Source organism: Nesoenas mayeri (assembly GCF_963082525.1).
Source record: "Nesoenas mayeri genome assembly, chromosome: 3".
Lineage (NCBI taxonomy): Eukaryota > Metazoa > Chordata > Aves > Columbiformes > Columbidae > Nesoenas > Nesoenas mayeri.
Genome location: NC_137544.1, coordinates 33,361,159 through 33,505,337, shown reverse-complemented (window position 1 = coordinate 33,505,337; position 144,179 = coordinate 33,361,159). Strand labels below are relative to the sequence as shown.

At 38.0% G+C, this 144,179-nt stretch overlaps 2 protein-coding genes across 12 annotated transcripts in view; both read right to left on the bottom strand.

Annotated features, from left to right (window-relative positions):
* The window catches only part of MYO6 (myosin VI), a gene marked incomplete at both ends in the record, with an annotated part of 81,165 nt that extends 61,945 nt beyond the window's left edge, over positions 1 to 19,220 (bottom strand). For 10 of the 11 annotated variants that reach the window (XM_080342006.1, XM_080342005.1, XM_080342008.1 and 7 more), the window contains 7 exons: positions 1 to 98; positions 2,353 to 2,408; positions 4,319 to 4,424; positions 5,407 to 5,536; positions 7,593 to 7,666; positions 12,237 to 12,306; positions 19,104 to 19,220. In XM_080342006.1, coding sequence (XP_080198132.1) covers positions 1 to 98; positions 2,353 to 2,408; positions 4,319 to 4,424; positions 5,407 to 5,536; positions 7,593 to 7,666; positions 12,237 to 12,306; positions 19,104 to 19,220 — 651 coding nt within the window. The remainder of the gene's footprint in view (positions 99 to 2,352; positions 2,409 to 4,318; positions 4,425 to 5,406; positions 5,537 to 7,592; positions 7,667 to 12,236; positions 12,307 to 19,103) is intronic. The other variant, XM_080342014.1, reaches the window with a different exon arrangement.
* Positions 19,221 to 65,892: 46,672 nt separating this feature from the next.
* SENP6 (SUMO specific peptidase 6) lies at positions 65,893 to 140,654 on the bottom strand. Its single transcript, XM_080341241.1, has 24 exons — positions 140,526 to 140,654; positions 121,359 to 121,452; positions 115,399 to 115,462; positions 114,806 to 114,948; positions 108,492 to 108,593; positions 103,750 to 103,770; positions 96,837 to 96,907; positions 95,148 to 95,290; positions 93,522 to 93,927; positions 92,404 to 92,636; positions 89,754 to 89,924; positions 88,819 to 88,861; positions 87,358 to 87,537; positions 84,318 to 84,544; positions 83,648 to 83,754; positions 83,443 to 83,559; positions 82,882 to 83,004; positions 82,536 to 82,628; positions 76,876 to 77,309; positions 73,873 to 73,976; positions 71,650 to 71,738; positions 69,269 to 69,337; positions 69,028 to 69,178; positions 65,893 to 66,115 (listed from the first exon to the last, which is right to left on the bottom strand). The coding sequence occupies exons 1-24, from the start codon at positions 140,575 to 140,577 to the stop codon at positions 65,906 to 65,908; spliced, it is 3,447 nt and encodes a 1,148-aa protein (XP_080197367.1). The 5' UTR covers positions 140,578 to 140,654; the 3' UTR covers positions 65,893 to 65,905.
* Between the last annotated feature and the right edge of the window lie 3,525 nt (positions 140,655 to 144,179).

Sequence of the window (144,179 nt, the reverse complement as noted above, 5' to 3'; positions counted from 1 at the left end):
CTTTTCATTGAAGTGAATTTCTACAAATTTCCCAAAACGACTACTGTTGTTGTTGCGAACAGTCTTTGCATTTCCAAAGGCTTCTAATAGGGGATTTGCTGTTTAAAAATTTAAAGTGTTAACATGGTCAATAAACTACAAAATAGAAAGAGAGAACAAATGCATACTAATTATTCAGTGAACTTCTTAGGAATAAGGTTTGAAAATTAAAGGAAAAATATTACCTATTAGTAGTAATCAAATTTATAAATTGTACTGGATATACTGTAGTGGAACTTACAATTAAGTAGTTAAATATCACATAACACTGCAAAGTATTTGAATTGACACTGTAAGAAATTCAGAGACAAACACTGCAAAATTTTCAGTGATGTTGTTCTGCAGCAAGTAGGTAAATAACTGATACATAAACTATACGATACAACACAACACACAATTTGACATTTCCCAATGAGCTGTTATTTATAAAACCTAAACTACCCACTTATCCCACAGACAAAAATGCCATTTAAAGGTCATGCATGCAACATGTTAGATGGATGGGGAAATAAAAAATGGATTAGAAGAGCATGTTGATCTCAAAAACAACTTTAAAATGCCCTTTTCAAATTAGCTCAATTAAGTGACTGAATGATTTTATTTTTTTACAGGCTGTAGTTGTCAACATCTTTAAAGCACATACAGAAAGCATGGCAACAATCTAATGCATATATACATACATATATATGTATATATATATATTTAAATATCATGCACAGTTTGAGCAGTTTGAAAATGCTTAGTAGTTATGAAACACACAGCCTCTGAAAGACTGCATTTTGCTAGCTCTGACGATCAAAAAAGACCAATTTCCTAAACTGCGTTAACAGTAAATCATGGAAAATATCTGCAGGATTTTTTTTTAAGGCTTTCAGGTAAAAAATACGCATTGGAAACTACGTAAGCTGAAACTCAGATTTAAACCTCCCACTGACAACCACCTACGAATTCGCTCCTACAAAAATTAATGAATGAAGGAATAAGTACAATGGTTGGATAAATTCGGGATGATAATTCATCATTTAATATGGCAACATCAGCATTAACTTTTTTGTTTTGGCTAGATTTTCATTTTTTAATACTTAAAGCTTAAGAAAATGCAAACCTGACTTTCAAAACTGTATTTTTAAGACATCTTTGATAATTATTCAGGTATGCAAATATTTTACATAATATTAACAGCTTTGAAGAATATATTATGAATAAAAACAAACTGCCAGAGGTCTTTCAGATAGGTTAAAAGTTCCTCTGGTAATACATATGCTGCAAGAATGCCCATTAACATCGTGCCTAAAAAACTTCAAAATTCATGCATCAAATGCTGGTTTAGATTTAAAAGCCCAAACTCTTCTAAGAATACCTGCAAGAACCAATTAATTTTATGGCATACTGTGTCAGGCATTATCCAGGTCTTGGCCACTTTCTGAGTTCCTTTAGCACACAGTGGATTTCACTAAGGAATTCGTTTAAGCAAACCTACAGCAGCAACAAGACATTAAAGCCTGCAGTCCTTCTCTTGAATAATTCAGTGTCTCAAATTTGAAAACAGAAAAATTTAAAGCAATTTTTTTTTTTAAGAATAAGACAATGAGAGTGAGAAAATTCTTAATTAAATCTACTATATAGTATAGAAAAATAAACTGACTGATGAGGCATTTTTAGATTGGCTGACGGTTGTTTGTTTTTGAGATATTCATGTTTTCTCAAAAAGTTATTTTCTGTTCAACTAAGAAGTGCATCCAACATTAAAAAGGCTCAACTGGATGATCAACACAGTCTCTTCTGACCTTGTTTGGGAGTCTTATAAAGACAGGCAAAATGAAAGTGTCCATCCAAATTATGTGCTTTCTGACCAAAATTAAAAATAAACAAACAAAAGATCTAACAGAAAAATGACCCGGAACCATAATTTAGAAGAAGAACTCTGTTTTATCTGACTTTGAGAACTTTATGGTTAGGAGTAGGAATTACTCTTTCTTGATATTAACAGACAGTAATGAGAACATAATCTTGTCTTTGCAGACTTCATACAGCATAAAATCAATCTTGGGTTACATGTACATGTGAAGTTAAACTCAAAAACACATAAAAATTTCCTAAAGCAAGGACTGTATGACAATATACTAAATAAAGTGAATAACAAATAAATGGTTTCAGAATTTAGGATCAAGGTAAACTAATGGTAAATTGTCCTAGGAAGTCTGATAGTATTCCCATCCCAGATTTTATTTTATTGCTGTTGATCAACATTTCAAATTTGAAAAAAAAATTAAAACACTGGAGCCTTTAATGCAATGAAAAAAAATTCAATACCTTCTACAATTCTATCATCAATATCTTGGCCACTACCATAGGATTCTGTCAAATACCTGTAAAGGAAGATAAAAACATCAGTACCTATCATGTGTTAGGTTACCTCAATTCATGCACACAGTTGTGTACCATACTTACTAACCATTCACTAAAGGGAAAGCATATTGATCGTAAGATCTAAATACCTGTATATTTTAAAATAAATGCAGTTTTGAGTTTTCTTTTTTGTTAAAACAAAAATATTATTGCAGACTTCAGATTTTTTTTGATACTTCAAGACAAATTAGAAATTTATTTTAGATGTTCGTATGCAAATTACACTTTTATACAAATATAATAAAACTATTACTGTGCTATCTGTATTTACTAATCTTAGTAAATCTGTATTGATATTAATTTTAGTAAAAGTGTAAGGTTTTATATGCATTTCCTAAACCAAAGGCTGTTTCCATGCATACAGTTTCTGAGCTCATAACTATTAGGGTTAATAAAAATCTCACATGGAGATGGTGAGATAGGAAATTGCAGGTGTATAATTAAGGTAAGACACAATTTAGCAATTGAAGAAAGAATTTGAAAATAAATCCACAGTGTACTTGCTCCAAAGTTTCAGCTTTATTTTTTTTTTTCCCATGCACAGCGTATGCTTCCTGGAAATTCACAAGTAAATCTGGGACAAGTTAAAAACAGTTCTCGAAAATGGGGCCTTCCAAAAAAAATTTCGGAGTAGTAACAGAGCTGTATTAGTACCTTTTGCTTTCCGATCACACAAGGGAAAAACCTTCCTGCTTTTAAAACTCAATGATGTTTTGTACACGGACTCCCTGCGGGCAGGTGGCGGGGAGAAGCACCAGCAGTGATATTTGCCTGCTATGTAATCAGAACTTCCTTTGCCGAGAAGCAGAAGAATGGTGTCCTTTGAGAATAATGTCCTTCGCGACGTTCTCCCAGTGCCTGCCAGCTTTTTTTACTCTTAGCAGGATCAAAGTTAGGATATCCCCTGTAAAAATCATTGCCAGCACCTTGCAATAATTCTTACAGCTGCCTGTTAAAACCTTAAAACCATAGGGGCAGAGAAGAGCAACATGAAGGACAGATAGACAGCCGTGACAATTCTTAGTGGGATGTGGAAGATAATACTGCTACTGTACCTACATAATAGAGGATACATGATGTCAGGGAAAAGGAATTAAAGATTTATACTGGGAAACAAGGAGGGCATGGGGAAGGGAGTGTATCCACACTGCTTGTGCCTCCCTGGATAATCAGGTCACCTACGATACCGATGAATTTAATGGAACAGTGCTTTGCAGTTACAGTGTTCCAGAGTGGCATAAAGCAGTAAAGTATAAAGCAAAGATAGTCAAAAACATTAAAATCATATAAATCAGTCTTGCTTCTTCTTCTATCAGCAATATGGCCTCCACATAGTCTACTATGCTTGATTTAGTATCGGTCATCAAGAACATCAATAAATAAATAAATAGATCCCATTATTCAATCTTATTCCGTAAATTAGGGTAAAAATATATGACAAATCTGCAGTGATCTCAAACTTAAGATTTTGCTTCAGCAAACTAAAGAAAAAAAGATGGAGAAAACAGAAATGCACATTTACGGCAAAAGCAACAGTCTTGCAAGATACAGTTATAATGCCTAGTTATGTTTTTATCTACCACAATACCAGATGTGCAATACCAAAATGACTGTATCATAAACCAAAACTACCACATGACGTCACTACAACCAAATTAAGGTTTCTGTGAATATGAAGCCAGTTACGTATGTTATCATATCAGTATTTAAGTTTAACCCTATGAATTTCTTGTATTAATATGTATGTAGAAGCATCTTACTGAATTATGCCTTAAATTTCCTGATTATTTACAATTTGCTCTCTCTGTTTGTCAACCAAAGGCATCAACACAAGCGATTCACTGAATAACTTTGGTCCAAAAGCACAAACCTCAAAACAAATTTAGTGTTTTCTGTCTTGCCAGCTCCTGATTCTCCAGACACTATGATGGACTGACTCATCTTGAGCACTTTCATGTCTCGGAATGCTTTATCAGCTTAAAGAGAAGAATATGTCAAACAAGACAAAAATGAATATTCAGGAGAGATGCAAACACAAAGTTAAGCTAAATGCAACATTTTCAGGAATAAAAAAAGGAAATATTTACAGTTATGTGTGTTACATTAAGTCTGTTTCCATTTAAATCACATTATAGTTGTATACCCTCAAACACTGAAATATAAGAGCTTAAAGTCTGTGAAAACGATGACCTACTCAGCCATACCCAGGACAAAATAAAACAAAAACTACCAATAAGAACTAGATCTCTTGAATTAAATATATGTACAAAATTGTAACCAATCTTAGTTTAATGTATATTTTAAAGAAAACTTTCAATTGCACTTTGTAACAACTAACAGCTGAGACAAGGAAACTTGGAAAAACATCAGTAGTTTTCTTGTTGTGCAACAGGTACTAAAAACCCAGCTACTTATGCTTTTGATTACAAAACAAAATGCAACATGGAAAGAAAGCTTTAAACAAGTCAAATATTGATTTGTATTTTCCTTTTTTTTTTTTTCTTAAACAAAGTGACTGAAATCAGGTTTATCCTGTTAATAACATTTAGATGCACTTCCTGCCTTTAACACAAGCATATAAAAAGAAACACTGCACGTGCTCTGGCAACATAAGAAAAGGCAAAGGAAATCGCAACACTGAAAGACAGTGCCAATCATAATTAGGTTATTCTTCTAAAATCTGAATTTCTTTTTTGTTTTAGTATGGTTGCAAATTATATTTAAACCACTTAAGACATAAATCACTGGAGGTATAGAATAATCATAAGAGGGTTGCAAGGGTTGCTAATTTCCAAGTTTTCCAAACTGCATATCAAGGATGAGATTTGCAATTTTAGCAATGTTTTCATTTTGTAACAGTTGAAAATAAACAAATAACTGTTACAGATGGCAATGTATAGATAACTGCAAAGTATTTATGTTTGGTTTGTAAAAGACAAATATAGGCTCAATACATACCAATAGCAAAAACATGTGGTGGCAACGTTCCAAGCGATCTACCCTGGTACTTTTTAATAGTATCTGAAGAATATAACTTAGGTATATCAAAATATGGATTCACTGCAATAAGAATATTGGCTACATAGGTCTGTGAAGAAAACAATTAACAGCAAACTGTTAGTTAGTATCCAACCATGTGGTTAACGGCAATTTTCTATTCCTATTGAAGACTCTAGCCTAACAATTACATTTACAATTCTCTCCAGCTAATGCAGATACAAAAATGGATATACTTTCAGAGTTCCTCTAATTATCTTCAAAGGACTTCTGTGAAAAAGCACTTCTCAGGAGAATTTCCTAACCACTGAGCTGTGAGAGCATGTCCTGAATTTGACCTTTCTCCCAATCTCCTTTTAAATTATTTCCTATTGTCCAAGTTACTGGATCAAGGATAGGACGCCACAACCTCCTCCTAAAAACTGCATAAACTAAGCGCTTGGCTCACATAACACACTCTCCTCCAGTAAGGAGCATAATTTTTCAATATCTAATGGAAGCAACTCAGCAGGAAGGACTGACAGGATCCTGCCTGGGAACACGCTCAAGTCAGGCAATAAAAGCATTCAGCCGAGAGAAATTAGCTATGGCTGCTTCCACAGTGAGAAATACAGAATGCAAATGTTCTCTAATAGAGAAAGAATTTGAGAAGAATCTCAAATCAAGATTGCTTTTTACCTTTACAAAATATTCAAAAAAAAGACTGAAGATAACTGCTTTAAGGTTTTGGAAAAAAAAAAACTTTTATAGCTTGGTTATAACGGTCAGATTACATACAAGGAAGAACAGATGTCTGAATCACAGAAAAAAGCAGATTTGCAGCAAAAGGTCTGAAGAAAAAAATCAGATAAACCTTTAGCTTGAATAACTTCTTTGGTTTGCTGTTACTGAGCATCTCCTCAGACAACTGAAATTTGGATTCTATTGTGATACATTGATAGAAGGCTGGATCACATACAATGTATGGATTTTCTTAGATATTTCTATTTTCAGCACTTATTTCACTGAAGGAAAAAACTTCTTCAAGAGCTGCAACTACTACTATTAGTTTTCCTTTTAGTAACAAGGCAAATTACGTTAACCAGCATTAAACAAAAAGCAAAAAAGTCTGTTGATTCAAACTGTATCTTAAATTTACAAGGGAAACGTAGTTAAAATATAAATTGAAACCCTTATTTTTCTCCAGAAAATACACCTGCTTAGGACAACATATTAGTATTTGTTTAAAATTACAAAAGGCTTTATGAACCTAAATACTATCCTACTTCACAACCTGTTCAGTTTTAGAATTTTGCTTCATTGAGATTTTTAGTTTGATTTTTAATTACTATTTTTCCAGGACAGCATTCAAATGGCCATTTTTATTTATTTATTTTAAGCTGGTGCCTGATCTTGAGTCATAAAGAATTTATAGCTATGTAAAGTTAACTGCAACAAACAAAAACAACTATAGCTTCTTCTTATATTTATATAAAAGGGTTTAACTCCAATTAATTTTAGGACAGCACATCAACATATAAATTGATAATTTTCACAAAGACACTTAGAAAATACGTAAAACTGTTTTGTATTATCACTAGCCAGGAAAAAAAAAAAAAAAAGAAGAAAGCAAGCTCTTTCTACTATTTCACAGCTGTCACTGTCCGGGCAGATGGCAAGGACAAAATGTAATTTAGTCAGAATTCATTAAGTACAATTAGGCAATTTGATAGCAATATAAAAGATTAAGATGGACATCTGAGCTAGGAGGTGTCAAAGACAGCACCTGTTCGCTTCGTTCAAAAATAATGAAGAAAGAAAACCATCTTTGCTAAGAGCTACTCTAGTGGCAAAGTAAGTTACCAGTAGGAACAGACCTCTGGGATATAGCATTGTGCTATTGTTGCACATTAACAGTCACACAGAGAAAAATCTACTGCTCTACCTGGTAAAAACTTGCTAACATTAATATGACTAATGTGATTCGGATCTCAAACAAGGCATAATGTTAAAAAAAAAAAAAAAAAGGCCCAAAACCTCCTAATATTCCAATGTTACCATTTCTGTCTATTTTCTGTTATAGGAAAAAACAGAATTGTAAGCAATTGTTTTGTTGATTTTTTGAGAGGACATGAATTAGACTGGTTGTCATGACATGCAATACTTACGTAAATTCTGTCCTTACTGTACCGAACTTTGATATTGTGAAGGAGAGTGGCTTCATTTAAATACATAAGGGAACCTGCAAGTAAAAGACAATCATTTACCATTAAGAGTTCACAACTAGCTTCATATACAGCCAAACAACTAAATTTTAGGATTACAGAAAATTTTACCTCCCCTTTCTTTGGTTATATTTTAATCCCATCTCCAGGGAAATACTATTTAATGGACCTTTAGAATATCTACTGTCTCCTGGTGATTTTTAGATTTTTATATTCACTGATTCACTTGGCAAATACTGTCCTAGAGGCAGCAGCAAGCATCACAGCAACAACAGGCACCAACAGAACCTTCTGTCCTTCAATTCTGAATTTTGTTGCCATCAGACCTCCTCAAAGAAACTGTTGGGGGCAAGAGGAAAATGTTAACAGAACAAAACCTAGGTTTTGTTTTGGTTTGGATTTTTTCTCTTTAGCTCATTAATAAAAAAATAACCAAATGAACTCTGCTGAAATGTTGCAAGGTGGTGGCTCAAGGCAGTGAGTAGGCACCCACAGAAAGCTTCAGACTGCACAGGTTCACATTCTGGCAAAGCTGGTCCTTGTTTTCAGTTCTAAAGCACTGGAAACTGTTAACAGCCTTAATTACAGAGGCCACCAGTTCCCCTCGTAACAACATTAAAAACATTACTCCTAAACCAACTGAGGGGACTACTCATTACACAAACCCCATTTTCAAATATGTTCAGCCCTCTTCTTCTCACCACTTAAAATTCAAGGGCACAACACTACTTTGCCTCGTTATAACTGACCGATTACCATACTGGTTATCCTTACAGTAGTAGCACCACTTTAAAAGGTGTATACATCTGACTGCTGCTGATGGAGTGAGCACTGTGCCTGCACTAGTATCTGCAACCCTGCACCTCACACAAGGGCCACATACACACCTCCCATCTGTAATGACCAAAGTTGTTTCTCAAGTCGGACCAAGTTGAACCGATGCCCCTTCTTGAGGGCTTCAGCAAAGAAAAATTCATTCCAACTTATTTACACAAATGTGGAAGAAAGGCTGGAAGTTCTTATGGCCTGAAGTCAACTTGTCCAGCCACCTTCCCCTGCAAGGACACCTGTAGCTCAGTGAGCAGCTCTTAACATCTCCTTCAATGCTGCTCCTGCTGAACCAAGAGATACTGGCAAAGGATGATGAGAGCTTCACAAGAGTATTTGTGTTTTCATTTTTCATCTCATACCATTCCTTCTGCAGTGGAGCGAGGAGTGGCTCTGCCTCCTACTGCCTACCCCAGACTGGCCTGAAGCAAAGGCAGTTTCAGCAGCCACTTGCAGCCCCCCTCTGGCTTGCATAGCTCCACTGAATAACAGCCCTTCCTTCCCTTAAATGACTAAATAGAGCTTTGCTTCATGCAGCTGGAATCATCCACAATTCTCACAGGACCTCGCAGCTTCTGGGTTGTTTAGAAGAAACCACCTTCCTCTGCAAAATCCCTTGCAGGTACACGGCTGCGCTGGCGCAGGCACGCAAGGCACGCTTTAGCCCTTTGGATCAAAACATCCTTGAAAGCAGGCTTGTGCAGGATATCTGCACAAAGCAGGAGGCCTGGCCTGATCACCACGGCCACCTCAGCAGACCTACATCACTGACTAACCATGTGGTCACCAGACACTGGCACTGTGGGACTTTTCCTCCTACCCTCCCTGGCTGTGCTCAGTCCACCGGGCTGAGAAAATGGTGCCAGGACCACAAACTGCAGTTCTGCCTCCACAGACCTTTTTCAAGCAAGTCATCCCAAGAGAGAGACATTAAAAGCAAATGGGCCAGAAACAGAAACTCATTCTTGCTCCAGTGAAAGTTAAAGCCTCCTTCTCCCCTTGCGTATGCCTTGGGGGAGGGCAGGGTGTTAACTTCTGAAGGTTGTTAATTTTTTGTCGTTTTGATTCTCAGTACTGAGAATCTGCTACATAGTATTTGTCTACATACACTTAAATGATCCTCTCCCTTGACTGTATCTTCATAAGAACCTCTCGGGTTCTGTAGTATGTTTTAAAACAGCCATCAGTTAAGCATCCTAATAAAAACTTGATAATTACCTAAACAACAAAGGAAGGCAGGTTTCAGTGCACCCCTAGTACTCTTTGCAAAAGGATTCCACCCTTGTTCGTGCAGTTATACCTGCAGACTTGGTGCATAATGGGAGCTTGCTCCCTGAGGGAATGTCACCACCTTCACTCAAGACGTGCAAACTAAGGCTTGTGTCAGAAGCTTCAAAATGCACCTTCTTTAGAATAAATCCTTTTAAAAAGTCATCCATATCCAGAGGCAACAGAAGTCACCAGAGAGAGAATTCTGAATATTCATATGTCTCATGCCTTAATATAGCCAGTGTATGTATGTGCATTTAATAGTCCATGTATGTACTTACACACACAAAGTTCACATAAGTGAAGTCAGGAACTAAAAGTTAGGAAATATCAATGTCAAATTTACTCACACTGGCTCTACCGTGCACACAATGAAGCAGGGCTTGTATGGAAAATAATTTTATCATGTAATTGCAATGCTGTGCACCTGCGGAACTATTTTTTTAAGATTAAATTTTTTTTTTCAGATCTGATACCCTGCCCCCTTCATTTTTTAAAACTTTTTTCACTGCAGAAATAAAAACAAAATCTTTTTCTTGGCCATAAAAAATAAAATTCCACATATGGTGGAACCCCCCAAAACTGAGTGGCATTGGAGAGAAGCAGGAGTGTGAATCATAATAAAAATTTAAAAAAAAATAAATGAAAGAAAGAAAAAGAGTAAATGCTTTGTCACTGTATTGTTTGCCATATTTATTAAAAATTCACATTTGAGGAAGGGCTGGATTCTCAAAAAGATGTCTCTTGCAGCCAGTGCATTTGGGATATGGAAGACTAAGGGTGAAAAAAAGCTGTACTTCAGCAAATTACTCCCTAGAAGGCAGTTAATCACTAAGCTTAGGTTGGAAGGGTAAGTGTATTATTAACTAGTTTTTCAGGATTTTTCAGAGCAGTATTATAAAGAGAGACTGAAAGCACTCAATATTTCATAAAGTTCCTTCTTAAACATCAATGTTGTTCAGCACAACTGCTCTCTGACAGAGAAGAAAAAATTAACTTGGCTTTCACACATCCTGGAGATAAACCTCAACTAGAGAATAAAAAGTGAGAATATGTTATAAGTCTCAAAATAATGTTTGACAAGATTACTGGAGAATGCATTTTTCAGTTTTATATTTCACTCACTAAGACAACGATGACATTTTCTCTGATTGGAAGACTGTTTTAACTTGATTGAATAGTACTTTGCTGGAATCTCAAATTACTTCCATAATCTCATTCAAAATTTCAATTCCTTGACTAGAGCACTGAGATATGAGGACATCTCAATAAAATCTCTGTGACAAATGCACAGATTAAAATAAATCATTATGTGCAGAGAATACAGGTACCAGCTTTGAAAAGTTTGAACTCATGTAATGTTTGCAAAAATATAAACAACTGGAAACAAAGTTACACTGCAGCATCTAAGTCAGATCATAATCCTCAGGTCTCATCTTCTTGTTCTTTATGGAGCAGCTGTACCAGCTGTATTTCCTGTCACGGGATATAAATACTAACCCTTATTCCAAAACAGGAATTCCAGTTAAATCACCTAAACAACTTTCAAAGTCCTAGCCTCTATTTTAAACGAAGAACAATAGAAGATACTTTTGCCTACTATTTACAAAGTTCTCAGCATTCACCAAACAGTGAACACCATAGGAAACGTTTAAAAGAATTGCCTTCGTCAGGTTTTCAGGACACGGAGTCTCTGTGATTTTCTCGCACAGGGCAACAGCAGCAAAATCAATATTTGTCTAACAGTCCCCTGAAAGCTGAGGCTTGGGCTTACTCACCTTTCTTGGTACTCTTCCCTCTCTCCCCAGATTTGCATACTGTATTTGTTTCCACAGATCTAACTATAAAATGTTTAACAAAATAAAAGCCCTGCAGATCAATGCTGAAGTTCATTACACAAGTTCACCTCAAATCTCCTCCAGCAGCACTCCTGTATCTGACTCACTATAACCTATTTCCTTTTCCAGTGGCCCCAATGGGTCCAGATTCCTGACTCCAGTTTTGAGAAGGTTGTCTTAAGATTTATTTTCAATTACCTGTACCTCCACAGGAATGCTGTCTGAGAAATGGGTTACATGCAGGAAAATGCAGTCAAATACTGCTGATAAAGCAACTAATTATTTTGCTGCACTATAAAAGATATAGGTAATCGCCATAATGCTGAGTGCAGTTGAACCTGATGCAGTTAGGTGACATCTGAGATATATATATATATATATATATGAACTCAAGTAACAGTTGTATGTGAGAATAATGTAACTAAGACTTCCTCTAAAGCATTCAACTGAAAAGTAAAAAACACAACAAATGATGTTTAAAGTGGCCTACTTTAAGAAGTTTAAAGGACTAGTAGAAGTCATACATAAATTCAAGCAAAAAAGCCAAACAAAGACTACACAGAAGAAAGAGGAAGCTTGTAAGGAAACAATATTCTCTTCTATACAGATATGTTTTTCAAGAGTATAATTTAGTTTTAAATTCATAACTTACAATTATCTTCTACATCCTTCTTGCTGTCCTCTTCTGCAGGAAACACTTGATTGATAGCAGCCTGGAAAGTCTGTTAGATTAAAAATATTAACATTGTCAGAATTCCATAAAAATAGAAATATAGTTCAAAGATGTCTGATGCAATGATACAAGTGAGTGCACTGCAATGGTGCATTGTTTAAAATGAAGTTGCCAGCTTTATACTTCAGCATTGGAAATTTTACTGAGTCACGAGATGCAGCTAGGAGCTGCTGCATTTACATTACTACACTACAATATAAAAATACACAGTAATATATATTTTTATTGTAATAATATTGATGCTCATTCCCAAAATTGCATGTAATATTTTAATGTTGCATAATTTAAGAAATAAGGATAATAAAGTACTGCAAAGAGAACAGTATTGTAAAGGACACACAGCTTCCACAGTTTTGCAAAGAAGCACAAAGAATAAAAATCAAATATTAGTTCAGTTGAAGGACTGTGCTATCATTATCATCCGCTGTTTTAAAACATTCCTACTTAAAACATAAATGTTCAATACATAATGTCCTCTGTATCCCCAAATACTGTAGCTCTGGTTGTTGCTTGTTGGGTTTTTTTCTTCAATAAATCAATACTGAAGTAAAACAAGACCTTCCTTCAACCCCTGTATTGCAGTTATACAAAACATCCATTTATCAAGTGTTCATGTCCAACTGGAAAAATTCATAACAAAAGCAACTTTGTTTCTTCTTTATTCTCCAGAAATCATAATTTATATTGTTGTAAAAAGGAAGGAAAAACATCCTAGCATACACGCATTACAGCTTCTGCACAAAAATACCTATTGTAAGAGGTAGTGTTTTAATTATACTTTTTTGTTTATCGTAGTTATAGCTTGCTTGAGCTACCTATGAATGAACAAAAATTCTGTTGTACCAATTAAAAACGGTAGCTGCCACACTGCTGCAAGCACCGTCTTGTTTTTCCCCATGGAAAAGGAGACAAGAAGTCTAGTCTAATATTTGAAAAGGCAACCAACTGGATCTAAAAGAACGAGCTTAATAAACAAACATGTTTGCTCATTTAACATTGTATTCAGCAAGACAGTCCCAGGAGAAAAACCTCACAAGAAGTTTAGGAGAAATACAGCAACTTGCTCCATCTTTGCTTCAGTACAACAGACACAATATGTGAGCTCTTATAGCTTGCACCATCCAGAACAGCCACAAATTCCAACTCCCTTTAAAGTGGGAAGGGTTAAAAATGTCTCAGAGCAGAACTAATTACTGCTGGTCATAAAACGTAAGTCTATGGTATCTCTTCCCTACAAAGTTCACATAAAGTATGCAACTTGTAGTCATAAGAAATTATATTTTGTCATCCCTTTGTCTAATAAAGAAAAATATGCACAAGAAGCTTTCCTGAGGGAAACAGAGCTGCTTGATTATGTTGGAACATCTGAATGTCCACCAGACCAACTTCCTCCAAAATATCCTTTATTAGAGCTTAGTGGAGCCGCGGAGGACCTGGATGTCTTTAGCTACCTCAAAAAGTTACCAGCTGCTATTTAGAGTTTTAGCGGGCCAGAGATTCCCCTCCCTTTCCTCTCACTCACAATATTGACGTCAGAACATACTATCATAATAATTTTCTCTGCAAGTTTCTCAATGATAAAGGTGTACCTTGTTGGGTAAAGGTGTATTTGAACACAACAGTTTCCCACATAATAAGTGTCCTGTACCTGAAACAGTGGAAAAGTTTAAAAAGAGTATGACTGGCTTCACAAAAATCTAATTTCACTTCTTGTTCTTGTCTGCTGATGTGTAACTCAAGTTTAACCACTAACAAAGCCAGAATTTTTTTTCACAAAAGAGAATCAACACAATATGCAGCTATTCCGTAAGACTCTTCACAAATCTATGATACTTGAACATTTCATGGATCTAAAGCCAACCATACCAGATCTATCCCAGAAGAGGAGAAAAACCAATGAGAATTCACGCTTTATTATGTGCTCCTTTTTTACACTCAATGTCAACTGCAAATTAATTTATAGAATATTTCAGAAGCAATAAAAAATAAGCAATAGGAAGAAGACTCATCTGAAAGCTGATATTTTTCTGTTTCAATCTGTCAACAAAGAATTTCACTCCTGTTTGTCACAGCTGGACTACTGCTTTATGTAAGGTGATTACTTGTTATGTAGGTAAGTACACTAGCTAGATGTGCAGAGCTCTAAGTATCACTAGTTACTACTAAAATCTAACATATTAAATAGGAAAATGAGCAAGGTATGCCAGGTTCTATTAATAAAAAATTATCCAAATATATTCTTTACCATGTTGTCTTTTTTTTTTTTTTTTTTTTTTTTTTTTAACATTTATGGTAAGGAGAAAACACTTCAGGCATTTCGTGGAAGACTTTTGCATTAAGGCATAGCTTAGAATAAACTTATTCTAAGAAAATGGAGAGGGTATTAATCTTATTAGACGCTAAATTGAGCTCAGGAGGCAAAACCAAGGGTGTAGGAGGATTTTTTAAGTTTTTTTTCCCTCGTTGTAATGAAGCAGCCCTTGAAATCCAATGGCAATCTTAACTATTCTCCCAGAAACCAGATGAGTGAAAAAAGATATCTTTCCATTCAAGCAAGATCTTCTTTCTACCATGTAATCCAATACACGTAACCATGCCTCCCTTTATCTGTTCCAGATACAGACAGACATCCTTATTCTCAGCTGCATTTCACAAACCAACCTAAAGCAGCACAAATTGTGCGTAAGGCAGACAAGAACATGTCTCATTCGAACAAGCAAGCTGCGCTCACTGCTAAAAAAAAAAAAAGAAACCCTTAGTTTGAAACACTGAACTTTGGACATTCTGATCCTTACTTTCAAAGTACATTTATTCATTTATACTCAGCCTGGAAAAATACCTTTCTGGTTATTCACAGCATACCAGAGCAGGTGCCCCGCAAAGCCCTCCATGACCCTTCAGAACTGGCGCAGAACCACGAGGAGCCTCTCAGTTGACCTCAGGAGGGGTGTCAGCAGGTGCCTGCAGTACCCCTACCCTCCCAAAAACTGACAGCAAACCACCACTGCCTGATGCTCAAGGAGACACCAGCTTCCACTCCTCAGTGCCACAAATATCTCAGGGTGGCATCTCATGGTGCAAGTCCCTGTGATGCATCGCTCCCTAATCGCTTTACTTGGATTTTCTGTCTCCAAGAAAAGAGTAAATTCCCGGTTTGGCAATTTTCCTGTCATCTGCCTTCTCCCTGTCACATCACCCAGCAACACAACAAAGAAAGATATAATGCAGCAGGGCCTGAGGTTAGGATTCCCAATACATGCAAAGAAGTAGATGAAATGTAAAAGAAGTAGAAGAAATGTAAAAGCAATGCTAGTTGAGTTCAACAACCGTCTGCCTTTCTACCTGCCTCCTTCCTTGTACACCAGCGTGTGACTAGTGGTGGGACACAGGCCAGGGCTCCTGGCCCCATCCCCTGCTCCGGTTTGGAGTCCACCCTCAGGGCAGTGCTCCAGCCCTTGGTGGGACCATGCTCATTAGCAAACCACTCTCCAGTTTCTCTGCTTTCTTTCCAGTCATGGCACTTATCAGCCTTGCAAGCCCACAATCTAGTTTGTGGGGAGCAGCTCCCATCATGTCACACACGCATCCTCTGTTCTGATAACATGCTCCTGCAGCTTGGATTACTCTTCTTTGTAGGGTGCAGGTTGGGTGACTCAGATCCCCACCTCCTCTTAGACATTCAGCCTCAGCACCGAAATGTAAATGCTCTTGTTAACTATACATGGGCTGCAGCACCCAAACCTGCTGTTGCTGGGTTCTAAGTTAATCAGTGTGCTGCCCAACTACCTTCACCCAGTCTGGACTGGGTGACTTGGTTTCATAAGGCAAAACGATTTACAGCCATGCTGGCCTTAGGGCCTCATCCTCCTGTCACCGCTTGCTGCCATCCTGAAAACTTTCCACTTCTTCATTTTTGAGGTAGTTCCATTCTCTGACCTCGTTTGCTGTGTCACGCACAGCTTGGCGGGCAGAGCTGAGCTGGTGCCAACACCAGGGCTGGCTATGGGTGAGAAAGGGAGGGCAGATATTAAGACATCATGAAACTGCTGCCTTGCAGCATTTATTGGAGTTATTATATATTTTAATTAACCATTAAGCGGTATAAGAGGCTGCAATCAAACATATGCATACACATTTCCTTTTCAGCCTGTGATCGCTGGTGAGCTACCAGTGCCTACAGAGAATACCTATGACACGTTAATGACCCAGATTAAAAAATAATAATAAGTTACACTGCCCAGATATGTTTACAAGATCAGGTAACTCCTCTCCTCCCTGTAATTATCATGGGTGACTCTGGAGCTGCTGGATCACTCCTTCTTATGGAGGAGCACTTCTGAAACATAATTTTAAGTAAACAAAGTTGATAATAATGGGTATTGACGCTGACTACTTCAAATTAATTGTCTAAGTGCACAAGAACAGTCACCTTAAAAAGACAAAAAGCAACAAGAAACATTTCACCATAAAGAGAAATCAATGACACCTTGAAAAGAGTCAGAAGGTAATCAAGAAAATGTTTTACTCCACCTCTATTTATATAAGTTTGATAATTAGAAATATAGGGCCATCATCTCTACAGTAAACTGTGAAGTGTTTGTTCCCTTAAATGAATGGACATTAGGCCCTTAATTGACCTTCTTAATTCTAGAAAACAGCCAACAGCAGAACAGTGAACTTTCTAGACAAAAGAGACTGTTTGTTATGAACCATGAAGCAAAATACTTGTATTTTAGGATTTTTTTTTTGTTTCACAAATATATGTATATGGTCCCTGAAAGGAGCATATGTTAGAAATAGTGACTCAGGAATCTCCTTATTGCTTGTTTCTGTTTCAGTGTACAGACTTGCTTGTTACCATATCAGAACCATTTGGGAATAAAAACTTAAACAGGTGTGGGGGTCAAAATCTTTTAAGTCAGTTAAAGACTACTTTGTCATAGTTTTGGAATATTTAATATTCTTGTCTGAACAATTTTTTCTTCCCCAAACTGAAGAACACATACTACTACTGCTAAACCTACAGACTTTCTCACACACAAAAATCAGATGTTAGAGTTGCTTTATCTTTCTAAAGAAACCAAAATCAACTTCCCCTCCAAGATGTAATAACCTGATGAAATTTAACAAGGGAAAGTGTAGAGTCCTGCATCTGGGCAGGAACAACCCCAGGTTCCAGTATAGGTTGGGAAATTACATATTAGAGAGCAGTGTAGGGGAAAGGGACCTGGGGGTCCTGGTGGACAACAGGATGACCATGAGCCAGCACTGTGCCCTTGTGGCCAGGAAGGCCAATGGCATCCCGGGGTGTATTAGAAGGGAGGTGGTTAGTAGATCAAGAGAGGTCCTCCTTCCCCTTTACTCCGCCCTGGTGAGACCACATCTGGAATATTGTGTCCAGTTCTGGGCCCCTCAGTTCAGGAAGGATGGGGAACTGCTGGAGAGGGTCCAGCGTAGGGCAACAAAGATGATTAAGGGAGTGGAGCATCTCCCTTATGAGGAAAGGCTGAGGGAGCTGGGGCTCTTTAGTTTGGAGAAGAGGAGACTGAGGGGTGACCTTATTAATGTTTATAAATATATAAAGGGTGAGTGCCATGAGGATGGAGCCAGGCTCTTCTCGGTGGCAAATAATGATAGGACAAGGGGTAATGGGATCAAGCTGGAACACAAGAGGTTCCACTTAAATTTGAGAAGAAACTTCTTCTCAGTGAGGGTGACAGAGCACTGGAACAGGCTGCCCAGGGAGGTTGTGGAGTCTCCTTCTCTGGAGACATTCAAGACCCACCTGGACATGTTCCTGTGCAACCTCACCTAGGCATTCCTGCTCCAGCAGGGGGACTGGACTAGATGATCTTTTGAGGTCCCTTCCAATCCCAAACATACTGTGATACTCCCCCAAAAGGAAGGACTGCTGCATAACCTTTTGACCCGTGACAAGGAATTCTCTATTATTGTTCATAATAGAGACACTACAAAAGAAAATTTGTCTTTTCCATACCTGAAGATATAGAAAGGACAAAATTGTTAGAAAGGACACATATCACATATTCACAAATACCAATTGGCAACTTTTAAAACAGTGTCTGCTTTTATTCCAGCTAGTAAAAAACAGGATGCTGATCATCTGAATTAGGATAATTGATAGGTACAAGGTACTTCATGTAAAAACTGACATTTAATTACAACATACTGAATCTGAAAGATGTCATGACAAATAAAGCACTTCAGACACACTAATTAGGATGAATTAGGACTTCATTTTGAAAGTTACATTAATTTTGTCTTTGATTTGATGTAAAAATTCCATAGGACCTTTATTTGACATCATGTCACTTCTCAAGGTACTTGAGGTGAGAGAATTAATCTCTAAATCTTCATGAGTCTAACAGTAAAGTGCCTAATGTAAGCCAGTCTAGGACATCCATGTAGGACACTCCCTCTATGCATTTAGGGGAAAATAGAGAAGCTAATCGCAACAGTAGACTCTTAACCAGCCTCTTATTTAGAAAAATATATGGTACTGAATCAAATGGCTGTGGAGATTCAATCCTGTCTTTCAGAAACAACTACACACATGGAGGTAACTGACAGAGAGCGACACTTCTTATCAGTGGGATATTTCACTTGCAATGCAAGCTAAAGTTAAAGAAAAATCCTTAGCCAGAGAAAACTGATTTCCCAGTCCTTCAGATTGTGTGCAATGGTAGATATTGGCAAAGATTTGGCCTACAGGTAAAACAGTTTTTGCAAGGTTCTTCTCCATTCCTTTGCTTCTGAGACACTTACCTTGCCCTTCTGATTCAAAGGTTCAATAGTTAAGTTGTCAGTTCCAATGTCCACAATCATCCCCATCTGAAACCCATCAGTTGGGTGTGGAGCCCAAACGGGCTTCCCGTCCTCCATTGTGGGATCTATTCACTATTTCCTGTAACAAAAATAAGATAAAAGTTAAACAAAAAAAACTCTGTATACAGTTTTAGTAAGCTATTAGGATTCACTATACAAACTTCAGTTTATGTTTATTCCTGTTATTCTGTGTGGAAGGAGCCAGCCTGACAGAACAAGGTTCTTCCAGCCTTTTTCCAGCCTGTGACACTTGGCTTACAGACGACCCCACAGACCTGGCTATGGAGAAGATTCGAGAACAGATCAGTTTTGGGGTGTGTCCACAGACTAATCTCTGCAGCTCCTTCCCCAGTTTCCCTAACTTGTGAATCAAAAAGGCGGTCTATCTCACAATCAAAAAAGAAGTACAAGACATTCAAAGCTAAGATTATACCAGGAGTGTGTATATACATACATATACGTGTATATACATGTAAACACATCTATATACATGCACACAGCAGGTCATATGACTAATATATACTTGTCTGTACCTGATTTGGTGTGTAAATACTTGAATTTCTGTAACAGGCACATGTCAAGGCATGTGAGCAGAAACACGGTCTCTTGTCATTTCAGACAAAGAATGTGCCCACTCTTTTCATGTGGCTGGGCATATGGCTCTTAAATAACCCACTAATATATTCAGTCACGATTGATTTATTGTATTACAAGGTTTTGAGGACTGACCTCTGATGCTGTGACATTACAACTCTGCCTCTTAAGGAACACCAACCTTACCTTCTATAAAAATATGATGTGAAAATCATTTTAGAGGAATCTACAGTCTACAAGTGAAATAGATGCAAAGGCCAAGACATTCAAACTTTATACTCCCCAAGTTATGCAGCTAAATAAGCCCCCAATTAAAAGAAGTATCTGATTGTGTGCAACGCTCATTGAACTAACCAGGAAAGTTGCCAGGATTGGCACACTCTGAATGGCTAACAGTGCCATTTGAAATATGCTGAATTAGTTCTCTTTTTTTTTTTAATACTTTATAGACCTTAACCTAATGAGAATAGGGACCCCATATGGTTTGAAAGCCTCACTTCTCCTGGCCATTTCTTACTCCCCTCCAAAACTCATCCACATACTAAACTGACATTTTAGTAATTCCAAAATCTGTAAAAAACATCTCATATCACCAAGATGTAACTTGCTTCTCTCAGTATGAATACAATGAGCTTGCCAAGCAGCAAAGAAAACACTGCCGGCAAACTCCAAGAGTCTGTAAGGTAGGAAACATCCCACATTTTTCTTTTCCCGCATCTGAAGGAAAAAGGAGCTCCAGAATTTCTCACACCCAGACCTGCTATAAGCAGCAGCAAGGAAAAAGAATCATGGGCCCACCAGAAAGCTGTACAGCCATGAGCCGAAATGGGGACTCTCGTCCCACAGAGGATCTGCCAGGACATGCTGCACATGACCTGCTTTTTACTGTCTCCAAGGGCTTTAGAAAGGTTTGAAGGGAAGGAAAAAGCTTGCTGTGACTGCTTTGAGAGTGCTGTTGGTCTTAACATCCTGCATGTGAAGGAATAAGACAATTTGCTGTTAACTTTAATGTGAAATCATAGAAGATAAAAAAGTAATTTAAAGCAAAGACTTAAAATGTAAAGTCAAATATTTTTTAAATGAAGTGATGTTCTGAAGAGATGAAAATAATAGATACAGAGTTCTTAATCTAGTGTTGATATCTGGTTTTGTTTTTAAATTTACTCAATCAGATTTTTTTCTCCCTGGATGCAGTTCAGGATGCAAGAAACTCACAAAGACTTTTAACAAATGTTTCTAGTGTATTCTACTCATGTAATTCATGTTATTTAAGATGTTATATTTAATACAGGAAAACATGCAATTTACTTTTCTCTCATGAATGAAGCATATTAACTTATTTTAACTACTCATAGAAAGTTTACATTCTGAAACCTCTAGTGTCACATTCACTCCTATTTCCTTCAAACCTTTTGCCACATCCCATGAACTCTACAGAACGCCTCCATCTCCACCATGTGTTGCCAGCATCGTACAATAAATCCTTTTAAAACAACATCTGTATTCACTCACAATTGTTTACTTTAGGATACTGTAAGTCAGATCTAGCATACATCAGTTTTACGGATTTTTTGTTGTTGTTGTTGTTGGTTTTTTTTAAGCTAGATCTGACTTCTGAGTACAAGTGCCGTTGTGGGCACAGTTGCTAAACAGCTGGGTTTATTTCTGGATATAACCAGGCCTTCATTTCTTCACAAGCCTATTATTTGCTTTTGAAATGCTAGTTCAAATTAGTACTTAAGTGATAAGTCACACAACCACTAAAACACAGCTCTCTTTTACATCCCAAGTAGCATGGCGAGGGCTCCAACTAACCATGTCATACAAGAAACAAACCCTGAAATTATTGCCAAAATTTCTGCCAAAAGATAGAATCTGACCAACCCAATTAGCGTCCAGAGGCTTCTGTTTTGCTTACTGACATGGGCTTTTGCATTCTTAGGTTTGCATTCTTAAGCCTACTTCATGATTTATTAATAAATTACGATAGGGGAGCATCATGAGCTACAAAAATGCTCTTGAAGGACAGAGCAGTGATTGAATTCAGCCACCACCAGGAAATGCATGTTTAAGAAAAACACCTGAGGCTTTGCAAGCATCTAAGAAGCCATTGGGTGAAAGCATCTAAATATAAGTGTAGTAGCTACTCAAGGGACAATTGCTTTTAATAAATACAGTCTTCTGAGAAGCAACACAAAACCAGTTGTAACATTTTGGTTTTGGCACCACTCCATCTGTCAGCTGGATCCTGACAAGCAGCACATTAAAACTGGCTACCGAAACCTACCAGGTCATACCTGCTCTATTATTTACCTCTTCAGCTGGAGTATACGCCATTGCCCTTGAGACAGATGCATGAATCTATTCCTGAACCAGCCCTTGAATAAGTGGTTTCCAGCCCAGCATTTTAAGGTAAAGTCAAAAAAGCTGAAAGTTCAGCTACCTAATATAAGTCCTTTAGAAAAAGAAAACTGTATTTTTTCAAAACATGAAACTATGTTTTACTGATGAAAACATGCATATCACAGAATACAAACTAAGAAACACATAGGTTTGGATGGAGAACCTACAGATCATATTTTCGCTATTAAAAAAACTGCCCTAGTCTGGTTATTCAGTAATATTATTCAGTAATAGCTATCAGTGGGAACAGGGTTTTTTTTTCCATGTGCATCCATCCAAATCAAATCTACATGCAGCCAACCTCGCTACACTGCTGAAAAAGCACACCATTTCTGAAAACTATGAAAGCAGAAAGACACATATCCAGGCTAAAAGCACTAAGGCAACAAATTTGAGAGCCACAGCACCAAACACAAGGAGTCACCTGAATGGTGCTTTCAAAGGTTGTATGTATGTCCTCAATATATATTAAAGTAGTTGATTGTAAATTGCTAGGTCATTTTGGTCTCCACAATTAAGATATCTTCTAACACAAAGGAGAGAACTCACCAAGGTTACACTTGTAACAGGAAAGCCAGACGCCTTTTTTCTACAGTCAATAGAAAAAGAGACCAGGAACCCCGTACTGGAGTTGGTCTCTCCTGTCAGTCAGGAGAGGGACAGGAACAAAACAAGCCTTCGTCTGAAGCTGGTAAACTTAATTGCTACTCCTTCAAATGTCAAATTTTATATTTTTATAATTGGCAAGCGGCAAAAGACCTTGCCTTTATTATCAGTAACAGTATTCAACACATCCAGCACTGGCTAAACACCAGTAGCCAGCAGTTTGAACAGCTTGCCAGACAAAACTATACTGCATTCCCCAGACTACAATAGCAAGAAAAACACCTGCTACCTCTTCTTTAATTTTTTCTGTACTATAATTCTCCCTTTTAGAGAATGTTTAATGATAATGTTTCTCAAAAAAAAAGAAAATTTAAGTAAAATATTGAGTATAGGAAACAACTAAGAATTCCTCAGTCGAAAGCTGGTACTTAACTATTACTGATTTTAAAATAACGTCATACAACTACATTTTGGGTTTGTAGAACATTCAATAGGAAATCAAACAGAACCATCAGGTGAAAGAATTCTAGGAAGGCAAAATATAGTAATGCAATGTTAAGCTTGTTACCAGTGTCCAGAGGCAGGTATTTCCATGACCTGACTCTATTTACTATCCTATGAACAGATGACTATACTAGGACACTGTACTAATTGCTGAATTAACTAATTAAAACAAATAAAAAAATTAAACGTCAATAAACAACTGACGGTATATCATTAGATTGGCTAAATCCAAGGAAAATAAACTAGTCGGAACAGATATAGTAGGTAATTATTGCAGGAGAATTATATAGATTATTTTACATTTAAAAAAAAATCTACCATTTGGTGTTTACGAGTTGCTCAAAATTCTGTAGGTTACACTAAGCACATAAGAATGCTTTGGGAAAGGTCCCGTGAGCATAGAGGACAGATCAGATAGAGGAAAACATCGATACATGGTGGTAGCTTACTGACAGTCAAGTTACTTTTTCAGCCTTAGTTCACTGTTTAACTGAAACTTTAACAAATCAAAGCTTAGGCAACATTCAGCACTCTACTGCAGGTGACAGAATTTTTCAAAGGAACTGAAATACAGGACAGAGATTATTTTATTTTTGAGCTAAATACAATACAGTCAAAACTGCACTATTTAGTGAATATCAAACCCATTCAATTTTTATTTCTTATTTACTTTTTCAATTAAATGTAAAACTTCTTTGCACTAAACCACTCCAGTTTTCTTCATTTTACTTGCCATAACATCAGTAAGGTAACAGTGTCAAGCTGAGACCTCTACCAATCCAGAAAAGAAGAAAACAGGCTAGAATACAGCATGGCACAAATGCATCTTCAAAAACAATTTGCCTTGAAAATGTTAATGCTGACATGTTAATTTCCAATATATTTTGTAGATGCATGCAAGTAAAACAAGAAGATAGAGTTCACAAATCTGAGAATTACTAGATAAAAACTTATTTTAAAGCTACATGCTCTGACTGCCAGAGACAATCTGAACACAACAGCTGATGGAATCATTCTCATGACATGTTCACTTTCCTGCATATTTGCAGGTATTTGCATGTTTTCGATACTGAGCAGCTAGAAACTGTTTACTGTAGTGCTTCTGTAAGCATCCCTCTTTTGTATTTGTATGCACTTCATATCCAACATTCACATACGAAATACCTAGTCTGCTGTGGTGTTTATTGCTGAAAAAGTTTTTGAAAAGACAAGCCAATCCCTCATGTTTAAATCAGAGGAGAAACGTCATTTTATTTTCTCCACATTAAATGTGGCAATTCCCAATTACAAAAAACTTCAGGACCTTAGTAACACAAGCCTGCAACACTCCATATCATTTCTCAAACGCCTTCACCTGGAACATCCACACTCCTGGAAGAACAAATTTTAAGAAGAAGTAGAGGTGGTGTGGTAGGGAGAGGATTAGCGAAAGACCTGTACGGTTTCCCCTAAACCATCTCACGTTCCTGTGTCTCCCCTGCTGCTGGAGGCATTTTGCCCCAGCCATGCTCCTGGTTTTGCTCCCTGCTCCTGCCTCTTCCCCTCCTGGACACCTTGAGAAATGCTGACGAGGGGCAGGAGATGGTCTGAGTGAAAGCAAGTACTTTGCAAAAATACACAACTACTTTGTCTGCAAATATTTAAAGGACTGTTGCATCCAAATAAGTTCCTAAAAAGAACAGATACGTTAACTCAGCTAATGGTAAGAAATTTCCTTCACAGGAACTGAATGTTTCATATTTATCACTATTCTGAAAATGAGGTGTTACATGCGTCACACTGTACACAAGAACTCTTCCAGTTTTGAAATACATTTGTTCTATGCTTTTTCAAATTCGTCATGTTTAACCAATTATCACTTTTGTATGCATACGTACCTTTCACATAACAAAAATTAAAAAAGGATGAGATCACAAAAAAGCACCTACCATAGGAAGCTTATCTAACATAATTCATACTTTAACTGAACATACTTCTAAAAGGTCAAGTGTTTTTCCAATGTTGTTTACTAAGTGCCAAGGGCCTTAGTACCACCTAAGAAACAAAAATAAATACTGTGTGGCCATGAAATCTGCCATGGGAGGTTACAGTGAAGCTCCAAGAAAGCCAAAGGAAGGACAGTTTGGGCAGTTGCAACAAACACACCAGCTCTGTGGGTTTGGTGGAAGAAACGAGTATGCAACAGGAGACAGAGACAAAAGGATGGTGCATTACATGCAAGCAAAGGAGAAGCAGCAAATGCTCTCACAAACTGTCCTGTGTGAGAAGACGAGGAGTGGAGAAGACAGAAGGTCAAAAGAGACTTAGCAAAGACAGCAACACATGTTTTAGATTGCCTTGCAGATTGGTAGTGCCTTGTATTAAATCCTGAGGTAATCCTGATCGTGTTTACACTTGGCCTGGGGTACTTCCAAGATGAGGCATCAAGGAATACATGAAAGGAAAAAAGGAAAAGTTAGTTTCTATAAAGCTAAAAGAATAAACTGAAGGGAACAAGCAGCTTTGATCTGTCACCAATGTCAATACATTTAGCTCTTAGCAAGCTGTAGTATGGAAAGATTTGCTTAGACCTTTAAAAGAAAAAGCCATTGTCGTATGTGAAATTTCGTTAGAGGACCCTACGCAAATGTAACAGTAGTTCTAGCTAGAAGAATTTCAAATTTACCATAAAGCAAAATCTCACTTTTCCTAAGCCCAATCAAAATCATGAGAGGCAAAAACCTTGGTTGAAAGTCTTCCCATCTGCCAACAACAGGCACTGCAGGAATGAGTCATTATAGAGAAGCTTTCTAGGGGGCATCTGTTTTTTTGGAAATGCACCCCCCACCAGACCCCGTGAGCACAAAAGATCCTTGTGGCACCTGATGTCACTGTGCCTGTGTGCACTCTGCCCACCTGCACTCCCCACAGCACGTACTGACTGGATCCATCAAGATGTGGCTTATGCAGTAGCATCCTACTGCAGTAACAACAAAAAAATCCTCAATACCGAGAAAGCCAGGCTGAAACAGCTCATGTTTGTAGCAACATAGTTCTAATTCATTTCTTAATAAATTCTAGCTAGTTTTAAAATTCCATTGAAATTTAGTACCTGTTTTCATTAGCCAGTATTTGCCCAGCTCCAACCACTGTTAGACAAGATTAAGATGAATTTTGTACAACTCCAAGCTTGTAAAACTCTGATCACAGAGGTTGTGGTCTTTGTGACACTGGGAAGTTAAACTTGATTCATATTGGGATCAACAACATCTGATGATTTCCTCTGTGATTCTTGGTCTTCTGACAGCTTTTTAAGCTACTGTTCTCTCAAGAACATTGTTTCTATTTTAGTTCCTACTAACAAAATACAGGGTTTTCTTTCTCAATTCTTTTTAATTACAATAACCTGAGTGGAGCTTCCTGATGGACCAAGGAAGTATGCACATGCATTTTTGACGAACAGCAATACCTAAGTCAGTAATAGCAAGAACCAGAAAGAGGAAAAGAAGCAAAACCCAAAACATGATGTCAAATTGCAGCAAGACAAAAAAAAAATCTGAAGTTAAAATTAAAGAAAGAACTCTTCAGTTGTGGTCTGGACACTACTGCAGAAGCTTTACTGAACAGAAGAGAGGACCAGAAAAAACAGATATGGCTAAAAGACAAAGTCTGACAGAAGTTGTTCCAACCAAGCAAACCTTCAGACTGTGCAAGTCAGCCCTAGTGAAACCAGAGGGCAGTGAGAAGGGAAGGGAGGAAGTATAAGGCAAACTCAGCAAACAGACAAAGGCACCAAAGCACAATCAGAGGCATCTTAAGCCATCTCATGAAGTATAAAGAACACCTAGAAGCAGACAGACATGCTCTCTTGTAGATCTAGCTGGAATAGTTCAAACTAACGAAGTGAACCCAAGGGTTAACTACCCCTACAGCTGAGTCAACTGTGTGACCGCTGCCAGCAGAGCTTCAGCATGCTGCCTTCAACCAGGCCCAACCAAGAGCCTCAGCAAGGGCAGGTAACTTCAAACCCCTTCAGCTAGTACTTCAAAGGAGCATTTGCTTACACTTTCCAAAGTATTAAGAACAAATACTTCTTGAAGGTTGAGGGTGACTCTCTCTAAGCTAACGAAGTTTAAATTCTCCTCCTGTTACGATATTTTCCAGCCTCTCCTTCCCATTCATCTTGTATATCTCATACTCTCCAAAACAGAGTGCCCTGTTTCCCCACCCATTGCACCCTGCTGCCAAGCTATTGCTCATCTTCAGGTGACCTAATACTAAGAACTGATGTGTTTATTCTCTTTTAAGACTATGCACCCCTTGGTTTCTCTTTGAGCTCTGTATGTAAGATAAAACAAAAGCTACTAATCGGCCTCAAGTCTGCCAAACGAGAGGGACCTCAACTCCAGTACAAAAAAGTAGAAAATCAGATTATGCAAATGAAAAAAAAAACAGTAGTGCAGGCATATATTGCATTTTACATCAGCTTTTGCCAAGCTGATGCAGAAAGGTAGAGGTAGACTGAATCCCAGTAAAGTATTCTAACTTCTATGAACATAGATAAACCCAACAAAGTTAATCCTCCCAAAAGAAAATCAGAGGCACATTCCTAACCACCAATTTAAGAAAAAAAAAAAACAAAACTCTTTTGAGTGTTTTTGAATTTTTGGTAATTCACCAGCAATTCAAGAACTCTCTACAACTTAACTAATTTTTCAGAAAAATACTTAAAGAAGAAAGCCCACACTGAATCGTGACAATAACATACATTTAGTCCTTTTAGGTGAATCATGCTTAGGCCCTGAAGTTCAGGCAACCCTGCAATTTCAACAGAGAAAGTCAAGAGCTGAATGGTAGGTAACCTTAAGCCTATAAGTAACATTGTTCTCCCTGGCTGCACTTGTGAATGCTTTAGAAATACTCTGGGGACACCCAAGGGGTGACCAGTTCACAACTTGGCCCCTTCCCTGAACTCATTTGTCTTGTTGAGTTTTGAACTTAAGCTATATAGGTTTCTTGCTGCAGTGTAATAAAGCAAAACTAAGAAGTAATACAGAGATAAGCGAGAAAGCAACCTGCACTGAGTTTTATCAGTTTTATAAATACATACATGTATGAATAGCAGAACAGGGAGACACATTTGCGTGATAATTTGATTTTAAAGTCCAGCAGTAAGAAAACATTGCCAGACACCACTTCCTGGTACATATCAGAGTGAAAATGGAACTGATATGTTTGAAATATCAAAAATATATACTCAGCCAGGATCCAAAGTCAAATCAAATAAACGAAGCACTGCAGATGGCAGCATCAAAGGCCGCTGGAGGGTCTGCAGGAAACCTCAGATGCTTGACCTCAGGCCACTGCAGAGAGGCTGGACTGGAAAAAAATATAATTGTACTTCTGTCTTACTACCAGAATAACAAATAGCAAGTAAATCAAAGGTTTCCACATAGTACTAACTTTGATTTGGCCACTTTATTAAAGAAGAAAATACTAGAAACAAATGACAATCAGAATCTGCAGATTAACAGATGAAATCCAGGAACTGTTTATTGCCAGCCAACTCTGTACAGACACCACAATTCTTTCAGAGACAGAATTAGTTCCTAAAAATGCTTACAGTACCAGTTTCAATTTCCTTTTCACCTCCCTGTATAAGCTTGTACTTCTTACAAAAAGTACAGGTGTCATTTATAGGCAATGGGCTGAAATACAGATAATCCTCTATAGACCACAGTGAACTCAGGAGAAACTCCCCTTTCAGAAACAGGTAACTCAATCTCACCTATGAAAAAAAGACAAAAATCTGTTGCCAAGTTCACAGATGTCATTGTTTAAGCAATTCTGAGAAACGAGACTGAAAGCTTTCTCTTAACATAAAAGAGCATAAGAGCTATTAAAGATAGTCTTAACAGCCAAGGACAAAAAAGCTACCCAAAGTGACACAGAAGACATTTTGTCAGCAAATTTGTTGGTTTTCTTGGGAAGATGAGTAGAATGTTACTATGATGCAAGAAAATAGTAATTACAATGAAAGACAGTAATTGCAAAGAGATCATATACACTATCTCAACCTCAAAAAGATCTGGAATATATGCTTTAAGAATAAAATCCACCTAAAACCTACAAAAGTGGCGAGAGGGAGGGAACACCTTTCCTATGAAGAAAGGCTGAGAGAGTTGGGGTTGTTATGCCTGAAGAAAAGAAGACTCCAGAAAGACATTATTGCAGCCTTTCCATATATAAAGGAGGCTTATAAGATGGAAAGATACTTTCTACCAAGGCCTATAGTAACAGGACAGGTTTAAACTGAAATAGGGTAGATTTTGATTTGACATAAGAAATTCTTTACGAAGAGGGTGGTGGGACACTGGAACAAGCTGCTCAGAGAAGTTGTGGATACCCCATCCCTGGAAACATTCAAAGTCAGGTTGGACGGAGCTTTGAGCAACCTGATCCAGTGACAGATGTCCCTGCCCACAGCAGAGGGGTTGGATTAGATGATCTTCAAAGGCCTCTTCCAAACCAAACCATTCTGTGATGTTAAAATAACCTTTAATTCTTGTACTATTCCAGATGAGATCGTATTTTCACAAAAGGCAAAGTGCTGTAAAGCCTAAGCATCTGAACAGCAGAAATCAGAAAATATCTGTTCTTAGCTTAGCAGGGAAAACTGCAGACCATAACTTCCACAATCACCACATCCTGACCACAGCTCAACTTTCTCAATTTTTGGCAAGACACTAGCTCTCTGCAAGGTTTAGAGAAAGTCTCGGGCTTCCCCCAACCTCGGTACAGTCACGCAGCTTATGGACTCTGGACCACAGCTAATCTTTGCTCAGATTTAGCCACAGCCTAAGACAAAGGTACTCCTGCCAGACAAGCTGCTTTGCTTATTGCTAACTCAGTGTCTCCGGGAGCCGCAAAAAGTGACTGACACAGCTCCCATAGCTCCACACTTTTACAGAACACAAGCGGTAGGAATCCAGCTCAAGAACAACACTCTCACTTCTTGTTCAGAAAATGGTTAGAAGATCTAAGGAAGAAGATTGAGATCAAAGTTCAATTGTCTTTTATAGACTCATTTAAAAGCCTCAGATACATCATCTGAACACTACTCCCTGTCACATATAAAATGTTATTTATTAATTTAACAGGAATGTTGCAAGAAAGCACATTCCTTGAGCAAGAAAGCTCAAGAGATTCTGCTAAAGTCAACAGTGACTAGAAATTAACAACCAGCATTACCACAAAAAGAAGTTATCAATTTTCTGTCCAACAGTTACAAGATCTATACAAGAGACCAGGCTTGGCCAAACCCATCTTTCAGAAGAAATCTGGGGTAGCTTTAGGGCTTTCAATAGCAAGTCCCGTGGTGCAGGCAATACAGTGAACGCACTGTCTCTTCACAGACAAGAGAACCATCCCTGAGGCTGGGAACCATACTCAAACACAGCAACCACAGTCGCACGTGGTCTCAATAAATCTGATATGAAATTAAACTGAAAATAACACATGCGGAACCACGGCTACCAGGACCAACCCTTAAGCATAATTACAAATTCTGTACAGAAACTCATGCAGAGGACAAACCACCACAGTCACATGCTAAGAACAAGCCTATTTATTTTGGCAAGAAGGCCTGAAGTGGAGTCAAGGAAAGCTTTTAGTCAGGTTGTAAATTCAGCCACAAAATATGGCTCAGGTGTTTTTAAATTCAAAACTTCCTGAGCAATTACAGCTGGAAAAAAAATCCTGGGAGAATGAGCATTTTCGTGCTACCACTGCCAGCTCCCAAATGGACTCGGCAGCTCAAAGATAAAAGAATCTATCCATGGCCCTTGAGCCTTCATTTCAGACTATGCAAAGTACTTTATACAAAGAGCACACCTCCAGAGGTTAAGAAACTTGTCTAAGGAACACCAGGTCACCACGGTCTGGCCCCACGCAGTCTTCATTTAGATCAACTGGAATAGTGTCAATCTAGATGTCCAAGACACATCCACCCAAAGATAATCTGATGGTTAGACACTTCTAAGGGGATGGCAGATCTAAGATCAGGTGACAGAGTGAAGCTGTCTCTCTGCTTCATAAAAAGATATGGGAATCATCATGACCACTTTTTCTCCTTCAATTACATGAATACTTGGTTTCCATTTCATTTTCCTTTCTTTAACACATATTCCAGAATGTAACATCACTGTGGGGCTAGGATCTTACTACATCAACTCTGAGTAACACATTTCTTACATTTTGTTGCTTTTTAACTCTTCCTGCAATATTCTGAATTAAACTGCACACATCGTAGAGTAAAACAAATTAAAGTATTATGTTTTCAAAACCAAAGATGTCTTATAGAAGTCCTGTATGGTCAGTTTTAGATATTTCTGGTTTGGATTTTTTTTTTTTTTTTTTACATTTTTCCACTAACTGTAAATATTTGAATAATCTCCTTTATCTCAGTGTTTCAGAAATGAAGGGTATATTATTCACAGGTTTTTTTCCAAGTCATTATTTGTCCTGACACAAATTTGAAACATAAATGTTAAACTCAATGGATACATCTATGTTAGCAAGTAACACAGTACAACAGGAGCAAATCTGTACAGCAAACCGGAAGCACTGAGGGGCTGGTGCCCATACTACACACATTTTGAGGGTTTTACTAATTCTACTCTGTACCAAGTATCTTTACTCTGGTCCCTCAGAATGAATATGAATTCAGAGCTGGAGAACATCAGGTGCTTTTCTGAGTAGCATCTTCCACTCTGGTTTCAACCAAATGGGATCCAGTTTGGTGTCTGGACCTACAGTGCAGTAAGTGCAGACAACCAGTGGGTTCACCACAAGAGCAAGCTCCTGAGATGAACTAAAACACTATTGGAGATCAACCTCTACTCATTCTTCACCCAGCTGCTGACGGTTCCTGGCACAGGAAAAGACAGAAATTGCAGACATTCGCTCTAATAGTCACAGGCCAGGTTAGGGCTTTTTTTCCCCTTTTTTACCTGCACCTTATCTTCAACTTTATCGCCATTTTAACCTAAGCTTTATTCTTTAATACTGAGCATTAGTGATCATATAACATATAGCTATCAACCATACAGCATTACTTAACCAGCAAAAAGGGCATTAAAACAATGCAAAGACAGTTTCTCATTACTTTTTTTAAAATAATTTAAGCTAAGTTATTTTTCCTTCTTCCCTCCCCAAGGACAAACTATTGCTACTACAATACAAAGATTTCACTTTAGATCTGCAAAGTTCAAGACTTCAGATGTTTGCTTCTTTTTAAAAAAGGAGCTCAAACACCAGCTAAACCAAGATTCCCCCTTCAGAGCTTATCTAATTGTAGTGATCTTGCTCCCTAGAAAAAAAGCATGACTAAAAGTATTTTAGTTCTCTCTAAATTGTCCCAAGACCTCTCCCCAGCCCCACCATGGGCACTCACAGGCAGATCTCGCCCCATCTGCAGGGGGGACACCCAAAAGTATCGGCATTTCATCAGATATCAGATCTGTCTCAAAGCAAAATGTTGCTTATAGTCTCAGCTGGTAACTTAGCACCAGCTCCCCGTCAGATGATGCTCCTGACTGGAAACCTGGAAGCAGCAGCTATAGGAATGTGAGTAATTCCTGTTCCTGCATGTTCCAACATATAACCATGCTCAGCTCTCCCGAACAAAGGCTTGCGCTTATTCAACCTGAAAACAATTTTAATCATCATGTTGTGTCTAAAACTGGGGTATGGATTCCTCTCTCTGGAGAAGATTAATCTTCCCAATGCTTGTCAGACAGGAGAGATTTGAAATAAGGCTTTAAGCCAAAAGCACAGCTAACATTTGCACTTGTGCAGATCTAATCATGTACCAAAATTTCTGCTCCTGTTCCAACATCACAGTATAAAAAGTAAACTTTTCTTTCATTTATGGGCAATACATAAAATGTAAATCCAAATTGTTTTAAAAACACACTGAAAGACATTATTAAAAATACCCTTGAGGAGAGCATACAAGGCTCCTACACTGGAGTTTAAAATTCCAATACACAAGATCAGTGAAATGTTACTCTTCCCCACAAACCACAGATCCCCCCAAAAAAACCACCAAAACCAGCCTCTTTCTCCTCTGTCAGGACAGCTCAGTCCCCTTACTCACTGTGTAAAGCTCCACTCACAATCAACTAGGAAACTATCAAGAAGTATCCAGAACATTCTGTGACTTAGAGAAGAGCTTACAAAAAAAACATCCCCAAAAGAGCAGGGGGGGTAATTAACAGCTTACTGCCCCAAGGACAAAAGTCGTGTTTCCTGTTTCTCCATCCCCTCCTCCCCTCTCAGGCAGTACCAGCCCCGGCGCCCGCAGAAAAATATCTCTGCCAAGTGCGTAGTTTAATCCACTTAAGTAATTCCTCCCAGTTCAAAAAGAGGATGGGCGAGGTCCACTGACAGCATAAGGTAGAAGTATAAGGTATTATCCGTAATATATCCATGAGAAGACAGAGGTGAGAGCAGAAACTCCTCCTTGAGGCAACAGCAAGTTGTTATGTTGGCTCTTCAGATCCCTGAAAATACGTGCATAGGTGTGAAGAATCCAGTCCAAAAGAAAGAATATAGACCAAATGTCCACCTTTTCTATGGCACAGAAATGAGTCCACTTGTAATTCACACTTCAAGCAGACTAACTTTATTCATTTTTACATACAATCCTATATTATACATAGAAGTTTCCTTTTACTAAAAGCAAAATATTAGATGCAAAAATAGAGAATACCTGAAACATTAACTAATGGTATTTTCTTAATGTATCAGGTTAAAAACTCAGACCTTCCTAAACCTAATGGTCTTCCCACAGCTTTGAAGATTTTCTTCAATATTTCTAAAAAGTCAGCAGGTTTTCTCATCTCCCCCGGCTGATGTTACCTGCACCATTTAGCAAAAAATCTCAAAATGCATACAAGTATGGCCTCAGCATGGCCTGAACTCAGCTCGAGTTCAGGTGAGCGGAGCTTCTGGAATTGATTACCAGCATTTCTTTGAGCTATTTGATGTCAAGGATGGTTGACATCACATTCCCAACTGTAAAAGTCAGCACTTCATGGGGATCACAGAGATTTCGTCAATATGACCTTGAGGATTTAAGTAACAGTCTTGTAGAACAGTTATTTTTAACTGCTGGTTTGGGAGTCCCCAAAAAGGGATTAAGAAAAAATAGTATTCCAAAGACCACACAGATGTCAAATTTCTGACAGAACCCAGACACCCCAAGGAAACTTCAGAGGTCCAGAAATCAAAATGACTAAATTATTTTTACAAAGTAATGAGCAAAACTGATGTCACAGCTGACATCACAGGTTCAAACTATGTATCAGCTACACATCTACACATACAAAGTGCAGTCGATGTGCTTGATATGGAGACCATCAAGAAAGGCAATCAAATGGAATTGCCCAAATGAGTGAGAAAGACCAGGTATAGGTGGAGCAGAAATGCACTGAACAGCCATTTGCACTTAGTATTTTATTAAATTGATATTCTTGAAGAAATTTCTAATTTTCCCAACACCATTGCCAAGAAACAGGTTCAACCAAATTTAATTTAATTCAACCCGCTATACATTATTAGGATGCACCCAGGTGAGACAAGAGGAAAAAACAAACTTAATTAGATCAATTTAGATCAGTTGCTATAAAATCCATGGGTTTTGTTATTTGGCACATTTAAACCTATTATCCAGTTAATCAATTAGAGAAGAGGATAATGTGAAATAATTCTTAAGCGTGCTTCAAAGATACTTAAATCTTCTTACACTTTTTTCTTTTAATTCAAACACCTGTGATCACGAGCAGCACCTTTAAAGCCTTCCTCCAATTCTAGCCCAATCTAACTGAATAGTTTCAAAATCCTTCACATTTAAAAATAGATTATTGCTAATTTCTAAGCTTGGAGACACATTCTCTTGTTCTTCCAATGCTAAGGCAAAACATTTTATTCTTGCACATCATTACAATCTTCCTTTATATACTGAATACCAGCCACACAGAAATTGCTTGAAGTCTTAAACAAACCCTTTTCCAAACAAAAAAGGATAAGGATTACATAATCACAAGATAAATATGTACAATATTTATATTGAAAACTGACTACGGAATTATTCAATCTAGCAGAAAAAGCTGTAATACACAAGCACTGGAAACAGAGGCTACACAGACTATAAACAGGCATTATTCTAAACACAAAGGCAATCATTTTGAAAATATTGTGTAGAATTACCTCTAACCAATAACACAGATTTTAAATTAGGGCTACTTATTTTTTCGTTCCCAGTTCAATATTTCTCAGCCTGATTTGCAAGATATCACACCCGGTCTGCAAAGCAGCTGTCTTATTTATTTTTCAGCACATATACAGACATAGCCAAGGTAAGTGCTTGTGCCTTTTGCCAGAAACACTTGAGAGTCAGTTCCTGGCTGGTTTCAGCATTTGCAGATATTGCAAGTACTCAGAAGCATCAGCAATGTTAATCAAAAGGCCTGGGAAACAGTTCAAAAAGTCCCAATGACAGAAACATTTAATTAATGCATTTGTGATCACAAGACCCTCACTGCTAATTGTCAAACAGTAAACCACAAGAGAGTCTGATTTTTTTGCAGGAAAACTAACATGCTGCTAGTTTCAAAGGACAAAAAACACAGTTCTAAACCAAACCGACTGATCAAAAATACAGAACAGGCTGTGCTGCTATTGAAAGAAAGACTGTGTGATCTTGTGGAACTCATTACTAATGGACTCACAGGAAAAGAACCTGATGATTCCCTTGTGTAGGGCTTTTCACAGTATCTTCCTCAGCTTTCTGGACTTCTGCTCTACAACGTTCCAGCTCTATTTCACTCAAGCACTCTGTGTGGGACTCCAGTCTGGAGGTCTTCAGCACTTCCTACATTGCAGCAAACATATTCTCTGTTGTACAAGCACATAGCCAATATATCTTCTTTGTATATTCATACAAAATCTGAGCTCCATAGGAGCTTAAATTATAGTGATCAGGAAATTCTACAGGAAAGTCAGATAGATCAATGCAAACTCCTCCTTGTGAACAGAAATATTTCAAATCTCTCATGATGGATATATCTTCACACTGTTGAAGGATCTGAGCATCCTCTTGGAGGCGTGGGGAGGCGTGTTAATACCAAACTCCTCATAGGTTTCCTATTTTTTCTCTTTGGAGTAAAAATCTTCCTCAGATATGAGGTTTTGGTTTGGAATTATTCACAGGAACTACAAAACTAAACGCTTGTGAGTATAGTTGTCTTACAATATCATATCATTAGAGATCTTCTAAGATTATCTTAGAAGAGATTCAAAACACAGGGTAAGAAAAAAATCATGTGTAGAATAGAGATAAATCTGACTAACTCAGAAGGTTAGTTCAAGTCAGGAACTTCCTCAGAAATACAGAAAAGCCCAATTCCTTTGTTTGGTGCCAAGACAGAGAACACAATAAATACAGGGGGTTCATTCACCTTCTACAGACCCACATGAAGTCTTGAGGAGAGAACTCAAGAATAATCAAGTTTAAAAATAGTAAGATGCTAGTACAAAGCAGTCCATTGACACAACTCATAACCCGTTGAACTGAAAAAAAAACAAAACAAACCCAACCCACAGACCCATTTTGCAAAATGCATCAACAGATGAATCAGTACCTTTGTCACACCATGTTACTGGAGACTCCACCTCTCTTGAGGAAGACTCATGTTCCACCCTCCACAATAGCATACAATTACAGGGACATACACATTTCCTTTTATTGACTGAAAGACACAAGGTCTGAAGAATTATCTTATTATTTATATTAAAATAATAGAGGATATTTAAAAGAAGCACTAGACTATTATTCAGAAGACTATATTTAAACCTGTAGTGCATTTTTGCCGCAGTATACCCTGAAAAAACAAAATCAGACAATATTTCTTTCTTGCTAAACAGAAAGAAAATAACTAATATTAAACATCAACCTGACATTGCATTTCGGTATCAATGCTCTATTAAAAGGAAATTCACATCATCCACAGTTTCTGCTTTATTTTGGTAACTAATAAAAAGAACTTGTTAGCTATAATGATTTATCCTGACAAACTTAAGGAAAATACGCATGCTTCTTGAATAACTCAAATAACTTGGGAATAAGAAATCACTCAAATGTCTTCTCAAATGCCTGCACAACCAGCAATAGGTGGTTCCTGCACTCCCCTCGCAGACAAGGGGGGACCATGCTGGTTAACCTCCCAGTGTTACGACCTGTGAAGGATACAAATCTAATTTTGCTAAAAGAAAAATACCACTGCATCTGCTCTATTAAGAGATAACAAATAGTTTTTTTTAGAAGTGACGAGTTAGCAAAACCTGCTGACGTCCAAGTTTAAGTGCAGAACAGAGAAGCACAAGCATATTTCAAAGTTTATTCAAAAAGCATTTGTTCTTTCAGCTTCTACTCTATAAAACTCATTCAAGTTTTACTGGATGCCGTAATTTAGCTAATTTCTTCATGTATTCAGCAGCTTGTGCTGTTTGATGACCCTTTGCTGATACAGAAGCTTCTGATATCATTCTGGAATTGTACCCAGAGCATCCCCTGTGATATCAGTATAGGAAACACTAATATACCAGGTGGAGCTTTGGAGACAAATACTGAGGCACTGGTGCTCTAAAAGGCTGCAGGTCTCTTGAAAGAGTTTTATACTGAAAAAACATAAGAGAAGGGAGGTTTAGGACAGATGACTTATTTTTTTGCCTGGCCTGCCCTTCTATTATAGCAATGTGACAAAAGATGGGCCTTGACTACAGTGAATTATTTTCATCTTCTTTGGCAGTTTCCTCCATTTCTCTAGGTATCCCACAGTTTATCTCTTCTCCCAGCTCCAAATTGCTTTTTTGCTCTCTGAAGATAAACTCTAAAGTTTCTCTTTGCTTTCTAAAGAGAAACTCACATCTGTTGTTAAAACTGTCAGATATCAGCAAGTCAAAAAACACAGACATGGCAGGATCACTGAAGATATTTAAGGGAAAACGTGCCAGCAGAAAATGTGATATCCTAGAAAATCACAAGTGATGCCATTACAGGTAAGAAAAACTCATTGAAATGCTCTGGACTGCTTTTGATTTTGGGGAACACCAGGAGCTCCCCATCGTGTCAGGGAACTGTTCTGGACCTGCATCATGGTTTTGTCTCTGAGCCCAGCCTGGAAGGTGAACTACATCTTCTCAGCCTCCTTCATTCAGTGTGTCCGCAGCTCAGCAAAGCCACTGTTCCAGATCCTGCTTTCCCTACATCGCGTGGCTGCCTCTGCCAACACCACCCTGGTCAGCACCAGCATTAATAATTTTGTACCTCTCGTACTTACGCCCTTCTCATGTCTTTCTGCTCTAAACTTCCTCCCCCTTACACATTAAGCTACAGCTAAAATTAACTTCTAAAGTAGATCTCCAGCTCAACACAGCAGTATTCCCCTCAGTTCTATTCTTCCCAAAGCAGGAAAACAGATTGCTGCTCCGGTCTAGGAACCTAGTGAATCCACACAGACTGTGGGCAGCAAAAGGCATAGGGGTTTCTCTGTTAGGATGCTCTTGGCATGGTGACAAGGTGCTTCTGCTGACCCAGAACAATATCAGTGTGAAATCATCCAGTGCAAGGATGGCTGTGAGGATTCAAAGGAGTCCTCAGCGGAGCAGCAACCCACAGCAGTCTGCAACAACAAAAAATGTTCCTTCCTGCTGATCTGGATGGGGAGCAAGCACATTCAACTGCAGGGCTTCTCAGGCTGTGCTGGGCACACGTGAGCAAAGCCTGCCCTGAGAGGAGCGTTCCCCACAGCAAACGTGTCCTCCACGTCACCCTCCCAACCTCAAGCTGATGAGCGGGGGTAATTGTAGGGTGACAGCTTCCAAGTAATGACAGCCATCCCCAATGCAGCACTTACTGGTATGACATTGGTCATCCTCAACAAGACAGAGTAGAGAAATAGATGGATTTTGATTAAAACTCTCTTTCCAATCCTAAAGTTCTGCTTCCATGAGACATTCTGCTCTGCATCTCTCCACTTCCCTTCTCACTAGACACCAAGCCTGGCTGCCAAGTAAAACAAAAACCAGCATCTCTTTCATCCTCAGAAAACCGTCCTGATGCAGCCAGTTTTACTTGCTCTATTGTACAAACTCCATTTGCAATCTATCTTGGTATATGCGGTCCATGAAGAGCATGAGAAGCTGCATGCTTATTTGTAAGGCTGACGCCATGCAAATCCTTCTCATTTCCAGCAAGTTGCAAAACACAAAAGGCAGGATATCCTGGAAGTAGTACAGTAAAAGACAAAAAGGGGGAAAAAGGCAGAAAAGGCCTGGGAATAGCGCTTACTCAGGGCTTCTTTAAGGGCAGCAGCTAATCCTGAAAACAGAAGTCTGATTCAGAGGGAGCCGCCTTGTGAAGCTGCCCACAAATACCTGCACTCAAGCACCAAGGATCCAGACCACACCTCCACTGCAGCCTGGATCTCAGAGTGATCCAGGCAGATGAACGATGGGCAAGACACAACGCAACCCAGGAAGCCAATCCAGGTGACACAGTAACAACATCTACTAGAGTATTCATTATCTTTTACGCTCTAATGAACTCCAAATGAATGCTATCACATGTATCTGGGTCGAAATTTGACTGCCATTACATTCAACAGTGCAAAGACCTGGTATCAGCTATCACGGAACCAAGGTCTGCATCCCACATATGACTCACTATAGCCTGAAGGTCCTGAGCTCCACACCAAGCTATTCCTGTCCCAGCTGGGTGGGGGCCCTTGAACAAGAGCCCTGGTACCCGAAAAAGTGGAAATCCTCTCTAAGCTGCAGGAAGATCTTTTTAAAAAACCTTCATTCTTTTCCCACCTTTTCTTCTTGTTAGTACTGAAATATATGTGAAGACCTTGACAGAGATACAATTACAGAGAAGGTGCTTCAGCTATTCTAAGTTCCTAGGTACTAGTATAAGCTTTTAGCTTATATTACAAGTTGAGCATAGTCCAAACATTTGCAGGAGATGCTTAAATGAAGTGGTGATGTGGTAGAAAAAAAAAGGAAAAAAATCCCACCTTATTTTTCAACAGTAGTAACTTGAAGACTGCTAAGACACAAGTTTCAAAAATTAGCAGTCCTCCATACCAATGACCAAACTTTGCTGATATGCTGGCTAAGATCACTAGTCTAACTCCTCACAACTTAAAATTATTTTGCCTGCAAATGTTGCTACTATTTCATTTGTGACTTGATTCTCCTGTATCTCCAGGTGTGTGATAGTTACACAGCTTTTCCTTAAGCAAAGGCCTGAAAAATAAGTAAAATTAAGTACTTGAAAAAAAAAAATCCTGTATTTATCACACAGATGTGCTTACCTCATTGTCAGACTGGCGACTACTAGTTAGAGTTCTGTGGGTTTGCCTGCCTGTAAGATGTTCACCACAAACTCAGGCCATGAATTTAAAATGGAGCAGCTGATCAAACTTAACAAAACAAACCATATGAGCCTCATGTATAGCTGTATCTTGCCTGTTAAAATTCCTCCATAAAGTATGTACAGTGGAGAAGGCTTTGAGAAGTCTTCGCCTTTTGAGAAGGCTGCTGTCTTACCTGGATCCTCTCAGAACTCCTTGGCCATTTCCAACAAGATGACTAATGGAAATAACAGAGGCTGCTAGAGAGAACGCATCAAATTCCAGGAAAACATGAGCCAATTAGCTTTCATTAATTGCCACTAACCACACCTCAGCACGCCTTCAGATGTTACTCCAAAACCTTTGCCTGTCTTGGGGTGAAACACTTAGCCTGAATTGTGAGGCCTTGTGGTCTTGTGACACCCACGGCAGGCACAGCCGAGGTCAGTGCCTGGGCATGTTGAGGATCAGGTGGCATCTTGCGGTTGAGGATGAAAACATGGCTTTAAAGTCCAGCCCAGGCATGGCAGGAAGGGCAACCTCTGATGCTAACCTATTTTGCCTTCAAGCAGTCAAAACAGCATTTTTCTTCCACTACAATCTTCAAGCCGCTGGGATCCCTTTGGTCCTCTCAGCTCCTCAGCTTTTGCCACCTTGGCATCATCCTTCAGCCTTCACGTGTTCCTCAAGAAGCAGCTCACCTCAAGCTACTCCTCCTCCTCCTGCTAGTTTCTCTCTCCCCTGCTTCTACCTCCTCCCTGGGGCTGAAGCAGCAGAGTCACTCAGCAAACACGCCAGCGGCATAAAGTGGCCTTTGTCCGCCCTCTTCCCTCCCACAGGGATTCATAAAGAAACCAGGATTCATGCAGAAAACAACCCATCTCAAATAGCCAGTTGCTTCAAAACCACACGAATTTCCACTTCTATCTGATGCACTCAAGCAGTCAGTACTTACTACACATTCGAATTCCCAATTTTTTACTTAAATTTTTTTTTAATAAATAACAGAATAATAGAACTGCATTTTTAAGGGATTAAAAAAAGTTAACCTTCTACAGAGCTCAGTAACAGTTCTAGGACCGTAAAAGAAAGGTTTGCAACAGGAGCTGCAAAGGGCAATTCGAAAAAAGAAGTCTATGAACCAGCTTAATATCTTAAAACCCCTGCTAGGCTGATTACTACATGAACAGAGACAAAACTCTGTATCAACAAAGAAGCTGAACACCAACACTTTTTTTTTTTTTAATTTTAAAAAGTACTTTCAGTTCCAAGTTAAAAGAAACCTGATACAATATTCTAAAAAAATACATATATGTATGAAAAATTCAGAAAGGCTGCAGGGATTAAAATTGAAAGAGAATAATCCATAAGAGTATATGGTCAACCTTATTTATTTATATCTATCATTGCTGCTTTGGTGTTGAATATATATATAAATATGATTTAGCATGTAATATAGAAATACCTATAGCATCAGATGCCATATCATCAAAAGACTATATTTTCATTTACAATAGGAAACACTGTTACAGTCCCAAGAAAAGCAGCTACTTAGTCCGCTGCACTGCAAAAAACATGTTCTGTGGGTGTTGACCTTTGAGCAAGACATGACTTGTACAGTGTGATAACAGGATAAGAGACTTCATGTCTAAGATTCCTCTGCTAGGTTAGTAAGAAACAATCTTCTTCTTTGAAAGGATGGAGAACTTCAAAGCAAAACATAAAACAAGATCGAAGATTTGTTTCAGATTACCACTAGAATGATACAAAACATATTTGAAAAAGCATCCTTCTCCTAACCAAAGCTCAAAATTTGTTATTGTATAAATAATCTACAAAAAATACTAAGTTGTTACACTACTTTTCCAAAAGCCCAGAATCATCAAATCATTTTGGTTGGAAAAGACATTTAAGATAATCAAGTGCAACCATTAACCTAGCACTGTCAAGTCCACCTCCAAACCGTGTTTTAAAGAACCTCAAATACACGTCTTCAAACACCCCAAGAAAAAACATTTTAATATATGACATTCATGCAGTGAACCAAACACTATCTCAAGGTCCACATAACTGGAGTCTGACCGTGACTAATTTCAGATGCTTGAGAAGATGCAACAGTACCCTAATGGCATGACAACTAAAGATAAAGATCATCACACCATCTCTGAAATTTCTGCTTCTTCTGTACAGTTGCAGTTAAATGCTTTGTTCCTAACAGTTTCAATTCAAGACAACAACAGACAAGCCTATTTCTCTTCTGTCTCTCAAAAGCTTTGAAATTTGAAGCAACGTTCTTAACCACGGCCACAAGAAGATCAGCTACTGAAACATGTAAAAAACATTACAGTCTCCAAGAAATAGCTTGGCCCCAGAAAAGAATAAATAAGGACAATAAAGTGATGATGCAACATGCACATGTATTCCAACCAATGAAGACACAGCTGGCAGGTCTATTTTTGGAAAAAAATTAAAAGAGGAGGAAAAAACGGGCCTGGCAGCACGCTCATCAAAAGGCAACCCAACAGGTACAAAAGAAGGAGAAACATGCACCCCATAGCATCCACATAAAAACCACCCCATGTACTTAAACCAAGTGTTCTTATCTTTACACAGTAATAAAAGTCCACACTATGGCCCTCTGAAGCCTGTGATCTTCTGCAGTCCTTTCCAATCCTACTGCTATCACTGAAATTCCCTATGTACACTCTTTTTGTCCACATTTCTCTCTGCAACAGGGCTACTGGAGGCATTTGTGTACCTTTTGGTAGAAGCAACGAAGGGTTACACAAGTCTAAGAAACTGCAAAAAACAAGGGTAAGCTGAAGGAGTAACAGCTTACCACCCTGAGAAGGGGGAACCCCTCATTTGCCTCCCCTTGTTTCTGCTCCTCGCTATGTGCTCCCGCTGCCCCATTGCATCAGCTCTGAAACACGTGATATCCCGCTGCAGAAGGGATATGGAGATGGGAAAGGTGATGGGTTTGCTGCTCTCTGCAGAGCCAGCAGTTTGCACTGAGGTGTGGAGGAGCCCAGAGGCCATCGGTGCTGCTTGGAAGGGAACAGAAAGGAAAGATTTCCTCCTTTTGAGGGGCTGGCAGGCAGTTACATCAGCCCAACTACCCATAAAACTGCAAACCTAGAGAATCATTAAAATTGAAGTTATTAAAAATATTTGTTAGCCTCTTCATTCCTGAATGCTTTGATCCTTGTCCTGGACACCTTGCAGCAAATAGGGCAAACAGCACAGGAGGTTACCACACATCATTAAACCTTGAACCAGCAGAGCAGCTCCAGAGCATCCCATTCCCAAAACTCCCCAGTGCGACCCCTCAAACAAGCAGAGGGCCAGGGCGGGCAGGTTCAGCCCGCCTGCACACAGCGCTCACCCAGCTGAGAAAAAGGAAGATGCAACAAAACAGCCAAGCTTTGCCACCGAGGATTTCGTGAAAGATTTTTATTGCTGTCACCTCCACCTCTATAAAGCACATGTGAATGGGCTGCGCTTGTATAAATCATGAAAGAGCAAAGCGTGGATGAAGACTCGGAAGGTGATGTCCTCACGCTGCCACAGGCATGGCCTCACTCACGGGTTGTGCCAGAGGACTGGAGAAGGACACGCTGTGGTCCCACGGGCAGCTTCTTCTGAAACACAGCTTTTACAGTATCTCCTTTTAGTCAGATTGCTTTGGATCCAGGGCACTAAGAACGAACCTGAGATGACCAAAACCATAACAAAGAGAGCACGGCAGATGCAAGAGACCAAGTTGTGGACCACACAGATCACGAGCTGGACTTGCTGAAAATACAAAATATAACAATACTTACACGACATCAGATGAGGCCTGAAGGATCCATAAAAACACATATAATTCAGGAAGCTATTGCTACCAATATAGACACAGATCTTGCTGATATCAGAGAGATTTTTGTAAACCACTGATCTTATTACATTCCCTGCTTCTCATTTTTTTTCCCCTAAATTTCAAATCAGTCTGCTAAACATTGTTCATTACAAAGAAAAGAAGTTTGTTCAAGAAACTAAAAAATTACACAATATCTAAATAATACTGTTAATTTAATTGTCCATTTAACTACCTGTTCAAAATAAATTCAGCAAGCTAATTCAAGTTAGGTTGCTTCAAAAAGCGAAGATAAGTTTTCTTTTATTTGAAGTCAAAAAAAGTTATTTCGCTGAGTATTTACAAATCCATCGTTCACTCAGACTTCCATGGAAGAGCCTGGGAATTTCTCTATCGAATTTTCTGAGCAAAGGCTGGTCCCTGGAAGATGCACATCCAGATGCAGCCACACCAGCTCTAGCAGCACTCACAACAGCTCCGTTCAGCACTGCTGGGGATGGATCCCAGTTTGGAGATTGGCACTGTTCCGCCTTTACCACTGTGGCCGGGCAAACACAGCAGCAGCAGCACACATGGAAAATAAGGTTTAACTCCAGGTGCCTCATCCTTCTCTCATTCCCCAAAGCAAGCAGGCACTACACTTCATCCACCCACTTGCAGAGTGAGGGGAATCATTCAGCTGACAAGACCCCCCTGGCTTGGCAGAAGAGCTTCATGAGTTGCATAAACTCTGGGTATGACCCACAACATGGTCACAGCAGCGCAGACACCATCCCACAGCAGCCGAACATTCGTGCCCGCCATGCTACTGCCAGAGGTGCAGCTGAGCTGGCAGCGCTGCAGTCAGCACCGTGTCTGCGGGGCAAACATTGCGCGGCTGAAACTCACCCCCTGGGTACTCGGAAAAAACTCATGGTGCTGCGGGGGCTCCCAAATCACCCTCATGAGGCCACGCTCAGTGGTCCTTGGGTGGCAAGAGGCTTTGGTTTTGAGTTGCGGCATGTAGCACAGAGACAGGACCCAACCAAACCAGCCCTCCCAGCCCCATCACACTTCACTCCACTTATAGAATCATAGAATCAGGTTGGTTGGAAGAGACCCTCAGGATCATCAAGCCCAACCATAGCCTAATTCCAGCACTAAACCGCGTCCCTAAGAACCTTGTCTAAACAACTTTCAAACACCTCCAGCGATGGTGACTCCACCACTTCCCAGGGCAGCCTGTTCCAATACCTGACAACCCTTTCCAGGAAGAATTTTTTCCTAATATCCAATCTAAACCTCCCCTGGACAACTGAGGACATCTCCTCTTGTCCTATCACTTGCTGTTTGAGAGAAGAGACCAACACCCTCCATGCTACAACCTCCTTTCAGGTAGTTGTAGACAGCAATAAGGTTTCCCTCTCTCTTTTCTCCAGGCTAAAGAGCCCCAGTTCCATCAGCCGCTCCTTGTCAGACTTGTGCATGCTGTTCAACAAAAGAAAAAGCAAGAACTCACTTTGGCAAGATAATTTCTTTTTAGTTGTTATGCTAAGATAGAACTATGCAAAGACAGAACTAGGGTGCTCTTTCCAATAAAATACACACTATTAAATACGTATGGTCATTACTTACAGAAATCGTTCTGTCAGAGATTAAAGAACCCACAGATTTATCTGTCTTTTTCTTGACATCAAAACCTTAGGAAAAACTACGAAGGATACTGATACTCCACATTTAGCTTTGCAAAACTGATATTTGGAGAAAACAAAAAACAAAACACGGCTTCATCCACAGACATTCAAAAAACTCTATCTTTTCCATGTGTTTTTTTGTATTATTATAGTGTCTACCCATATTTCAGAAACATAAGTATCAGTGACCAGTATTTACCACAAACACAACACAGTCATTCCAACCAAAAACATAAATAGATGGTATGCTATGTTAGAATGTTACATCATTTTTATCTGCCCAGGCATACTTCAAAAAACTGATTCAAAATTAGGGTACTTATAGAAACATTCACTACTTAACAAGTCTGACATCTAATTTCTTCATAAACAGGATGTCAGTTCTTTAAAACCAATTCAGAAGATGCTGCATCATTTAGACATAGGTTATAAAGCCACACACAGTATATATAATAGTAGATCATGAATACTTCAGGTTTTATACCTCTGATTTTCCTGGTTTAAATCACAGTATGATGCTACACTTATACTTCCTATGGGATTATGGGCTACACTCCTAAACCACAATATATAGCTGTCGAATGCAATAGTTTGGCTCAATACTAACTATTTAAAAAGCAAACACAGCAAGCTGTAACATCAGATGGCCAGCAATACTGAAACATTCTAGGTTTCAAAAGAAAGCTGTATTTCTTTTGAGACTTAAAATGACCAGTAAAACTGAAACATTCTATTTCTTTTGAGCACTAAAATTACTTTTTCCACATAAACTCCAGCCAGAACACAGAAAGCACCTGAAGAAACAAAGTTCAACACCCTGCATGAAAACAAGTAAAACAGTTGTGAGCAAAAGTCTTTAATATATCCTTAACACAAGTCCTATCTGACTTTCAAAAACCTTCACAAAAAGGAGATTGCTGAATCTCAGTTTGCTCCAGTTTCCTCAAAGCATAACAAATTTTATAAACTACATAAAATCTTTGGTACAAGCTAGTTTCATCTTTTTAAATACCGTCACTAACGGAAGGACAGACTACTTCTCACTAATTTTAAGACTGTGGCATCTTCTTGTCCCCTCATCCCACCCTCTTTCTGCTGGAAATGAGCTTGTCTAGTCTTTGTAGACCACACTTTCCAAACACACGTTGTCTCTGTAGATGATGCTTTCCAAATCATTCCCAAGCCTCAACAACCATTTCTGCCAGATTGAAATGTTCGCATTTATCTTTCTTAAAGGGCTATAACCAAAACTGAACACGTTATTCTGATAAGCTTCACTAGTACAAAAAGTTAAATGATAAGTTTCAACAGTACTGCATCCCACTGCTTATCGTGATCCTCCATAACCTTCAGATGTGCTTCCATCGCACTGCTGCCAAGTTGACTTTACCTATCTGTATTATGGGATCTCCTTCCTGAAAATCATAACTTGGACTTGAATACAGTCATCCAATTTATCAAAAACCTCTTCTCCACGACACAGCATCAAAAATAAGGCCTGAAACCCCTACTCAGACTCCTTCAGACTTTGTGATAATTCGGTTGATCAAAGACATAAATGACAACACCAAAGTGCAAAGGTGCCAGAACTTGACGTCAACAGCAAGTTGAACATGAGCCAACAGTGTGGCCTGGCAGCCAAGACGGCCAACCATGTCCTGGGTGCATCAAGCACAGCATTGCCAGCTGGGCAGGGAGGTGACTGTCCCGCTCTGCTCTGCAGTGGTGCGGCCTCACCTGGAGCACTGTGTGCAGTTCTGGGTGACACAGCATAAGAAAGATATTAAGCTACTGGAGGGTGTCCAGAAGAGGGCTGCGAAAGTTGGTGAAGGCTTTGGAGAGGAATCTGTATGAGGAGCTGCTAAAGTCACTAGGGAGGGTGCTGGAGCACTGGAACGGGCTCCCCAGGGAGGTGTCATGGTCCCAAGCCTGACAGTGTTCAAGAAGAGACTGGACAACACCCTCAGACACATGGTGTGAACTGTGCGGTTGTCCTATGCAACAGTCCAACAGGAGTTGGACTTGATGATATGTGTGCATCCCTTCCAAATTAGGACACTCTATGAGTTTAACTGCCCCCCAGCATCACTTAAGCTGACTTCCCAGTTTGATGACAACTCATAATCACTCAGAGTTGACATCTCTAGACCTGGTCCCTTTGGCTCAGCTGCTCCCAAACACTTCAGACAAATAAATAATTTTTCTAAGAGCAGCCTTAGTGGGTCAGACAGCAGGCCTATTGTCTCCAGTAAGACACCTGCAGTAGTCGATGCCTCACATGAATATAAAAATTTGGTAAATGACATCCCAGTATATTCTCCCAGGCTCCACGTGCAGCTCAGTGACTCCCTGAGCTACAGGAGGTACCCTGTACACACCAGCCTTAGTAGATTTCTCTTCCATTAATTTGTCCAGTTGCTTTTCAAGTCCCTGTAAACTCTCAATATCCAAACGCTTCAGAAAGGATTTCCAAGGCTTAACTAACTACACATTGGGTCAAAACCAAAACACAACCCTTTTGTTTGTTTTGAACCTGTCAGCTTAATCTCAGGCTTCCCTATTTTGTACTGAAAGTGACAATAAATTGTTACTTCCTACTCACCTTTACCACACCACTCACAAAATAGTCAAAATGCCTAAAACCTCAAAGTTTTCCTCAGACAATCGTTATCAAATACCAAGAGAATATGAAGGTTATGTTGGGTCACAGAGCCTTCTCCACCCCTGCAGACCAGGCACAAGGAAGTACTACTTCACCTTCCTAATGAGAACATTATGATTAATAGGTCAAGATACTGAACCAGTATCACAACAAAGGCCCATGGCGATCCCAGATCCTGAAGGACACAGTGCTTAGTGCAGATTATACATGAACACCCGCTCAGGCTAAAAATATGGGGGTGGGGAAATCAGTTCAACTTACTTACGATTTCTGAAAGCTAATACTGACATGGTTTTAATTCAGAAAGCTATTAAGCCTTGCAGCAAACTTTACTGCCTTTATGTTCACTCTGCTGGCTTTGTAGTTTCACACTCAAAGGCATAACTACACCATCACTGAACAATTTATTAACTTATACACATTAAAAATACATCCACTAAAAATACAATCAAGGTAAATCCTGATTTCTAAGTAATAACAACAATGCAACAGTTTCTGACTTTTGCTCTAACAATTTTGATACTTCGTCTCCTACCTCAACTAAACACTCAGACCTTTTTCGCAGTTATTTTATAACCATATACTTCATAGTTAAATTGTACATTAGCACAGCTTTATGATATTTAAGCAAACACTGCAAGAACACATTCACTTACTTTTAAATTTGCACGACAATAAACTGAATCATTGAATAATTTCTATTGTTATTAGGCTTTTTTCCTAGCATTTCCCTCTATCTTGAAAAGAAAAATCGCAGATGACTTTTAACTTTGGAGTTCATCCCTACCCTCTGTTAATTTGTCACATTCGTAACAGAAGGAAGACTCAGCACGGTTGCCAACCTTTGTACTCTGGTGGCTGCAAACCCAGTTCATGGGCTGCTCTGCAGCCTGGCGATGCCAACTGAACTGTAAGAAATTAGATCACCTCAAAGGTCTTTTCCTTCTGGGAGCAGGACAGGAAGTCAGGCATGACAAACTACTTCTCTCCACCTCTGTAAAAAAAGGCTAGCAATCAGCAATATTTAGATGAAGTAACAAGTTGCAACCATCCATTTATGCAACCTGTAATCTATTAATTTAGCTATCTCAATCTTAAGGGCTTCTGGTGGCATTAGGATTTACTAGTTAGGAATCTGAGGCAAAGTTATCAGACAAGCACCAACAACAAATACACCGCATTTCAAGATGTATTCAAGGGATGGCCCACTAAGGGGACAAACCTTTTTAACTTTTCCTAATCAGTAAAGAATAAAAGTTACATGAATTGGGGATCAGTTTTTGGTAGCATATCACGCTTACACACACTGCTCTCCAAAAACACAGCCTGCAAAAGCACTTCAACGAGGGACACGCCAAGAGGGGCTGTATTTTAATTGCACTACCAGCCACACTGTGTTGGGCCGGTCAAGGCTGTAAAAAACTTTTCCGTGACAAGGACAATGCTATCAGCACGGAAATGTGAAATGTGAAACAAGAAGAGGAGCTCAGCTGTAACTCAGCAGGAACAGCATCTTACAGAGGATGATACTAAAGGGGAGGAAAAAAAAAAAAACATAGATAAAAAATAAGAAGAAAAAAAAAGGAAAGAAAAAGAAAGAAAAAGAAAGAAAAAAAAGAAAAGAAAAGAAAAGAAAAGAAAAGAAAAGAAAAGAAAAGAAAAGAAAAGAAAAGAAAAGAAAAGAAAAGAAAGAAAAAAACAACTCAACACCAAACAGGAAAGAAATTCCCATGACAGTTCATTTAAGGAAGTAACGAAGCGGCACTTGGGACTGCAGTTGCACGGAACCGGGAAGGTGTGGGTACCCCACCAACAGGTCGCTGACCCGCAGCCCCCGGCCCGAGCCCCCAGACCCCGAGGCCGACGCCAGGACGCATCCGCCGTCCTCCTGGCCCGACGGCGGTCACGTTCCACTCGTTACCGAGACCTGTAAGGTGACAGCGACCGGGCGGAACAGCCGCCGCTGCCTCCCCGGCGTCCCCACTGCCCCATCCTGTCCCCCAGCCGCCCTTAGAGAAGTAGCCACCGCTGTCCGTGCCGCTGCAGCCCGCGTTTCTAGCCAGAGGACGCCTGTCCCCGCAAAGCCCCGCTCCCCTCGACGATGCCACTGGCGAACGCCGCGCCGGGGACCGATCGCACCTGCCGGCGGGCCGGGCCGCACCGCACCGCACCGGGGCCGGGCGGGAGGCGCCGGGGCAGCACGGCGCAGCCAGGCCGGAGCGCCGGCGCTTCCCCGCCGGGTGGGGGGGAAGATGTAGAGGGGCGGCGGGAGGGGGCGAGGGGGCCACGGGCCTGCGGTCTCGCCCGGCGCCGCGTCCTTACCTGCTGCTGCCGCTGCGCTCGGCGTCCCACTGCCAGCCCGGCCGCCGCAGCTGCTGCGCTGCTCTGCGCCGCCCTCCGCCGCCCGGCACGGCCCGGCCGCCCGGGACGTCAGCGCCACAGGGGCAGGCCGGGGGCGGGGGCTGCGCCGGCGAGGGCGGCGGGAGGGGGAGGAGGAGGTGGCTGCAGCCGGGAAGCCGGGGCTGGGGCCGCCGGCCTGCGCTCCGCACCGGCGTTGTCCGACGGGGAGCCCCGGCCTGCCCCCGCCCCGGGACTCCCCGCGGCTGCCCCGGGCAGAGCAGCCCGAGCCCGCAGTCTCGCCCGCTCGCAGCAGAGCTGTTGTTCAGGGGCTGTTTTGGGGACACTCCTTGCTCGGAGCTGGCTCGTGGTTGTTCTGGTTGGGTTTTTTTCGTTTTTCTTTGGTCAATGCACTGACTCAAGGGTCAGTTTTTGTGTTGTCTGTGTTTCAATTAACCATTAACCCATGAAGAACGGTCCAGGGTAGGTGGCAGCTGTGCTGCTGTGAACTTGGAAGTCAGAAATTGTTGAACCTCCCATTCCTTCCCCTGAGATCCCCCAGGCCCTGGTGTGTACGTGCCCTCGCATCATGCTCAGCCACAGTGTCACACCACCGACAACACCTACAACCACCACTCCCTGACCAGCCATGCTGGAGTTTTGTGTCACCTCCCCGTCCTACAGCTTTACAAGCATTCATTCCTAGCATCGCCACCTGGTTTGTCAGCTTTCCTGTAAACACTTTGCTTCTCTACACATAATACTTCATGAGTGGCACAATGACCCTGACTATATGCACAAAAGCCTCTTTGCTCTCCACCTGATGGCTGTAAAATTCCTGTGTATTTTGCTGACAGAGGGAAACAAAAGAGTTTGCACTTCAAAAAATCTCTTTTTTCCTTAATCATGAAGCCCTAACTACCTTTCCTTAGGCAGAGTGTGCTTCACTGCATCTTTTTTGTGTGTTTGGATAACACCAGGGACATTGTAAGTATAGCCGCTAGCTAATAAATACTTTAAACAAAATATTTTCTTCCAGCCATATCAACCCCTGTAGATACGATAGTCAAAACAATGCCTTGGCCTCTTCTAGGGCATAAAGAGAAAGCTCAGGGCATCTCCAGGGAAAGGCTTCTGTCAAGGATCAGTGTGGCTGTACACGTGGAAAGGAAAATGGGAGTACACAAAGCGCCTGACTAATCCTGCATCCTGGGCAGAGCACGGGTGGAGTTAAATCCTGTGTCCCGATTAACATTCCTACAGCTCATGAAACATCCCATGAGCTTGTTTTGGCTTTCAGAATGCCCAACATGCCTGTGAAGCAACAAGGTGAATTTGACAGTTGAATCTTCACTTGAAGTAATTCAGGAATATTTCAGAATTTGGACAAATCAAAACACTGTATGACTTCAAGAGAATGGGAGTTTTTCTTTGGCATTACTGTTCAGGGCAGGACTTTGTATGCTCAGCCTCACTTTTATTTATAAAAGACAGATAAGGATAATTACTATGTGGAGAAAAAAATGACTGGACAACTAAATGAAAGTGTAAATTTGCTGACTGGATAAAACCACCTCTGTTAGCAAAACAGGATGCAATGTCAGGAAATGGTCAACAAAATATTTTCAGTGTAAACAAGCCAGTCAGTTCCCTGGTGCCGGGGAAGCCAAGCAGCGCTAAGCATTATCTAGCCATCTGACAGTCCACCCCCTCATCAGTAGGAATGGGTCTCTACTCTCCCACCCCTTTTTTCTCCCTGGGAAATTCAAAAGTAACCCAAGATGCAGCAGTGTCTATTCTGTAAATCTTCTGGGAAAATACAGGAAAACTCACAAGTAAAATCTGAGTGTCAGAACTTGAACCTAAGCAAAGGGGGAGGGAAAAGATGGAAAGAGAAAACAAGGCAAAACATATTCTACTGTACCCATTGTCTGTATATAAGGAGGCAGGCATTCATGCCTAGGAAAGTTTGACCAACCTTTGTAATTGTAGTTTAGCTGAGACTTTTCAGACCACCAGGAACAGCGTGTCCAAGCTGGAGACGCCAATCGATTTTTGTTCAATAGCTGTATGATGGACAGACACGGTTAGGGGCTGGGAGGAAGAGCCTTGAGCATCCCCCTATTCCTCCCACACCTCCGCGTTCCAGGCAGGGGAATCAGCAGCGGAGGAGCATCCCTTCCCAGGGGCAACGCTCAGGTGAGGTTTGTTGGCATAGCTGTCACTCAGGCAGGTTCACACTGTACCCATCAGACCACGAGGGGCTGTTGTGATGAGCATCTTAAACAAGAAATACATATTAGCACCATCTTAAATGTGCAAATGCAACATTCTGGACAGCCTCCCAGGAATCCTGTGAGCACAGCAAAGGCAGAAGGATCCCTGAGACAAGGCAGCACGACATTTTAACAAAGGCTATTGACGTGCACACGTGCCTCTTACCTGTAGCCCTGCTGCAAAAAACTGACAATATTCCAGATGTCAAAGGTGTTTTCGTTCACCTAGATCTTAAAATTGCATATTTTAATATGAATTCAGGTTGTTACAGGTTATAGTAAACAGTTTCTGTCATTAAAGTTCCCACGTATTTAAAAAAAAACATATGTTAATTGTATGAGCCACCGTATTTTATCAGAGCTGCTGAATGGTGGTTTGGAAGGATGAGCAGGTAAAGGACTCCAGGTGACTTCTTAGAAAACCCTAGGAGAATATTATGGATGTTTTAATTGCAAATAATTCCATACAATGTCCTGGCTGTTTAAATTTCTATGAAAGTGAATTCTTATGTATAATTCAGTCACTCAAGATTTAGACCATCCAATATAAATACCAAAGGTTAAAGGCGCTCACAGTTGCACAGCTAGAAGTTTCACTCCCAAGATGGTTGTTCTCAGGTGGTTAGTATTGCAAGTGTTAAGTTTCGCTCCCCAGACTTCATTATGAGATATTAAATGCAAAAATCAGGTTTGACATTGACTACAAGGCTTTACTGTATGCACCTCTTCAGATGGAAAGCTTGTGTTTAAATCATGCTGGTATTAGCAGGGTTTCCCCTGTGGATTACACATAGCTACAGCTGTTTTACACATCACATGTAATGGGTAGTGTTGGGCCTGTAAAAATGTCCATGGGCGCTGACTTAAGTCACAGCCAATGACTTAATGAGGCCAGAAGTTCATTTGCTTTACACTGCTTTGTTGGCATTCTCTAAATATATATGAATGTGATGTAATTACACTGTATCCGTGTAATGTGGTTGTGTTAAAATACCTCACAGCTTGTCAGCATCAACTCTTGGAGCTTCCCAACTCTTACGTATTTCAGTTTAGTGCCTTTGCAATTAATTTCCAAAAACCTAAAACTGAACTCGCTGGTTTTAAAAGCATTTCAGATTTACCCGTGCAGTTTCCCAATGCAGCTATTGTAGCTGCCAGCACAATTTACCTCTTATTGTCTGGATAAAGACTAGTTTGCTCCTATGTTTGCAAAAGAACATTTCTAACTGGCTCAAGGTTTAGCAGTTTATGTTCAGAGACAGGGAAAGAACCAGCAAACTTCCTGGGACTTTTTGCTTACCGATGCCAAGATGACGTTCCTTTCAAAATCAACCTTTGGTTTCTTTCCAAGGAGGCTTACTCTAGATAAGAGCCATTCATTTTCTTATCATGTGAATTATTTACTGGAAAGTCTTATTTTATCTGCTCCTTTTCACTTAGTTTTATGTGTACATACATAACGCTCTGATTTTAACAGCTGTGAAATGATGCTTTTTTTCCTCTTTCTTCCCAGTAGACTTTATGTGAACCCCTATTTAAACCACACCTAATTTTTCAAATATTCTGGTGTTTCTACAGACCTGTACTCCGAACTGCCTTGTTCAAGTTACAAAAAAAATTAGACCTTATGTTTTGAGGCAAGAGCTCCTATTTAAATGTTTCATTTCAATTGGTAAGTAGTTTCTTCTGTTGTGTTATCAGACAACATGTTAGTTAAGGAAGGCTGATGGTTTTGCATTTCCACCTCTAGCAACCTGTGACCGGTTTCTGAAGCTGTTTTTTGACTGGGGGCAGGTCTCCTGGACTGGTCTCATTTTTGTATTTCCTCTCCTTAAAGAATAATTCAATTATGCAAACAGATATATTTGGGTAGCTCCATAGAAATAAGCTTGCATAAATAAGAGCCTGAAAGGAGTAAAGAAGAATCCCTAACTTGTCAACTCATACTCCTCCTGAGGTCCATCACTTTTCATTTCACTTTTGTGAGCAGATTCATTCTATAAACCCAAATGGCAAGGACAGGAAAATGAGATTACAGTGCCCCAGAGTAGCCGGAAGATATCCCTGGAGTCATCCCAGTATTTAGGGACAGATGGATTCCATTCCTGGTGCAACACACCCCATTTCTCTTTGGCAAGGATTTGCTTTTGTTTATGCGGAAGCTTCTCTCTGGCAGCAATATCATAGGCCCACTCTCACGCATATTGAATGTCAAATGGGCCCCACTGGTTTAGATGTTTCATCTGGAGGACAGGGAGGAGCTGTAGTATAGGAATGAGAAGCCAGTAAAAGCCACACAGATAACACACAAAAACAATTACCATAGGTCTTTTTTTTAATTTTTGCTTCCCCCTGCCCCCACCGTTCCCCCCAGCTTTGATCACCTATATGTGTTTCCTTTTTGGTGACGAACAGCAATTGTGGATAAAATAACTGCAGGCTCATCTGAAAAACAAAAGTAGGCTGCAGTAAATGGGTAACCTATAGATTTCAGGCATAGGGCTGCTCTTCTTTCATGGAGCAGAAGCTACTCTCCTGTAGTTAAACGAACTTCAGAATGGATTAGTTGGTCATGGTATTGACAGACACTCACACTTCTTAGGGAAGTGGAGACTTGGTGAATTCTGGGAGGATAATTAACTAATTTTTAAATGTTTCCATGAAGGCCGCTGCTCATCTAGCATGTTCCCAAATGACTGTGTCCTGTTAAACATATTGTGAGGACTTTTCTTCCATTCTATTTCAGACATTTCATTTTAGGCAGTTTTAGCTTTTGAGCCTGACCTAAGAAAATCTGAAGAGGAATGAGTGATCCACTTAAAATTCTAATGCAGCTTTGGGCAGGGACAAGAGGAGGTCTAGCAGTCATCTAATTCACAGAATAAGGGGGTCCAGCTGTGGCTCTCCTACACTTCACATTGATGAAAGAAGAAAAAAAATATAGTCTCAATTATAAAGCAGCATGAGGAACATGCTGCTACGCTGAAAAGGAAGATCACTAATGCTGCTAAGACAAGAATTAAATTCTGCAAAGCTCTTGCAGGCATCTTGCTCCTGTCTAGTCCTCAGGTATCACTGTGGGGTTATTATACATGACAGAGACAGTTTAATTTACATTGCTCATTGAATAAATCCACTCTCAAAGATGTACATCTTGTTCTTGATATCCATCTGGGCAAACCACTCAACAAACTTGCCTGGGGACCACTGTTGCATGAAGGAATCTCAGAGTATCTCAGGTTGGAAGGAGCCCATAAGGATCATCAAGTCCAACTCCCTGCTCCTTGCAGGACTACCTAAAACTAAACTATGTGACCAAAAGCATCGTCAAGATAGACGAATAATACTTGGTCAGAACAGCAGGCTGCCAAAGCAACACATTTCAGCATCTCCCTCTCCTCCTTTTCAATGCGGTTACTTGAATTCTGCCAAAAGCATAAACAGGCTACAGGTTCCTTAACTAACTAGATAACCTCAAACCTCGATCTGAGTGCTTTCCTACTGGCGAATGGCCCCTGAGCTGGGTTTTACATCCACACTTAAATTCCATCACCAGCTCTTCAGCCCCTTGTGGTAAGACTTACAGAACAAGAAAAGGCAAACCTCACTGCGGCGTTAAACACCCACCGCAGCGTGACGTTCTCTCCTGGCATGCTTCTTCGGCCCAGGGAATGCCAAATTGTACAGTTCTGATTCAGTTACTAAATCTGCTGATAATCTGAATAATTTATCTGTTCACAGACAGTTCTAGTAATGGGACCCAGGTGGGAAAGACTAAAGATAGCCTGTTAACTTAGTTAATTCCTTGTGAAACCACATATCTGAAACATGCAGAATGACATCTCGAGCATGGACTTTAATTGCAAATACTAGCAAGTGGGGTTTTTTTTTGCATAAATAATCAAACCTTGTGGATTCAGAATGCTGTAGCAGCTCTTCTTAGTATGGTCAGCTTCCCAGAAAAATGACGATAAACCTTGTGGGTAAAAATAAGTTTGAAATCAAAATATATTTCCTTCAATTCCCTGAATGCAGGGGGTTTCTGACTATATAAAGAGGCTGATGATCACAGTAATTTAGTGTCACATCGGCTGAAAAATGGGAGGACTGTGGACAGAGTTTGGTATAGCAGCAGACTATGTAGGACACAGACTGAATGTCCTATATGCAAAAAGCAGCAATAATTCATAAATCACAAAATTTAACATATTTGACAGGTTCTACTTAAAAGCATATCTACCTTGTGTGTTTCCCTAGGAGTAGCTCAGCTAAGTCATATTTCTATTTTAAAGGTAAAGTCACTGATTCCTGGTGAGAGTAATTATGACACTTTCTAGCCACTTTATAAATATTTTTACAAGACACTAAAGTTGCCTATTTAATTAGTTTTTAAAGCTATTAATTGAAGGACCTCACTGCTGAACAGAATACACAAATTATTCTAGATAAATAGCAGGTATCAAAAATTGCTGAGTTTCGCTTTCATTTGCTGATAATAGCTTTACTAACTTTCAGCAGCTTGGTTTAAAAATTTCCAAATCATCTATTTGCTTCAAACTGAATGCTAGCTAAAGTGGTTCTGCTCATAATTATCTTAAAGAACAGTAATGCTGATTAAGCTTTGTAAGAAAGTTTCCCACAGACTTGTAGCATAGATTTAAATTTGGCAAGCAATTTGTGGCTGTGCCAGAGATGTGCCTTTTGACGTTGATCTGACAAGGCAACCAAATTCAGCCAAGCTATGAACTTCTGATGAGTGTTACCTGTGGGCTGGCCATGATCTCCATAGCTTCATGCTCAGAATGGCACAGCTGTGTCTGCAGCATGGCCCAGGATGTCCTTTGCAGCCACCTTGCACCTGCCAGGGTTGTTACACCAAGTACAGGAACTGAGAGCAAGCTCACAGAATGACAGAGTGGTTAGGGTGAAAGGGGCTAGCCAGCTGCCCAGGACAATGTCCAGATGGCTTTGAATATCTCCAAGGATGGAGACTCTACAGCCTCCTTGGGCAACCTGTGCCCATGCTCAGTCACCCTCACAGTGAAAAAGTGTTTCCCGATGTTCAGATGGAGCCTGTTCTATTTCATTGTGTGGCCACTGCCTCTGGTCCTGTCACTGGGCACCACTGAACAGGACCTGTTTCTGTCTTGTTTGCAGCCTACCTTCAGGTATTTATACACATTACTTAAATCCACCCTGAACCTTCTGTTCTGCACAGCCCCAGCTCTCTCAGCCTTTCCTCACAGGAGAGATGCTCCAGTCCTTTCATCAAATTAGTGGCCTTTTGCTGGACCATCTCCAGTATGTCCCTCTCTCTCTCTTGTACTGGGGGGCCCAGGCCTCCACACAACACTTCAGGTGTGGCCACACCAGTGATGAGTAAAGGGGAAGAATCACATCCCTCAACCTCCTGGTGGCTCTTCATGTGCAGCCCAGGACACCATCAGCCTTCTTTGCCACAAGGACACATTGCTGGCTCATGTTCAACTTGACGCCCAGTCCCTTTTTTTACAAAGCTACTTTCCAGCCAATTGGCCCCCAGCATGTGCTGGCGCATGGTGTTGTACCCCATCGATGGCTGGATTTTGCATTTGTTTTTGTTGAAGGTCCCTGTCAGCCCTTTTCTCCAGCCTGTCAAGGTCCCTGTGGATGGCAACACAACACTTTGGTGTACCAGCCACTCCTCCCAGTTTTGTGTTGCTTGACAACTTGCTGAGAGTACACTCTGCCCCATCATCCAGATCATTAACAAAGATATCGACCAGGACTGAAGCCAGTACTGACCCCTGGGGTACATGGCTATTTACTGGCCTCCAACCACACTTCGTGATCACCATGCTCTGGGCCCAGCGACTCAGCTGGTACTGGATCCACCTGTCTGCTCATCCAGCCCATGCTGCAACAGCTTCTCTACTGATAAAGTTTCCTTGGCAACACAGGAACATGGAGGAGAAAGACAACAGTGGCCATTTCCCTGAGTGTAGATTGAAGAACTGAGCTTTGAGACGTGATAGAAGATTAACAGATGTAGAGCCAAGAGAAACTGGGAGAAAAACCAGTGCAGAAAGGGAGTCACCTGGGGTATGGAAAGAACGAAAACAGCAAGGGACAAGTGGTGCTGAGGCAAAATCTGTAACCACTAAAACAGGTTTTCCCCAGAACAAAACTAAGGTTGACGTGCATCAGCATTCCTCTGCTGTCGGCAAACAATTGGAAAAGTCAGGGGGATTTGTGCACCATATTTACTCCAGAGGGCAAGAAAATGACAACAAACTGTGACTGCTTACAGACCAGCAAAAAAAAATCAGTGTTGTGGAATTAGTCCTACTAGTGGCCATTGTATACCAGTGATGGGAGACAGGAAAACCCATATGCAAAACACAGGTTAAAAGAGACAGTTTCAAACAGAGGCACTCAAAATGTAGGAAACATTAAAAAATATTAAATTGTCCAAGGAACCTTAATTTAGTCCACTTGCATGTACAAACATCTACATAATCACATGTAATGTTTTCTCCAGATACCACTTCTCTCAATGGATGCTAAGTCCAGTATTTACGGAACTTCAAATTTCATAGTAAAGACAACTATGAGCTGCTGTATGATTCCTGTTGTTCCATGAAAAGGTATAAGAAAATGAAAGAACAAGTTCTCATCATTAAGCCAACTATATGCTGTATTTCAGACATGCACACGACTCATTGCTACAAGAAAATTATCCAATATTTGGCAAGTTACTTAAAAGTATTTTTCAGTTGTCATTAGCTATGTTCTTGTTTTCAGTTGCTTAACTTGAGACGCTTCAGGTCAGATCTGCAGGAGTATTTGCAAAACCAAAAAATCAAATGACAGCTCAATACAAGTACTGTAAAAAGCACTCACCTGTGTAAAGATCAGAGCAAAAACCGGAACACAGAATTAAACACTGACTTGAATGCTGGTTTCTGATAATCTCAGGTCAATCAAATTTCAGTCTAGGCAAACAGTCCTCCTAACCACAACATTCTCTCTTCAAGTAGCTAAGTAAACAGCAAGCGTCTTTTTAAGCTTACATTTCAAGCCCCACAAGTAGGAGTAGCTGGAGTGTGAATTTCAGCAGGTTAGTTAAGAGTAGCTTACCTTAGTTAAACCAAAATGTTTTTAACATCTTTCCCTGAACTTCAGCATTCAATTTGCAAAATGGAGATAATGATATCAAGCAACTTGGACTGCGGACAAGATAGTGAAGCCAAGTTCACCTTGTCTAGCTCCTAACTGGCCTGAAAAAGTTAATGTCTAAATAAAAGCATTTTAATTAGGCAATGTCACTATGAAAAAGGGAACCTCCTTTGACTCAGAACTAACTTACTTGCTTTAGACAGATGACCGAGATGCAGAGATGCAAGTTAAGATACTGAAATCAGGCTGACTACACTGCATCCAAAGTCATTAACTGTATATGAAAGACTAATTGAGAGTAGCATGAAAAACTCCTAAAAAATTACTGTACAGGATGGTGTTGAGCAAAAATATAACAATTAAATTCATTCAGGGAACACTGCTTTTGCAAAACAAAGGCCTGGCTTCCCTGGGGGAAAAAAAAAAGTGCTGTATCACTTTCTAATTGAATATCTTATCATATCATAAGCTATCCATACAAACACGTTCAATGCATTAATCCAGACATTTGTTAGAAACATGTTGTTGATTCCGGAACCCAAACATTCATTTACAGTGGAAGGAGTCAGTAAAAATCTTGTTTGAAGACAAGAAACTTCAGTGATCTTGTACGATGGGCAGAAGCTGTGCAGCTTCTCACGGCCTTTCATTGCCCTTTTGTAACACAGACAGATATTATTACCATATTGTTTACAAAGCAGTTTAGCTCTCAGAACCAAGGAACATTTAAGTAAGAAACATATTCCATTTGTTTGCATTCTAGCACAACTTAAGTCCTACTTAGTTTCATTTTTTGCTATAAACTTGTCATGCTTTCGTTAGTGCTGGTTTGGGCTTAGCCTGACTGTCTTGTACTACAGAACCCACACACATTACTGATGTATAGTTTGAAATAAATTTCCAGGCCTGAAGCTATGGAATATGAAGTTCTCTGGAGCTAAAATAATTGCTCTGTTTTCAGCCTGCTGCATAGTGAGCTCACCCTAGAGCTTTAAGTTGCTAACCAATTATTTCCTGAGAGTTCCTACAGTTAATGTCATAGGTTTGGTTCAATATATACTCATGTCCCTATCCAGACTACCACTGCATTCTATCTTACATACACGTAAAGATGAGGGAAACAAGTTAAAAGATATGCAGCATGCATCACAACTAGCACTGTTTACTCTCCCCCAAGAACATCAACTAGGACACTTTGGAAAAAAAAAAAAATTAAAAATGGATCTAGTAAAGAAACAGCCTGGTTGTTTGAATCTAGGCTGCGGCTAGCAAGTACTCGCACGACCGAATAAAGAATGCCTAAGGTATGGTGTACATGACCAAGTTTCCTTTTGTAACCACAGGTCTCCATGAGTCCACATGCAAATTTGTTACAAGCAAGCAAAATCCAGCCTGTCAGAAAACTACAACAGACCACAACAAAGACAACAGTCCATTTCCAAATTACATCCTCACTTAACCAGGCAGGAGCCTACAAACCAGACATCTTTCATCACGTCTTTGCGCAGGCATGACTTGAGCTAAGCAGAAAGGATTTGGTTTAAAAATACAGTGGTGAATGATAAGCAAAATGGCTATTATCTCACTCCTACTGTTTCAAAGTTGTAGTTTGTAACATCAGCTCCCCTTTGATTTCCAGAAGTGTATGGAAAGAGTCAAAAGACTTGGAGACATGAAGTACCTTTGTGAACCCAAGTCACTGCACAGCAGTTCTTCAGGGGTATAAAAAGTGTGACACCAAAATGAAATTAAATACTTTGTCCAGGCTCCATTACCTCTCATCATTGTGGCCCCAAGAATGAGGACTTCAAAGAACAAGCACCTTCACAGCTACTTCTTCTGCTCACATGCTAAAACACAAGTATCATTACTAAGGGTAATGCAAAGCTTTAACCAGTGACTGGAAACACGTTCTATTTAAAAATCTGAGTAAAGAATTACAGTGGATTGGTTAAGTAAGGAAACTGCTGCAGCTTATTCATCAGAAAAGTCTAGTAGTTCACTCCAATTTCCAGAGGAACTATGTTAACAGGAGTTAAAAGTCATACATGCAAAAGCTGCTGCTTCTGCTTTACTCATTTGCTATGCAGAACATTAAAAAAAAATCATCAGTGTGGTTTTCTCATAATGGTGGAAAGTTTGCTTGATTTTTCAACTCTTTCTTTACTGAATGTTTTAGAAGTTAGATTATTCCAAAATGAGAATGCAGTGCAACCTCAAAAATCACCACCACAGTTCTTCTGTTTGAAGTCTCCGGTCTTTAAAGAGTGTGTTCAGTTTCTTAAGCAAGAAAAATAGGAATGTCACAAGGGACTACTTAGATCTCTCTTCTGCTTTTGCAGCTATCCTGCAAACGTGCACCAGAAGTACATGCATTTTTTATGCTGAGTAATCTAAAACTTTTATAAGAATTCTTAACTGTTATTCCACCTGACGTGAAAAACAATACAAACAAATACATTTAATTAGGTAGCCATCTGATACCTTACACTGCAAATACAGTCACGCTGCTCTTAAAGCATTTGTGGTCTTAAAACTTATAAGGAAATATACAACAACTTTTACTTTCCTCAGTGTAGGTGTTGTCATACAATTATTAAATAAACATATCTGGTTCTCACCCCACTACCTTCCACTGAATAAATCCGATTCCGAGAATTCACTGGTGAAACTCCCTGTTAGATTGTGAAACACTGTAGCATAGTTGGACCATTAGGTTAAGAACAAGTACCTAACAAGTACATGCAGTAGTAAGCTTTTCAAATCAAGTCAGTAAGGTTTTAAATAACTCATTCTTAATTCTGTGGGTTTTTTTCTATTAACGTCACATTTTATTAAAAAAATAACTTTCCTATATTTGACATGTGTATTAGCTTGCTGTATAGGACTGAAAATCTCAAGACCTTTAACATTAAATGATAATAAAACACTTTCTTCACAGCTTTGAAAAAGGGGAGAGAGGAAGAAGCGGGGGACAGGAAAGAGGAAAGAACAGGAAGAAGCACCAGGTCATTCCTAGCAAGAGAACCAAATAGTTCCAAATAGTTCTACAGCATCAAATTATGAACCTGCATCACAAACGTTAGAAAAAAGAAAACTATTATATTGATCAAATTTGGATATATTCCATATAATTAGAACATACCATTGGGAAAGACTAGACTGGGAAGGAATACATTCTATTTGCAATTGTCTTGTCTATGTATTTCCAAGAAATTATATTCCTTCTCTACAAGCCATCACTGATTTACTTGCATTTGTATAAACTACTATTCCAGTATGTCAGTTGCACTAAAGCCAGATACACAAGACCCTTCAGGAAAACAATTCAAAAATACTTCTTCACAGATTTTCCCCAACAACGGCAAGAATACTGGATAAACTTGACGGAGGAAACAACTTGGAGGTGTGAGCATTTCATATTTAATTTGTAGTCCAGAAGATACCCCCACATACTTCCAGCAAGAAACCTGTATAGGAATTACCTCTAACATAAAATAACATATATATATATGGTGCTTACATATTCTCCATGGGGCCCAGGGTCAATGCAAGAATAAAGAGATGAGGGAATGAACAACTCCCCCAAATCCCTGGGGTTACCTACGCAAAAGATGAGCAGCTCATGGTTGTGTTCTTCTATGTGCAATCACTGCCTTGGTGAGTGAACCCCCTCCTAAACAGAGGGTTTCACAGCCAGAGTCATCGGTGCAGAAATGCCCTGGCAGTAACGTCATTAGCAGCCACGTCTTCAGGGTTTAGCAACAATGAAACCTCACCGAGAACCTGAAGTACTGGGTTAGACTTGATCTGGTGTATAAAAATTGATCTCTGGGACACAGAGGTCAGCTCGTTAATTCTCTGCTGCTTCTCTTTGGGAGGTGGGAATGACAAATGACATTTTCAGCAGAAAAGTCAGGAGAGAAAATATTATCTGCAAGTAGGGATAAAAGGTCCTTCTTTTCCCCACAAGATTCCTTCCTGGGAAAGACAGTTCTGGTTCCCTTCAAAGATATCTATATTAGAAGACTGGAGATATATATATCCTTGCACAAAACATCTCTTACTTTCCTCATTTGACTACCAAAGCCTTTCTGTAACAAGGCAAAAAGGCTACATTTGCAGTTTAAGCAATAATGGCATTTTAGATTGTTGTGAAATCAAAATACACTGGAAATATCTAAACAAATCCCAACATTAGTCTGATGCTATCTAAAGCCAAGAACAAACAAGCAAGCAATGAACACTGGTATTTTGGTTTTTTGCGTGGATATTACAAAAAATAGTAATCATACACTTTTTTCTTTTTAAATGTTCATTACTTAGATAAAGCACATATGAATGTAACATTCAGAATTGTAACATAGAAAATGTAACGTGGGCAATCTGCTATTCCAAGTACACTTACCAAAATACAATTTTATAATGAAGAAAGTCTCAAAATACACCTGTACAACAACTGGGATCCACAAAATATGATTTAATAGTATCACTCAAGATCACTTCATTGAAACCACTGTTATAATACTGGTTGAATAGTAATCTCTGGTCAAAGAGCATTCTCCCCCTTTTCCTAGCCCGTCCCACTAAAGCAAGGGTGGAATTTTAATTGCAACGCATATCTTTTAAAACCCCAAATCTGAAGCAGTCCTATTAACTATTACACTGCTTACACTTAGATACTGGGAGGATGGGAATCATCCTCTCTGAGGCCGCGGTACATTGAGACACCCATTTTATTTTTTGTAGCGCAAGCAGAATAATTTTGTTAAGGGGCAACTAAATAGGGTCAAAATATGAATTATCTCACTACCAAATCATTTCCTATGTGTTACTTAAGCCTGTGACATTATAACTTTACTGAAAAAGAAAAAGTTAACCATTTTATCCTATAAATATTTCTTTATTTGCTTTATGTTTAGAAGTTGCTATTTAAGTTCTATTAACAGAAATACATAACAAAAGCTCCCTAACAAGTGGAAAAAAGTAATTACAAATGCTGAAAAAGTTGGCCTCATTAACATATGTACAGACTCGCTTACTTAATACACATCTTTGTGGGAATTAAATCATTTTATGACACACATTTATACAGGCATTAAACATTCCCAAGGAACTTTGAGCAGAGAATACGCCAAATCTTTAGTCTGGGCAGACAAAAATGTATATTTTAGTTTTGACTGTGGAGCTAACATGCAACAGATAGAACATTCACTCTGAGCTGCTGTTGAGAAGTTGTTCTGTTTTTTCTTGCAAAGATCTTTCAACTGAACTTGGGTCCTTTTGTCCCTTCTTTTCCTTGTTCTGCTGTTCCTGCAGCTTCAGGATTATTTTTTGTATTTCTTCTCTTTTGGTTTTCATTCTTGGGCGCGGAAACCAGTCTGTTAAGTTCATTGGTAGCTCAAAGCTCAGAATGGGATTCTGAAAAGAAAGGTCATTTGGATATTACAGTAAGGAGTTATAACCTAAAAGACTGGAGACAACTGTAATGGGGTAAAGCACATTCTTCCTCACCTCATTCCATCAGTATGGAACAAAATGTCTACCATCTGTGTGTTTTGTAATTAAGGTAAAAATCAAATTTCAGTATGCTACTGAGTAACATTCATCCAGATCAGTTTGGTTATAAAAGTGACCAAATAATCTACTCTGTTTGCTACATCTTTTAGACAAAGCATTTGACTGCATAAACGTATAAAATTGTTCTAGTTTTAAAAAAAAAAAAAAAAGAGAGAGAAAATTAGAAAATTATTGTAAAGATATAATATTTCTTAAGGATGACTAGCATAAAAATCTAGGCTGATTAGGAATCCACTGCTAAATACTCTTGTTCTTATAAATACCTTTAGGACTACAGCCAACTAGAAAAGTCAGGTTTTTTTACATTTCACCCTAAAAAACAGGGCCTGTAAAAAGTCCTTGGCTACTGCCAGCTCCTTTTATACTTACATTCTGTTCTCTTGCTAGAGGTCATTCCTCCAAAGAATTAAGAGAATTATTATTATTATGAGACATTATCTATGCCACTTCTGTGACACTCTAAAACAATTTCACCCTAACCAAACAATTATTTGTGGAATAGTGTTTTCTCTCAAAGAACTTTCTCTTTTTGTGTATTCCAGTTTACGTCATTAACAGGGTTATTTAAGAGTAAATTACATTAATCCATTGAGCTAGCACTAGCAAGGCTACATGGGAAAAAAAGTGACATTTGACACAGGAACATGTCAATGCCTGATGCTGCAGTACTCCACATCCAAATAGAACATCAACTAGGTAATATGGCAGTTAAAAAAACCCATGTTGAACTGACTTTGCCAATGAAGCTACCCAAGAGCAGCAGTAGGTAGGTTTCAGAAGAATGACACTAAAGATGCTGAACACCTTAAAATCCGAATATGTTTTTTCCACAGTTATAAAATAGGCCAGACAAAGGAGTAAGAACACTAATTAGTGTGGTTACCAACAATAGAAAGATATTTCAAATTAACCTGAACATATCCTTAAGTGGGGCTTTTTGTTGTTCAGTTTGGGGAAGAAGAAAAGCAGGGACATGGGTCGGAAGCCAGTTGTGCTTGTATCCTGTTGCCTCGGAGCTTCCTTCTTGCTTTGCAAGTTCTTTCACTGCCAAGTGACAGCACCATCAGTACCCCAGTTCCCGCTGTAGAGGCGGCTGTGTCCCCGGTCAGAGCCCACCGGTGCTCGCGGTCGGATCCTGCCCGAGGGCCGCCCGTCCCGGCAGCGCCGCAGGCGGCACCACGGCGGCCCCTGGCGGTGGCAGCCGCGGCCCGGGCAGCCCGGATAACCCGGCCCCCACAAGCCACCCAAGGGAAACTGGGGGCCACGCATTTTGCAGCTCAGAGTTGTCCCTCGTGGGCCGAAGGGCAACTCTGAACAGGCACGGTGTTAAGGGAGGACTGAAGAAGTGCTTGCTGTGACAACTGACAGGTATGCACCTTATTACACTACCTAGCCTGTCAAATGAGTCTTGGTTTTAAAAAATACACATCATGATTTCAACTCTTCTTATTAAAAAGAATATATTTGAAATAAATCCACAAAGAAGAAAAAGATCTGCCTGAATAGTCCACAAACATCAAATTAAGCACCCCTCCCCATGCACTCCCCATTCAGTTTGTACAGCTGCTGAAAAGAGTGAGACTTTGTACATGTCTCAAATACATTAGCAGCTGAAATTAGTAGCTCAATGGCTGTAAGACAGTCAAGTACTGCACAGCCAGTACAGGTTTTCCTTTCCCACTAGTGTTACTTCTGAGCATACCCTGTGATTTGCTCTCTGACATTTCTACGTGCCAGCTCTGTTCCTCGGCAGACAAAGCTGCTCCATAGTGCAAGACCAGGCAGGAGAAGGGATTCAGCCTGATGTAATTCAGCAGTTTGCAAAAAAGAGGGGCCAAGATTATTAAAACTTGGTTTCTCCTCATATCCCCTGTGTGCAAAACGAGAAGTACTCAAGGATGGTTTTAAGCTCTCAAGGGCTCATTGATAAAGCAAAAGCATATCATGTGTTTGGGCTTTATTTTGCATAAATGCACCCTGCTAAAGCCTAAATGCTCTCATACAAAGTATGGAAAAAGGGAGGGAGGAGAAATGGAGAAGAAACCAGCAGCTTTCTCAGGAAAGGTTTGTTACAGGAGAGTTTAGGAGCAGTGCTCTAAAGCACTATGGATTGTAGACAGAGTCAGTGTCCCATGCAGGCAAGCAACATCTTATTTGACTATTTCTTCTCCCAACTCAAACTTGAGGGCTACTCCTTCTACTTGTGAAAGGAACTGTAACTTGAAGGCTACAGCCGTTAAAGTATGTGTTTAACCAATTTCTTCCGTGGAATCAAGATTTGACCTTTAGTTGTAATGATTCCACTTCCATGTTTTCATGCAAGTAAAAAAAGTCTAAGCTAGCGGTGGTGTAATGATGAGTATATCCCGAGTCACAGTTCTTAGAGAAAAAGAACAAGCTTTTTGTAAAACATCTTTAGTTTACATTTAGAACTCAATTCTTACCACGTAATTTTAAAGGGTATGCTCTGTAAGAACATACAGGAAGATTCTAAATATATTTTCTTAATATTTTCTCAGAAAATTCCATGGCTTTCGATTTCTGGTACATATGTGTAGATAATAATGATAATTTGTTTATTTTCCAAAAAGTATTCATTATTATGTAAGTCAATGTTTAAATTAATTTAGAACGCATCATCTAATAAATAGCTGTAAGAGCTACACTAGACAGACTTTTATAACTAATAATTCTAATAGCCCATATTTGACTGCCATGGGAGACAAAACAGTTACACAAGCAGGCATACATACCTCAAAAAAGCTCTCCACATACTGCAGTATGTACACTCCACAATCACTGAAGTTGTTCTGTTGTGGCACTTTAGGGTTGGAACCTTTCATGACTTCTTTGGAAAAGCTTCTTTTGTTGCCTTTCCTGACTTCCCATTCCACCTCTAAATACCTATGATTAAAGATCATGCAAATTAAAACTTCTGTTTTCTTGCAGAATTTTGAAAAAAAACCCACCCCGAACCCCAGATGTGAAACTTACTCCCTTAGTGTTTTCACAACATTTGAGCGGGAAGGGCCTCTCAGTGAGTCCATAAGCAAAATGCAGGGCCTAAGAGAGAACACAGTTTTTAAGCACACAGTATCTTTGCAGCAGCTTCAAAAACACAATGTTACACAGCTAGCTAGCTGTGAAGTAATTTGTGGCATGACATTGAACAAAACTAGATCAATATTATGACATTCTGCCAGCACTGCTATAATCCTCTAATTGGGATAGCAAAATGCAAAGTTATCTTTAGATTTAAGCATATACCAAGTACAGAGAACTTAGGAAAGCACTTATAGTACTGTCAGACTGAAAGCATTTTTTATAGGCAAAGTCTAGTTGCCTAAAGCCCCCTCAGGTGTGTAGTGTAGCACAAGGTGTCTGGGACACTGGCAAGAGACTAAAAAGTAAGGCTAAGAACCCATAAACATCCTTCTGGAGGGGCAGCCTGAGGACGGACTGCACAGTCCACAGTACCCAAGACAACAACCCAAGACAACCAAGTCTTCATGAACACTCCTGCACACTACAGATGCTTTACATCCTATCATTTGATCGAGAGCAGGGGTGTCAAACTCATTTTCACCGGGGGCCACATCAGCCTCACGGTTGCCTTCCAAAGGCTGAATGTAGTTTTAGGACTGTATAAATGTAGGACTACTCCAAAAATTACATTTGGCCCTTGGAAGGCAGCCGCGAGGCTGATGTGGCCCCCGGTGAAAATGAGTTTGACACCCCCGCTCTAGAGGATACCACCAGTTTTGCAGTACTTATAACCATAATGATCCTATCAGCCACCTTATATACAACAGCTGGATTTATACAGTAAAGCTGACTCATACCAGAGTTCAGAAACTCAGCATTAGATGCAAGATGTATTTTGAGGGATAAATAGGTAGCAAATTACTTTTCACAAAGCTCTGCTTTCTCTTTCCTACCAATAACACATATGTGTTCATCGCGCAAGGCATCCTTTATAGAAACTGCAGACTAGGAAAATCAGACAAAATATCTGTAAGCGTTTAGGTATAGACTTAAATTTTTTAAATTATTTTACATGTATGCAATTTTTCTCACATAAGCATATAATCACTTCAATAATGCTTGCTTTTAATTCTACTTTCTCTGATTTCTGATAAAATCATTCTTTATATAGGCAATGCTCTTTAAAAATGCACAATCCAGTACTTTGGGAAGGTGGGTGACAAGTGAAAGTTTTTTCAAGGTCATCTTCTTTTTCATGTAGAAATAATTTAAAAATATGCTAATAATAAAGTACTTAAGTGCCCTCAATGACTTCTGATGCCTAAGTGTCAAATATCTCATAAAATTTCATGTTTGGATTAAAGTATTGTCTGATGGAAAGTATTATGTACAGATAATCCATTACCAGAATGGGACAAATTCAGACAAGGTATAATCAGAAGCTCATAAATATTCTTAAAATTCACAACACAGATGGATTTTTACCCCTTCATGAAAACGTAGTAAGAATAATTCATACAGATTCCCTATAACATAAAACCATATAATTTTATTCTGCACCATAAGATTGTATCGTGAAAGCCTTCACCTTTGTAGTAACCATTATATTCACAAAGAAGGAAATATAAAAATGGATAAATAGTTCATGAAAAAATACAAAGGAAACTGTCAAGACAGCAATACTAGTAATAGTATTTCTGGATTTGGAATCATACATTTCTGTCACACCAAAATGCAAAAAACTGCAGTCAATGACTATTAAGAAAGAATTTCAGGGTTTCAAACAACAACAACAAAAATTTTAAGAGTTTTCAAATATAAGCCAGGTAAAAAATAAAAAAAAACGTAACAGTTTAGCACTGTAGAACACTCTATTAGAGAAAAAAGAGTAATACTAGGAACAGAAAGAGACGATAAAGAGAAACAGCTAGAACACTTCCAGTAAAAAATGAGGGCAGCTAATAATGATTCTCATTTTCCTGTTCTAATTTGAGTTGTGACAAAGGTTTTCTTTAGTATTAATTATTTTCAGTTAGGACATTAATCTGCTTTTTAATATAGAAGGATACATTTGAACGTGCTTCTGGTACCTTCTTTTTGCAGGAATCTAAGTGTGAGATATCAAAGAACACCCTTATTTAAAGAAACAACCTTCATCGACCTGAAGCAGCATACAGGCTTAACAGGAAACAAAAGCTATTATTTCACTAGTAGTTTCATTCATTAAATTTTCTGCTCACTGAAGATGATACTACAAAGTATAAAGTTCTCAAACACTAATAACCTGCTGATTAAGGTGTCTGAAGATCAATCTATGGCCCTTTCCCATAATTACTTTCACATTTCATACACCTTTATGAAATCTCCATTTTAACTGTTTTAATACTTACTGTTTGCAGATAGTAGGCTTCAGGTGCCACTGTCCCATTTCTGAATTACAGTTATCATCTACAAGGCCACCATCATCACTACTGTCATCCTACAGAAGCAACATGTTTACAGGTATTTAAAAGCTAACATTGTTTCTCAAACAGATGCAAAATAAATTATTGCTATACTTACCATTTTTATTCAAGACCAATAACATAGGTTTAATAAAGAAGTGTTAACTTTAATCTGAAACCATTCATTATTTGCAAAGTTTGCATTACCGACTTCTAGTCACACGGCTTCTCAAATCCATGCTGGAAGGACACGGAGTGAATGGTGCTATTTACTTAACGACCGCTGAAACTAGAAAAAAGCTGCAACTGACATTTTTAAAGCATTGCTGGCTTAAAAGAGGTGCATCTCCAGTATTTAGTTACAATCCAAATTATTGATACTTTCCTTTCCTAATTATTACTAGAAAGTTGCTTGGCTGTTTCACGTATGTTATCTTGTAGATGAAATGAGACAAAATCTGCAATGAACTCAGATGTAAAATTTGAACTTTGCTTCAGAATACACCAAATTGGTTCTTTGGGCAAGGGAAATTAAACTGCCATGATGTTATGTATCATGGGCTGCAGAAACAGTCATGCCACACATCTAGGAATATCCTTTGACCTTTTGATTTCAATATTGATTGCTATGAAGGATATGGAAGTCTTATAAACAAAACCACTAGGTTATTGTATCTAAAAATATCAGAGAGATCCACTGTTTCTTACCCTTCTGCTGAATTCACTATCGCTACCACAGACCATTGCATTATAGGGAAAGAGATGCTTTCCAAAAATGGGAACCCCCGTATAAGCATGATTTGTGAAATATTTGGTAAAGAATTATGTACACTTCACTAACATGCAGGATCCTATGAACAAAGCCCTCATTCTACACCATGAAGATGTTATCATATTAGAAACTGCTACCTAGTTGCTAATACACTTGTTTCTGTTGCAGCCTCAACTCTGTTTTTGGCAGATGTGAAGGTGCACTCAGCTTGTCATGGTCTAGCATTTCTATACTTGCTTTATCCATTCTAGAAGATATCCGCAACAGCTTCAGCCTGAGTAAAGTTCTAAGCTACACTGCAACTAGGGAACTCGGCATCTTCTCCTCAAGGACCACAGCTGGTCATGTGCTTTCTTCCCTGCCTCATGCCACACACTTCAGATTGGAAACACTCTACTACTCATTCTTCATCTTCAGGGAACTCTACTGCTACCAAACAGACAGAAAGGCACTTCCATCAGGTGAGAATCACAGAACGTTTGGGCAAGTGTCATGACAGGACAGATGGGCTGAGTCTGTGTGAAAAGCATAGTTATGTTGCAATATAAACTGGAGCTTTTATAGGTGTGTGCACATATACATACTATTTGGAAGACCTCACAAATAGCTGCAGACTTTGGAAAACAACTGTTTGTTCTAGACTCAAAGCTGAAAAATAGCTAATTCCTAGAATTTGATAGGCTCAGATTCTTTATTTCGACACCTTGGAGTCATCTACCTGGAACATGAACAGGAATTCTGATTAGGAAGAGTAAATGTGTAACTCCAGTTTGTTCACATTGAATTTACACTGTAGAAGCAACAGGGCTATGGAATAATGCCCATATACCCATTACTGAGTCAGTAAAGGACATTTTAATGATCAGTCTTTCCACAGCTCTAAAATCTAAACGTCTTCCAATCTGAACAAGAACACCACTCGATTATAAATCCATACTGTTTAAATTCGATTTGGAGAACCACCAATGAAACAAAACAGCAGAATAGAACCTACTTATATAAAGGTGTCTGCTTATGTCTAGGAAATGCAGCTGAAAGAAGAGTAACTTGTTCCTGGGTCTGGTAGATAAATATGGGGCTGGGGGAGAACAGAGACAGAAATGTGTTTACCTTCAGAGTTTCCACTAAAATAGTTGTGCAATACTGTTACTATGCAAAAGGCTCACAAAATGAAATGCAGGACCAGTACAGCAGTTTCCTATTAAACAATTTAATGAACAAATGGACAATCCTCTCCCGTCAGCTAATTTGCAAATTTTTATAGGTAACCAGTGCTTTGGATTTGACAATTGAAAAGATAACTAGCTTTAGACAACACACACACTGCTTTTAAGCTGCCCATTCAAAATACAACACAACAGTTCATATTTCCCAAATACAATTGCTGAATTATTTACCTGGTTATCTTGGTCTTCAGAAAAATCTATAAGCTCATCTTCATTTAGTTTACTGCCATCAGCTGAGTCTTCGCTGTAGTTTAGCCTGATTTTGTGCAATCCATCTGTATCAATCAGACAGTAGTATATTTAAACATCAAGTACTATGTCATCATTGAAGACCAAACTCATTTTAAATATTTTAGATTGCCTCAGGATTGCTCAGAATAACTGTGATACAACTGCCATATAGTATTTTATTCACGCATATAAACAGAAGTGAAAAGTTTTTTCTAAGTAACATAGCAGAAACTGTTCCTTATTCTGTGAGAGGCCTAAAAAAAATCTAGAGACCCAAACTAAAACCCACCATGAAATTATCCTGTAGTTCCATTAAACCTTTACAACAGTATAAACTGGTACTGCTGCCAAAAGGGGCAGTCTTATTTGATCCCTAATATAAGCACTCATTCCCATCCTCAGCTGGTCCCTTCCATGTCACCAAATACATCCACACACAGATGACCAGACTGAGAACTTTTTTTAAACTTGAACATTTTATTTAACTTGAATAATTTCCTTGATCAGATTCACTGTGAAGTTATATGAAGACTCATGCTAGTAAAAGGGAAAAAGGCAGCTTGGGAACACGTTGCTAGGGATGGTAGAATGCAGAATCAGCCCTCCTCGGAGCAGCAGCCTAGAGATGTCTGTGAAACTTCACTGTTAGCTACACAAAAGAGTATCTGTAAACTCACTCTCTCACTCCTCTACTTATTTAATCACTAGGCAAACAGCATTGGAAGAAACCATGCAAGACTTCAGAACAGACTTTGAAGGGAAAAAATAATAAGCTATGTGGAAATAAGTGAAAAATTAATATCTCATGCCAGCAAAACCTGAAATCTTCATCAGAAAACTTTTCCTAGAAAAGGACTATATATCTAAACAATGACAAAAATAAAAGCATTGCTTATGGTGTCACTGTAGGACTTATTACTTATGAAAGAAAAACAGATTTTTATAAGAACATTAAATAGGGCAATGAATTAGCTAATGGAAAAAACAGAGAAGACTTCCATTCAAGAGTGCTTCAGCAGAGAAGCTGAAGTAACTGGAAAGAGGTTATCAGTGGAGTTCCACAGGGACAAACTTGAGAATTAGTTTTGCTCAGTATCTTTGAAAAGACCTTAGCACAAGAAGTAGGCCATATATTAATATGATTTATTGCTGACAGATCCATAGATTAGGTAATATTTAAAGTAATTAATTAATTAAGTGGATTTTTTCTTCAAAGATATTTAGGTATCAACTCCTACTGAGTTACAAGTCCAAAACCAGGATTTAGTTGGAGATCAAGACATCTAAGTTTAGGCTCACATGTATAGTAGGCATCTAGGGTTTCACAACGTTAAGTGGAGACCGTAATCAGAGTAGAGAACTACTCAACTGAACAGCTACTCTATATCCGCTTTAGGATGAGAAAAGCAGGTCTCTTGGTTTTATTGACTATACTATCAAAGAGGCACCTGCAGTCTTTTGAGATATCCTAGGATATCCAGGGCATACGTATGGATTTGGCAGAGTCAAGACCCACACCCTTCTGGAGCAATAGCTGAAGGCTGGCGTGAAAACCTAAGGACTACATCCCCATTTTCCATCGGGTTGAAATGGAAGTTTAGATACACAACACAACTCCATTACGCTGCCTAAACATACGCTTAGTGTCAATCGCAAATTGAATCTCACCTTTAAACCAGGACTGTGACCTGTAAGAACATCTGCATTAATGAAAGGGTGCATCATCTGCAACAGCTGAGCAAGAGAGTCTGAGTGCTTTAGTTAGCAATAGAATGACCATGCAGCCATAAAAACATATGTAATCCTAGCAAAAACATGCCATAAAGTACATTCTGGCTAACTACAGACAAATAACAGTAGCAGCATCCAAGACATGAGACCATATCATGCAGCAGCAATATCATAAAAAGTAAAAAAATCACACATAAAATGAAAAATAAATTTGAACAAGAGGAATCCTATGCACAACCCCTGCTCCCCTAAGACCTTATAGGAAAAGTGACAATGTTATCACAAATGAATAAATTTAGATTAGAAACTAGGAAAGTGTTTACACACACAAAGATGTTAAAGTTGTACTGATCCACAATATATAGATTAGATCATAGGACTGATAAGCTTTTCAGATCTTGTACTATAAGCTATGCAATTACTCTTGTGTAAATTAAGTTAGTAGGAATACTATTGGTGACTAAATGCTTTTTGCATGAACAGATGTTTTTTGCATGAACACATATTTTGTACTCTATGCATCAAGAGGATCCAAAACTTGCAGTAAGCAGAGAAAATAATCTTTTCCAAATTCCTTCATCTGCCTTTAAAAGTATGCCGGTTCCTTTGTTCACTTTGGTACAAACACTGTTCCAGACACTGAAATCAGCCTCCACAGCAGCGATGCGTGGAGAAAACCCCCCTAAATGTAACACGGAGGTCGAGATAATTTTTTTTTATTATTATTTTCTCCTTACTCTTTTTACATACCTTCTATCAGGACATTAAAGAACTTAACGGTGTTGAAGCAAAACCTCAAATGTTAGAAGACACTGGAATTACAGTTGCTCACACAATCTTAATTCAGTCCTCCCATGTACATGCATTATGAGGATCCATGGCCAACTACTATTCTTTTCTTAGCAACTGCAGTCTTAAGTGATGCAAAGTGCTATCTACAAAATGAATTTGTGTGAAAAAAGCTCACACAACTGAAAAATTAATCTGATTTAGGAAAAGTGTTTTATCTCCAGCCCTTTGCCATGAGAGTTATATCCACACCTACAAAATCATTTTATACGCAATGGTTATAAACTACTTATATTGCAAGCACTCAACTTGAACCATGTACTAAAATTTTGAAGTATGAAATTTACACAGCTACAAAAGTAGCAATGGATGTGAAAATTCCAAATTTTTCATTAAAATGTGCATATTTTTACAATTACATACCCATAGATTGGCTAGCAGCTGTGAATTCACCCTGTATACCGTTTTCATCTGAAGTCCGATGGTCTAGTGTATGGCATGCTGATTCCACAGTGTGAGGTTCTTCCACATCACTGTCCATTTGATTTAGTTTTTTGAAAGCACTTTTTCCCTTACAAGGGCTTCTTCTACAACATGAAGACTCACTGTCTTCAGTTTCAGCATTTGGGTCTATTAAAGCTGTATTATACTTTTTGGTCAATGTCTTCTTTGCTGTGGACTTGGAAGGCGAGTTCTGTGCATCTAAATCATTTGGCAAAGGAGATGGTGTGTTGCTCTCTCTATCTGAAGAGGAGGACTTTATCGGTAGTGTAGCATTTTCATGATAGAGGGGATTTGGTTCATATTTGGGTTTTTCTAAACCAGGAAAACAGATGACAGCCAAAAACCAGTGGGCACTGCAAAGGAAAAAAAAACATTAAAAACTGGCAATTACATTAATGATCACGATTAAACCTGAAGCTGGTAAAAATCAAACAAAACACGGAGTGTGCACATACTAACAAAAAAACCCACCCCCATGGTTATCAAAGATAGATTATAATAGCTGTTCACTTTTCTGAGCAGGTTTTACTCAAGCCCTCACAGTCCTCTCTGAAGCAAAGATCACTCCATGCAAGGAGTCACCAACAACTTTAATATCTTGCAGTTAGTTGAAAGCAGGTGATGTCTAATTTATTTCAATTTGTTCATACTTCATGTATTCTTTTCCTTCTTTGAATTAAAGCTTATTTATTTTTTAACATTTTCTTTATCACTGCATGAATTACTTATTGTCAAGTTAATGTTTTACTGCTGCATCAAGTTTTCCAGTAGTTCAGCACTAGCAACACAACTAGTCAGATCTAACAGTATAGCTGAATTGCCCATATTCTTCTGCCTATGAGATTTTCCAATCATAGATGACACTTCACATTTTTAAAGAAATCTTGTCAACAGAGAATTAAAAAAGGAGAGAAAAGTGTGTTCATAATGCCATCACCATGACTGCTGTCTTCCTCACCCTTCACAGAAATGTCATTTCAACCCTTTCAGGATCAAAAATCATTATATTCCCCAATACAAAGTAAATTTTGCCCCCAGTTTCCTCCTGCTGTCCTTGCCGCTTGAGACTTTACTAACTTGCCACTCAATAAGAAATGGAGCAGCAGCAGCAAAGTCAGAGATTGAGGCATTGCAAGTAAATACTGACTAATCTGATTTAGAAATTTTCTGAAGGTTCTCTGATTCTCTGCAGCAAATAACAAAACAGAATCCATTTATGTATTAGGCAGGTGAAGCCATACTTTAATATGTTTTAGAAAAAAGAAAAAGTAGTAACTAAAAATGTATGTCTGAGATATTAAAAAATTAATTAGATTATTATGAATCCTAAATTCTATCAAAACTCAATCGCAGTTAAAGTGGCCCTTGAAAGCAGCAAGTGAAGTATGGAGCCATTTTATTTTCAATGATTCACCACACCTAGTCCGTGAATATATTAAGTATTGCCAAACCCTGGAATTTGTGCGTGCTCTGTTAATACAGGCTTTATGGACCAATTATGTAAATACATTAATCTAGATCTAAAAAGAAAATGGCTCACAACGTTGAAAAGAATAACCTATTTCCATTGGAGGCTGGAAGAAAAAGGACTGTACTGCCAAAGGACACTGATGCAGTCATGGTTAAATCTGCCATATTGTTCTGAAGTTAATTCTCCCCTAGATTCATCCTGCCCACCTGCAGTTACTGCAGTTTGACAGCTTGTTAGATGATGAGCCCACATTCCCTAAACTAGTGGTTATGGGAGAGTCTGGAATGACTTTCTGGAAGTAGATACTGAAGTTTGGCAACTCCAAAGCAATTATTTCTAGAATATACTTTTACACTAGATGTCAGAATAAACAGCTGAGTCCTGAAAGACAAAAAAGCATCATTCTAGGCAGCACAGGACAAGCATTATCAGAAGCAACCATTAGCAGCATTCCTGTAACGTGAGAGAAGTGCTCAGGTTTCCTCAAATCCTAGAATAACTTGTTTCACATAGTACTTAATTCAAGACACAAAGAAGAAAAAGAAGCTGTGAGACTGGTTCTCAACCAGACTGATTTTGCCACAGATCAAGGTTTGAGACCTTTGAGAAGTAGTAATGAATGCCGATCTCTCACTGGAACCAAAGAAACCGTTCCCCACCTTTGATCCGCTATTGTATCACACAGAGAAAATTTCTGTTACAAGGACTAATGACCAGTATCAGACCAGGTGGCAAATTCTTGAAAAATACTTAAGAGTGCTGCAATGCACCAAGCTGCAAACAGTGGGAGAGTCGCAACAACTCAAGGCTGTACATGAGTTGTATGATCATACAGAAGACTCAGACAAGGAATAAACTGACAGAAGAAAAGTGGGTGGTGACAGCCTTATTTCACTATATTAGGTTGCACATACAGATGTTCAGGCAAAGGCATGCTGAAAAAATTCTGAAAACCAGGTTCTCCAAAACCTACACAGAATGGCATGTATTTTACTCTCTATGCACACCAGGCATTAACTGGCTGTCCCACTTCACCATTGATTCTCCTTGTGTTTTCAGCAATCCCTTAAAGTTAAAAGGCAATGCTTCAATTACAAAAACAAACAAAAAAAATCCCTACACAGCTAAATACCAAGTAGTTGGAAGCTATATTCTATTGAACATACAGCATCTCCACATGTCCATTCTTGTCAACACAAAGTGTGACAGTCCTCAATTTGCAAGTGAGAAACAGAAGTGTGGAGAAATTTTGGGAAATTACATGACACAAAGGGCGGCACACAAGGGAGTTTCTGAAAAAGCTGCAACGTACTACAGAGGCTAGGTCCCAGCACAAAGTCTTCATCATAAAACCTGAATATCCAAAATACTCACTACAGATTAAGAAGCCAACTAATATACAAATCAACACCACAAATATAGAAATTTGGCACAGAAACAAGGTTTCACATTCCTATTAACAAAGTCCAGGGACTATATATTTCATAACACAATAAATACACAGGTACAGAATGTAACATGAAGCTGTAACTTACACAAACAGGATCTATACTGTACTTGCTAATCAGATAAAAAAAATCCTTCTTAGTATTTTGCCATTAATGAACAAAAATCACCAGTGATACCTATTGTCTCTTTTTGTCAGCAACACGTTTAGTTCTAAAAAGAAAACTTTCTGGTTCTATATCAAAGAGGCTAAGCAGCACTTGAAGTGGTACTGTAGTGAAGTTAACTAAAATAAAACAGGATTTACATGTCTGTTCAACATAAAGAGCTACATATCAAAGTAAGAGAGATAACTCGCAATAAAGTAACTTTTCTGACTGAAAAAAGTTAAGATTATTCCAGTTCTCTGCTCTTGACCCATTTTGAAACACAAGAACACATGAAAAAGAGGGGTCAGATATATTTTAACCTCGTAAAACCTGATATTCTTCTGTGCCATGGCAATATAAGGAAGGAAGAGACATTTCACAAGTGACAACTGTGCTAATAGCATAGAGACCTAGAAGCCTCATACTTGCCGGCTTTTGTGTTCTTTCCCAGGGAGCTCCCCAGCCTCCTCTCTGTCCTGTGATATGAATTACTCCTCATAATAGGAGTATTTAATTGTCAAGTCACTGATTCCTTCTTAAGTATGTTAGCATCTCCCCCCAAAAACTTCAGGTTTTTGTTCCTCAAAACTGAAAGGGTTCCAGGGGATCGAAGAAGTGACATGTTTGATGGGAAACAGAATAGCAAGGTGCAGCCAAGAAAAATGCTAGCAACTAATAACAATAAATTAAGAAACAAAAAAGAAAAAAAAAAAAAAAGGAGAAATAAGTTCTAATTTATACTTTTTTTGGCAGAATGCAGGTCAAAAACAACAATATAAAGCAAACCTGCTCTCCCTGCCCCCTCTCCACCCCTTCATCAAACCAGCACTTTCTTATCTCCCTGGATACTCGTTTTTTTACTGCTCCGCAATATTTTACTGCACACATCAAGAAATCACTTCTGCAAATGAATGTCCTACTATCACCACTTACCAGGTTTGAGTCCACAGTACAGTTCCAAAAAGTATGAACAGGATAATTTCCAGATGAAAGTTGCACACCAAGAGTAGATTTTTCCTGCTCTGATCACTACTGGATGGGTACGTGAGACCAAGGTAGTTCAAAGCAAAATCTCCAACCCACACACGGTGTGAACATCCTGCCCTCAGTACAAACTGTTTTGCTCTGCAAATTCACTCCTACTGAGCTGCACTGTTGCTAAGGTAGACATTGCTTTAGTTCCTTATCAGTAAATGAACAGACAGTGAAAACTACTTTGTGTTAAGTTACCAGTAAGACAACTAATTCTTGTAATGCCACAGAACTATTTCATTTTCAGGTGACTTTAAGTCATGCTGTCTGGTATTTGCAGCATGATCAATATCATTTTTCCTATGCATAACCCATGTAAATGGTAATGACATAAGACAGGATGGGGGGAAGTAAACTATATAACAAGCTCTAAAGACAACTAAAATTTAAGTGACAGACTTCCAGGTTCTTTCTGGTACTTCAAGCTTCAAGAGAGAGGGATAGCAAGGATGAAGTCTGAAGTAGACAGGAGGAGTAATTTTTTTTCACTAAAGTACTGGCTGTGTTCTCATGGCTGCACAAAGGTCATAGTATCTCAAAATCTAATGTCAGTGCTTCTGAACAGCTTTCTCAGGGGTTTACTTACGACTTTATAACAAAGACAGATCTATGGTCAGCTAGCCTGAGAATTCAGATGGGGAGGATGTGGGAAAAGAGAAGATTCAGAAGTTTTGCTCCTGCTGCAAAATGGCATGGTATCTAGATAGGTTTCTTTGAAGAGCTTTTAATTTTAAAAAACCCAATGAACTAATATTTGAATTTTTAAATGATCAGTTAGGTATGCCTATGATAAGTTAGTTACAATTCTCCTGTCTCTGTCCTTTATTTATGTTTTTATTGTATATTTTTAAAATGCAGCAGTTTAACATTCCTAAATATTTTGGCTTAAGGACTGCTTAAATTATTTTTTTTTTGAAATGCAGAAATGTGTTTGTGACAACTTGCTCTGAACTTAAGGAAAGCAGGCATCATTAAAAGTCCTTAACAACCATTAGAATGCTAACAGTCTGCTGCCTGACCTAAGGAAAATACCAGGATAAAGGGATATGAAGAAAAAGCATAAAGCTCCCAACATAAGGCAATAGAGATTTTCAGGTGTATTTTCTTCCAATAAAGTTTTATTCCAACCAAAGAATGATCTCATCTATACCAAAGAGATCTCATTAGATGAAAAAGGACTAAAAAAGGTAAATCCAAAAGTTATCAATGACAACACCTTAGAAAAAAGAACTCCAGAGAACCAGGTAAAACTTAGAAAAAGTACTCAGAAAAGTTCACTTTTGCGCAGTCTTTATATTGTCTGGTACTTCTTAAACTACAACAATGCACTTCAAAGGTCTTACATTACTATTTTGTTTTTATCACCTGGAAAAAGATGTTTTGTCTCCTGATTTTTAACTTCAATTCAGGCTATAACTTTTCATTTTAGAATTGTGAAGCTTAAGCCTTTGACAAATGCAATAAAAGGTATGTTTACTTACGCTTCATTAAGAGGAACGAAAATGAAATCTTTTTCAAAAATGTCAACATGCCGTGTCCATGTTTTCACTCGCCCATGTCGTTTTTGTTGTATTCTGCAAGAAGTAACCAACACAGGATTTGTAAGGTGATGTATTTTAATTGGAAGACTACTTTTCAGATATTTTCACCTTAACAGCTTCTTAAGATTTCTCAAGACATATTCTATGTGTGTTACAGGTCTGGATGCTTCCTAGAGTTCTGTTGGTATCATAACGTTGCTTGTAGGTGTTTTTATTTCTCTAAAGCATCTGTTCTGGTAGCCTTCACTGTACTTAGCTCTTAGTTAAACTGACTTATAGGACTTACGAAAGGTTTGAAGTTTCAGGAATATTTCTTCTTTCTCTTTGATTAAGGCGTTTATAGAAGAATGAACTGAACACATGTATTCTATCAGCATCTTCCTTTTTCAGTTTTTCAAGCACCAAATACCTAATTAGTTTAAAAAGGGGAAAACTTAATGGAGATGTTAACTCAAAGCATTCATGACCAAAGTAAAAAGGACAGTGCTACCTCCCCACCAAATTGTTGCAGCCTCTCACAAAATAGCTGTAAGAATATTAAAGCTAACTAACCACAGGAACTAATTAATGCAAAATCTGTGTCAATATTTCAGGGTATTAAGTGCTCTGAATTTCTGAGGCTAAGAAATCCTAAAGAACATTTTTTCCAAGTGACAACAATGTCACTAGAAAGCAGAATAGAAGAGGAACCAAAATTTCTTGCAAAGATGCAAAACAACCTTTAAAATTAGAGTTATACATAATTGGAGAGCAACAGTTATCAACTGACCTATGAGTTTCTAATGTCAGAACTTTTCCAGCTTCAAAGTAAAAGATGACTAAAAACTGATTTGAAAGAAAAACTTACTTTAAATAAAAATCAATGATAACATCATTTAAAAATTCTCCTTCATTTAGGCAATGGAGGTCTTCATTGGTCACAGAAATACCACCTTTAGCTGGAGGAGGTGGATAAACTATCAACCTGAAAAGAAAAATACATTCAATAATAAATATGAAATGCCAAAAAGAAACTCAAGAGAACTGTTACAGGGCAAAGATAAGTATCTTACTTTTCTATAGGACCAATAAATACTTTATGTGAATCTCCAATTTCATCATCATCATCAAAATATGGTAACTGTTTATTTCGCTGCTGCATTTTGGACTCAGGAGCAACCTTAAAAGAATAAAGTCAATATTAATTTGCATACTGTGCTCAAATTTACCAAAAGGTAATCAAGTCCAGTAGTATAATATCCACTGCTTTTGAGAAGGACTTCAAGTTTATTTCTTTTCCTTTCCTAGTTTACTTATTATACTTCAGTCTGTACTCATTTATTTATTGCACAGCCACAAAACTTTCAAATTTTTTAAGATGCAGTTTTGTTTTAAAAAATAATTTATTACATTTAACTACAACACTGCAACTTAATTTCTTGTTTAAAATATTCCAATTGCACCAGTAGATGAATTTGGAAACATTTATGTTGTCTGACTCTGGTACAAATTTCTTGTCCCTTAATGATTTTTAAATGACAACATTACACTGTACAATCTTATGATCAAACTAAACACACTAAAAATATTGTAAATGCACAGACTATTTCCCAGAGTTTCATAACCCACCGCAGACCAGCAGAAGTTGGGACTTTTTTTGGTCTAGTGATCAACACACTACTTTCAGTGTATTTGTAAACCCAGTAATATAATGACTTTGTTCTGAAACAAAAACATAATTACATTTTTAATTTTGTTTTCTCTGTGAGATGGGCTTCCTTTGGAACTCTCTTCTAAGCACTTAGTAAATGCAACAAGCCTGCCATTGGCTTCTTCAAAGGAAATTTTCACAAAGAAGTCAGAAATATTATTTCTAATACCAATGTCAGTAATTATTTTTTCAAATATTGAATTTGCATGAGGATCAAGACCAGTTTCAAAAATCAAAATGATGTACTGTTCTTCTTGACCTACAAAAAAGCAGCGAGAAAATTATTCATTTAGACACAAAATATGTTGCAATTATAAACAGATCTCAAAGATATGTGGGCCAAGAGGTGCACACTGGTGACAATACATACAAGCAGTAAAACACATGTATGTAGATGACAGAAAGATGAACTACCAAACTCTTCTACCTATATACGCAAAAACAGTGCATTCAATTTCAGCCTTAATCCAGAAATGTTAATTATTATACCTCCCACGTTTTTAAGTCACTGAATGCAAAGCCAAAATGTATTTTAAAGTAACAGCTTCTCTGCTTACTGACACTAAGAGTACATAATCAATACTTTATCTTTTTCTTACTACAGTTCCTATCGTATTGATTCAATACAATTTCAGAAATTACATATACAGCACGATTTCCTCTCTTTACAGGGAAACACCACACCCTAATTTCTCCCAGGTCAGCACTAAGAAATCCAGAGCAGCTCTCTCAAAAATCAATCATGATACATCCACCTGTGGAAATTTCCTAGAAAAGCCGAACTGTATTAGGAATGTAGATGGGCTTTTGTGGTCTCAATTTTTATTATAAAAATGGCTTTCATTGACTTAACTCCTCCAAAATCGACATGGTATTATTCCATTTTAAAAATTTCATTCTGCTTTTCTCTTACTTTCAAATAGATGTGATTGCAAAAGGGGAAGGAAGGAAAAAAGAGAGAACTAAGACAACATATAGCAACTTCAAAAAGAAACAGTATATGATATCCCATGATTCAGGTAGATTCATGGTCTGTCCTGATGCTAGAAGGCTACAGTACAAAACATTATTTTTTTTTTTAAATTTTACATATTCAAGTCACTACAGTATATAAGCCCAGAGGTCCCCAGCCTTTTAGCTGAAAAAGTCTGTAAGAACCACTTTTACATGGATATACAGCACTGACATCTGTATGGCAACTCTTTCAGCCAACAGAGATTCTCAGAAACAGTGACAGGTTGAAAAAATACTACTTTAATTGGGGGTAGCTAGCAAGTGGGACACAAAACTTAAACCACTGCTTAGAAACCAAACTGAATACAATACTGATGGACTGAATTTCAAGCCCACTGTTTCCACTCTTCAATGGGAACATAAGCACGATGCTTTTTTAAAAAGTGAATAGAAACAGTATACCATGTATTAGAAGAACAAATTTCTAAGAAAACTACTCTTACTGATTCTGGGCACTTGTTGGGTACAAAAGTACAAAAACCTGTAATGGTAATTTCACAAAAGAAGCAGTTATTTTTCTCTGATCAGATTTCTGTTACCATAGAAACAGAAATCTCTTCAAGATTGCCGATCTACTGGCAACAAGTATTCATTTCCAAGTAGTATGCATCTGCACAAGAAAAGGAATTTTAAATGTCACAGTAAAAAAAAAAAAATCTTCATCTCCTTACACAGATAAAGGGATCTCATCATCTAGAAGCACAAAGTCCTGCTTTCAGGTCCTGTGACATAAACAAACCAAAACCCTTTGCCTCTGTGAACATTCTGTGAATAGAATACAGACAGAAGCTCTCTCATGCTTACTCTTGCTAGCCCTAGTAAATCCTGTATTTCTTTTGGTACAGTGGATTAGCTTCAACAGGTCAGCCTACACCTTAACTAAAAGTTGGAGAAAGTGAGTTAGATCAATCAGATATTATATAAATACCATCTGCTTACAGCATTTGAAAAATAAAAAAGCAGTAAGTTGCACTAAGAGGAATTTTCTAGGCAGAGACACACAATTGCTTACACAGCTGAAGATTTGGGCTTAAAGTAATTTCCTTGCTCACAAAGCAAATAGCAACTGTGTCATCACAAAGTTCTCAGAAGTATAAAGTACAATGAAGCAGTTGGGTATAAAACCAGCCCAGAGTCACAGCCTCAGAGGGAAAAGCTGGGGGGAGAAAGGCTGAGGGAGACACGGAAAGGGAAGGATTTCTCACCGGACAACTCAGGAGGCTTTCCCTTTTTTCATCTGTGAACACCTGTGTTCATGTGGGATCTAATGCCTGTTCCCACGATTGTCTCTAGCTCCCCTGCATGCCCTCCAACTACTTTTGTAACTATAATATTCCTTACAGCTCACACTTTTTATAGGAGCTGGATGATATTAATATAGCAGTATTATCTGTTGGAAGCACACAATTCTGATATTGTTGAAAGGATTCTTACTCCATTTGAATGCATCACATATCTACGAGGGCGAGTACAGGTACAAATAACCACAAAATTTAATCTGGATAAAAGCCTATTTAAGTTAAGGAGGGCTATGGTAACTTAAAAAACAGTGTTACAATTAAACTTAATTTTAAGAAACAGGAAGACAATCCACTTGTTTTCCAAGCAGATATTCGTCTATATCACATCACTACAAGCATATGGAGGAAAAATACCCAAGACAACCCACACAACAGTTTCTACTGAAACTAAAGCCTTTAAGCAGAACAGCACAAAAAGCAGAAGTCAGTATGCCAAAAGTTGTCATACAAATGTAAAGGTCCCATATACTGAAGTGTAACAAACCAACTTGCTCTCAGATAGTACAAACATTAGCGAAAAAAGTTACGCTAAACTGACTAGATGTTGTAATTGCATGTGTTTGCATAGACAGAAGACTATAGTTCTGCCAAGCCATTCCAAACTGTCCTTCCCTCCTGGGAAGGTGACAGTTCCTGGAAAAATATTAATACTACACCTGCCTCAGCCAATGATGCCAGTTCTATTCTTTAGTGCACTCAGTCACAATCCAAAACATTCAAATTCAAGTTAATAGTAGACTAAAATTGTTTTACTTACTGTCTCCTTTACATTCGTACCAGACATTATCTTTACTCATTTTCAGTTGGTCTCTCAGGCTACTACATGTTGACGGTACTGTTTGTAGGAAAACTACTGGTAATTTTCGGACACTACACCATTCACATTTGGTAAGTTCTGAAGTTTTCAGGTTAATATCTCGGACATCATTTTCTGATTCTAGAAGAAAATAATGACATTATATTAAATTATAGTAAAAATATGCAGGTTTCCCTTACACCTTCCCCCTTGATTTTAATAAGAAATCAGTAAGTGACCATTAACTTTTAAGAAAGCTTTTCAAAAAAGTTTGAAATTAACATGTATCCAGGAGGGGTTGTCTGTTAATATCTTAAAAGATGAACTGAATTCTACTGTCACCTGTCAGGAAAGTAATCATAAACTAACTGGTTTTTTCTGGCCAAGTTTTACCTAGTTTTTATTGCACAGAAAAAACACCATTTCCAGTGACGATTTAAATTTGCAACTATTACTATGACATATTTTACAATATGTTTGTAAAACCTTCTTTGTAGATTGATCTTTGACCAAGTTCCCTCATGAAAAACAACTTTACAATGAAGAGGCAAATAAACACATGCAGAGAAAATATCTGATTGCCTGAGGAAACTACGGTACTGCTCTAAATTTACTACTGAAGAGAACTGTCAGCAACATGGAAAATTTTAAACACTACATCTGATGCTGCCATGACCCATGTTGAGTTCTTAACAGCTTTTACTGAATTATAGAAATGGAAGGAAAAAGTTAGAAGTCAAAGTTCTTCGACTCAGTGAAAAGACCCAAAGTTCAATGCCAGTAATTATTTCTAGACCAGAAAAACGGTTAATGGTAGGCACTTAAAGCTTTAGGTTAGGAGCAGCCTCCACCAGAAGAACTATAGCCCCTTACGTAAAGAACAAGACAGGATAGAAGGAGAAATGCATACAACGTAAAGTCCTTCTAATAAAAATATCATTTTCAAGACAACCTCTACAGCTCGTCATCCAGGATGAAGGCGAAGAACTAATGACTCAGTTGCACACCCACCACAAATTGCTCATTTCTACTATCTGCAAATCTTCCGTCAGTACAATCATTTCGCTTGGAAGAGACCCTCAAGATTATAGAGTCCAACTGTTAACGTAGCACTAAACCACGTCCCTAAGAACTTAATCTATGCATCTTTTTAAATGCCTCCAGGTATGGCAATTCAAGGCAGAAATAATGCAAAATCATTTTGGTTTTTATTCACCAGGCAGTTCAGGTCAAAATTATACTCTCAATTCTTTTTCCTGACTACAGGCATCCAATATAATTTATTACATACATAACAAAACCAGAATAATTATGATTCACCTGTTAATTCCTTTGACAAAGTTACTTCATTCAAAATACATACATATATATATATATACAGAGAGAGAGAATGTATTAACATAAAAGGAAAGATGTACTCACCTTCTTGACTGTCTAGACGTATTTTGATATAATCCAGGCAAAACTGTCAAAGACAACACAATAATAAGATTACACTTCTTTAAACCAAACAAAAATTGACTTAATGCCTTTTAACTGTTAGTAAACATATTTCAATTGGCTAAGTACTTAAATAATGAAAATTTTAAAATAAAAATGTCGTCTTCTTTTTTTTAAGTGGACATTTTACCAAAACTTAAGGAAGCAAGTATATTCTTTACTCTTCATTGTCACTTTGGCCATATTGACTGTTGAAACTTGAGAATGCTCCTAAGTGCCTTGTTTTCAAAAAAGATTTAGAATACTCTGAAACATACCACAAATTACAGGGAGAAAAAAAAAAATCTTCAAAACATTATGTTTTCTATCAATATTTAAGCAAATCAAATAATAGGGTTTTGCAGAGAGTTGGAAAGAACAAGTAGTACCTCTCTGCTATTTAAGTGCTTACACCAGGAAGAAGTATGCATTCAATCTGGCTCACTGCATACAACTAACATTCAATGTCTCCTTGAAAGTCTTCATGTAACTTAGAAGGTAAACAAAAAAATTGTTCTACAGAAGCAAAACTGTCCTCCTGCAGACATGTTTCTTACTCTTACCTATTAATATCCATTTTTTTGGTAACTGTTGCCTTCAATTTTCTTAACAAATGCAGTCTAATCCATAAGCCCCCACAACCAAGTAAAGAGAGTTGTCAAGGGTTTTGCAGGCACGATGTTTCTATCAAACATTGAGAACTACATTGTATGTGTTAGTACTTAATAGTACTTTGGGATTCTTTGGGAATCACAGCCTCTGAAATTAGAGACAAACTTACTGTTCACAGACTAAGGCAAAATATTACATTGTTCAAAAATGAAAATAATGTCCATCACAAACTGAAAGGAGATTTGTGAAATATTAAGTTTACTTACAATCACAGGTTCCACTACCATTCTTCGTAGCGTTCCTATTCGTATACTTCGACAGTTCAGAATGACACTTTCACAGGAATTTTGATAATTTAGAGGTACAGTCTCAGTTACAATCTCTTGAGAAATAATTTTACGCCGTTTTACTGGAGTGTTGGACACAATGTTCCCAAACTGAAAAGCAATTTTCAAGGTTTCAGAATGTCTCACTAAGATTTATTGCTAAAAAAAAGCTAATAAAAAACTAGTGACTAAATTTTCAGCTACTTTTCTGTTGGTCAATCATATACAGAAGGCAGAAATTTCCTAAAGGACTTTTCGGAACACCTGAAGATGATAATATTGCTAGATTCAAGAAAAAAAAGCTGACAATTACAGACATTTTGTTAACATTTCCAAATCACAACTAGTGCTTCTAAAATTGCCAAAACCAATCTAGTTTTCACCATTTTGAAACACTGTTCATTCTGGCAAAACAAGGTTATTTTTAATATATTTTGTTTATTTATATTAAAACACTAATGCTGTAAAATCACCACAATGTTGCTGGTGGTTTTGTTGTTTTTTGTTCTGGTTTGTTTGTTTGTTCTTATCTTCATTTATTAGTCCAAGCTTTTGGTGACTGAAAACACTGTGTCATTACTGAAGCACAGTGCACCACCATATTAGCATGAGTAGAATCTTCAAGAAATACAAATAAATAAGCCCTATCGAGATTCCTTAAAGCAACTCTACAGAACTATTAAGATGTTTTTAGGACAGATTCCAGGGTCAGAAGACTAAACACTGAAAAGCGGCCACGTGGAGTTTGGCTCCAGTTCAAGAAAGTCTCTAGAAGCCGACTGAAGCCGTAATCTCATTGAAGGCTCCTGTTTCCCAACAGAACAATCTTACCAAAAGCTATTAAAATGAAAGCTGACTGATAGCCATCAGACTAACATATTTATTTATTGTATTCCTTATATTACTTCATTGAAAGATTTTCTGTACGTTAGTCTTTGGTATTTATATTGTTTCATAAAGCTGTCCATTAATAAACATACTTTTGGGTTACAAAATACAATTAAACTCCCACAGAAAAACATTTTAAGGGATTCAATATTTCTATTAGGACAAAATCTCGACAATTATTTCCACGTCCCTAATCACTAGCCTACCTTGACCATAATTCAAAATATATTACTGGATGCTTCATTTAAATGCAGTGGAGAAGGCAGAGATTCTAAATCCCTGTAATTAAAATATTTTCCTAGGACTCTTATTGAAGGCAGCTTTCATTTTTCTCTGCTGGACTGGCTAAATATTATTAAGAGCTCAAAACTCAAATCACAAACAGTAAAACTGTAAACATTAAAGTGGTGCTATGTTCAAGGAGCTGCTTCCATCATATCTGACAAAAACACTGTGATCAAGAATTCTTGGTAGCTTCATTGAAACAATGCAAAAATTGCATTTAATTTTACAAAAAAGAAAAAAAAATCTGCTTCCCTTGCTTTCAAAAGCAAGCTCTTTTCTACTTTTTTTCTAAAACATGCAGTTAATTTCCAATGTTACAACTGGTTCTTAATCACCAGTGAACAGGAACATATGGATACACAAAGGAAAACATATGGGTTTCATATGAGTTTCAGAAGTCTGAGACACCAGTGCCTTCACAATGCAATGCTTTCAACTAATTGAGTACATAATGCCAGAATAAGTGAAATTCAAAACTATTTACCATCCAAGCTTTTAGCCACACAGCTTTATGTAGGCTAAAGGTTCACAGCTTTATATTGACAGTGGTGACTAATTACACATCAAATTATAAACATCCATAATTTCATCAATTACAGCACTAGAATGTTGGCTTCCGAATCTCAACGTAGCACATAGGTTTTGTCATCATTACTCAAGTGTTCTAACTCGGAAAACACACAGGATTTGAGATTGCAAGTGGAAATCTGATCAGACACTCTTGTTGAACCGAAGTCACAATAGTGAAATGGGACAAGTGACCCAAGAATTGTTTTAATCACCACTATTAATTCAACACCAGTTGCCACAGGGAATTTATTCTTCTTAATGGCTCACTATTGAGGTGATTAAGTTTCTAATATACCATGAAAGCTGTCCCCTTTGACAGCACTTATGGAGTCTGCTCACGGTGCGTTTTTTGTCTTTGTTTATCCAATTCTTGCAGCGGTATTGAACTAAAAAACAAAAGTCCCACGATGAAATCCTTCAAATAAGTGCTATTAATTGGGGCAGTTGTCAAAGTATTTTCATTCTAAAGAGCCACTATTCTTCCCAGTGTCTCTTTTCATGTTTAACTTTGAATGTCCCAAGTCTTACCAGGCAACGGCTGGTACTGACATTCTTCTGCAAACTAAGTAGGCTCTTGAGTCTCAGAGGGATACCCTGCCAGTCTGAAAAAGTATACATTCAACACAGAAACATCTATTCTAAAAGCATAATCCAAATAATTATGAATGCCTGTAAAAATATAATGAACATATTGTTTCCAGTATTATGTAAGCAGAGATACTACTCGATGACCTGCTAAGTAAGAAAAACAATCAAATATAGTAAATTTCTGACAATGCCAAGAAAAGCCTTGACATTTTCCACTTAAGATTTGATTTTTTTTTTTTAAACAAAGTTAAATTAGTACCTGATCTTTCATTCTTGCTTTTCTTGGTAGTGTGACTGCAATTTCTGTATCTGTTGTTATACTACCTATTCTCTGTTCTATTCCACAACTGTTTTCCTTTAATGCTGCTTCCACCTTTCCTGTAGAAGGAGCTGGGGAGGAGCGGGCTGAATCTGCAGGACGAGGTGAAATGCTTTCCATTCTCCTAGTGCTGCCACTATCCTCCTCATCATCATCATCACTAGACAAAACAACTAAACAGAAAATATTAAATTCTCAACCACTAAATTTTTCTACAAAAGAAATTTCTTTTCAAGCAATAGCTTCAAAGTAATTTATGTAAGTGTCCTGCAGTGCCAAAAGAAGTCCACATTTATCATTACATAATGTTTTTATTAATGTTTATTTGCAATCTGCTCACAGGCACTCTCTCTTTTTATTTTTCACAGTTAGCTATACGAGAAACAGGTATCGTTAAACCACTTCTAAACACAGAAGTAAAGGCATACATTTCATGGTTCAATAAAGAATTGACAGCGAATAATACAACTTATGAAAAATCAACGAAAAATGATGACTGAAATTGTTCAAATCAGTAAGACAGCATGGTCTAGTAAACTAAGCATGAAACTAGAAACAGTTTTCCAAACTCCAGTTCCTTCAAGCTTATAAATTAATTAGAGTTTACACAAAGAGAGTACAAAAATTAATATTTTTCAAATTATGAAATTTAAATAAATTAGACAATCTTGGTAGTGTTCAGATGCGTAGCTCAAAAGGAAGAATGGAAAAAATATAAAAGAAAAATCAAAAGACTCTTTCCCTTTGGGAGAATGAATGATGCGATTCTGCTGAGAATGTGGCTTTTTTATAACTATGAAGTGCGAGTTTTTCTAAAAAGGAATAAATAAAAAGAAGATGCATGAAATGTTTTTTCTTCTCCCCAGTGTTTATTTTCATCAGATAGTACCTCGGTGTATGAAAAGGAAATTATAAAAAGGTCCATCCCCCTTCCCCATGAACACACCCACAAAAAAATTCAATGCAAAATCAGTAATGTAAACCAGAAAGGACAGTTCCTTCATTATACGACATTTTGAGTTTCCAGTTTACGACTATATTCATAAAAATGTACTTACTTGGATCATTTAGTTCAGATGGTCTTGCACTCCTTTGTCTTAAGCTTCCTGTAATTTTAGGATTTTTTGTCCCAGTTATAAGACCAACTTTTCCATTCTGTCGTAACATAGAATGTCCTACAACTTCATTATTACTCAGTAGAATATCCGTTGGGCCCTTCCCAACAGCAGAACCATAAAACTTCTTTGTGTTGAACCCTGTACCTGAAGATTTTTGCCCTGTTGAATTCTGATGTATTGAAGAACGTGATAAAGGTCCCACAGGTTCACTTAATGTCACAGTTTGTCTGGGAACTCGTTGCAAATCCTTTTGAGAAGCACTTTCACAATGTCGGCATTTGGTCTGATTTTCAATTGCCCGCCCACAATTTGGACAATCAGTCAAATAATCATTTTGTTCCAAAAGCTAGAGGGGACACACACACACAAAAAATCAGTAACTGTATAAAGATACTATTTCCAAATCTTGCATTTAATTTCTGTTCAGAATTAACAACACTGTATTAGCAATTACAGTAAACAGAGAAAGCAAACATTAAAATACAGTTTGATTTTTTTCATTTAAGAAAATGAAAATGTTCTAAGAGGAACAAATGCCATTTGTAGACATTTTTAAAAAGTGATTGGTGTTGGACAACTCAGATTTTCCTTCTTGCCTTTTTTCTTCCCATTTGTAAAAGGCTGCACACTGTTCAGATATACACATATATATAAAAATCAGCAAGGAGCTCCAGTTACATCATTTCTACAAAAACAGTTTCATTGGATGAAAATAAAGTAACCTAAGGATCCACAGAACAATGCTGAGTAGGAAAAGAGGCAATCTCCTAGTTCATAAAGTTCCTTAGTCCTCCTAAGATATCTTCTAATAGTCCGGGGCAAAGCATACAGACAAATCATTCCTCAAAACAACAATAACAAAAAAAGAGGAGAGAGAGGGGAAAAAAAAGAAAAGGAAATACGTTGTTCTAGAATCCCGTATCTCAGAGAAGTAAATGGGACCTGAGGAAAAGGAATTCTCCAAACTTTGAAGAGAAAAGCAGGGGCTACAAAGGAAAATATATCCTATCACTGCAAAGACAGATGTCTGTTCTGTTTCCTCACATGTACTAGGTCTCACTTAACTAAGTATCACAAGTGCAGAACTTGGACTTATAAGTCTAAGGCATTCAATACTAACACATAAGCTACTGAATGTGTACTGAGTTGAATACGAGACACCTCTACAACTGAAATTTAATCTACGTTATTATGTCATTTGAGGTCAATGCTCCAGGAGACAACCAATGTACTGTGAACTACTGAAAAAAAAAACCACATCCCACCAAAAACTTTTTAAATCTATTTTCAAAATATAGCTATTACAGTTTGCACTTCCCATCCTCAGCCATGAACACCTTTCCAAAAAAGAGAACTACTTAAGTAGATGAGCTCTACCTAAATGTATCTGCCTTATAACTTCTATAACACAGCATTTTTTTTAACTCTGAAATCTGCAAAATACAAATACTCTGCCCTATCTCTAAAACAATATCAATTTATTGTACAACTGAATGCCTGTTTCCAAAATACGCATCAACTTTTATAGCTAAACAGAAGTTTCCATGTTTTTAAAATCTAACCCACCTTTAACTGAGTTAAGCATTTTTTTGTAGAAGATGGAGTCGAGTCAGACTGATATGAATTGCAGTGACGTTTCTGTTGCACCTTTCTCTTAATTTCAGATTCTGATTCTGATTCTGACTCTTCTGTGTTTTCCATTGTACTGTCTAGGAAGGAAAAAGTGCAAAAATGTTAATAAGAAATGTCTACTAATATTCCATTAAAATTACAATCAACTTATTTCTTCACATGCACTGACTTGAACTAAACATAAACACCTTTTTAAACACCCAACAAGCTACACTGATTCAAGCACCTCAGGATTTGTTGTATGAATAAGAAAAAATCGCCCAAAGTAACTTTGAAAATGTTGTTTTATTAATACTATTTCAGCGTCTCTTGGTGGCAATTTGTACCTTAATATATTTGGAGGAGGCTTTGGACTCTGAAATCTATACTAAACTTCACTAAAACTAGAATGGAGCATCTGCTATGGAAAGGAGAAGGGGATATGACAGATGATGTTGATGGTAATTTTCACTAAAGGACTGCTTTTAGAATAACTGGAAATGTTCACTGTAATAAGGGTTTATTCCTTCAACAGAAGACTCAGCAGTACACTGAACTATCTTGCCATATCCTGTTTTATTCTGGCTCATTCATTTAAATACTGGAAGACTGTAAGAAAAAATAAATCCATAATCTACTTTAAACCTAACAACGTACAGACTGAGATTTTCTCAGAGTGAGATTTTGTTTTAAGAAGTACAAGAATGCTATAATTCAGTTTAATGTTAAGGTGCTATTTACATTCCCTAGTTTAGCTGCAGTCTCCATACTTGAATTTTTAAAGCCTGTATTTTTTAACAAAGACGTTTTCGATATAGATACTAATAGTCTCACAAACATTCTACTATTAGAAGACACCTCAAAACTAAAGAACCACTTGTTTCCAAAAAAGAAACAATACTAACTGAGCTTTTTCTAAGTTCTACTTACGCTTAACCTAAAAAGTCACAGCAGAATACCTGGCCGGTGTAGATGGCTGAGCAGCCGAATAGCATGTTTACAGTATGTATATCCTTACTGACACAGCTCAACCAAACACAGTGATTTTCATTTTCCAAATTCCACAATTTCCACACCTCAAGGCAAATTGTATTTTCCCTCTTGCATCTCCATCAATACCCCCTAACCAATAATAAAAAAGCATACTGGAGCTGAGCTACAGGGCAGTGCTGATTCTGACTCTTCTACTCACTACCTCAGTGCCTGAACATGCTTCATACCAAGTGTTATTTAGCATGTTACATTTTGCACATATTAACAGTGCTAAACAGCATTAAGTAACAGTTCCTTGACAATAGTTCACAAACATGCTGGGGGCTCGACCTCAGACTTTATGATCTCCAGAGATCTGTTCCAGCTCCAAGAGTTCTGTGATTCTAAATTATCCCAAATTCATTTGTTTTTAAAACAGCTGAAGCCTAATTTAAACTTAATTATAACATGACTGAAGAGGTTGCAGAAATTTGTCAAAAAGAGCAAAATCCTCCCTTCATGCACAAACTTGTATAAATCTAGAATAACATGATATAAGGATACAAACAGATATGCTGAAGGTTACACCAAGTTTGGCAACACACCCGCCCAAAGCAGGTATTCAAAAAATTATCCCGCTTAAAAGATATGAAAACTCCAAAGATAACTTACCCAGTCCTTGAGACTGTGGTAACCTAATGTGGTCTGCTTCTACTTTCTGAAGCTGAGGAGGGTATTCTTTTCTGGAAAATAAATCAGATATAGAGTTGTTTTTTTAACAGACACTATTTTAATATAGCCATAGTTATACATGAACAAAATAGATCTGAAATGTATCTGAAAGGTACGAGTAAATAACTTCTCCTATTACATGCTATTTTTACAATTAAAATTACCAGACTGCCAGGAACAGCTACAGTACAGGTCTTCGAAATATTTCTGATCTAAATGCCCTTTGATAGTAATCAATAGTTCAGGGGTCTCTCACAGCCTGCATCTTGTCTTCCTCTTCATTCATGAAGTCTAGGATAGGTACTTTCAAAATCCAAACCCAGCAACAACTATTATTTTAATATTAAAGCAGATTCCACAAGTTCCACAACTTCAAACAAACCAACCAACCAATCAACAAAACAAAAATAAACAAACAAAAAAAAGGCAGGAAGATGCAAAATAGAGGAAAGAGAGCTGATGTCAAAAATTGTTGTGGCCAAAAAAAAAAAAGAACAAGGCAAGAGAAGATATAGTTTCTCTATATTAGTTTTAAAAATATAATAATATAGACAAATTAATGGATAATAAAACTTTTGTTGGTATCATTTGCATAATATGCATTTCACAGTTTTTTTGTGCAAGCTAATGCAATATAAATCATTATAGTGAGAGTTTTTGAGTCTCTTGAAACATATTTTCCATTTATACACAAGCATGTCAAATTGTGCTACTGTGAAATTAAGATTCCTGAAGCTCACTGCATGTCAGCCACTGCTTGTAGCAGTTCTCCTCCTCAGCTGCCTCATCCCGCTCTGCAGCTGGAGATAATTGCCCCTGTTATAACGCACCTGAAACACAGGAGGCCTTGCCAACAACTTCCGCAGAAACTGCCTTTATTGACAAGTTGAACTGGTGCACTGGGCTGCAAATGGGTCACACCATCCCATACAGCTTCAGCTGATTACAAGGACATCAACCGACAGCAAGGGGGCAAATAGAACAGCTGCAGGTGCTAACATCTCAAAACAGGAGCTACATTTTGAGGATCCACCTGACAAAAATTTGGCTATGGCTAAAGTAGACTTGAGCACTATGCAGAAGTTTTCATTTCTTTCAGCACAGCGTTTTCTAATGCACCAAATTATAAAACCTTTGAGTTGTCTTCACTGAATTTTCTTCACATTTCTCAGAGTTTTCTCATATTTTATTATTAACTAATATCTTTATAACAAGATTAATCTACAGTGCCCTTTGGGATATTTCTTAACAAATCTGGCCCTCTGAATGTACTTAGGCCACTACTAAACCCAAACATGTTTGATTGTGTTGAGGGGCTGCAGCATGACGGAAAACTCAGGCAGAAAGGATGGGCTGGTTACAACACAGATGTCACAGTACTTCACCATGAGTGCCCGCAACCACATCACAGATGACAGATTAAATAGTTTATTTGTGTCAAACATGTTTCAAATAATCCTGCTTAAAACATTTTGTTTTAAAATTCAAATCACTAGGTATTACTTTAAAGGCAGAGCTCAAACTAATCATTACATAATGAGAAGCTGTTACTATCAAAACCAATCCTAATGACATTCTAAAGGATAAATACTCTGTAACATCATTATAGGAGATCTGAATAATATAAACTTTGCAGCAAGGATATGTGAGCTGTTGTCAGACATGCTATAGTTATCTTCTGGTTCTATTTCAGTAAGTCTTGAACATAACCATTGCTAGAAATTTTTTTCTCTAAATATTTTGAATATTAAACATTTAATTAATAATATTAAAACTATTTGGGATTTATCTGAAAACAAAACAATATGGTAGATTTAGAATACTAATACTAATTTTAAAAATTAGTTTGACAATTCAAATTCTCTGGACATTTGTAAATTACAATTTTTTTTCTAAAAATCATACAGGTTAGTATGATGTTTGTAACATGCAAAAGGTATTTTTTTAAAAGGTATTTTTTTTCTTTTAGATAACAAATTCAACACTTACTATATATTGCTAAATAATTTTTTAACAATAAATTGGAATACAATAGTATTATTTACCCCTGTCTGAATATTGTGTTATCAGGATAGATTCGATACTTATTAAATGGCCAAATACTTACAAGAATATGCAAGGGCCAGCATAAAACAAATGTCTCTCTTCTCCCACAAGGTAAGACTTTTGCTCACAATGAACCAGTAACACCCAAGCCTACGTTACAAAAAACAGCTCCAAGCCAACTGAGGCCACCTAACACTGTTTTAGTTGAGTCAAAATTCGAGGTTGGGTTTGAAGTTGCTTTGAGTTAGAAATGAAAGTGAAGACAATTTTAAATACTACCTAGTTGTAGATTTAATCTGAAAAAAAATGCTTTCTTGGAGATAGTAACAGCCCTCCCACACGAGGGCAGCAACTCAAACCACCTCCTCTTAGTTTCCTATCCTGAAAAACTCACATGCAAACAAACAGGCAGAGCTCACCACCACAAAATTTGGATAGATGACAAAATTAAGCCCCCTCCCAGCTCAGCCCAGTGTTTGTCACCCTTTGAACAGCTGCAGATCTATTGCAGATCTTAGTACACTGAATGCTTTAATTGTAAGTGCAGAAATAGAATGGAAACTATAGTTTTGTTTTGTTGGGTTTTTTTTAATTGAACATGACACCAGGATTATTTGAATAATACAAAAGTTTTTATAAGAGATTAAAAAACATAAAGCACTGAAACCCAAATGCATTCTTGCTAAACAGATCAAGATACAAGACTATCTATATACTGTGTCTAATAGAAAAAACAAGAAATACAATGCTGTTCCTGTCATCCTAGTAAATATTAAAAATACACTCTTTTTTCTTCCTGTTAGGTTTCCAAAAATATTTATTAAGAGATTCAGATTTTGCTTGAAGAACAAAGCTCCATGCTCAGAGATAAATCATTTTAGGCATCTCATTTATCTCACCCATTATAAGCAGTTATGATTTGAATACCTTTAAGTACAAGGGAGGTAGGCCAGTATTTGATAAAAGCGACCTTGGGAACTAGGAAAGCTTCAAACAGCAAAACATGAATTACAAGACCAAGAAAGATCAGGCTCTTCCTGCAACACACATGATAAAAAGGCTGAGGCAGTGTGGACTGCAGACAGTCCAGAACTTTTGACACATCTTAAAAGTTAAATAGTACAGCATTCTTGACTAAACATGTTTTCCCCACACAGAATGATGCCATTGATTTAATATTTTCAGCACACATTCAAGATTATTGCCATATTCCTTTGCTGATGGAATTGGACCTTACTGTCTTCACCTTGGGCTGGTAGACAGTCCTCTGCAACACCCTCCCGACAAAATGAAATTTTCTTATTAAAATTTCTTCTATAGAAAAAAAAGGGGGTGGAGGGGGAGAGTGGGCTGGGAGGAGACAACTCAAGAGATGGGGACAATTTCTGTCTATGCCAGAAATTAATAAACCTAAAGAAACATCTGGATCTGGTCACTTAGGATACAGTGCTGTCTTAGAGCTTTCCGAACAACTCACAGTATGGTATAAGCCACATTGAACCCACTATGTATTGTATATGTATTGCAGAATCATCATAGAATCACAGAATAACAGGTTGGACAGGACTTCAAGGATCATCTAGTCCAACCTTTCTTGGCAAAGGCACAGTCTAGACATCCTCCTATCTCCATGATTTCTCAGAGGTTATGCAGACCAGCCATACAATACCAGCCAGCTCTCTTAACCCCCTCGAGTGGACAATGTCAGGGCGCATCGATGTACAGAGGTCGAGCTCCTGTAACACCTCACATCCCACCTCTTCCTTCACTGACAGTGGGTCTGTGTTTGCATCAACCTGGATTTCTGTTCCCAAGGCCTGGGGCCCAACACTGCTGGTGAAGAAAATGTCAAGAACCTCTGCCTTTTCAGCATTGTTGGTGACTACTTCACCTCTCCTGTTTAACAGTGGGCCAACATTTTCCTTCTGTTTCTGTTTGTTGTTTACATACCTGAAGAACCCTTTCTTGTGGTTTTTTACATCTCTGGCCAATTTCAATTTGAGTTGAGCTTTTGCTTTTCTAACTGCATCTCTACACACCCTGGCAATGCCCTTGTAGTTCTCAACAGTTATTCATCCACTTTTCCACCTCTGGTATGCTTCTCTTTTGGTTTTGACCAAACACAGAAGCTCGAAGTTTCCTGCTCCCTGACTTTTAAAGGGGATTAACTGTTTCTCTGTGCTTCTAGGAGAGTGTTCTTGAAAAATTCCAAGCACTCGTTATCTAATTTATCATCCATGTAAACTTTCCACAGAATCCCTCCCAACTGAGCTCTGAGTGAGCTGCAGTTTATCCTGCTGACACCTAAAACCTTTGTCTTAGTAATAATCTCCAGTGTGCTCAGCAGGAACTCCACAATATTGTGACCACTACAGTCAAGGCTATCGCTAATCAAAATATTACAAAGCAGGTTTTCTTAAGTTTGTGAGTAGCAGGCCCAGCAATGCCATTCCTGGTTGGCGCATCTAACACTCGTGTGACGAAGTTGTCCTCTATGCATTCCAGAAACTTGATGGATAACATGTGAGCTGCTCTATTTTTCTTCTAACATGTCTGGATAGTTGAAGTAATCCATAAGAACCATGTTCTGTTGATCTGAAGCTTGCTTAAGTGACCCAAGTACTGCTTCATTGGCCCTATCACCTTTGTCTGCAGGTCAGTAGCTAAGTTTCCCCCTGGAGATGACCTCTCTGATCTCGAACCAGAGGCATTCAATAGGCCTTCCAGAATCACCGTAGTTGACTTGTATACCTTCAAAGTTCTTCTTAACATAGAAGGTGACTACTTCTCTTCCTCTTCCCTGCCTGTCTTTATGAAACAGCCTATAGCCTCCAGTCATGTGAGCTGTCCCACCATATTTCAGTTATCCCTATGATATCATAACTTTCAGACTCGATACAGAGCTCCTGGTATATATACACCTGAGGTGTATATACACTGAGGCTGGTCATTCTGGTTCTCCTTTTGGGAGGCAGGTAAGGAACATTTGTCGCTGCTTTGGTTGGCCTGGCTTATTCCCCAGCTGGATGCAAAGAAGTGAGTGTTGACACTTCAGAACCCATCCCACAGGTCTTTCAGTTTTAAAGCCCACCTCATCAAGTTGGCCAGCCTGCTGCAAAAGTTCGCCTTGCCTCTCCTAGACAGCTGGATCCCATTCTTCCCTAACAGGCTATGGTCATCAAAGAGGCTGCACCAACTCCAAGCTTTGTTGAGGTGTAGGCTCACACAAGAGCTGTGTTTAATGTGAAGCTTGGCTCTTTAAGTGGCTGCATTATTCAGCCCTTCCTCACCTTGCTTCGCTATACTGCTACCTGCAGGTACACCACTGCGGGCAGGCTGTTGGTTTCTATATCATTACCCAAAAAAAGACCAAAGCATAATAAGAAGTACCAAGCTGCTGAGGTGAGATTTACCTTCAGTGCATCTTATAGGAAAAGAAGAGTACAAAAGTCAAAGGCTGAAAGAGAGAAGCAGCAGCACAGGGAATTGAGTTTTCAGTATGCACGTCAGTAGACCCACTTGGCCCAGAAAGTCAGCTGCGCTTATCATGATGGTAATGATTAAAACTAAACTTAGCAGCTCCTGCCTAAAAATCATCCTGCTAGGACAGCAACATGAAGCAGGGAAGGAAAACAGAACATACTTCTGTACTGGATTAAGAAGCAGCAGGTGACCCCAAGGGAAAACTACAATCGCCAGCATGTAGTTCAACCATAGTCTTCTGTTATATGTAGTGCCAAATTAAAAACATTAATAGCCAAATAGTTAACTAATAGCATAGATTCAGCACAAAGAAAAACACGGAAAAAAATACTGGAACTCAAAGCCCAGGCAGCAAGAGGATGATCAGATCCCTTCTTACAGAGCCAAAACTAACTGATGAGTATCTCTTCGACATTTAAGAAATAACAAAAAGCTGTAAAACAGAAAGGCTTGATTTTACTACTGAATTGGAAATTAATCTAGAAAATCCTGAATTCACAAAGAACAGATCTACACTAGATTTCTGTGTTATTTATATCATTATTGGTTAAACATTATATGCACTGTTTAAATAATTCAACTTGATATCAAGTCTATACTGCCAAGAAACACCTACAAAGACAGGACATTTACAAAAGCTCAATTAATTCATTACTACCAACATTTCCACAACATATAAATTTAAGCTATACAGAAAGAAAAACAAATGTATGGTATTTCATATTGCTAACAAAATATTAACAGCAGTAAACCAGATGCAAAATAAGTGAGAAATGAGCCTGAAATGACCAATGGAAAACCAGTGTGCCTGGTTTTGCTATATGTTTTCTGTTAGTTGTTTTAACATTTGCACTTCATGAACAGAATGTACACACTAATGCAATAAAAACCTTTAATGCTATTCAAACCAAGCTGAGATGACAGAGTAAAAGCTTTTAAACACCTTACTTAGATATGCTTCAGAACCATTCTATTACACAAACTTGCTGCTGTACAAAAAGAATTAGCAGTGAATTCTTAGATAAATTATAACTTTCTCTGGAATTTATTTTCACGTTGGATATATAAATAGGTAATTGCCAGTGGAAATGTACCCCAAGTACACATTAACATGGCATTATTGAGAGGTGGATGTAAAGGTCGTTTTTTTGGTCAAAGGGACTAAGTGAACCACAAAAACAGAACAAAAACAATCAAGCCGCCTCATATATGAGCACATATGATTGGTGGATTGAATATTCTTTAACTAGTATTGATAAAGCACTCAGTCAGTTAATTTTCTTTATGCTCATTGTCATGCTCATTTAATCAACAGTGAGCTTACCTTTCCTTTCGGTCCAGATTGCTTAAAATATGAAAAAAGAAAAAAAAACATAAGATGCAAAGCCCCACATGAGTTGCACATCACTATATTAAAAATTTATTAAATATGAACTATAACTGTTTCATTGTCTCTTGCATTCACTGGACTAGTTTTCAAATGAGCATTATTATTTTTCACAGCATTTTTGTAACAGTAATTATAAATGCATAAACAAATGTTACTTCACAGACAGCAACAGTCAGTGGTCCAAATACTACTCTTTTTCCATCTGTAAATTTGATTAATTCTGAACTCAATCTGGTCGTCTCAACTCACTGCAATGTAGAACCTGACATGACAGAATCCTAACACATGAATTAAGATCAAGCCTCATTTCCAATCCCTAATTGCCATGCAAAAAAAAAGATAAAACAAATTTACATAACAACTCATTTCCAACTATTCAAAAATACTGAAGTGTTTAAATTGAAAAAAAAAAAACAGAAAGCATTACTTAAATATTTAGGAGACCACATGCAATCACCTACTGGATAGAGAAGGATAAACAGAAGTAACCAGCCAAGAACCTCTAAAAATCTTTAAGAATTAAGGACAAATTTTCAGAAGTATCTCCTTTAACATTAAGGAATGTAGCTGGTGCTCACAACTCAGGTCTTTTGTATACCAAGACTGATCTAAAAATAGATATAACTAAGACCAGCATGACAACAACTCGAAAACAGTATCTTTATCTCTCCTGCCTTCTCAAAACTCGTAATATGGAATGCTGTAAGCTTTTAATGTGCATGGCTGCTCCTCCCAAGTATCAAAAGCCTAACAAACTTATGTCATATACACGTTAGACTAACATTATGCTAAACCAGAACAAATTCAAACTGTTTCCTGTTTTACTTCAGTCAAATGAAACAGAGTAATAATATTACAGAGTAATATAAACACACTCTCCTTTTCTCAGAACGCTCACAGGAATAGAGCAAACTAACTCTCTGTTATCCAGAGGAATGGCAGGATTGAAAGTAAACCAGGTAAGAAGGTAATCCTGATAATCCTAGAGAGTGCAGTATGAAAATACACTCAGTCTCCAAGGTGCTCTGGGTTCTGGAGAGACAGTAAAAGGAATTAAAAACTGAATGTGACCATTGTCACTTAGACTAGGGTGGGGGTAATCAGTCAGTGCTAAACCCCATGTCTGTGTGAGTCACATCTGAGTTTATAACTCCGGCCAGATCGAAACCATGTCCGTATGGAGCCACATCCAGTATCTTCATATCCTTGGCATAATTAATATGTAACTTGGATTAACTGTTTACAGGTGCTGTAAAGAGGCCAACTGTTAAGAAGTGTAAACTTTAATCTAAGGAAACTTAAAGGCAGGGAAAAAAATCCAGAATGCCTGATAATGTACATTGTCATTACAAGAGATGCCTCACTTGCTTGTTTTAAAATCCCGTATTAACAAAATCCATGGAAAAGAAATATGACTTTTGCATCTCAGAAAGGTTAAGAAATGAGAATCCTGGACAGATCCAGGAAAGATAATGAGCAGTGTCCCTACAAATTGCTTCATGCAACTTATGCGTAAGATTTGTCAAACATGCTGTACATACATGCCATTCCAATGCCAAGAATTAGAGAACCATCAGTCAAAAGCATAAGATAGAACTATGCATCCATTAAATCAAGCAAAATAGTTTGAAACAACTATAACAATAGGTTAAGCCATAACTGAGAATCTGTTGTATCAGATGTGAATGAATTTTAATTTCATCCTCAGATTCCACTAGAAAAAAACATGGATAATATTTATCAAAATACTATTTTGAAATGCCAATTTTGTCTGGAAACTTGTATTTTAAATGTAAGTGCAACAGATATTCACCCAGAATTTAACTTAACATGCACATGCAAAAAAGCAGAGAAAGAAATGAGAAATAAAGTACACAATACAAGCTCCAAATTCAACTTGATAGAGATTACAACTGAGTTTCATAATTAGTTTGCCCCACGTGATACCATCCTCACTCAAAGAACGTAGTATAAATAACAGAATCTGCAATGCCAGTGCCAGAAACTCAATCTGCTCAGAACTAGTTTAATCATGTTTTTATTTTTGGTTATCCTTTCAATAATCTGCTATAGATTTAAGAACAATATGTTAGGTTAGTTCAGACTATTTTCCCTATGTTGTTACTGATCACCATACCATAAAAGAATTCTACAAATGCATATAATGTAAAAGAACATAACTTTGTTTTGTCTGTAAATTAGTATAGGAAAAAACCCAATACCTTAGAAATAAATTTCCCTGCTACCAGCTTTTCTTTGTCATGGTATCTACATTGAATTTTATTCTCGGTTTGCCACCTGCATTTTCTGCATATACTCCTTTCTGAGGAAACGCCACCAGAATTTCCTTTTAAACTCAGCTATTTTCTAAAGATAGTAAAAACTAGCAAAAAAAAAAAAGATCCCAAACAACTAAAAATATATGATAAAAAAATTACTGACTCTAGATGCACTGGAATTTTGTAATATGAACAGTTTTAAATAGTCCTCTTTTAGTTTCTTTTTTTTTCCTAACACCTATTCTCATCTCATTCATAAACCTCCATTCCCCATATCAAGTAGTCTTGAGATCACCCTTTTTTGTTCATTTAAAAAAAAAAAAAAAGTAGTATTACAGAAGGTTGTGTCCTATTAATTTTCAATTTTTAAACTTGTAAGCAGATTTAGAAGCTTTTAAAAAGTAGCCAGTTGGCAAAAAAGATACTAAAATTCAATATCCTTTGCACAGTTTCTCTAAAGTACACCCTCAGTCAATGAGGTCACGTTCATTCTGACATCTTCCAGTAGTAAAACATGGCTCGGAATTTTTATAACTATTTTCTGCCTTTGAAACTCCTAAAATATTCTTAGCATAAGAGTTATTTGTCTGTTGTTCGTGTAAATGAACTACAGTAACAACGAAAAAGAAAACATATTTAGAAACATTCAAGATGACTACTATCCAATTACTTCATGCAATATTCAGCTTGCTTGTATTATGCATTAGTTTGCTTTCTGCATGTCACACATACAAAGAAGTCGCTACTTTGTTTTTCAACATTACATTGCAGGCTTATAAAGAAGCAAGTCCCATAGCTGAGAAAGACAAGCAGGCAAATCTAACATCCCCTCAAAATTAAGTTATCTCCGGAGCAGACTCTTGCATGCTGAAGAAGCCTATGGCACTTAACTAGGTGAATCCATGTTGACTGGCTGTTTTAAACCACCATCTTACAGCTTAATCAATACACTAACATTATTAAGGTGAACATTCAGTGATACAAGAAGGAGCAGTCTCACATGGTTTTGCTTATTTCAAGTCATTTTAATCAGCACTGCAGATCAAGATTTTATCCCTCAGAATTACAAATAAAAAAAGTGAAAGACAAGGGCATGAACACTTTGCTTTCCTCAATGGAACATCGAACAAAAATATTCTAAAAAGGACTGCATGTAAGAAGAAAAGAGCACAGGTGGTTCATCGTAAGCCACACTGGCAGCACAAACCTCATATTTCAGTTTAGTTCATGGGAAAAGTTCCATGAATCCTCCTTAGTCATCTCTCCTTGCAGTGGTGGGAATAAACGTAAAGAGAGATCTCCACTGCATCCAGTGTTACTAAGGGGAAGGAAATGTCCATGCTATTTTCCAGTTACCACTGACAGTACAGTTTGAAATGGAAGGAAGCAACAATGGTGTAGGTCCTCAGGGACATGAAACTAAAATCAATTTTTCAGTGTGTTTCTTCGACACCAGATTACCCTAATGCACGTTTGGATCACATCATTCATTTACATTAGTATATGGGCTTTGTTTTTCCGAAAGTAGCAAATGAAAGTGAGGGAAGCATGAAGAAAAAGAGAATTATGCCTACATGTGATCCCACCACCCCAAAAAATCTACACTAAAAAACAGAGAGGAAAGAAGGGGGCAGAAGAAGGAGGCTTCAAATTGCTAACAGGATGAAGCACTCACATGGGCTGGTGGAAATCCATGAAATTTACAGACAAAAAGAGCTTTGAATGGGCAAATTTTGAAAGAAAATTCCTTAAAGCAATGGTTAGCTCATATGTTTGTGACACATGTTGCATGTGAAAAGCCTGTAAAAAAATTTGGAAAGCCCTGCACTTTATAGAAGTCTGATGTAATTTAAGTTTTCAAAACAATTAAGTTTAATTCAGAATAGCTGAGTAAGATTCCCCACTTTCCAGTCATCCACTCTAACAGCTATTTATATAAATGCAAAACTTTGCTTCTGTGAGATGTCCCAGTTTGTATGTTTTATGCTTTATTTACAGAATATATATGATCAACTGATCCAACTTACACAAGCTGGAGTTTCTGTGAATTAGTATTTGATGACCACATTGTCAGTTATGTGAATTTCTACTCCATACCATGTTTGTCCATTTCAAAGTATCTTTTAAATATATTTACATTGGCAGGTGCCCTCCTATTGAATATGTGTCATAGTGTGCTTTAAAATTAGTAAATTCTAATATTATATAAATAATAAGTCCTAAATGGTAAGTTTTATTAAACTTCAGTAATTAAGATCAAAGCTCATGATCAAGAATGCACTGTGTAGTTACTTATGTTTCCTTAAAACACTTCATAGCATAAGGAAAACCATTACGTACAAAACCAGAAATGACTTTTTACAATGGGAACACCTGGAGAAACAAGTGTAGTCTTACCTTTGGGCTGCTGTTTTTACTACTGGTGTTTGTGCATGTGCATGATGAAAACGTCTACCGTGTACCACAGTTACAGGACAAGACATATTTTGAGTATTTTCACTGTAAACATAAAGAAAAATTGTTTAAGAAAAGACTCATGTATTTGTACACTTTCTCAGCTAAAAATTGTGGTGTCCTGCTCTTACAATAACAGCCATACAAAACCAAAAATCAACAGAGTATTTCTGAATCAGTAATACAACTTGTTGGGATCATCTGATAGGCATAAAAACATTAATTCCTATAATAAGATAGACATAGAAGAATACACAATTTTATTATTTTTCCTGGAAGAAAAGGTAAAGATTTTTAATAATTTTATCACAATCCAAAACACTGAACTAGCTCTCCTTTACTCAACCCCATCAGTGCAGAAAGACATTGCCTTTTTTAATGAATTATAGCTATCTATTATTAATATTATAATTCCTCCTATAGATTTTAATAATACAGAATATTAACTTATTTAATATAACTTAAAGGACACAATACGTGAACAGACTGAAGTGCACATTCAGGAATTTCCCTCACCTTATTACTCACAAGGGAGAATAAAACTAGCAAATTTATGGATGTAAGATGGCTGGTAACTCAACACATCTCAAAAAGAAAAGACAAGGATTCTCAGGTGCTCAAATATCTCAGCAAGACTCTGCACAAAGATAGTATATTCACCAATGTCTTTTAGCATTTCTTCGGTTTCTTCATTTGTTGCCTTTTGACACTTTAATGTCATTACTATGTAAAACAAGTAATTCTTCAGAGAACATTACTTGCCATTATCCTCTCTAGTGAAAGCTGATTCAAAATCCAGTAGATCAATAATACAGTACTGCTTCAAAGATCGTTAGACCCTAACAATTATCCCACATTCTTCCGTGACAGGACACACAATACTACATTTGAAATATTCAAAGAACATGCAACTTTTAAGAGATAGCATTTTGATAATGCAAAATGTTTGAAATTATGGATATACAACACTTAAATTTTCCTTGTAAAATTGCATGGAAATTTTAATTGCACTAAATAAAATGATGCAAAAAAGCTGATTGATTTAAAATATTTCTCAGAATTAATCAGCAGAAATTTTGCTCCTGCTGTTTGTGCTGTTATGAACAATGAAAAAAACTCAAGTACCAAAATTCTCCAAAAAGCTGACATGCAATTCCTATTCCTTCCTTTACATTCCTCCAAAAGATGAAAGTGAGCCAACTGCTTGCTTGCTTAAATTTCTCTTAAGTTTAGCACTACAAACTCTTTCGAGAGTCTTATATCAAGTATCATAAGTCAAAATTAGAAGCTGTCAGAGTATATCTGACTGATCACAAGATAACAGTTACGACCTGAACGTGACATAATCATGCACATAACAGAACAAGACCTATCAAAACCAACCAAACAGTAAGACTCTTTTCTAGGATATGAAGTTTAGAAACATCATAAATGTTCTGGGTTAACAGTTCAACCTCCTTCAAAACTAACCTAATAGTGTCCCATTCAATCACCAACCTCTTGAAAGTAAATAAACTCATCTCCTATGATTCCAAACCAGGCCTATGCAACTATAGCGGGTCAGTCATCATCCAGGCCAAATTACAGTGGACCTTCTGTTTCATGTTGCAACCTGAGAAATAAAAAGCTGAAAAACACTTGCCCTAAATACTTTAGGGTGTCTCAAACCCTCTCTGGCTTCCAGTTTTATGTCTTTGAAAGAGATACTAGAAAAGAAGGAATGCCTTCTCAAATGTTTAAGACTTAAAGAGTTTAAATAAGCAAGCAAGTCTATAAATATACCTATCTCATGTGTTGTAATTTTATTTGTTAAATCTGAGCTTTGCCAAACTGTCATGATAGGGAAACTCTAAGTCTTGTGCTGCCGCAGCACAAAAAACTGTTAAGCAGCGCTTCTGCTTTCTGCCTCACACTCAAGTAGTGAGAAACTCCAGTAAGTGCTGGAACAGAATATCGCAACCTGCTGGGTGATCAGATTTGAATCAAAGCAGACTGTTCTAGATGGCACACTTAACTAGTTCATATGGCATCAGATACGCTTCCAAGTAGGCCAGCTGTAAAATACAACCTGCTCCATTATCCTGCTCTTTGAATAGAACATACTCGGTACAGACAGAATCACCAGAAAGCTTAATCATAAAGTTCTAGAAAGTTGCAAAATGGGCACAACCAAACTGAAATCTGGGTTTGCAAGTTTCTGCACAGTTTCAAGAAAATTAACATACAACACTAAAACTAGGCTAGTGGTCAGAAAGTTCATTGAAAGAAGAAATGTTGTAGAAGCCTCAAAGACTTACAATATATTAACAATATATGTCTCCTTAACCTGATCTTAGAAGCCACAGAACCATTTAAAGTCTAGGCTCTGATGAAAACAAGGTTACACTATCTCATTCTGTCAGCTGATCCTAGAAAACTTCTTAACACCACAGATTCAAAACCCAAAGGACAGAGAAATCTTGCACTGGACAAAGAGATGGATCTAGAAGCAATGGAAGCATGACAGTTCAGGAACACAGGACACAACTACAGCCTACATTAATTCTGCTGTTCATCAAATAACGTTTTTTAATGAACTGTTAAAAAAAAAAAAATCTAAGAGAGATATAATAATGTGATAAAATTTTATATAACTTACTGAAAACTAGCGAAGATAAAAGCAATTTAAAGTAAGACCTCATGACTAAAAAACCAAAACCAAACCAAACAAACCAAACAATCCCAAACCAAACCAACCAACCACAAAGCTATTAAGTTAAAGTTTGATACTGGATTTCCTTAACCAGATAACAGATGGTAACTTATTAGTTGGTTTAAAATTTTGTACATGCAAGTGGAGATGTCCAGGGAAAATTTCTTCTCACCATCCTTACTCATCCCTTCTTCCTGTCATTCATTCCCTGAATTTTAGGGAGTATTGTAGTATAATAACACTAATTTGAACCAAGCCTCACTGATCTGAGAGATTTTAATCCCTGTTCTGCAGACAAAGTCACCATGAACGGCTCAAGTATCTCATCTTCCTATACTGAATCTAGCAGCTTAACTGCATGATCAACCTTCAGAATTTTCTCTAGTTGAAGAATCCAGCTATTGAAAGGATAATTATTAAGCACTGTCAAAGTGAACACACCACCAATCTTCACTACAGTGACCGGATAACAAATCTTTATTGATTTGGGGATTTCGTTGTAACATATGTGCTATGAAATACATAACACTGTCACAATTAAGGTATTAAATCAAAATAATCACATTTCCAAGCAGACTTAGTGATCAAAACTTGAACGGAGTTTAATAACGTTGGTAGTGTTTTAATCAAACATTAAGTGTTTATGGCAGTCATGCTAGCCCACACACATTCATTATTCCTCACAAAATTTCTTCATTAATGACAATTTACTAAGAGGAAGGTGGCTACTTATATTTTCCATTTAAATTCAGCATGAGCTCAGTACTAGTCAGAAGGTGGATGCCTGCTTTCGAAGTAGAAGATGTGACCTTTAAGTAAGGTAATACACATGCAACAGATTTTATGTTTTTAGTTCAATTTTCTAAATCATACTAAGTCTTAGGTTTATAATGCAGTATTTGTCAATAGAATTAAATGTTTACACTATCTAAAAAAACCCTCAGCAATTATTTACCTTAAAAACAAAATAAACCCACATACCTTTCCGGAACTTAAGAAAAACATAAATACAATCAAGTCAAGACTGCTTTAACAGAACAGGGACAAAAATTATGCAGTAAGGTTGGATTTCAGTACAAATCCCACAGCCAGATAGGAAAAAATTCTAGTTTCCAGAGGATTAGAGGAATCATATTTAAAATGGTTAGGTTACTCGAACAACAAATACAAGTACATGCATGGGCTTCTTCACTACAAAAACAGAGCAAAGAAGTCCTTACAGATTTATAACAGACATTTCTGTCTTTATGTCTACATCCATGAACAGAATCCTAAAGAATGGAAGTAACCAGAATGATTCCATGAGAACTGGCCAATTTGAAAAGAAGGAAGCCAGAAACTTGTATTTAATCTTATAAATCTGCTGTGTGTACTAAAAATTAAATACTGAAACACAAAACATCATTTGTAGGGCATAAATCAAGGCTAATGAAGTACTGTGTTAATTTGTGTAAAAACAATTAAATAAAAGGATGGAAGTACTCATATTCAGAGATCGCAAGAACTGACAAGGAAGTGCTTGAATGGGTTGAAAAATAACAGATGCCTGTGCAATGACTAAATTCTAACCTATGAAAAAAAAATACCTGCCATTATTAAATCTATTTTTATTTTAAAAAACCTTTTAAGTTCCAAATAACATCCTATCAGTCTTCCTCAAAAAACAAGACACAGTATAGGTGCACTCTCATCAAAAAGCTCAGCGAAATAGTTCTTGTAAATGTCTGATTTGTGGATCTGATCAGGTCTAAAACACCTGTGGAAAGAATGCAGAGTTTGCTTTTATGTTTCATTGGACTTTGGCAAGTCAATGATTTTGGTTTAGGTTTATAGGAACAAACCCTATACAACAAAATTCCATGGCCAGAGGTGAATTTTTAGACAGTGATGAGATGGGAGGGATTAATACTTTTATGTAAGTTTACAAGTCTTTTTTTGTCTTTACTAATGTAACATTTAGCTAGAAAACATTCATCTCAGACAAGTTCATTATTGAAAACTTAACAAAATGTACAAAAAATAAAGTATTAAAGACAGACAAGCTTATTCAGAATACCCTACTATATAATATTTATTATTCTGTACTGTTCCAAACATACATTACATAATAATGGCATGTCGTTTATAAGAACAATAACTTGAACTATTACAAGTACAGAATTTTACTCATCAGTGAAAGTTCCACTGTTTTTTGTCAAAATGAAGCCACTAGAAAAAGAACGCAGGATAAGAATAGCCATCATTCACCTAGTACGCTAAACTATTGTTTATGTGGTCCTTACAGAAGTATCCCTAACAAGGAAATGTTCATAGCTGGTGTTCTTTCATCAGAAAATTCAGGATCTGTGGGGGTTAGTTTTGTTCTGGGTTTGTTGTTTGTTTTGTTTTGTGGGGTTTTTGGTTGCTGTTGCTTCAGTTTTGTGTTTTTTGTTTTCTTTTATGGAGTTTTTTTTGTGTTTGTTTTGTTTTAAGAGCATGCATTAATTTAAGACCATCCAGAAGCTACAGAAAAACTAAATTAGACTGCTATGGATCACATTTGGTTAAGATAGTGGATGAAGGGTCATCCAGGTTTTGAAATGCAATGAGATAAATATGTGGGAATAGGTTATATTTACAACATAAAGGCAAGAAGAATCCTTATTTTGACTGAAGTATGTACAATTCTTGTAGTAGTTCTTCTCTATCAAACTGATGGACCAGCAGTCCAGACTGGAAATTCTGGATTTGTTCCCTGTACACCAGGCTCAAAGATCAGAACAGCAGGAGAGGGGACACATCACATAGAACTTCAAGAACTTATTTTCTCAAGTAACTCTGATAAGACAGTTCTACTAACCAACAATGCAGTACGGATCAGCATGCATAAATGAATATGAGGACATCCCTCACATAGCTATGTATAGGTTAGATATTCAATGACTGGCCCAACTAGAGCTACCTATCTTATGAACTTTTCCTTCCTGCAAAGGCAACCAAATTGAGTGAGTGCACTTTATCAATATGAAACACTCCCAGGGAAAGTTACATGAATATACCACTTTTTATTACACACTAAATAAAGAGATCACTCTGTTACAAGGTAGGGTCAATAGTAGCAAACAAGTACAGCACTGAATGCTTAAACACTGTTCCTGTCAGCTCTACATGCAACTGACAGTCTCAAGCTACCATGTAGGAGTACAGGTATTTGCTGAATCCTTTAAAGGAATAGCCCATGACTCCTAAATCAAATGGTATCTTGCAGTAAAGAAAACAGAAAATGCAGCCTGAGTTAACCTTGGCAATTCATAATCACGGAAAAAGAAATTCTTGATGGTGATCTTAGAAATATTCTTCTACCTGCTAGCACTCTATAGAGGAAACAAGAGCACATGCAAAAAACACTGGCAATGCACTGACAAGTATGCCAGTGAATGCTCTATTTTAATAATCTTCTGGTATTTTAATAATGTGCTATTTAACGTTTTGGAAGAGGAAAGACCTTAACGGTCTAGTTCTGTTTATTTAGTACTGATTTATATCAATGATCAAGAAGGTAGGTAAACAAAATTAAATGTAGTACCTCAGTTTCTTGCTATTTCCCATCATGTTGAGGCCAATTGAGTTCCCTCTAAAAAGTCTCAAGCCTCCAGCTTTGCCTCGCCTAGCATATGGTTTTAGGGAATCACCACTGGTGCCAACAGCTCCAGGCCGACAACGAAGTGACTGTAACAAGAGAATTCATGTATATTAAAATAGTTGCATAAAATTTAAAAGGAAAATACAAATTACAAAAAATTTACGTAAATGTTACTTAAGCTTCATTTTCAGACTGCTTTTATATGAAATTTCATGTAAAATACACCCCGTCTACACCCTTACTCACAAGGATTCCTTACTAACCAAAATATTAATGTTTTCAAACTATTTTGAAGCATCTTGCAGTAGTAAGCTATTTCGGTATATATCAAAAACCACAAAAAGCATGGCTTTTGCCTATGACAGGAGTTAGAGGAACACACACATTACGGGTAGACAGATAAACAGTTTGAACATATGTTGCTATATCAACACAAACTTTCATTTTGTAATACCACACAGATGACTATGCAACATTGTTTAAGAATCTAGCAAGCTTTAAAGATACATTTTGACCATGAGATAAACAGTACTTACCTTTCTTTCTTCACTGAGACTGAAAGATCCATCACTGTCAGTTATGCTGAGCAGATTTGCCTCACTGTATGGGAGAGAAAAGTAGATACACTGTGATGCAGCAGAGCACCAGCAAAACATTTTAAACACAAAAAGGGCTTTTTTTTTCCCTTCCCTCTGTAAGTTTAAATGTATCACATACACACACACACATATATATATATCTGCCCAAAACAACAGGAATACAAAGTGTGCAACATAGTGATTCAGATGTATTATGTGAACTTGAAGCATACGTCAAACTATTTCACAAAAGGCAAAATTAGAACGATGTTATTAATTCAAAATACAGAATACTATTGAATCTACAATACTGTTATGGCAACATTACAGATAACATGAAAGATCCTATGCAACCCTATGCATAAATTAAGTCATATCAAATTAACCTATAAACCATAGTTTTACTTTGTTCAAACATATTAATACTCAAGTATGAAGTATCAACCTTCATAATGATTTAGGAGAAGAACTCACATATAACTTAATTTTACCCTATAGCAATTACTGCCAAAATATGTCTTACTAAAAATACTGTATTCAGTTTGGCTCAACTGCTCATTAAAATGTGTTTCTTCAGTGCTTCTGTCTATTATGTTCAACTATTACAATGGGGAAGAAGATTAAAAAAAACCCCACCCCATGATATTGTGAAAATGTACTCTTTTCAGTAATAGGCAATTATCCTCAAATAATCTTGAGTATTTACATTAAAACCCCCATCCTACATTTATGCTGATAGAAACGAGATTAGACTAACACATTCTTGCTTACAGGAAGCAACCTGCAGATAATCCCATCTCATTAATTCAGATATAGTTACTCCTCTCTTGGCTGCAACAAAATAATACAACTTTTAGCCAACTTGTAATTGCATGTATTTTAGGGCTTTTAGTTAAGATCATTCAGGCAGAAATTACTTAAAAATACATGCAATTATGCCAGGAGTTCCAAGGAACAGCTACAGAACAGAAACAGTGATGGAGGTGAAGGTGGAATATTTCTTAGGTGCAGGTATGACATGTTGACTGCAATATATGTAGTGACTTCAGTTCTTTATATATAAGGTCACCACTCAGGACTCAACCCCTCCCAATTTCCTAAAACCTTCTCCCATGCACAAGATTTCCCTTAATGTTAAGATTTATTCCTCCATCTTATGCAATAGAGATATTTCTTCTGCAAAATAAAATTTCAAACTTTTTGACTCGTAGGGTGAGAACTGCAGACCCTGAAAGCTGAGGAGATAATACTGTGCGCACAGTTGGTTTTGATATGGGAAGAATGTTGTGAATGTCAACGCTTTGCCAGCGGCGCTGTTGTATTTTCCTTTCGTTTAAAGATCACAACAATTCTAGGTGCAGAATGGTAAAACAAAGAGTGTAGTGAATCATGACTAATTTCCAGCGTAAAGTGTCACAAACCCAAAAGAGTATAGTTGCACTTCTGTACAGACTATCCATGGATATTGACATTTTAAAATACTGTAACATTTTTTTAAAGTCTCTTTCAGGACAGATTACTCTTTCAAGGGAGGCCCACTGAGCTTTCTCAACCCTTCATCAGAAGACAATGAGTTTAACAATTTCAGAAATTTTCCAGATCCTATAAGAATAAATAAAACATTGCAGCACAAACATGAATAGCCGCCTATGGCACATGGAGCTGTGTTGGCCTAGCGAGATCTTTTCATCTCTAGATACATTTTCCTTCTTCAGCTCCAGTTCATACAAAAATCATGATGATTTTCAAAATGCCCTTGTACACTTCTAGGGCTTCAAGATGCCACCATAAAGCAACCATTTTAACAAAGGTGTTTTGTGTCAGTGAAAGAGAAGGTAATAGACTACAAATGAAGAAACACAGAAAAAAATCCTTAAACCAAACTGAACAAGTCTCATGATGCAACTAAGATGACATGACTAGAAAAATATTTGGGAATTGGATGTTTTTAAAGAACCAGTATTTTTAGATTTTAACGAATGCAAAGTATATGCACCAGTACCAAAAAGGCTGTTTTTTCAGACAGCAGGATACATAGCAACTGAGTAATGTCTATTTGCTCATGTATCACATGCTTACAGTTCTCTGCTTGAAATATGCAATTTATATAGACAGGGAAAAAACCCACTATACCGAACTCCCACATACCAGACAATACCATATTAACAGTATTGAAATGAAACCTCAGTAGTTTTGCTGGGAGAAGGCAATGCCTGCATACTTTGCCACTTTTAGCCAAGGAACCGGATAAAGAGATTTTTCACATCAGAACAATAACTTCTAACTTTTCAATATTTTAATTAAAATTTTATAACAAATGAAAGTTAAGTCCTTACTAAAATTAAGAAAAAAAAAAACCAGAAGTAATTTAGGTAAAGAGAGTTCTTTGCAAAGGGCAATTCATAATTACTTTTTCAAAGCAACCCAAACTTTAAACTTCTGTTGATCGCTGAGGTTACACTCCAATGAGCTGCAAGCATTCTTCTCTCAACTACCAACTGATGCAGTCACATTTCAAACGTAATTGGAATTTACTTCTGAAAACCCTCACAGATAAAACCAGGCAGCTGACATATTTCCTCTCACAGCGCACCGTGTACATTCTGTATTTTACATTACATGGTGGTAGGCAGCACATTAAAAAAAGCCCTGGTACCAGCGGTATAAAAGAAGCAGTGGTATTATTCAAATCATGCACAATGCCAGTCTATTAAAAATAACCTTAGCTAAAACAGCTAAAAATTAAGAACTGAGGCTCTGAACAGAAAGTTTTTTATCAATTTAAAGGTTATAGTGCCTTACTAACCAGGTCAAAAGAGAAGCATAAAACAGCTATGTATATATGGGACGTTTCTTGAGAAAGGAATAAAAAGAAAAAAGGATTTGGAAAAAAGGTAAACAGAAATTTTTTTAAAAAAACAACTTATAATTGTTTCCCCAGTCAGGAATACCAGTGAACAAGCAGCTTATCCCTCTAAATAAAATTAAACAAAAATGTAAACTTTTTGAAAGAAAATGTTATTTAAGAAATTATACCATAATGCAAGTAAATTAGACAGACGCATTTATTTGTATCCATTTTTTTGACAAGGCTACTCTTGAACAAGTCTCAGTGGAAGTCTCAAGTCTGGGCTATTTAAAAAAAACAGTATGACAGACAAGACAAACTGAGCCCATCAGTTTACAAAACCACTATGGGGCATATATCGAGACATATTTCAAACACATTTACTGAGCTATTACAGAGGAAGTAAATATAAACTAGTCCTTATTTCTACTGTTCTACATAAAGGTTCCTCTCCTCCTGTGTGATCTCCAAGTACAAAGCAAGAAAAAGTCTTAAGTCACTTGCTATCACCTTGATTGCTATCTTAAGTAGATCAAATCTTGTAAATCATCAGTAATGTTACTTTTACTCTTTCAAGTGGACTGACAAGCATCTGCAAGCATTTACTTTGGGATAAGATACTTGTCAGTTCCCATTTTGAATTTCCATAACTCATGCTGAGTATCAACTCCAGCAGCACTCAAAGAAATATATATTGTGTTGGGTGATAATTTATTTTTCAAAATCTTCTTCAGTTTACAGAAGTTCTTTACTCTTCTTGTGTTCATTACTTCACATGTTACCATTACCAGATGGCTCATGTAACTCCCTAAATCAGTTAAACAACGCATTTGTTTTAAAATAAACTACCTCCTCTAAAAATGCTTTGGTAGGAAGTCATCAGCCACATATTTTTTGCTCATCTCACTGAGGAAAGATAGTCCAAACAGACATCCAGTATTGACCAACAACGTTAGCACAGATCTCATGGGACAATACAAGAACACAGCTAATCATTTAAGCACTGGAATGTTATTCTTGGGCCAGTTCAAAACAAACTATTGTGTGTCTGCCATTAGGAGGGTAAAAAGCTGTGATAAGGTCAGACACTAAAATGCTGGTGCCTCAACAACAAGCATGAGATGCATCCAGAAGTTTGCTTCAGATTTACAGCTCTCTCCATGCAGAAGTGCACTAAGTTCCAAGCATTGCTAGTAAATATCAGCACACCATAACAAATAAGAATGACATACAAAAAAAATTGCCAGAATGCATACTTATCGCATAATATACTCAAAATATTTGTGGGACACAAAGCTTTATGCTGGAACAATTCCATGAACTAAAGCTGATAATCTTTGAAACGTTCTGCTAAGGATAAAGGGAGTTCAGAAAGAAAAGCACAATTTGCTGTCAAATCATCTGTTTTCACAAGATTTCTTTCTGTCAGTATTTTGTTACACAAAGCAAAAATGTATCAGAAAAGTAAAATAGACATGTTATTTGAAAATGCTCAAAGCTTACAAGGCCATCGAGACAAAAAAAACCCCGGTGTTACCAAAAGTAAATATGTGGGCAGCTTAAAACATAAAGCAGTCTGGAGGGAGCGAGAAGTTGCCTGAAATGGCATCAGAGGACAGGGAAGCAAAAAAGGCAGGATCTCCAGCTTAAGCCAATTTTCAACTACTCTTTTATCTATACTTCCAAATAAGATTCTGCATAATTCATAGGTATAAAGATTAATTACTGATGTGAGGAGGTAATAAAATTTCAATACTGGCTAAGGCAAAATTGTTCATTGTACAGAATATCTGAAAGGAATGAAAAATCACGCAGAAATACCATCTTAAAATCAGATACAATTATATAAAACATGTGGTCCATAATAATTTTTTAAACTGTTTTTTTAGCATCACTACACTATGCATATCTCATCTGTGTTCTTAAGTCAACATCAGCTGCAGACAGATGGAAAACAGCAGTGAATTACTAGAAGAAAAAAAGCTGCTATGCTTACAAATTTGAGTTATTTTTATTTCTCAAGTAGAATGCAAATACTAACTGTATTGTATGTACTGCCACTACCTTTAGAACATACTACTGTGCACCAGAAATAGATGTAAAATTGCTAAGAAAAAAGCAAGTTTAATTTTAGAAAACCAAAACGTCCCTAGTTTGAGAACCTTTTAAAAATTGGTTTTATCTTCTGATACAGTTCTGTTTAATGTTTACCTCACACTTGAATGAACTCCTGAACTCATGTTTTAATGACGAAAACATCACATTTCTTAATGTTTTTTTAAGATTACAGCATAGCCCGCTGCTGCAGCTTAGGTGGTTATGTGTCTACTAATATTTTCCTATCTCCCTTCCAGCACACAATATTTGGCAGAATATTACAAGATAAAAGTCATATAAGAATTATTTTTTAACTTGAACTAAAGGATTCTGTTTCTCTTTACCAGAGATCCATAGCATCCTTTTAAAACTTGCAGGTCCTAGTCTCTAAATATCTAAGAAAAACAAATAAAGCTAACATGCATTCTTCATGCATGACATGTTGTTCTTTTAACAACTCTTTAGTCTTTTTTGGAATAAATGCATTAATATTGAGAAAGCATATTAGTAACAATAAAATGTCACAAGGACAAGTATGTATTCAAACAACACACATGGGGTTTAAGTATCAGTCAAAATCCAAACATACGAAGAAATAAATGATCTGAGAACGAAACCAGCCATAACTCTACCCAGTGAAATAAGTACAAGGGAGAAAAACCTAGAATCTTTTAAGCTCAGTTTAACTTAATGTAGGCCTAGAGCTACTGAAGTACCTTAATCATAAATGTGAAGTACTGATTAGCATCACCACTAAAAGGAAAAGTTGAAGCCCCATGTTCACAATTAAATTTACATTATCATGCATTTTTATATGGCAATACCATTTAAAATAATCACTTATTTGAAAATATTTTTCTTAATCGCTGACATTGTCAAGATATTATATAGTTTCTTATTAATAAATTACAATTTTTTTTAATTTATAAATAGACACTTCTACTTTCAATAGCCTAGATAAAAGCATTCTTACTCTTTCTCTGCATCTCCTTCACTTTCTTCAGCATGATCAAAGCTCCAATTATTTTTAAAACCTCCATCTCTCTTGGACTGTGATCTATCCAAAGCTGAAATGAGAACAAGTTAAGGTAAGTCTTAATTTCAAGCTGAGTAATTAGTTAACACAAACTAGAGGAGTAAACCCGATGTATATATTTTCCACAAGTATTTATTTTGTTGACGTCAATGTTTATCATTTGACAAAATGAGTTCATCAATGAAGTGGCGATTCATTTTCCTAAATAAATAAAAGTATCTCTCAACACCTTGATTACTAATGCAACGAAAGTTAGCAAGTTATTAAAAATGATGGCATGAGGTAGTTTACAAGGTAGTTTACAAGGATTTCAACTGTTTTACTTACACCTGTAAAGTTAAGGGTTCCTTCTCTGATATCAACTATATGCCACACAGAGAAAGAGTCCTCACACTTATGATTGAAATGTGTAATATCCAAGCACATCATTAACTTTTCCAAATAAAAGCAATTGCCCCAAGTAAAATTTCAACTTTTTTTTTTCTTTTTTTTTTTTTTTTTTAATTCAACATCTGACACTGACCTGAATGCTGGCTGAAATTTCAGTGTTAGCATCAACTAAGTGAAAACCTGGACACTCTGAGAACTATCATACTACATCAAATTTCAGACTGATCTACTGCAGTATCTAACAGTATGGACATTTTCATAAAATATGATAGCACTCATTAAAGCACAGCACTGTTCATCCCATGACCTAATTCTTGTGGCTAAGAGCTCTCACACGAATTCTGTATGACACACTATGCATCAGCTTTGATTTTGGTATAATTTTAATGTATCATTTCCTAATATGTTTTTCTTTACATAGTTGGAAATGCATTTAGAATAATGAAACTCTATGTTTTGATAGAAAAGAAAAACAAACAAACAACACAGCCAACAACAGATGTCTAGGGTAAAGTATAGACAGTGTACGCAAAAATATTTACTGCATATTCAGCCTCTGCTTCCAGCTACTTGCATCTACTGAGGACTTCTTAAATCACAGGTGATATTTTTGTGTTTAACAGCCTTTGCTAGCCTGTTTTTTCTCCCCTCTTGCTTTTTTAAATCAACCCTACTTTATAGAATCAATATCATCTTGCAGCAGATAGTACCTCAGCTTAATTAGACATTATATGAGTAAGTATCTACTTTTGTTTGTCCTGATCCAATCTGGCATCTTTTGCTCCTACTTAGTACCTCACTTCTCCAGTTCCTCTACTTTGGAAGATAGTAATAAGTTATCCTTCCCTATCCACTCACGACTGCATAGATCTATGTTGTGTTCTTTTACCATCATACTCTTCCCAGGCAGAAAAAGAAAAAAACTGAGTCTTTCTACTTTAAAATTTTTCTTCACATAAAAGTGGTTTCACGTCCTTAAACGACTCTCAATGCTTTTCTCTGAACCTGTCTACTGTACCCTTTTTGAGATGCGGATACCAATATTATGAGGAATATTCAAGATATATACAAGCCATGAATTTCTACAGATGCGGCATGATGCTTCCTTTTCATTCTTTACTCCTTTCCTAATAAGCCTTAACACTGGATTTGCTGTTTTCCTTGCTATGGAGTACTGTATTCATCTTCACGTACTAGAAAATTCCATCTTTCACTCACAACTGGTAAGAACTGATTCAGAGACAATTATTATCTACAAAAATTCTCTTTCCTACTTCTCATTCACTTAGATTACTTGGCATTTATCTACACTGAATTTCACATAACCCAAAACGTGAGCATCTGCAATTTTATATAAATAGCTAGCCATCACACTAAGTCAAGTAGAGTCTGCAACATCTTTGTCACCCCTTTAACAAACCCTTTTCCTTTTATCTGTGCACCAACCTGAACACAGAACCTTGTGGAATTCAATGGGTTACTCCTTCTATTACCAAAATGAACCAGTCTCTTTCCATCTCTTGTTAGTTGTTCCTTATACAACTATTCATTTTATCCAGAGGCAACTCTGCCTCTCCAACAGCCTTTGGTAATGGACTCTACAGAGAGAATGATGAAATTAATGCCGGTCATTACCATTTCTACAAATTTAGGTTCTATGGTCATAAAGCTCATAGATGTAAAGTTCCTCAAACACCTCCACTGCCTTTTTAAAAAACTGCTATCACATTAGCTACCTTCTTCAGTGGTAGCAGAAAGACGATACTTAACACTCCACAGTCATTAGCTTCTTTATCCCCGAGTTCCTCTTACGACACTGGGATGAATGCCATTTGATCTTGCTGCCTCGTTCACTGTTTACTTAATGTACTGCAATTTCTTCCACTGATGTTTCACTTTGAGTCATATATTCTATCATGTTCCATCTTAAGAAACATTCTGGCACGACAAACTCCGTAAGTGTTGTCAAAGCGAGTGCAAGCAATTCCATTTTTCAGCTATGACCATATATTCTCCAAAGCCACCTTTTACAACTTGGTTGTCTACTGATCCTACAGGTACTTGAGAAACCTTTCTGCTGAGTTTGAAGATAAACTTAACAACAGGTTTTATGACTGTTAATCAATTTTTTTGTCTACCTCATTATAATCACAGGTTTAATCTACCAGCTTTTATATTATTTCTATTTTCCTCACTCCAGACAAAAGTTCAGATTGAAGATGGATGACGTTTTATTTCAGACATCTCTCATTACCCTGCCATGCCACCCCTTGGGGGGCCTTTTGAAGTCTATTTAAATAAGCAGCATACATTTGCTGTAAGCCTCCAAGATGGTGGCTTTAAAAAACTCCCAAGCTGTCCACAAATACTTTTACACTCCAACTGCATCTTTTAGTTCCCTTTCAAAAAGCTTATTAGGATTTCCTGTAGTCCTTTTTTTGAATTAAGCATTTCTGTATTGGATGGTTTGCCTAACGCTACAGACCAGCTCAGTTGCCCATGGAAGAAGAGTCTTAGTATCCTAGCTCTGCTCACTCAGCCCTGCATCAATTTTTACTCCCTCCAGCATTCCTGGTCCTACCAAAATGCAAATCTAGAAGTTTACCATCATGTTAGACAGACAGTTCACTTAACAGAGTTACTTGTTCTGAATGGTCACTTGGGATCCAATTCTATACAGGACTGTTTTTTTTTAAACAGAGATAAGAAGGCATCTGTCAGACAGGCAAACTTTCTAACTATTTTGTAGTAAGACTTGTATTTGGAAACTCCATGTTGCATTTTTTACTATGTACTATCAAGGCCATTTTAATCAGCAAGACACTTTCAGAGCCAGAATGAAATATTAAAATAAGAAATATTTAAATAAGCAGGTACTGAGTCAACAGAAGCCCATTACTATAGCTCTGCCCAAGAAAGGCATCATGATGGAGCAGATTTCACTAGCAATGACAAATCATTTTTTCTCCCACTACAAGCTCCCTTTGGTGCTGTTACATCAAGGGTGATAAGCAATTCTGGGCCTGTGATATTAGATGGAATTTAAATAGACATCTAAAACACATGTACCTAACATATTTCACTGCTTTTTTTAAACAACTGTGATCAGTATCAGTTACAAGTAATTTTTTAAAAAGCCAATTAAAAAAACAGGCTGAAAAAATAATTTGTATTTTAGTTTTTATTAGGACCTTTATGGCATTATCAACTACATCCTGAAGCCAGCCTTTTAAAAATCCTCATATAGTCTATTTGTGTAAAACCAATTAACAACTTTTGGATTACAAAACAAGGTATGTTTACAGGAAGAATGGCAGAAAATAGATTAATACTTTTAAATTACTGTGTATGGGCACTGTTTTGTAAACTCCTTAGCAGGAGTTACTATCATTCAACAGTGTCATTAAGCAATCCCTAAATGGAAGGAAAAAAGTCCACAGTGAATCTCCAGAGAAAAAAAGAGCAAAGTTGTGCATTTGAAAAAAAAAAATCCTTTAAAATGAAGCCTGCCTAAAACACTGAAGTGAGGAGTAACATAACAGCACTTAGTAAAGTGCTGGTGTCCAACAGAAGATAACATCTTAAGATTTTTTTGCATGTCTTGTACCTAGTGCTCTACCACAAATCATTCCCTGTGGATCTGTATTCAGCTGACCAGAAAAACATACCGATTTCTTTTTATGGTTTTGGATATGATGCTGCATTGAGTTTGCGTGGCAAGGTTTTGGTACTGGGTGGCTGCAGGGGTGGCTTCTGTGAGAAGATGCCAGGAGCTGCCTCCCACTGTGTGACAGAGCCAGTTCCAGCTGGCTCCCAGATGGACCCACCACTGACCAAGGCCAAGACCATCAGCGATGGTGGTAGCACCTCTGGGACGATTCATTTATGAAGCGGGAAAACACTGCTGTGCAACAACTATCAGTAGAGAGGAGACAGAATATGTGAGAGAAACAACTCTGCAGGCACCAAGGTCACTGCAGAAGGAGGGGCAGGAGCTTCTCCAGCCACTGGAGCAGAGATTCCCCTGCAGCCCGTGGTACAGATCATGGTGAGGCCGGCTGTTCCCCTGCAGCCCATGGGGGTCCTTGGTGGAGCAGATACCTACCTGCAGCCCAGAAAGGTTCCCACACCAAGGCAGGTGGATGGCCTGGAGGAGGCTGTGACCCTGTGGGAAGCAGGATCAGGCTCCTGGCAGGATCTGTAGCTGCTTGGAGAGCAGAGCCCAGGTTAGTGCAGGTTTGCTGACAGGACCTGTGACCCCACAGGGGACTCACACTGGAGCAGTTCACGAAGAACTGCAGCCCATGAGAAGAACTCATGTTGGAGAAGTACATGGAGGATCGTTTCCTGAGGGAGAGACCCCACACTGGAACAGGGAAGAGTGTTAGGAGTCCTGCCTTAAGGAGGACGGAGTGGCAGAGACAATGGTGTGACTACGTGACCACAACCCCCATTCCTTGTCCTTCTGCACTGCTCAGGGGAGAAGGCAGAGAAATCAGGAGTGAAGCTGATCTCATAAAAAAAGAGAGAAGTGAAGAGAAGGTGTTTTTACATTTGTTCTTACTTCTCATTACCCTACTTTCATTTGATTGGTAATAAATTAATTTCCCCAAGCCAAATCTGCTTTGCCCATGACAGGCTTTGCCAAGTGATCTCCTGGTCCTTAAGACCAGGAGCCTTTCATCATATTTTCTCTCTCCCATCCAGTTGAGGTGAGGGAATGATAGAGGGGCTTGGTAGGCACCTGGCAACCAGTCAAGGTCAACCCACCACAGATGTCAAACACATTTACCAACTTTTCTAGGAAAGTAACATTTTCAGATGTATCACTGAATTGTCAGAACTCCCCACCACCCCTGGAATACAACTTTAAGATTTCTATTACAACACACAGAAGGTTTTACAAGTCTTTCATCTGCTGAGATCACATTTCTTTCCATGTCTCCAAGATCCACCTTAAACGTGAAACCTAAATCAAACAAAGGCTTGGTTCGGGACCAAGGAGTTTTAACAGGAGGACATGAAGTTTTCATTATTTTTTCCCAGTTACCCTAGTCTGGATAAAAGAAACAATACAAGCCTCACCTTGCAAATGCTTAGGCCATCACAACTGCAACCATTATTAGATATTGCAGCATTCACACAAAAATGGAAATTAATTTAACTGCGCTCAGAATCATTGCCTTCGTTCAGGTTCATATTTAAGTAAATTAAAAAGAATGCTTCTGAGCTTTCCAACTTGTTGCTCATTCAGAGTCATAATGTATATTGTTAAGAGCATACCAGCACTCATAAAATAGAAATAAACAGAAATATTTATAAATTGTTTTTACTTTCCCTGCTGCTTCATCATTCTTTCAGATAGGCTTCTTCAGGCTTCTATGCAAAATAGCTTCTTATCTTCCAGCTTTCATACCATCAGCTCTAGTATGTCAACTGTGTAACCACAGTTTTTTTCACATCCTGAAGCAGCCACTACATGAACAGGTTTATGCACCCCCACTTTTCCTAAAAGCTGGAGCTTCTTGCTCCTGTCCTGAATCCTGTGTAGGTCAGCACAGCTGTTCCTTCACTGACAGCAAACCTAGGAAAGTAAACTAATTCAGGTAAAAATACCTTGAGCAGCAGGGGAGGGGGAAAGTTGATTTTCAGCCATATCATAGAATAAAAGAATATCCTGAGTTGGAAGGGACCAATTCCCTCTTCTGTTCAACCACAGCACAGCTATGAGAGCACAGCAGAGGCAAGGAACATCTAGGAAGCAAGACTGTTTCAGGCACCAAGGATACCAAAGAAATTGCATGGAACCATTGCCTACACTACATCTCTAGGTACGAATATAGAGATCTACTGCCTGAAAGATATTTTAACTTTCTAAATTAGAAGCAGATGCAAAGTATCTGTCAAAATCACTTCCAATAATAGGCAGTAATCATAAATTGATAGTGAGATATTATATGAAACACAGAGTTCAGCAGTAAAGGTCTATGATACCAGTGTAACACATACAAAGTATGGACATTATTTCAGACATGACAGCAATCTAATTTCTCAAGTGGCTAATAAAAACTCCACTCTTTCAAGAATGTGATGTAAACAGAAAACCAATAATAAACACAGAACATCCAGTCCTGGACAAAAGGTTTGTAAAGAAAAAGCTTTTATAAGAGGTCTGTAGTTCAAAGATGGAAAATCATCTGTGTTTTGATAAATGACTTTTTCTTTTTTTTTTTTTTCTTTTTTTTTTCCAGTACTTTAATATACATTGGGTTGCTTACCATGCAGAATATCATGTAGAATGACTGGACTCAAGAACACAGAATTGCATATGTTTGATCATTTGCTGAACTGTGTTTAACATTTTTGCAGTATCAACAAGGAGTAACAGATGAAGACAAAAGAAGGATAGACCTCTAAAGTATGTTAAACCTTTTCTTTGCAATGTCTTTCAGGGTTTATCTGGTAAGACAGTGGCAGTAATCACACAATGGACAACTAGTTTTTCTTGACCTTTTCTACTGATTCCCCCAACAGAGAGGAAGAGCTATAACCCAAGGATGCTGCCCTTATGATAGGATCAGAAAACAATGCAGAAATACTTCCAAGAGAGCTTCTTTATCTACACCAGAAGCAAAGGAATGCTAAGGAAAATGTGGGCACACTGCTCAATGAGACAGGAACCTAGTGACAAAGGACATGAAAAAAAAAAATGGAAAAATGGAAGAACTTGATCCTTTTTTCCCCCCCTCTGCAGATTTCACTGGTAAACTCTGCCCTCTGACCTCCTATTGCCCCAGCTCTACCAGCAGAATCTGTGGGAATGTAACATAACCCATCATTGAGGAAGATGTGATTAAGGAACACTTACGCCAGTTGTACATGTAGAAGTCCCTAGGATCAGACAGGATGCCTCTGATGGTGTTGAGGAAGCTTGCCAATGTCACTGTTAGGCCACTCTACATTATTTTTGAAAGGTCATGGAATGATAGAGGTTCCAAATGACTGGAATATCTTCAGCATGGACAACGAGGATGATCTGGTGAACTACAGGCTAGTCTGCTTCACCTCAGCCCTTGATAAGGTCAAGACAGCCAGGGAGAAGGAGCATACAAGGAGAGACTAAAAAAGCTGGGTTTATTCAGCCTTCAAAAGAGGGGAGAGGAGACCTTTTTGCTGTCTTCAACTACCTTATGAGAAGGCAGAGAGAAGATAAAGCCAAGCTCTCCACAGGGATGTACAGCAAAGGGACACAAGGCACTGGACACAAGCTGGAACAAAGACAATTCCAACTCATTAAAATAATTTATCTTCTACCACAAGGGTGCCCAAGAGTGGACCAGGTTGACCTGAGAGGTCATGGAGACTGAACAAAACCCTGAATAAGCTGCATTAACTGGGCTTGGTTTAGACCGAAGGTTCCAACCCACATGATTCCAACCAGCAGTCAGGTAAAATCAGCGACTACTCAGAGGTACAAAGCATCACCTAAGGCAACTGCACCATCATCACAAACGCTTCCAAAATAAATTACCTCGGTAATTTTCCTTCTTTTCTCTCTAAGTCCGCCACCCACTTAAACTTTCCACACAAGTAAAATAATTTAAATAACATCAAAACCAGGATACAACAAAGGGGGACAAAAGAAAGAAACAAACAGGTAATTTTTTCATCTCTAGCCTTATGAACCCATGTAATTCTCTACTTACATAAGACTTTTATTACTAGACTGGAGAGATACTAAAAATTCAGAAAGTAAGAAGCAAGTTAGTACTTTTATAAGGAAAGATAGATATAGGAGAGATATCTTCCTATTTTATAGGAAAAATTGGAGGATAAAAGGTTAGGATAGGCTAGGGACAATTTCTGAACTGCCAATTTACTCTTAAAATGTGAAAAAGTATATAAAGCTAACCAGCCATTCCAAGGAAGATGACACTTGAACTGGAATTCCAGAGTATAATTTCTGTGGCAGATCAGTATGTGATGTTAATCATATATAATCTCAAATTCTAAACACTGGAAGAATTTTATAGAATAAGCAAAATACAGCACGAAACCTTATATTATGCATCTGATTTGCACACTTCTGATTTTAGACTTAGTTACACACTGTGGGATCCATTTGCATAAAAAAAAAGGTAACCTTGTGCAACTGAGAATATAGCAGCACTAAACAAATAGCAATCTATTTTTAGAAAGTGCTGAAGGCAGTTACATACAGAATAAGATTAATAACCTAGCCTAAGTACCTGGAAATTAGGCAAGCAACACTTTGAGAAGGTTTCCAGGTTTGCTGCAATAATTGGAACATCATGTTGAAATAAAGCACTGTATCTATATACCAAGAGAAAAAAAAAAAAAAATCAAGAAGTTGTATTACTTAATATTTCTGGATTTATCCTGCAAACTTTCAAAGACGGTGTCGGATAGATATTATCTCCTCTATAAAAACATACAGAAATTAAAGTCCAGAAAGGTTCCAGGCCTTCTACAAGAAAATAACTTGCAAATGTAGGACAGAAGAAGAAACTCTAAAATGTTGTTAAAAATTCACCTGAATTGGACAGCATAAAAAGCACACAAAAAGAGAACACTCAAAACCAAGAAAACCTCAATAATTTGGTCAAATGAAAAAGGCACATCTGAGAAAAATATGAATACAGAAAAGGCAAGAGGAAGATGAAAGAGTTAGCTAAACTCTAAGCTGTGAGAAAAATTTGCATGCACCTTTCTGTAAAGGCCAAAGACCTGGTTTCTTTCCTCATTCTTAGTGACACCGGCAAGCTTTCAGACCCATAGGAGAGGGCAGTCAGCTCAATTAGATTGTTGATATGGCTGAAAAGGAACACAGACTACTTCCACCAACACTTCCGCAGTCCCGGATTAGTTTTCCGCCAATTTAGTTCCTTCAGCTAACTTGCCATGAAGCCAGAGAAGTGCCGGTGTTGACCCAAGCAAAGCTGTGAGCACCCTGTCTCTGGGAGGGGTGGCAGGATCGTCGCTCCGAGCAGCCCAGGGCAGAGAGGTACTGGCTGTGTCATACATTGCTGGCAAAATTACATGCATGGCCATACAATATGGCCCCACACGGGGCTCCCCTGCAAATACATATGCAGTTGAAAATAAAGGAAATAATGTCTGCTTATAAAACAAATAAATGGAATCAGAGAAACGCAACACAAACACGGGCAACAGCCTCCTGCTTGCTTTAGATAAACTATATACTATACTTCAAATCCCTTTGCAATTAGATATCATCAATGCAGTGAGGCATTGATGCAATGCAACTGCATTAAAAACACAGAAATCTCTGTAATTACAAACTTCACTAGACGTACCAAGTTTATGGAACATTGACAACTGCTAACTAAACCACAGTATACTAAAATTCTCTAAGCAGGCTTTATTTTTAAAAAGCTAAAAATTAACTTTAGTGTCACTGGAAATATAAACATTTTATCATTAATAACTTGTAAAGGCAGTGAAGATGAGGAAGTGCAATTGATCAACTAATTTTAAAAAACCAAAATAACGCATGCCCGCTCACTAATTGCACCCAGTTATCAACTTAGTTTCCAAGAAATGTAATTCAAAAGACAGTCTGAAGCAAAACATCCAACCTCTTAAGATACCATCCTGTGACTGAAATTTCAGTCATCTTCATCCAAATATGTGGTTACATGCTTATCTTGGTCTATCAGTTCTTTCTATCACTGAGCTCAGGGTACATCTTTCTTCCAAATAAGGAACAGTGTCTTTTCCATCTAACAAAGGCTTTGCTATATGACAAACAACTTCTTTACTACATTAGTGACAGGCTTTTTTTGGTTTGTTTTTATGATATTCACCCATTAAAGATTCAGCTGCAATATATTTGCCTTACGGCAGAACTAGCAATCTCTAGTTAAAGGTTTACTGTCCCACTGTGCCAGGTATATGCAACCATAATAACCTGAACCAGAGTAGGCCAGGAGCTCATTTTTGAAGGTTTATTCACAACCGTAAAGGATCTTTAAATTGCCTCTCGAGCAGTTAGCCTTGGTAGAAATAGTTTCAATGGACTCTACTAAGTGTTTCTAAGAGAAGTAAGCCTCAAAAACTACAAAGACACTTGTAAATACAAAACCTAACATCTACTACATAGTTCAAATTCTCATCTAATGGGCTTTTGAATAATCCTTCTGTTACACTGTTGTATTAGATTCTGTCATCAGCAGGATAGTCATATTTTGGTAAATGAGCCATAAAAATTGGACATGCCAAACAAACACAACACTATATCCTACAAAATTAATGAAAATACATCAGTAGAATGAATTTTAGTACAAGTCAAACAACTGTATGGCACTGGATAAAAAAAAAAAAAGGTCATGAAAATAACAAATATTTTTGCAACGGTTTCTTACAGACATAAATATCTAAGATTACATGATATTCACCATGTTATATAGTATTATATTCTGCCACACTAGCAAAATATTATTGGTATTTATCACTCCTAAAACATCATTGTGGGAAGTCTTATTAAAAAAAACCCAAACAAAGAGAGTTTGCTACAGCTACAGCATAAATAGTCTGAAAACAAACAAACAAAACCCCAGGAAGGCTTCTCACAGAGTTTATGAATCATCACTGTTCTTTATTTATAATCATTCAAGATTTAGTCAGAGAAAGATATCCCAAATTCAATGTCTTTCAATCCAAATTATTCTTTCATAGGAACTACTAGGAACACTTGAGAAATACTTCCTTGCCTCATGCAGCACTTGGAGCACTTGCCCGTTAACAAAACCATTTTACCAACCTGGAAAGAATAACCACAGCCTGTTAATTTATTCCCTCCAGTCTTCACCATAAACTTGTTCTGCGCAGAAGTTAAGCTGTTATTTAAAATAATTGAATTTCCCTGGCCAGAATAAAGCTGCTGTTACACAAAAATATTTATTCTAAAGTTTAAACTATATATTACACCTTAACCTGACTTAACAGCTCACCAGAGAGAGACGAAAGGGGGAACGTCCTACACTCCTCTCACATGCAGAGTCTGTCTGCTCTCCCCAATCCAAGCCATTGTCCTGCCTCTCGTGATCACCCTTCGATGAGCAAATTCAACAGGGGTTTGGCAAAGAGCCAGTCTGGCAAAACACTACACAGCGAGTTCAATCTCTTTGGCAATAAACTGATAAGTCTCGGTGGTGGTGGACAGCCACAAGACAAACCACAAGGCTGGAACGCATAGGTGGCAAAGGGGGAAGAGTAGCAGATCTCCCCCTCTTTCCCACCTGCAGCAGCAAGCACTAAGAGCAGCACAGCTGCAACACAGAACTCGCTCTAATCAGTTAATAATGTTCTGTTGCTCCCTGTGCCCAAACCAGTTAATAATTTTTAGCCTTGCAAAGAAAACCAATAAATAGCTGGCATGCAGCTTTACATCCAAAATGGAGTCGCAGCACAATAAAAGCAGCAACGCCACAGTTCACTGCTTTAGAGAATCCACACATCAAATTTATTATTCCCCTGTATGAGACAATAACGGTGCAGCTTAATCATTTTACTATTCTTTGGACAGTTTATTTTGAAAGAATTACTTTCAAATTTAATATTCATGCTACAAATTTCTAGCGTACATTAGCTACAAGATATACGTACTTATGCATTTATTACAATCCTTTTAATAATCAACTATCTCCATATAGAAGAACATAATTCCTTCCACAGATTACTTAGAAAAAAGTTATTGAAACAACAGCACTGCAAACCCACTATTTCTTTAACTCATGGCAGACATTACACCATAAATAAAAACAAAACAACTTCTCAAAAGTTATTTGCCCTTGTTAGCCACAGTGACCAAATAACCATTAGCCATTCTGTAATCTAATTTATACTAGACTGTAATTCAGAGATTGAATTCCATTTGGCACAATTCCCAGTTCTGTACAGGGAGACTACAGCACACAAGAAAATCAAATAAGTTTTTGGTACTTTTATGACATTGCATTGAAAGTACTTAAAAGACATCTCACAAATGTGTCTATGTACTAATGAACTACTAAGCTCTTCTTACAACATGACAGCAGTTCTCAAAAATGCTTCCAACCTAAACATGTGTCACTGAATTAGGCAGTGATTTAATGCCTAAAAGACAACATTTGGTTTTAACTCATTATTTTAAAACCAGTTATCTTTTCCACATTTACTAAAAGAAATGAAATTTTGTGGCCTCAGCAGCAGAAAATAATATTTTTTGTCTTACATTTGTGAAGGATCAGGGAAATAAGGATTGCCAGGTAATTTGTTTTGCATCAATACATCTGTCAACAAAGGCTGCGGAGCACCCACTATGGAAGTGCCATTTACTCCTGTGAATATGACTTTCATAAGCAACTGGCTCGACCAGCATGAGACATCAACTTTGACTTCATTGCAGCTTAAGATCAGCTTCACCTGAAAATATTACAAATGCTAGGCTGTTAAATACAGTAATAGGAAGCTTAAGAACACATACTTTAAAAAATTCAATACGCAAGATAAAATTACCACCAGGTTTAATTCTATATATTGAATAAGAATTGTAATATTTTTACCAGTGCTTTAATTTTCTTATTTTTAAGCAAGAAGTAATCATGTGGGGAGCATCAGACAGATTTCAACCTATGTAAGAAGATCCCTACCTTAAAAACCTCCAAATTGAAACCAAATAGGTGCAAAAACGTGGGCCCAAAGAAAGGAAGTTTCCAAATCTGCTTTCCCCACCCCAGCCCCAATGGAAGTACCTTTCAGAACAACCAAGAGAAGAACTACATTTGCCCTTTTACCCTCAAAAATATTTTGTTTCCTGTATCTCTAAAGCCTGCTCCACCACAACAGCTCCATTTTTATCTTCTTGTCCCAGACTCCTGCAGTATCTTAAGCTACGCTGTACACTCCTCCACTCCTTTCTGGAGCGTGCACACACACACAGAGCCATTCCCTGCCCTGGGTACCAAGTCCTCTAGCTGCCCTGAGCCCCAATTGCTCAGCCAGTGCACGTAGGGACACCAGGCAGCACCAAACCCAAACTTGCTGAGCCAACACTGAAACCTTCACTTCAGTGACACTAATTTTGACTTCTCTGTTTTATGGAATTGGGCAAGTTTCACAAAATTTCTAGCTATTTACTTTTAAGATCCCTATAAATCTACAAAGAAAAGGATTTAATAGTTGTTAGTGGGAAGGGAGTAGACAAAATAATGAGAGAGACCTCAAACCATTTCATCTTCTTATAAAGCAATATTTAAAAGTGGCAAGTTTGGTGATTAGTCTCACATTATAGGACCAGATATAACACAGAACAGCTGGACACCCCTCAGTTATGTCATTTAAGAGATACAGCTAAAACTCTATAGAAAAGGTAAAGTCTGATACTGCACTGAAATGCATGCATAGTCTTCAAGACACAACAGTAATGAAAGCCAAAGTTGTCGTTGAAACTATTATAATAAATAATCCATTATGTTTTATCCTTGTACATAAAACAAGAAGCAGAGGACTACAACAGCCAGACAGGCTCATCATAAAAGTATCTGTGCAAGAAGACATTTGCAAAATGTTGGTTTATACTTGCTATCAAGCCACATATTGATGTTATTACTTCCATTATTACTATTACTTTTGTATTTATACTTACATAAAGAGTGCAACGATCTCTTCAAGAACATTCTTTTTTTTTTTTTTTGGCCATTAAAAACCAGTAAAATTTCTGTGCTTTCTCTGAGAAAACAGTAGTGCTTTACTACTAAATCCAAGAGCCAGAAAACAACAGATGAGGCATCCCATAGAAGACAGTTACTCTTACACCTGAAGCTTCTATGTCCCACTTCGTGCAAACTTATTCTAGCAGCAGCTACTTGAGAAAAAACACCAAATAATAAATGCCTCCAGAATGATAACCAGGAAATTGCACACAGATGCTTTCCAATTCACAAAGCCGAGGAAAAGCCTGAATCTTACGTGTCAAAATTAAACAGAAGGTGATAATGCGGAAGAGGACTTGGACACAAGCTATTATTATACAATGCGCTACCAAGCATATTACAACATATGTTATAGAGCATTAATAAACAAATGAAATTTCTGGTATCATTCTATATGCTTTAAGAAGCAGTCTTTCTTTTTATTTCATGCTACCTATCACCCAAGCTAGATTAGCGCATACAAATAACGAGACAGAAGATAGTTTCAATTTGACTTTGCTGAGAAATAGTTCTCAACAAGTGGGTTGTAATCCTAGAAACTAATCTGTCATTGAAGTCAATGAGAAAGTTTCTTATTCTTGAACTCACTGGAAAGGACAGCTGAACAAAGGTTGAGAAGACGGATATACAGTGCTAGAAAGAAATTCTGAATGGGTCGGAAGACTAGGAGACATAACCAAGCCATGGAAAAGTCACAAATTTCCCACATTCAGACAGAAAACTACTCTCAAGAGAAACAGAAGAAAGGAACAGAACATGTCTGGCTATTGATGAGACTGATATAAACCACAGAAGAATTCAGCAGCATAAAGCACGAATTTGGATAATGATAAAGGTACACAAGAAGGTGGATGACACCTGAAAGATCCCTTCCCCTCATTTTCAAGCTAATACCTCGTTCCAGTAGGTCATAAACAAAGCATCAGAGACTGCTTCAATTAAAACTATTAATAATTAAATTTCACTATTAAAAGAAGAAACAAGAGTCATAGCAGGTAGAAAATTTTTAAGTGTTCTATCTGAATATAAACTCCACCTCTGCCCTCCTAATTTGTCTTACCCCATCAGAGACTTCTCAATATGATTAAGGGGAAAAAAAAACAAACAAACAAACCAGAAAGGGCTGACCACCTCTTCAAATGGTAGCTCTATGTCTACACACTAATATACAAAAGCTGTGTGTTTCTGTAGCACTCCAGAATCTCAGCTACCTTTAATAAAATACATAAGTCTAAAACCCTTTCCTTGGTGCAGGCAATTCTTCACATGCAAGCTGAATGAAAAACAAAGCAGAGTCCTCTGGCAGACTACAGCAAAGTTTCTTCTGCTGTCGCTAATGTGTAGTCCACACTTCTCTACTGCTATTAGGAAACCTGTTCCCAAGAAAATGGAATGAAAATTGAGCAAATTCTCATCATGATTGCACTGAAATCTCTCAGCAGTTCTGAAGGTAGCGACTGGCAACATTCCTTAGAAAGGAGGTCCTCAAAAATTAACTTCAGTATTGGCTACCAGTATAACTACTGTAACCACCAGGAGACATAAAAATACAACAGGAAGGAATAAAACGTTTCTTTCTTCTGGAAAATATGTGCATTTAGGAATACTTTGAAGTATGCCTGCTATTTACTGCACAAACACAGGGAAATTTTACATTTAAGGCTGGAAAAGAAAAATTACAATTTCCTTGTAACTCAGTAGTATCCAAGGAGGCAGATATAACACAAGTTCCCAACATTTTTCTCTAGGAGTAATGATGAACAGTACTCTCTATTCCAACACGTTGATCATCCCCCTATTCTAAATCCAAACAGATCTGCCTGTCATTGCTTTATATTTTAGGTGTGACTATCAATTAAAAAACACGGGAATTCCTGCAAATGGAAATATACTAAAATTTAGGCCTCCAAATCAGGAAAGAATTCCCATGCAACAGGACTACTTTGTTAGTGTTAATTTTCTGCATATTCTGCCCATAACTTTGAAACCTTACCATAGGAAAGTAAATTCAAAAAATGAGGGAAAGGTTTTACTAATTCCACTTGCCAACTAGCTTAAATAACAAAAATAAGGTACTTGCCACACCTCTGAATTCTAACAGTTCTAACATTTCAAGAAAAGTAATCACACAGGTCAGGTATATCAATGTATATGATGTGTATCAACCACTAGCACTGCTCCAGAATTATAAGAAATGATGCTTTAAAAAGAGTCAAACATTAGAGTTCTAGGGATCTTTTTCACAGTTTCCATAAAACAGTCTATGCAACACAGCATAAAAAATGATGACACATTAGATACGCAAAACTAGACAAAAACCATGTACTAGTATGAATCACTGTGTTCAAGAACAGCATTACAGGCAACAGATAAAATACTCAAGGAACATGCTTCCGGAATGACCATTTTGTTTTTATTGGAGAATAAAATAAAAATATTAAAAGGAAGCACTTTAACAGCACAATGACAGTCATATTTCTTTATTGCAACATCTGTTACACTAAATGAGAGAAAAGCAATATCTTATTGGACATGTGGAATCAAAACGAAAATTCTGAACAACTATCACACTTAAAAGCAATTAATTTCATGTAACTGTATATTGATCTTAAATCTGACTGACAGTTAACCTAAGCATGACAGCATGACAAGTTTCTGTGTGTATATATATATATATATATATATATATATATATACACACACATATAGGTACATATTTAAACAGCAGAGTTTCCATTACAACAACACCTAACATACATCTGGCACACAATTAATTGTTTTGTGCATTAATGGCGGAGATGGTGAGAGAAGTCCTCCCCTTCCTTTCTACCAGCCTTTAATATAACACTGCCAAAAACATGAAGTAAACGGTTTCTAGTTGTTGCTTATGCAGATTCCAACAGAATCCATGAAATATATACAACTGAGCCTGGTTATAACTCCAGGTTCATGTATTAAGCATCATCTTGCAACAGAAGTTGCCATATTTCCTTCTCTATACACCGCTATTCCTGGTTTTGTCTACCTTACAGTTGTTTCAAAAGTCTGGCACCCTTGTGCTTGTCTAGTGTTTGGATAATGGTGGTTCTAACATCATTAGGTTGATCTAACATGCTGCTGCATGTTTCCACATTACAGATTCCCAAAAGCCCCATATATTTATTTATACACATACATACTATGCCTTTACTTTTTCCTATAAAATCAACATCCCTAAGAAGAACAACTCAAATAACATCTGAAAGCCTTCTTTTTCCTTTGCTTCAAATTAATACAAAGTTTACCAGCTCTTACTAGATCTGCTACAGTACTAGCATTCCATTTGAACTTGGGCCACCCTCAGAAATTTTTTGCCATCATCATCCACATTGGGTTTTCCTCACACGTGTGTGCACGCTCTTTACGATTAATGATGTGATAGAAACCCTAAATTAACACATACCCAAAAAATAGAGAAACACAAAACCAGCTGATAACTTGGTTCACCAATCCAGGAATACTGAAGCTTTGAAGGGGGATGCTATCCAGTGTCATATTGGCCCTGCTCTTGGAAAAAGATCTCAGAAGTAAAAAATGTGTGAGTGTTGCACATGAAATCTGTCTCTTCTTAGCCACCTGTCCAAACCCTAAGTAGCCAAGGTGCACACAGAAGACAGCGACTAGTCATCAGTCTAGTTGTCTGGACAAACCACACTATATTCTGTGGAGAGAGTTCGGGAAAAAATTGAGTGTCTGCATTTCACCACTAAACACTTTACAGGTAGGAGGGAAGGAACATGACAGTGGTTATTTATCAGAAAGAGTTTCTGAATATCATATTAATTTTTCAAAACAACAAGCAGTATTTTGTTCATACAGCACTTCTATTTCAGAATCTCTAGTAATATAAAAGAAAACTCAACGTACTGTAGCAAGAGAAAATCTGCAAGATATATGTTCTGCTTAACACAGGTACTACAAAATCTTCAATGCTAAACTTATCCTTGACTTGAAAAACTCTACTTATGAAAAGTAATTTATTTCATTAACATATATTTTTCTTCGTTATCGTCACAGTAATTTAGCAGAATTTAACAGACTATTGGCCTGTGTCGTCAGTATATGTGCTTAAAGTAATTTTGCAAGACTTCAATGGCAGGTTGGTGGAATCTTTCTTATATATATATTTATTTTTAATTGTGAAATTGTAAAGGCTCAACAGTTAAATATACTCGAATTTCAGGAGACTTCTTCCATTAAAATCAAAGGCTTTACGGTGATAAAAAAACCCCACCAAACTCGCACATCAAAAACATTACTCAAGGCTTTATAAGGCTAAGGGTTTCTTTCAGTTGCAGCTGATAGATTCATCATCATCTTCGTATCACAAATGTAAGAGTGATCCCTCTTACAAAAATTAACCTTCCTTCCATACCTTTAAAGTAGCATTTTAGAAGCATGCGAGACTCATTTTACGGTTGGGGGAAAAAGTCCGGGCTAGGCCGGGGCCTGGGAGCAGAGGAAGGCAGGGCAATGCAGCGGGAGGCGGCAGAGCCATCCCCGCTTCCCCTCCTCACCTAGCGCTAACCTTGCCCGGCCGCCCACCCCACAGCAGATTCCTCCCGCTGCAAAACCGGCCCTGGCGCACCGAGCTCGGGCTGCTCTCACTGCTCTGCCTCTACAAAGAAAACACTGCACTTCCAAAGCCTCCGAAAATTAAAAGAAAGAAAAAGAAATCAAATCGCCTTCACTAACCGCTCCCTCAAAAGCAGGTCTTTTTACACCAAACCACCCCTTACGGCACCCACCCTTCCCCCACCACGAAGCCACCTCTCATTGTCGTCGTCCCCCAAAGGGGACCCATTCTTCTTCCCCCCCCGCCAGATGCACACACACGCCCGCCTCCCCCATTCCCCAGTCTCTACCGTGCCCCTTCCTGGTTGCCAGAAGAGAAACGCAGCCCATGGGCCACATTCCCCCCTCTCAGCCGTGCACGCACCTTCCAGAAACAAGCTGTCTCTGCAGCCGCCGCCGCCGCCGCCACCGGCCATCTTCCTGCTGCCGAGCCTGGCTCCCTCACTCCATCGCCCAGAGAGACGGCGGGGCCTGGCCCTTCCCCCGGCCTGCGCGCTCCGCCGCCCACCCCCACTGCGGAAGGCTGGGTGACCCGCAGCGGCGGCGCCGAGGCCCGGCCCTCTCCCGCTCCCTAGTCCGCGCGCACAGCGGGCCGGGCCGCGCTGCCTTCCGGCCCCGTGCAAGAGGAAGCGGCGGCAGCGCGCCCGCTCCTCCCTCACTGTGTCCGCCACCAGCTGCCCCCCGAGCAGTTGCCACCCGGGCCTGGCCTGGCAGCCGCCGACGACGCCCGGCGGGGTAGACAGGCCCGGCTGGAGCTCCGCCTGAGGCTCCTCCGAGCACGCGGGGAGGACGCGGAAACGGTGCGCGCCGCGCGGCCGCTCCTCTCCTCCATGAACGGTGCGGCGGGGCCTCAGCAGCGCTCCCCTGCCGAGACCCCCGGCTCGCCCGCCACCCGCAGCGACGGCCGCCGGCTTCCCCGGCCCCTAGACGATAAAATGGCCGCAGCAGGGCTGCGCCTGGTAATGCTTCGGGCTCTGCCGCTCCCCCCTTGCTCAGCTCGGAGGCAGCAGCTTCGGGGAGGCGAGGAAGTGGCTCGGCCTGCGTCAAATGAATGAACTTTGAGGAGAGCTGGCGTCCATGGCGCAGGACTGCGGCCCGCTGGCCTCACCTCCTCACTCTCGGGCAAAAGGCCACCAAGGCTTTACGAATTCTTAGCAATCATAAACAGCTCTGCGGCCCTGTCACGACATATTTAAATCCCAGACTTGGATTCTGCAAAACATACAGCGTTGCACGGCCAGCTATACAGAAATTGCATGTCATGACCTCAGGTGTATTCTAAAATTAAAAAATTCCTTGTTTAGCGTGTAAGGTTTTAGATTTTAAAAAGCTTTCTTGTGAACCACAAGTACCTAAGTACCAAAACCATATATCCATTAAAAACCGGAATGTAAACTATGACAGTTTAGAGTTAGGGAAAGCCAGATACTCTTTTCTTGGACAGGTTCCTTCATCTAAAATTCTACTGACCCCACTGACACTGCAAAAATGTGGAATTTTTATGTTTAATTTGAAGTACCTAGTTTCTGAAATTACAAATCCCTGAAAAGTGAGCTTCCAAAAATGCTTGAGCCTAAGTGTTTTTAGACTAAATTCCTAAATTGGGTAAGTTGAAGACCTAGTGTACATGAAAATTAAAAACTAAAGAGGGGAAAAGACTTAGTTTTCCTTTAAGTCTTCTAAATTTGTTACTTTCATTACTGAATTTTCTGTATTGACACCAACAGTATTCATAAACTGATGCGTTTTAAAGTACTTAGTGAGTGTGCTTAGTTTTTACACAAATAGTAGGTAAAAAGAAGTAAAGAAGAGCTCAGAGCTGGCCTGGAACAAGACACATCAGACTGCTCCTTGAATGCTGTGTCACACCACTAGAGCTATCGAGCAATTAGAATTCCAAAAGCTGGAACAGTGTTGGCAAACCTACATATCCCAATCTTAAAAATCTCCTTGGAAATCTCTAAAAAACAGTTTGCTGAAAGAGGGATCATAAAAAGTCATTTCATTAGTAATAAAATTAACAGGAAACTATTAGGAAAAATCGGTGCAAGCTACTTATACAGAAACCAGAAGACCATATATTTAATAGAGATCTAGTATTAAAAAAAAAAGAAAAAAAAAAAGAAAAAAAAAGAAGAAAAAAGTAAATTTAGAATCTAATTTTTAAAGAATATTTTATTGTATTGAAGAAGGGCATAGTCTAGCCAGAGGGTTTACTGTGCAGGTTACAGCATCAATCCACAGAAACAAGTTCCTATTCACAGTTGAGACCAGACTGGTCCAGGTCTACTTAATTCTTCACAAGTTTTTAAAAACTAAGGGTTATGAGTTACAATTATGAGTTATTTGAAAAAGTGTTTGATAACACAGTAGTGTGCTTTTGTTGATCAAGTCAAGGCATGAAATACAGCTTCATGGTCTGATTTTTAGTGAACTGAGGCAAGTAGATTAAAATACCTTTTAAAGTAGAAATAAGGGGAAGAAGTTGCCAATATTCATCTGGATGCATGGTTGATTTTAGACTTTTTGATTCATAATTTAACATTTACTTTTTTTATGGAGAAGAGCTGCCCCAAAATTACATCTCGCTGCGGTGTTCTTTTTCCCTTTATTTTAAAGCTCTTGAAGGATGCAAGAGAATAATATGTAGTCAAATCTCTTGGGGTTTTTTCATTAAGCTTTTATTAGTAGTCCATTCTCAGCCTTAGAGTGTTGGGTTGTGTTTTGTTTTGTTTTTAATTTGAGAAGTATTTGTGAGGGAATGTAGTAGTGATGACACTCAAGTCTTACAATATCTTTTCAGCATCTTCTTAACTTTGCTTAGAACCAGATGACTGAGCGATCAATGAGAAAGGGAAAATTACCATTCCCCTTCCTGCCTGAGGAAATCATAGAGAATTTACTGAGTTTTCTTGTCAGCCAAATGTTAATTGTATTCACAGAGTAAGAGTCCAGGGATGAGATGCATCTGATAGTTACTTCTTGACCATCAGCAATCACTAGAAGTTGCCTAGCCCCACTATGGATAGTTGACAATCACAGGAGACAATCTAAGGTCCTGAATTAACAGACACTTGCATGTGCACAGCTCTGTTGGTCTAGCTCTGCATAGAATTGCAAAGCTGATTACTTCATTAGGCAATGATGAAGAATTTTTGTTTCACCTTAGGAATCTGATTTTCCTTCTCACAATGAGAAAACTGTTATTAGTGAATGTGACTTAGATGATTCAGTACTGAAATGATGGAAAAAATAAGTCTTTTTTACTTTGTCTTTCTGATTCCTTCTAATTACTTTGTTTCCTGTATGTTTTGTAAGGTTAACCAACAAAATGGGGGTGGCTACTCCATAAGAACACTATTTCCTTACTTAAGGAATAAAATTGAATTGAGATTACAGTTTTGCAGCTTCTGTAGTTGTAGTAGTATATATTAGTTTTCTTTACTGTTACTGGAATTACATATAGAAGTTTAAGGGAATTTATAGGCACCTTGAATATTTTTTTGTTATTTACAGCCCATGAACCCACGCAACAGACTATAAATCAATGCTTTAATGGTCATGGGTTGAATTATTTTTCACTGTTTTCCACTGTTGTGCTCAGAACTATTCCTTGAATATATTAATGATGCACAATCTGTGTCATTTGTTAAAAAAAAATAAAGTTTTGTTGCTGTCCTCCTGACTTGGTGCCTGTTTTTCCTCTGTGCATTTTTCAAGCAAAATCAGATTTATTTCTTGTGCTTACTATGTCTTCTTCTTGCTATTAAAGCTAGTGTCTTAATTTTAGGGTTTTTTTACCTGATATTATTCCAGGATAGCTGACATACTGTAGTTACCTCTTCAGGAACATTCCCAAATGGAAGAGCAACATTTGTCTATGGGCTGGGATTTTTAATGGTACATCAGGATGTGAAAAAAATTTTATTACGTCTTAGTATCAAAGATAGCTTGTTGAGTAAGTAGTAAATAACCACAGACTGCTTAAGATCACCGGAACTCTGACTAGAATGTTTTC

Coding starts and splice junctions, on each gene's coding strand:
- SENP6 (XM_080341241.1), bottom strand. CDS start 140,577: ATGGCCGGTGGCGGCGGCGGCGGCGGCTGCAGAGACAGCTTGTTTCTG. Junction 115,463..121,358: donor GAAGGAGATGCAGAGAAAGA/GTAAGAATGCTT, acceptor TCTCCCATACAG/TGAGGCAAATCTGCTCAGCA. Junction 88,862..89,753: donor TGGTAGTGGAACCTGTGATT/GTAAGTAAACTT, acceptor TGTCTTTGACAG/TTTTGCCTGGATTATATCAA.